The sequence below is a fragment of the Rhyacophila brunnea genome, unplaced genomic scaffold, assembly GCF_057557595.1.
Source record: "Rhyacophila brunnea isolate RB1 unplaced genomic scaffold, BYU_Rbru_1.0 scaffold_5, whole genome shotgun sequence".
Classification (NCBI taxonomy): domain Eukaryota; kingdom Metazoa; phylum Arthropoda; class Insecta; order Trichoptera; family Rhyacophilidae; genus Rhyacophila; species Rhyacophila brunnea.
The window spans coordinates 8,814,394-8,944,401 of record NW_028233170.1 but is presented as its reverse complement, the minus strand read 5'-3'; the positions used below and the strand labels follow the sequence as shown (position 1 = coordinate 8,944,401).

The 130,008-nt window shown below is 35.1% G+C and overlaps 10 protein-coding genes across 17 annotated transcripts in view; 5 read left to right on the top strand and 5 right to left on the bottom strand.

The window, feature by feature from the left end:
• The window catches only part of Su(dx) (WW domain containing E3 ubiquitin protein ligase suppressor of deltex), a 19,118-nt gene extending 17,559 nt beyond the window's left edge, over nucleotides 1–1,559 (bottom strand). For both annotated transcript variants that reach the window (XR_015071666.1, XM_085956168.1), the window contains exon 1: nucleotides 1,359–1,559. The gene's annotated coding sequence lies outside the window, so the exon portion shown is untranslated. The remainder of the gene's footprint in view (nucleotides 1–1,358) is intronic.
• Nucleotides 1,560–2,014: 455 nt separating this feature from the next.
• On the top strand, nucleotides 2,015–4,084 carry LOC147066002 (bublin coiled-coil protein). Its single transcript, XM_085955232.1, has 2 exons — nucleotides 2,015–2,170; nucleotides 2,260–4,084. Exons 1-2 carry the CDS (start codon nucleotides 2,068–2,070, stop codon nucleotides 2,445–2,447), a joined length of 291 nt encoding a protein of 96 aa, XP_085811358.1. The 5' UTR covers nucleotides 2,015–2,067; the 3' UTR covers nucleotides 2,448–4,084.
• A 6,182-nt stretch (nucleotides 4,085–10,266) lies between these two features.
• Nucleotides 10,267–14,997, top strand: LOC147066001 (RNA-binding protein NOB1). 3 transcript variants are annotated; one of them, XM_085956165.1, is made up of 4 exons: nucleotides 10,267–10,432; nucleotides 10,515–11,016; nucleotides 12,222–12,734; nucleotides 14,747–14,997. In XM_085956165.1, the coding sequence occupies exons 1-4, from the start codon at nucleotides 10,367–10,369 to the stop codon at nucleotides 14,869–14,871; spliced, it is 1,206 nt and encodes a 401-aa protein (XP_085812291.1). In that variant the 5' UTR covers nucleotides 10,267–10,366; the 3' UTR covers nucleotides 14,872–14,997. The 3 variants fall into 3 exon arrangements, with proteins under 3 accessions (XP_085812291.1, XP_085812290.1, XP_085812289.1); XM_085956164.1 differs by having other exon boundaries at nucleotides 10,515–11,037; nucleotides 12,225–12,734; XM_085956163.1 differs by having other exon boundaries at nucleotides 10,515–11,037.
• On the bottom strand, nucleotides 14,927–32,496 carry LOC147066000 (ribonuclease P protein subunit p40-like). Of its 4 annotated transcripts, XM_085956161.1 has the most exons (5): nucleotides 32,257–32,496; nucleotides 31,968–32,112; nucleotides 23,272–23,424; nucleotides 17,246–17,681; nucleotides 14,927–15,182 (listed from the first exon to the last, which is right to left on the bottom strand). In XM_085956161.1, exons 1-5 carry the CDS (start codon nucleotides 32,371–32,373, stop codon nucleotides 15,005–15,007), a joined length of 1,029 nt encoding a protein of 342 aa, XP_085812287.1. In that variant the 5' UTR covers nucleotides 32,374–32,496; the 3' UTR covers nucleotides 14,927–15,004. The 4 variants fall into 4 exon arrangements, with proteins under 4 accessions (XP_085812287.1, XP_085812288.1, XP_085812286.1 ...); XM_085956162.1 differs by lacking the exon at nucleotides 23,272–23,424; XM_085956160.1 differs by lacking the exons at nucleotides 14,927–15,182; nucleotides 17,246–17,681; nucleotides 31,968–32,112; nucleotides 32,257–32,496 and adding an exon at nucleotides 18,952–23,194 and having other exon boundaries at nucleotides 23,272–23,412.
• Nucleotides 32,497–32,799: 303 nt separating this feature from the next.
• Nucleotides 32,800–41,334, top strand: Ptpa (Phosphotyrosyl phosphatase activator). Its single transcript, XM_085956157.1, has 7 exons — nucleotides 32,800–32,947; nucleotides 33,374–33,462; nucleotides 34,930–35,133; nucleotides 35,340–35,557; nucleotides 35,846–35,970; nucleotides 36,814–37,022; nucleotides 41,118–41,334. The coding sequence occupies exons 1-7, from the start codon at nucleotides 32,917–32,919 to the stop codon at nucleotides 41,193–41,195; spliced, it is 954 nt and encodes a 317-aa protein (XP_085812283.1). The 5' UTR covers nucleotides 32,800–32,916; the 3' UTR covers nucleotides 41,196–41,334.
• Elp5 (Elongator complex protein 5) lies at nucleotides 41,252–45,284 on the bottom strand. Its single transcript, XM_085956158.1, has 2 exons — nucleotides 43,239–45,284; nucleotides 41,252–42,996 (listed from the first exon to the last, which is right to left on the bottom strand). The coding sequence occupies exon 1, from the start codon at nucleotides 45,149–45,151 to the stop codon at nucleotides 44,363–44,365; it is 789 nt and encodes a 262-aa protein (XP_085812284.1). The 5' UTR covers nucleotides 45,152–45,284; the 3' UTR covers nucleotides 41,252–42,996; nucleotides 43,239–44,362.
• A 5,541-nt stretch (nucleotides 45,285–50,825) lies between these two features.
• On the bottom strand, nucleotides 50,826–71,078 carry LOC147065997 (protein Loquacious-like). The gene is made up of 4 exons (XM_085955547.1): nucleotides 70,591–71,078; nucleotides 60,335–60,565; nucleotides 56,204–56,333; nucleotides 50,826–53,455 (listed from the first exon to the last, which is right to left on the bottom strand). The coding sequence occupies exons 1-4, from the start codon at nucleotides 70,900–70,902 to the stop codon at nucleotides 53,187–53,189; spliced, it is 942 nt and encodes a 313-aa protein (XP_085811673.1). The 5' UTR covers nucleotides 70,903–71,078; the 3' UTR covers nucleotides 50,826–53,186.
• Nucleotides 71,079–73,299: 2,221 nt separating this feature from the next.
• Nucleotides 73,300–81,704, bottom strand: LOC147065996 (uncharacterized). Of its 2 annotated transcripts, none has more exons than XM_085955253.1 (2): nucleotides 81,573–81,704; nucleotides 73,300–76,871 (listed from the first exon to the last, which is right to left on the bottom strand). In XM_085955253.1, the coding sequence occupies exon 2, from the start codon at nucleotides 76,813–76,815 to the stop codon at nucleotides 74,575–74,577; it is 2,241 nt and encodes a 746-aa protein (XP_085811379.1). In that variant the 5' UTR covers nucleotides 76,816–76,871; nucleotides 81,573–81,704; the 3' UTR covers nucleotides 73,300–74,574. The 2 variants fall into 2 exon arrangements, with proteins under 2 accessions (XP_085811379.1, XP_085811380.1); XM_085955254.1 differs by having other exon boundaries at nucleotides 81,648–81,704.
• Nucleotides 81,705–89,911: 8,207 nt separating this feature from the next.
• phr6-4 ((6-4)-photolyase) lies at nucleotides 89,912–92,749 on the top strand. The gene is made up of 2 exons (XM_085955901.1): nucleotides 89,912–90,149; nucleotides 90,590–92,749. The coding sequence occupies exons 1-2, from the start codon at nucleotides 90,060–90,062 to the stop codon at nucleotides 92,066–92,068; spliced, it is 1,569 nt and encodes a 522-aa protein (XP_085812027.1). The 5' UTR covers nucleotides 89,912–90,059; the 3' UTR covers nucleotides 92,069–92,749.
• A 6,766-nt stretch (nucleotides 92,750–99,515) lies between these two features.
• Nucleotides 99,516–118,410, top strand: LOC147065994 (uncharacterized). Its single transcript, XM_085955902.1, has 3 exons — nucleotides 99,516–106,185; nucleotides 108,185–112,635; nucleotides 112,718–118,410. Exon 1 carries the CDS (start codon nucleotides 100,853–100,855, stop codon nucleotides 101,723–101,725), a length of 873 nt encoding a protein of 290 aa, XP_085812028.1. The 5' UTR covers nucleotides 99,516–100,852; the 3' UTR covers nucleotides 101,726–106,185; nucleotides 108,185–112,635; nucleotides 112,718–118,410.
• The last annotated feature ends 11,598 nt before the right edge of the window (nucleotides 118,411–130,008 follow it).

The following is a 130,008-nucleotide window of genomic DNA, read 5'->3' as shown; positions in this document are numbered from 1 at the left end:
TTTTATCAATAATGGTTTGATTTAGGCAGCGCTTAGTGAATTTAATAAAATGGACGCTAAAGACGCGCATAACAATTAGGTGGCCATTCGATATAATTAGCATGCTATTTAAATGTGGTAATTAAAAAGTAATTCTCTAGTCAGCAGCAATGTGTTAAAAAACTATCCAACACCATCTGTAATATGTATTCTTAATTCAACGAAAACAAATAAGTAAAAAAAAAAGTGAAAAGGTGTGTACTCTTTTTGTCGGATCGTCCATAACTATTATGGTTAGGCAGGGTTTAATTGAAATTTAAAAACTAACCAGCACCATCTGCAAATTATATTATAAGTTTAATGAAAACACAGGTGTGCACAATTTATCTTGAATCCAACCTACCTCCACCCTTCACCTGTAGTGTACACATACCCCACCCCCACCGAAAGTACAACCAATACGAATGGGTATGCATTGTCACATCATGTTTTTAGGTATTTATTAGACATTTGAATACCAGTCGAATAGAAAACGATGCGGTCATTTTATAGTACTCCATATTATTGTTTTAGTGATCGAGGTCTTTTGACACCAAAAACCAAACCAAAACCGAACACAACCTACTGTAACCCAAAAGTAAGTAGGTTGTATTAGGTTTTGGGTTGTTTTTCAGTAGGTTGTTAGGCTTTGGTTTGGTTTTTTGTCTCTAAATACCTTAACCGCAATGACATTTTTATTTTATTTTTTTCCGACCATGTCCGATCCTGATAGGATCATATGGGCCTCCACAGATTATCTGAATTTAATGTTATCCGGACTACCTTCATCCCAATTAGTCAGGATAATCAGTATCATACTGTACCTTCAAAAAGCATAAAATGTATATTTAAGTACCTACCAACACATATTTTTAAATAATTCCAACATTCAAGAACTGCGTATGGTAAATATAAAACGAATACACAATTATTTTGAGAATATCAGATGGTTTTGGTATTTTATTATAGAAAATTATTATCGATAATCTTTTAATCCAAATTGTTAACAATGTTTCTTATCTGTAATTATGAGAAATGACTTTTGAAGCGCGTACGGAACAATGAAAAGAATTTTAAAAGCAAAGCAATTATCAGTGTAATGAAATTGTTATAAATAGTAACAATATTTTGACTGCAAAACGAAAAAAGACAACACAGATGACCATAATGACGACACTGTCACTTGGGCAACAAAGAACCCTTCATGCGCAACGAATGTACAAACCCCAATGTTTTTGGCACTAGAAATGATTAAACTATAAAATATTTCACAATCATTCAAAATAACAATACTGATCCTGCACTCATCACTTCGTGATCAATAGATACCACTGACTTACATGACCAGGAAATTCCAACACTTCAGTATAATTACATCAGTTTTCCTTAATTTTCCGCCAAGTGGAGACACTAAATATCGGCATGCGTTTCATTTTACGCCACTTGAAGAAGAAAATTCACGAAATAGGAAAATATGTCGAATTTATCGCAAACGAAACAATCTCCGCTGTCAATTAATATTTGTCATATTTTTGGCTGTCCTTTATCAGCTTGAAATGTTGTGCTCAATAGAAATTCTGATGGATTTTTTAAATACAATTTTTTTGTTGTACCATGGAGGTTTCTTTTAAAATATTAAAATATTTTTTTCTTAAATTGACTTAGGTAGATAATCGTTAATTTATTAATTTTTACAATTATAATTATTAAAAGTTTGTTCTTATAATATATATGACGTAATAATTAAATCACGGCTTATGAAATGAATGTCGATTTCTTCATATTATGGCATGTCTTATGTTTTTATTAACAATAGGTAGTTTAATAAATGTATAACTATAAAATGATAAACGTTAATACCCATATTATTTATTAACGTTTATCTATAATATTATTATCTTGTTGAGTTTCCAATAAATAAAAAATAATAGAGAACGGACCATAGACTGGTATACTTTTAATTCACAACTAGCAACATTCCATAAATATAAACAGTAGTCTATGATAAACAGAATCAGCTGACAGGAAGTATCACGTCTGGCAAAATAAATGTCTACCAGCGATATCGATATGGGAGAAGAGGCTATTCATCCAAATAGTGAGGAATCTGTTGACAATGAAGATAGCACGGAAGAGGAAATTAATCCAGAAGGTTAAAATCTATTTTATACATTTGTTATGAAGTGCTAACATCTTTCGCAACCTACATTATGTCTTTACAAAAACTGTCATCTTTTACAGAATATAATATGCTGGATGCTAAACTGGATGATTTAAATGTTGCTCTGGATTTAATGGAGCAAAAAAATGACCACATACGCGAAGAATTCCTTAAACTGCTACATTCCAACAAGCAAATACGAGAAGAGTTGAAACAAGAAAATCCAAAGGCGACAGAACCTGCTGAAAATACTGAAGGGAAATCATAATTTTGAATATATATTTTATATTAGCCATATTAAGTATTATAAATTTAGTCTCATTTGTAGGTGGTGTGGGCAATAATGTTGGCATTTGTGTTTAAAGACAAGCATATAGAAAAAGATTAGCTTTTTGGTATAGCAACATCTTCCTGATAAAGTACATCGTAGCCATGTAATAATATATAGTTACTATAACCCATGCAGCTTGCCACCACATGTATTATATATCACGAAATACACTGGGAAGATTTTCAAAAGATATATTTTCTAAAGGCAGGTGAAAGGAATATTAAATCTGCATAATACATATTATAGTGTTGTCCCTGTTGTCAAAATTAAATTGGTTTATTTACATCCTTTATAAATATAAATTTAGTCAACCAAATTCAATTGATATTTACTTACAAAGGTTTGAAGTTTATGTTCTCTGCGCTATGGAGTTGCCCATATGGGTAAAAATCATACAAAGCTGCATCCATGCAAACATCTCCGACACCTCATTGGCTGCACACCGCCTAATACCAAATTACTGACCAACGGTTTCGATTACCTTGTCAAAACCATGTACGTATCAAACCAATGTCATCTATAAACAGGCAGCGGAACAGAATTGTGAATTTCGATGATAGTACATACTCATTATTGCCTAATGAAGTAAATGAAGATTTTCGATTGCATATTTTGTTCAAATTAATATCATTTTTGTCAATATTCAACAATCATCCATTTTCTACAAACAATTAAGCATATTGCATTCAAAATATAAGCAATAACTAGTGCGCTACTAGTTTCGACTGTTGGCGACAAACCTATGTGAATTTAACTAATGGCCTATCCTATATCGTCGCCGTAGTGTCAAGGGAGCCAGTCCACAAAATCATAAAGCTGAGAAATCGGCGCTCAAGGATTTTGTTTGATAAAAAAAGATAACATTTTTGTATTTAAAGTTAAAATAGTGAAACTTTGAACATATAATATACTTTGTGATGTTATCTTTTTATTATTTTAAGTGAATAACTAAAAAAAAAATATTTTTGAAGTTATATGTGTTATATATTATATCTCTCGACCACTGAATATTGAAATGGACAGTTTGCACACTTGTGTCATAGTCAAAAGAGTTTTGTGGCTCAAATCCATTGACCACGGCATATCTGATGGTTTTAAAATACTGTTGTGTACTAACTCATTTTCGCCAAATTTGTGGCTTAACTCCCTTAACATCTACGGCGACGATATGATAAATCAATGATTAAATTCCATTTTAATTAATTATATTTAGGTCAGTGGTTTTCAAACTTATTGGCTTTTTTCACGGCACTAAATAAATTCAAATAGGATAGGTGAACCTACTATCTACCATACAGTCTCTCAAATCTTAGTATCATACTTGACCTGGCTACCCACATTTCCTGTTCTACATAGTGTTATGAGCACTATTTCATTTTTATTATAGCAACCATTCAAAATCCACCTTAACAAACTTTATTTTTAATGTACCATCTCAAGACAACTCAATTACTCTCTCGTCCTCTGCTGGCATAGTGTTAATAGAGACGGGTCTGAAATCCATGTGAACTTCTCCATATAATCTTATTAAAACTAGATGAAGCTAAGTGCTTTCCAAAATTAATTTTTAAATCAAGAAAAAAAACGACTCCATTAAAGGTTACAAATTCAATAGTTTTATTTAAATCCAGCAACGGCCATATTTTTAATAAAGCTTGCCATTTTCACTGCATATAGCAGGAATACATTTTTTATGGAATGGAGGTCTTTGATACTCACAAGTGCTCTCCTGTAAATTGTATAATATTATGGCACACACTTTGAAAACCTCTGACTTAATTAATAATTGAAGTAAACGATCATGTTAAACTCTCCAGTATTACAAATACCCATTCCTCCCCACTACAGCTAAAGATCTAGTTCATGTTGGCAACCCTGATTTAATTGTATGTTTAATTTATTCCCAATGAAAATCATTTCTAAGTTTTCTTTTATCAGCTGTGCTGGTAGTTGGTCATCTATAATAATGTTTTAGGTGGTTATTAATATTAATTATTGGTTTCACAAAGATTTTTGTTTTAGATAAATTACACAGTAGGAGTTATTTATAATAGCTATTTGTTATATGCATGATTACTTACATTGCCTTGTATTATTATAATCAATAATTTATAGATAATTTATATAAATATATCACTGTTACCTACTGTCATAATATTTCTATATCAAATATAGTAAAATTATTTAAATTAAATGTGTTTCAGTATTATTATTTTAAAAAGATTCCCACTGACATATCCCTGTTACAGGCGGGCTTATCCCAGTGTGAAATAATCATTTAGTAATCATAAGCCGAAACATAACCCTGACCTCTAGAAACAGCTTAATAAAACACCTAATCTGATTCCTTGCTCAACTGCTTAATGTTTTATTCTTAGGTAAAGTCCTTCGTCCGGTATGTGAAAGTAAATGCTAGGCGAAGATGAACAATAAAACGCCTAAAGGTAATAATAAAGTATGAAAGACGATGTATGTAATAGACGATAGTCTAAGAAGATCACAAATTTGTTTTATATAAAATAGGTATTAGTGCAATAAATAAAATGTTTAGGTATACGTTTTAATAAAGAAATTAATTATAAACATGTATCTAATAAAATATGTAAGAGATGAACAGATCGTGTTGCGTAATAGAGATGTATGTAGAAAAGAAATTATCGAAGGTATACTGACAGAAAGCATTAACTCATTAAAACAAGTTCTGAGATAATCGCAAAAAGGACATTAATTTTTTTTTTAAAGCGTTCTCCCACGTAGATTTTTTTATGATTTAAAAACATTTTTTCTAAAAAGACTAAGCTTTATGGCAAACACAATATACGACATGTTACAAGTCCTGTATTTTGTATACGCAGAACGCATTAGGTCATTATCATGCTTTCTATCAGAATAAAAAATAATATGATTTAATAATGTTTCTATTTTCTCACCATTATAATCCTATGCCTTTGTGCCTTTTACCAGGCATAGAGCGTAAAATTGTATACATTTTGGCATTTAATACAGAAAAACAGCAAAAACTGAAATAATGCGTTCTGTCAGTAAACCCTCGTTATTATTAATAGTGTATAATTGTGAATTCATATATTATAATTCGGCCGCGCATTGCGCAGTGTTGAACTCGTCGCGGGCCGGCGCTGAAGTCTACCTCGTGATTCGCCAAATCAAAAGATCATCCGATCGGATTTGGCCAATCACGGGAGTTCTTTCATGAGTCAGTGTGGGTTCGAGAGAATTTTGAAAAGGAACCCCCGGTAGCGAGGCAGTTAGCGTGGAGCTTGATAACTTATAGGTTCTGAGCGACTCACTTAAAAAATTTAATTACGAAAGAATACCTAAAACGATTGTAACTTTGGAAAAAAAACTATAAACGCAAATAAACCTCAAAAATATAACACAAAGGGATATCATTTACAGTACTCCTTATCCCGAGAAGACTAACAATTTTAACACCATTCCGGACGCACATAACTGAGCTAGCCGAAGAAGACAAGGTTTGCCAGCCGAGAAAAGCTACGAACCCGTCCTCGTGCTTCGGAGGTGTTACCAATCAAGGCCTGAACAAAAATGAACCTATTGTATATCAATGTCATCATTCATCACATCCATTTCAAGATCCGTATTTATTTTATCGAGTTGTTCCAAAGGTATAGACCTTCCAACCAACGCTCCGCAACGAGTGAGAAAGCATTTGGCACGCTTATATCCTGGTAATATGGATTAGAGTAAAATAGAATTTTTACGGCTGAATTAAATATTTTTTGTAAACGTCGCCGGTAAATATTGATTTGAATGACCAAATTCATTTAAAAACTGCGAGGATAATGTGCAGAAATTTATTGTTTTTGTGTTAAATATAAAATTAGTGGTAACTATTTTTAGTTAATTTAGTAGAATATATGGTTAACTATGTTGTGTTTAAATTTGGTAGCTGTACTGAGAAGCAACATGATGGTACAGTCGAACTTGGTTATTACGAGGAAGATGGGACCGACTGAATTTGCTCGTTATAAGCATTACTCGTTATATAACATTTTTCGTGCCATATTCTATTTAAGCATAGAACATAAAACATCGTAAAAATCCCCGAAACAAGCACGGCATTCGTAAAGTACAAAAGAAGTTGTTTATTGTAATGAAGTGCTGAGCCGCCGGCTCTGGTAGGTACCTCCTGACTTCAAAAAGCTTGGATTTTCACATGCAATTTCAACCAAACGCGTAGATACTTTTTCAATGTTGTCGGCGAAAACACCAATTAGGTACTCAGACACTTAAGTAATGTCATAAACGTAATCCGATCCCGGCGGCATCGGTCTAGTTAACTGCTCGGTCGGATTTTACTGTTTTTAAATGATCGACACATTCTCGATGCTCGGTATACCCGAGAAGTAGCTTGTTATAAAAGTGAATAAATGCATGGAGAAAATCATAAACTAAAATGTCAACGAATGTTTCCTTATTACATCCGAGATCTCGCTATTTCTGTGATCGTAATAACCAAGTTCGACTGTGTAACGTTTCATAGAAGCTAATATAATACAATTGAGTTTCTACTGTGCGTTATATGCAAGAAACACGGCTTCATTTTGCCGAAAAATAGCCACTCTCTTTATATTATTACTCTGAGTACCCACTGCATTTTCTACAGAAAAGAGATACATCAAAAACCGATACTAAATTGTGGTTTTAACCAGAGTTCAAAATTAGGTTGACTTATTGGTATTGGGACTATTGGTTGACTGTTCCTATAATGACTTCTCGAAAGCGTTCGATAGAGTCGACCATGATATCCTGATGGGAAAACTCCAACTAATCGTGTTGTCGGATCGATTTCTCGAATTGTTCGGTAGTTATTTTAGGAATCGTCAGCAATACGTATCGTATGGCCTTTATCAGTCAAAGACCTATTACACATTTTCTGGTTTCCTTCAGGGCTCAAACTTAGGGCCGTTGCTGTTAACGATTTTTATAAATGACATAGCATTGGTAATAAAAAATGCTATGTTTTTGTTGTTTGCTGATTACTTGAAAATCTTCATGGAAGTTGTCACCTTGGACGATTGTCGTCAACTCCAATTTGATATGGATAATATATTAGATTGGGGCAGGCGTAACAAACTGGACTTCAATATTGATAAATGCAATGTTTTATCGTTTACTAAAGCCTCACGAGAATTGTTTTTCCAGTATTCGATGCATGGCAGAGTTCTCTCGCGAATATCATCTGTAAGGGATCTTGGAATTATGTTTGACAGTAAACTGACATTTGTGGTCATATAGATACCATTTGTAAAAAGGCGCTAAAAATGTTGGGCGTTGTCTTGCGTACTTCCCGGGTCTTTTCGGATGTTACGGTACTAAAAATTCTCTATAACTCCTTAGTTAGAAGCAGACTTGAGAGTGGGTCTATTGTTTGAGCCCCGCATCAGTTGAAGTACGGCCTTATGGTGGAGAGAGTCCAAAAGAAATTTTTGAGACTCCTTTACTTTCGGCTGTATGGATATTATCCGTGGCTCTATCCGACTGACTTTTTCTTAGGTATGCTTACATACTGAGATATCCAGGGTTCCAGTGGCTAGCTCAGGTGTTGATTGGACCCCGGATTCACAAAAAAAAATTTTAACGTAAGAAATTAAATAAAACAAGGACTTTCTTATTCGTAACGTGGTCTTATATTTTTAATCTTTAGTTTTACAAGTTTATTTTCTGGTTTTTACAGTTACAGTCATCAGGTCCGTATACTTTGAACAAAGAACGCTCACTAACTTTCTTCTCGGGGTTCCCTTTTTTGAAATACCTCCGAACCCACGCTGACTCACCAAAGACCTCTCATGATCTCTGACTTTGACGCCGGCGCGCGAAGATTTTAGCGTTGCGTAATATGCGGCAAAATTATAATATTTAAATTCTTACTTATATATTTTATTTAGTCTTAAAATTATCTATCTCATCCATCACCATTTATCTTAATTACACCTCCGCCCAGTAAGTGATTTTCACGCACCGGACGAAGACCTTTACCTATAAATAAAATATTTACGTAGTCGAGCAAGGAATTCGATTAGATGTTTTATGAAGCCGTTTCTAGAGGTCAAGGTTACGTTTCGGTTTATAACTACTAAATGATTATTTTACACCGGGAGAAGCCCACCTGTAACAGGGCTATATCAATACTGTAGCTTAAAATTCAGAAGGGATCTTTATTTAGCTACACATTTTTTCAGACTTATACGCGGCATAAATGTGAACTCTGCCATTCTTGGTGGTGTTGGCTTGTGTGTCTCTAATAATTACCTTAGGAATCGAGGGCACCCGTTGTTTGTTCTCCCAAGGTGCAGAACTAGCCTGCCAGTAGTGATGCTAATTGGGAAGGCAACAATGTTTAATGAAATCGCTTCGGATATCGATATATTCCACTTACGTGAGGTGAATTTAGGTGGACGTTGTTTTATAAGTCTTTAAGATAGGGTCTATCGATAGTTCACCCTGTGTGCTTCCATCTATTTTTATTTTTGTTGCTTTATTTTTTTTTTCTTATTTTGTTTCTTATTTTATTACTTATTGTATTATTAAGTCACATCTCTCTGTATTTTTATTTCAAAAATTGTTAACACTTATTTTATGTCATGTCGTGAACGCTTTGAATTTTTAATTTATTATGTTCATTTTATGTAAAATAAATGAATTTGATTTGATTTGATTTGAATATCTTCAGAAAATTGTCAAGCGCTCCGGTTCGGAAACTTTTCTATTTTTGGAGGGTGTGTGTCATTGTCACAGCCAAGTTTCATGTTGTTAGCAGTATAATTAAGTACCTAGTAGCGAAGGGTGGAGGTAGACTGGAAATCGAACATAAAAAATGCACACTAAACTTAATCATTCATACTTATTTATTTTCATTGAACTAAGAATACAAAAATAATTCTCGTAAAAAACAAAATCTGTTAATACAAACCTCTTCTCTGTGGAGGCCCATATGATCCTATTAGGATCGGACATGGTCGGAAAAAAAAGAATACAAATTGCAGATGGTATCAGTTACTTTTTTCTATTTTACTTACCTTCATACATTATTATCTTCTGTCTTCCCCCTAGGGGTATTCCAGTGGTTTTTATTACCTATGTATTTTTAAAAAGTTTTATTTAGACATAATTTAATAATTTCAATACCTCACTTTGAATGGTTTCCGATAAAACAGCTCACGGTGAACTATGATACGACTAACTGCATACGTACAATTTTCCGGATACGCTTGTTATGTTCAATTATTAGCCGCCAAATTTAAAAATGAAATTCATAGAGATCAGTGTTGGCACAAAAAATTCAAATCTTGCACCAATACCTAAGCTAGTTATTCAATCTAATTGGGTTTATTCTATATACATGGCGGCTAACAGCAGTTATCGAGGGTGGTTTATCATATTTTTGATGTATTGGGGGTATCATAATTTTATTGTTACAATAAGTTAGCCGTCTAAACTGTCTATCTCGCTCTAAAAGTTAACACACCCAAGAGAGGGGCTGTTATAACAGCACGTTTAGACGGTTAAATTTTTGTAACAATTAACTTCAATTCATAAATATGATAAACTACCGTCGATAGCCGCCTTGTATGGAATAAACCCATATATACTCAGAGTTTTACTAAACACAATATACATATATATATTTTTACACATGGTATTGCTTGCAAAACACAAATAAAATCCATAGACAATATTTAAATAGCAGGTAACATCAACATCTGAAATCTGCCATTTTGAAGCCATGTGCTTATTATTGAGCTGTCACTTCTTCGTCTCTATATAATATTAACATTATATTTGTATAAAATAATTTTCTCCCTGTTGCTATCATGCAGAAACGAGTAGAACACCTAATAGTTGATACCAACGCCTTCATAAATAATGCAGCGATTAACGTGAGACCTCTTGCGTTATTATTCTTTGAGTTATTAAAATTTCATTATCACTTTAATTATCATTGTTTTTCTTTATATCTAGGATGTCGGTGCCAACGTGTACACTATCCAAGAAGTGATTGACGAAGTCACTTCCAGACGCCAACTGAGACATCTTTCAGTGCTTTCTTACGATCTCATCATCAAAGATGTTTTCACCGAGAACATCAAGTTTGTTACTGAATTTTCAAAGAAAACTGGTGACTATTTGAGTCTTTCCGCAACTGATATTAAAGTTATAGCCCTGGCGTATCAATTGGAGAAGGAGAAAATAGGAACATCACATCTCAACGAAGCTCCCACTGTATACAAAAGTGTGTCTTCCGGTCGTCCTAATATCGAAACTCCTAAAAATTCAGCCGGTTTCTTCAATCCTGTTGATTCTCCCAATGAAAATGTCGAAACGGAATCTGGCGTCGATGCCGAGGATTCGCCCAACGAAGAAGATCTGCATTTACAACTGGAAGCACTCAAAATGAACAGTGATTGTGACGAAATTCTGGTGCCCGTAGACTCAGCTATGGATGGAAATGATTGCAATTCAGGCGATGAGGGTGAATCAGAAGGTTTGACTATTTTACTCTATATTTAGGCTTCCACATTAGGTTCGATAAAAATCTCGTTTCAAGTAGAATATTTTGCTCTAGTTCATTCTCGACAACTCGGGCATTCTCCCATCTGCGCATTTTTTTTTCTATTTTCAAATTTTCGGTAAATGTACCGCAGATGCCGTCATGAGATTTTACAACTTTCTTTTTATACCAAACCTAACCTCATATCTTGGTTTGTGATAATGGTGCATCAAAATCTATGAAAATTTCAAATTTTCAATCAACAATTATTGGATCGACAAGCCGATGCGCCGACAGAAAAAGGTATTTTTAACATTTGAAGATGTTTTGTTTTTATAAAAATTTATGTAGGAAAATTTATGACATGTGAGAAAAAATACTAGTTTACATTTTACAACAATTTTAGTTGGGCAACTGACCCAAAGATTTTTGTAGGAATAATTTTTAAAATTCTATAAATTAATTGTCATCTATATAAAGCTCAAATTACATTGGCAGATTGCGTCTGGCCCAATCGTCTGCCACGACTGTCAAACTCTATTCTCTATGGTTTTCAAGAATAGTGAACGATCGGGACAAAAGTGGAAAATTTTCTATTCCGTTGTGCAATCTATTTATTAGCAAGCGAAGATTGCCGAAAGCTTACGAAAATAGCCCCATATGCACCCACTCGCGAGCCATTCACGGTCCACGTCGAATTAATACACGCCAGTTGAAATATAGCCATACTCGCTACAATTAGTCTTAATTGATTGGCTTGGAAATTCAAGCCCACCCAGTTATTCATGATGTAAATTAACAATAAGTATACAAAACTTTCTATAAATATCAAACGGCCACGCAAATTTCAACAGATGCTAGGTTTGACAGCTCAGTTTTTTTGACGTAAAAATGTTCAGTGTAGCCACCAATCTAAGAAATATCTAGTTTTCGGTCAACCTATATCTTTAATAATAGCAACAGTATGTTTATTTTAAACCAATCAAAAGCAAGGACCAGCGCGATTGAATCTTTGTGTAATTGCAAATAGTGTTGAAACGTTGGCCACAACGGTTGTTGGATCGGGTTGGGTCTGCGCGTCTGCCAATGTAATTAAGCCTTAACACAAAAAGTTACACTTCTGTTGCATGTACCTACCGACCACACAATTTTTTTTATAATTTATTATTTCTTTTCAGAAGAAAGTGAGGACGATGATGATTCTGGTTGGATAACAATATCAAATATATCAAAAGTAAAAAAAGATATAAACTCTGAATTGCTGGATGAGACTCCTCTGACGGTGGCCTGCATCACTGCCGACTTCGCCATGCAGAATGTTCTGAAGCAGATTGGCCTAAAAGTGGCCACCTACGACGGCAGGCTGATTCGACAAGTTAGGACCTTCATATTACGCTGCACAACGTGTTTTAAAACAACCAGTGTTATGAGCAAACGTTTCTGCCCCAACTGTGGGCACACTTCTCTCAAGAAAGTGGCTGTCACCCTGGATGAGAATGGGAAGCAGCAGATCTATATAAACACTCGGCGGCCTTTGACTTCCCGCGGCAAACGCTTCAGCCTTCCCGCCCCCCGCGGTGGTCAGCATGCACAGAATCCCGTCCTCACGGAAGACCAGCCCCGGCAGTTCAGCCGCCCAACACGATTGGCTCGTACTAAAAACAATCCATTGAACGATGCTTACATAGCCGGTATGATTAATCAAAATAATTTTCATAAAATGAAAAATAGGGTAATTTTTGATTCTTTTATTAGAGCTCACTGTGTTGCGGAAGTTAGACCACTTGCATCATAATCGGTTGGTTGCAGATTTGAACACTGTTTCTTTTCAATCAACTTTGGTAACTCGATGGGTAAAACCAGGGAACTCAGTAATAATTGGAACTGAAATACATAACGGGTAAGGTGATAGCAGGTAACCGACTCGAGTAACGAAGAATTTGGATTAAACTTACACACGCGGCAAGAATACGTTTTACGTCGAATACTCAAAACTGCTCTCGGTTTATGCATTTACGCTCATTTAATGTTGGTGTATTACACACTATTGCACGTGCATAATGCGTGCTTCATAGGACACTAACACATTCAAAACCATGCTTCAAGATACGGCATATTGAATATAGCCTATCGGTATTCTATTTATTATCTGGTCTGTGGGTAAAACCTTGTAAAATACTTACACACAGGAAATCCATATCTACATGCAAGAATCATGATTTTTCCCATCCGTTATTTAAGAATTCCGAGAGGAAATAAAGCAATTTTTCAGTCTAGGCAAAAAACTAAATTCTCTTGTGGTTTTTGTTCACCATGACATGATCCACATAAAATCAAATTTAGAATCAGTTTACCTCGAGTCCAACTTTAAAATCTAACAATAAATTATTATAATTAGGTAGTAGTTATAAATGTTTTTTTTAAGATTCTTAAAACATTAATTTGCTGTGTTCATTTGTGTTTTTGGCGCTAACCTGTTTCACATACTTACGATTTTAGAGGGCATGTCAAACTTCAAATTGCAATTACTCCATAACATGATTTCGAGACTTACCAGGTTTCGGCAATAACCCCACGATGTAATATTATGTACCGCCTCTTGTTTTTTCTTAAATTTATTCCGCAATGATGGTAAAGTTCCATTATATTAGAAAAACATATAATATTAATACAATATGTGTTGTAGTGTATGTACTGTAGTGAAGGCTGTCCTCTACAGAAAAAAAATCGTTGTGTGTACTTATGTACGCACGTTAGAATTTATACTTCTTTGGCGTAACAAAACAAAAACAAAACTTGTGATAAACTAGATTCTTTGATTAGCTCTTAATTATCTTGTTAAATTACACACTCAAGAAAAAGGACCGCTTATTGAAACGCCGTTGGTTTACTTCTATACACTTTAACCGTTGAATAGTTTGTTTACTGCTTATTGCAAATGGCCGACAATAATAAATTCGCTGCCTAGACAACAGAATAATTTTAAACTATAATATTATACTGTATAATCGTCACGGTTGCAGTATCATACTGTGGCGTAAAGGTAGTGTGTTCGGCTGATAACCAAACAATCAGTGGTTCAAATCCAATCGAGTGCTTTTTTTTTGTGTGAAAAAATAAATTATGTGTTATGTGTCACACGCCAAAAGTACACTCTGATGTGATTTCCCAAACACGCCAAAAGAAGTATAACTTCTGTAAAATCTGTAATCCATGGTGTGTCAATGGTGTCCTCCAATGATATTCTAACGAATTACATGTTCTTGTGGTTGTTTTCGTGCTAGGACAATTATTGATCGTAATGCTTTCTTTTTCGAGTGCAAACATAATTTTACTATTATTTTCGATTAGATGACTGAAAATTGTTATACAAATCTAGCAACCACAGGATCCTGTGCTGTGTACTGGGTGCTGTGAAATCTGGCAAAAAATAATCTTATAAAAATATATATGTATAGTGTATTATTCTTTTTAACACTGTTCACGTGGCCCATTGACAGTAGTGTAATGTAGTAGTAAAAGTGAGTTACTCACATAAACACGTAGGCTTTGAGAAAATCACAAATGTATTATAACGTCATCGAGAATTGAACCCGGGAGCCACTGCCTTACACACTAGACTACGAGGGCCGTCATATATCTCTTTTTCCATGTGTTACCATATCAATCTTCAGTAATTCATTGTGATTTTTTTTATTTTCAGGATACTCTCCTTTCGTGATGCGTGATGTCAATTCAAAGTCGGCCGTCCTCGGTATAAGAAGCGGCAGTGAAATAAAAAATTGGATGAGAAAGAATCCAAATGAGGCACGAAGAAAACGGAAATGACGGAAGTAATCACATTTTATGAGTCTGGTTTTTAGTTGTCTAAGAAAAACAATAATTTGTTTCAAATCTTATTTCTTTTAAGGAAGAGTTTTACAAAAATACAAATAAAGGTTTTATTTATAAAAATTGTTGTTTAATTTAATTTGAAACTCTCGTAAAACATCTCATTGGTGTCGTCAATTGTCACGGTGAGTAAAAGATCACTGGGAATATAGTTCTTTGTCTCTCTAAGTTCTTTGCTGCTGGGAGTATTTGAGAAACATTGCGCTGTCACTGCGACCCACCTTGACACCTTCTTGTCAATTACATCCCTAGAAAAAAAACAATATTAGTGCATTTACACCACATAATTAATATTATAATCAAACAATTTGAACTATAAATAGAAGGAAACTTATACTGTTATAACATTTGAAATTATTTTGTAAGCACATAAAGTATTGTTAAGTTGGTAAACTCCACAAAGATCACTCAGTTGCCATACAAATTTGCTTACTCAAGCAATGGCAGTCAATTTTTATGTTCACTGTGATTATATACTTACTCGAGTACAGTTATATACGGTTTTACATAAATTTTACAGGATTTTTCAACTAAATAATAATGCTGAAGTGTAGTATATTATTGACTGCTTATCTACTCAGCGTGACGTGATGGATTGCTTTTTTATACAAACTGCAGATTGACAAATAAATGTCATCGCAGTAGTGTGAACCTGCAATGCGAAGTCACATGTAGCTAACTTAAGGGGGACATGCTCAGCGTACTCAGCCTTATTCTCAGGTCAATGATTATTATAAAGCAAACATTATTCGTAGAATGTTTACATTTGAATGGTCAAAGACATAGCTTATAATCAGTATCTTTAAATGTGTAAATCTTGCCCATTTTTTGAATAATAAAATGCCTAATTCTTGTCAAATTTGGGATCACGGAGATATAATTTTTTATTGTTAATATTCCACTATAATAATGTCGACATAAATTTTACTAATGGTTTTATAAATGCTTTTAAAAATTAATAAATATAAAAAATCTTAACACCACTGCACATTTATGTACTGAAATATGACTATATTCTAAAACATTAGAGCGAGAGGTTTAAAAGAATACTATTTTATGTAATAAAAATACTTTATGCAGTCATCAAATGTTTAAAATAAATATAAAGGATAATAAGGCTTCAAAATTATGTAAATAGATCATATACAACGTTTAAGGAATGTCCAGGATCATGCTTTGAAAATAGCATAAAAGCTCCATTTTGACGTACGCTGTTAATCAGTGGACTTTTTTACACAAAATATTTATTACTACGGGTGTCATACCGAAAGAAGGTATCTGTATCGCAAGGCATTATTGATATCAAATGATGAATTGACATTCCTAATTATTGCGAATTAACTCAACTCTCAGATTTTATGATATAGGGTTGCCTACACCCGCCCTATGCCCCGCAGATTGATTATAAAAAAGTTCACCAATATTAATGTAATCTAAAGGTCGGTACTGACTCAAATTCGCTCATGTCAGGTCAAGGTCAAATTTACGTGCACAAACATCTGTGGCTTGTCAGTTTTTACGATTTCATAAAAGAACTTGTGTGTTCAGTCTGGACGTGTTCACTCCTGCATATGGCTGTGCGCGAACAACTGAAACAACCGGATCGGGATTTTACGCATACGAACAAGAAAGTTATGTGCACAAAAATTTTAATATGCACTAACGTTCATACGCGTAAACGCCGTAAACCATTTGTGCACGTAAATTTGCTCAAGTAAGTATGTACCGAACTTTTGATAATACCTCAAACACAGATTTGCTAGAAAACTTCAGCATTATTAGTTTTACGGTTACTTAAATGGTAAAGCATATTGAGTGCGATGGGTAAATTATGTATGTTCAATAATAAATGTTACATTCTTAAATCTTGTGTATTATTTCAGTACTGTGATGGCAGCCGGTTATAACTGCGGTTTTTTCACTTTTTAAATTGTTTTCCTTAATATGTCCCAAAATGTACATTCTTTGATGTGGCAAAATGAATTGGTGACAAAGTGATGTAAACAGATATCTTCATTTGACCAAATGTGAAAAAAAGTTGATATGGCAAAAATATATATCTGCTAAAAATGCAAGATAACAATAAAACTTTAATCTTTTTAAAAGAAATGGTTAAAGGTTTGTGTTGGAATGCTATTTCCGCTTATTTTGATATAGTAACTTTGTTTTTACTGTCCTGTAAAATTGTGTCAACACCAATTTATAATCGTTTGCCATCACAGTACAGATTTATTGAATAAAAAATGATTTATCTATTTCATTTAATTATTACTACTGTAAAAAATAAAAATCAAATATAACGCATGCCTACCTTAAAACCTGCCGTAACTGCAAAAGAAGATGAGATGTAAACAATCCTGATATGTTGAATGCAGTGATGTGCCCAGCAGTAAAAGACTGATCACTTTCACAGGAATATGTGCTAATATAATCGTCTTCTGGATTTAAGTCCCCTCCGATGGCTATCATGCCCATCCATTCAATCAGGTCATTGATGTTGCCAGTATTCGGAGACGGAATTGAAGGGATATACTGTCGCATAATCCTTAGCTTAGGTGTGCACACTTCAATCTGTAATCCTTTCTCTGCAAAGTACTTGGCTATTGATGACGGACAAATTCTTTCATCGTCGGGTTCCCACCGTAAGATTAATGTAAACTTTTTAAAACTTTGTAATCTTTCTTGAACACGATTATAAAGTTTATTTCCGGGTTTAAAATTTTCAGCTGTGACATTAACTTCGATGTCTGAAATTTTTTAAGTTATCATCTCACTTAAAAATTAGTTTTCAAAGAAAATAAACAGTTACGTTTTATACTATTTTGCGTGGCAAAATTATAAGTTAGGTGTATATTTTGTTCAACTTATCATTATAAATTATAATTAAAATGACAGCAATAAATACATTGTCAGCTTGTTGAAATGTCGCCAACTCCAAATATCAAACAAGAAATTATTGCATTTAAAATTTTGGTTAAACTAAGTGTTGTTTCTTATATGTACCTATTTGTATAGACAATTGATTCTCGATATATTAGGGCAGATAGAACTATTTTATTCCCCGACTAATCCAAAACAGTGAAAATATTCTTTCCCAATCTCACTGTATGTGTTCAACATTATTAGTCATCCATAAAAGTATTATATTAATGGTGGATCACTTGGCATTTCTCGATAGGGCTACTTACTACAAACACAAAATGTAATGTTTACGTTGTGTGAAAGTAATGGTTATGGAAAAAAAACTATCTTTCATGTTTTTTAAGCTGGCACGCCTGATTAATGCGACCCCTGTATATCGAGTATCAACTGAATATTTTTTACATTAAAATACTAAATACGCCGATTCTATTATCCATGTATTGCCACTAAGATAACATAAATATTTATAAAATAATAAATTTTCCAACTAAAGGTCATATGCATAGTCATACTATGCATATAATAAGTGGAGTTATACGTTACGTAATATTTGGAATATGTATCTAAGTAACATTCTATAATAATTTCCATCGCATGTAATCGATAAATTTCTTTATTTCTTTCGATCATGTCCGATCCTGACAGAATCATAGGGTCTACGCAGAGTGGAGGTTTATATTAACAGATTTTGTTCTTACGAGAAATGGATGTTAGCCACTTGCTCAACATATTAGGTCGATGCTCTGACTGCAAACACAGATTGAAAAACAATATGTGCATTTGCCAGACCCAGGATTTGAACCTGGGACCCATGACATTATAATCCGACGCATAAGCGCTCAGCCATCGTGGGGCCGTCAATGGATAAATAAGTCCATGTAATTACTTAAGTATGAATATAAATATGGCTCCAAGTGATGATTTCTATAAGAACGCCTGTTCAAAAACAGTGATATTTTTTAAATAATTAATTTACCAATTCTACAAGATTGGTGACTTCACACCAAGCCAACTACATAATATGATATTATAACTAGCAAATTTAGGATGACATAGGGAGCTTATTATGTTCTATTTTTAAAATTTTTTGGTTTATTCATATATGAATTAAATTACTCCGTAGAAGTCAGATAGAAACGGATATGCTTAGTAGAGAAAAATTACCACCGTAATCATAGGTGCTTCTAAAGGTTCAAATAGATTAAGATGCATGTCGCATATTGTCACATGGTTTCACGGCGTCAAATTTTGTCTATGGTTCGTCATTCCGCAGAATATTTTGAACGATCACTATCCCTATAAATTCAATGATGGAGAGTGCCAACTCTAATGTAGTAGTATTTTGAATTATAATTCATTATTCATACTAATTTCAATTAATTTTTTAACAGTTTCTACGTGTGTGTACGTTAAAATAACTTGCGATATTGCATCCATAGATAATATTTTGAACGGAACCCAACCTGCTGACCATAGATAATACACAACATTCTTATACAAAATACATAGTGACATCCACTTAAAACAAAAAACACGCGATTTTAACATGAGTCAAAAATATGTTGGCATATAGAAAAATATAATAAATGTTCATTGAGTCGCGGAACGCGTGAGGTGACATTGTTCTGGTGATTTCGTCAGATTTTGCTAACTGACAATGTTTGTTTAAAGGTTCAAAATGTGCTACGGGATGAGAGCATCAGTCTGATAACATTTTAAATATCAATAAAAACGACATAACACACTTTTTTCCCGTAGCGGCAGCTTACTGTGACAGCTTATAACGTGATCATAATAATATATTTGAACCTTAATTGTTTTAAAATTTTATATAAAAATAATCTCATCCGTCATAGAGAGGTAAGAAAAAATAATGTTTTATGCACCCTGCATAAAATGTTGAAGAAGGTTTTATAATAACATTAGATTTTTGAAGATCAGACAATTTAAACCGATTTAGGTTTCATTCTACTTATTGATTCTTCAATGTCGTACATAGCACTTTATTAACCCAATGCTTACGGGCCGCACAAAATTGTGTTTTTGCTAATTGCTTTTCAAATGCAAATTAACACGTTAATTAAAATAGTATTTACTTAGTTAAGTTCTAGTTTACAATAGTATAACAGTTATTTCAGTTGTCCATTACCCAAACTTCTTTGCATTGAAATATTTTGTAAAATATGACACAATATTATAACAAAATAGTGTGACATACTTAGGCAAAGTGTCACACTTGCAAAAACTCAGAATGAAAAATTGTGCATAGATTCATTCATTACCTAGTACATTATATTATTTCTTTATCACTTAAATGGAAAGAAAAACTTTACAATTCTGATATACATGTTAGGGGCTATGGCTCTATTGTAAATCCGCCCTTGTGAACCGTTCATATAAGGCTTTGAAAAATGCAGATGACCCTTCATCTCCGTCACTAGACAGAATAGTAATATTTTGAGATAGTACAAGATAACCAACTGAAGTAAAGTAACACGAGAATTAGCTAATTCAATCGAGTTATATTATTTATGCACTGTATTAGGTTCATAATTGAATTTCAAATTTAACAATGTCTAATTCAACGTTACAATGGGGTAACAAAGTGTATGATTATTGAAAAAATTTAAGATTGTATAAAATACAAGTCAAAATAATTATGCAAAAACAATCAAAATCCATTTTATTTTTATTAAATTCAAATTTATTACATCGCCATTAGGGATCAAAATTATTAAGTATATTATGATTCTTATCTATTAACTGCATAAAAAATATGTAAAATAAATGCAACTGCATAATAATATATTACAACTCATGGCATTTATCAATAAATTTTATTAGCAGTCATAAATGATTAGTTTGCAGCTTCCTAAACAAAGCAGTAAGCAGGACAGTTGACAATGACAAGCAAATGAAGATAATATTTGATTGAATAATTATGGTAGTACACTATGGACGGACAATTAGATCAATATACATAATTCCAACATTAATTTATTGTAGTTTAAATGAAACATGAAAAATAGCAATGAAACGAAAGTTATTTTACAACAATAGTTAAAAAGAACTATCAATATCTTTTGTTAATCTCGCACTTGTTGCACTGCTAAAAGTAACAAAATCTAATCTAAAAATCCAAAGTTGTAAATGTTTATTTTTATTATTACATATAGGGCCAGATGCTGAGTCACACTCAACCGCCACTTAACGTTGTGTGGACAAAATCAGCCATATAGTGAGTGAAGGAATTGATACAACGCAAGGGACAACTATTAGAATAGTCAGGTGTATCATGCAAGTAATTCGGGCAAGTATAGTTCTGTATTTCATTCGATATTCAGGTTCAGTTCATCTCACTAAATAATTTTATGTGTGAAATGCTTGATTGTTTTAATAGATGCCACTATTTGGTGGCACCACCACTGATGTTAATTATTAACAGCCACATCTCTGCATCTGATCCTAACTTAATTGATCTTTTCAAATTTTAGTGTATGTAATATGGATTGGATAATTATTGTGAAAAAAATTTCATTGTAATGTTCATATTCGAATCAGTTCTAAACATACAGTAGATATGTAGTTTATTTGTGATGTTTTTTCATAATATGCAGACATGTTTACTATTATTAACCAGATTGCATAAAATTCATATATTATGTAATTGAGTGTTGTATGTTAAAATTCGCAAAATGTTAATCAATACATTTCAAATGTTGAAAAACAAACGACAAGATCGAATACAGTTTTTTTATTACTTCACACTTCATAACTATGTTTGGTAGAGATATCCAAATCAAGATTATTTATTTTAATATAATTACGTATGTATTCCATGTCATTTTCCGAGAGTCCTTTCCAACATTCGAGTTCTGTAAGAACACGCAATTGCCCGCAGCCACTTAAAAGTCGGCTCACTGTTAACATTGTCAATTCCTCAGAGCGTATTATGCGCAGGTCTTCCAAGAAAAGTAAAGGATTTTTGTCTAAAACTCTATCGAATAATCTATCAGTCGGCCGACACGCTGTCCCCATGTGAATGAATCGAATATTGACACAGCTACCGAGTAAAAATTCCAACTGCTCGTCCGTGCCCTCACACACACACATCAGTCGTTCTAAGCTATGAAAGGGAGACCAATCAACCCGACGCGTATAAAGTGATGTATGTTGAACAAGAACACAATTGTAAAGGGTGAGAGTTTTGAGACATCGACAAAACTGACTGATGTACATCAGAGCGTTCAAATCCAACTGGTCTACGTGCTCCAAGTGAAGATTTACTATATTGCAACCCTTCAACTCTAAGACTTGCTTTACCTGATCAGCAAAGAAATCACAGGACAATAGCTTAAGTTCTGATAACTCGGACAGACCTATTAAAATTGTCAAATCGCTGAGCATTGAATTGTGAAAAAGTGAAATTGAATATACCATTGGGCACAGGTTTACTAACAGTTGCAAATGAGTTGACGTCGCGTATCTGCTGACATATTTACGTAATGCAAATGGCCCGGCCATTGAATTTGTCATATCTATATACTCTAATACGCGTCCCAGTTCATCGCAACGGCCTAAATCTTCCATTTTACGACAATTTAACAGCAATTTGGTAAAACCTTCCAGAGTCACGCCTGTCCTATACAATTGAACAGTCCGTAGCTCCAAACACCTAGTTAAATAAGCGACGCTTTGGTTTGTTATGTTTTTTGAACTGGTAACATCGAGGGATTGTAACTTAGGACAGCTATCACAGATGGCTTCTAAAATATTATCAGTACAATCGTAATTAATGGTGAGGTGTTTCAATTTACTAAGATTTTTCAATCCTGATATTATGGTAGGTTCCATATCGGTTGTTTTCCACCCCCCCGAAAGAGATCCGAGATTCAATAACACCAATCCCTTCAGATAAGAGAATTTTACATAAAAAACATGTCGCATCATCTTCGGGACCTCATCTAAATTTAGTTTTGTCAAATTTTTTGTAAGTAAAACTTCTGAAAGACTGACGGCGACGTTCATCTTGCTGATAAACCTAGCCATGGATCCACGAAACCCCATAGATTGCTTGGTCCTCTCCAGGAGATCCGAAACCGATCGAAACACTTCAACAGCGAGCGGATCATAGAGCATCCACGGGATGTTAAACTCTAGGATATCCTTTAGACATGCCACGCTTGATGCCAGCAGGGTAGACGCTCGCGCCGAGTCTTCGCGGGAGATATTGTTTATGGAGGGCATTAAGTCTTCTCCCACTTTGGCCACCCACACGCCCACTCCGGCCAGTGCCAAGTCTTCCAATCTGCGCGGTTGCTTGATATTAGGCATTCTGCTGAAAATCACATTTTATTGCGGCAAAAAAAAAACATTTCGTAAACAATATTAAAACGCAGATGTAAACACACTCACGGAAAGCCGGCTCTCTGTCTCCTTTGGATATTTTTTTGCCTTCAATCCCCAATTCTTGATAGTATTGACTATTTAAAACAATAGACAAAAGACCTTTCGGGGTTATTGATGCTACGCAGGATTCAGTTCCGATACTCAAACATGATAATTGACCTGAAATTGATAACATCTGAGCATTAAATATAATTAATAATGGCATGACAGGCGGCTCTCGTGGTGCAGTGCGTAAGGCGCTGGCCATCCATCCGGGACACAATATATTTATGTGATTTTGTGATTGTTTAAGATTACTAACAACCACCTTAAAAATGAAAAATCGCAAGAGATTTGGATTGCAATTTATGAAACATACAAATTCCTAAATAATTTAACTGCATCATGCATTAACAACTCAAAGGACATATTATTCAAAAAAATAACTATCCCATGAGAGGCATTGTAATAAAATTAAGAAACTCCAAAGTTTATAATAAATAAACTATCCAAAAATAAAACCATCATTATTGAGAATCAAAGAATACACCTATATTAAATATAACTTAAAATTCACTATAATTATTATTATAATAAATAATATCAACGGGGGTATAGCTTCATAATCTGATTATACCTACTGTAGTACCTACTAATAACAAAAATTACTGAGGCCATGGAAACCCTTGAATTCAGAAAAATAATAATATAAACCTATTTAAAGTTAGTTACGTTAACAGACTTCCGAAAATAATAGTATCGGGTTTGAAATGACCTCTTTTTATGTAATATATTATAATATACACAGACAAACTGTATATTCATATTATAGTCTTAATAATGGTATCCCAAAATAACTAAGGACAAAATAAAACTAAATATCGTCGGTGTTGTGTAAAAAGGGCGAATAAACCATTTTGGTGAAATTGAGATTTTAATGAAAAAACAATATGTACCTCACTGACTTTGTTATATAAAAATGGCGAATTTTTATCTCCACAGGAAAGTACTTAAAAACGATAATCGTAAGGGCGAATTTCCACTTAGTGTTATGGATAAAAAGCGAATATGACATATCGTCGCTCATTTTCTACAAACACGTATCTCGATTTTTGTCAGTTTTTCAGAATTCAAATACGCACATATTCCACTAACACGTATCTCAAAATATACCTTATAACATAATAGATCTAAGCAATGACAAAAAAATCGTATCTCAATAAAAGACTTTTATAAATATTATAAACTCGTATCTTGAGTTACGTGTTTGTAAGTACACAGATTACTGATGATTATACTGAAGTTCTTTCTCGTAAGTATAGACACATTTTTACTGCAGTAATATTAGGAATGATTCACAGTAAAGTTGCAACACATTCTCGTATCTTCGACAATATGACTGATCTGTCGAAAATGTAGTGTGATAGATTGAAGAAACATAATTTTTTTTCATGAAAATATGTGTAACTATACTAAATGGATATTTCATACAAGGAAATTTATTTCTGAATTAAAAACTGAGAGAATAAAGTTGTTATTTGCCTCTCCTGAAAAGTTGTGTTTTTTGAGATACATGCTGGTAGAAAATAAACGACAATATTAGGCATATTAAAATATATTATAAAGACAGTATTCTTTCTAAACTCTATTATAAACTTGTTAGACATTTATAATCATCCGCAGGTAAATAATAAATAAATGTCAAAAGTTAAAAATCCTCCTCCTGTAAAATAGCATTTTGGTTAATTCGCCCTTTTTGCAAAACATCGAAAATATATGGAAACTAATATTATTAATAATAATATGATGGTAGGTTCTGCAACACTGTTCAATTAAAATTTTATAAATATAATTGATATGGAAATTTAATTATGTGAATCATCTAAAATATTTTGGGAACAAAGAGTTTCTTTCCATATCTCAAAATGCTTCACAACAACTGGATAAGCATTATATTATTTCAGTGGAATACTTCAATAATATTATTGTGTTAATACGATTAATACAGTACACAAATATTCGTAATAATTACTTTTACTAAATAAAGTATAATAAGAGGATTAAAACAAACGCAATAAGAGTGAATCGAAAATAAAATGGAAATATGACTGCCTGTCTCGATCAAATAAAAAACGAGATGCATCTCACGTAGAAGATAGATACATTAAAAAAAATTGGCACACACTCCTGACAAAAAAACAAATATTACAATAATTCTAAATGCAAAAATATACCTAAGATATGTGGCATTTATAGCTGCAAATAGACTGGAGAAAACATTGTGGGCGTCTTAATCGCAAACAAAAATACGACAAACTAAACTCTTCGCCAGAGAAAAATGTAAACAAACCGGCTCAAGCATTAGTGTGGATGCACGACATAATATTATAAATTTAGGGACACTCCCTTCATTTTATCTGCTTCAAGTATTTCATTATTGGGCTGTTAAAACTTCCCATGTGACATTTTTGAAATTTTACATGAGGTGCATAAAAATGAGGATATCCTGGGAATTGTTTCATATCTACTACTACACTACACTACACTACCGTTATTGCGGCTCATGGATTGTTGTAGTATTAAAAAGAATATTATATTTTTATATATTTTGTTTTAAGGTAATGGCCCAGAACAAAGGGTTCCTCTCACGCTTGGTAAAGGAAGTCATTGAAATGGGCCAGATCAATATGGCGCATGTTTCAAATGACTAGACGACTTGTGGATCTATCAGCAGAATCTAATATCTGGTCTAGTAAAACCGGTCTAAATGTACACATCTACAAGCATATTTTTTTACTCTGAGCAACATTCGCAATTATACACCAAACATTACACTTTGCCACATTTAATCTTATGGATGATCATCAAGGAAAGAAGGAGAAGATAGAACACATAGTGCCCAACACATATATTTGAATCTCACACTTGATAATATTTTTTATGTAACCGAAACACATATCATGTAAATTAACACAAATATGCTATCACTTATTTATTCCAGAGAGGTTGAATCCCACAGCCAAATCATGTTCAGATGCTGTTTTTTCGATCAATGTGTATTTCGTGCATTTGGCCAGATGGTGAACAAACAATAATTTAAAAAAAATATCTGTTGAGTTATACTGTGTAGAGATATCGTCACCGTTCAGGCAAAAGTCACCAACCCTGAAAATGACAGTTTTGAGTTGAGTATGTCACCCGAAGCGTAAAATTATGTTCTTTAAGATGCAAAACTCACCACGGTACATTAGTTAGTAAAATTTTGCTTGAATCCGAATTATTTGTTTTTCACTAAATGATTTTCGATAAAATCTTAACAAGCAAAAGTCATTATAGGTGAATAGACATTATTGACTATATAAAAAAAAAAAATCCTTCGTTATAAATATACAAGCAAAAGTCACTATACTATGGATGGTGAGTTTTACTGATCCTTCTTTTGGCTAATATTGTTCAGATTATTAACAAGCAAAAGTCACCAAACCATAATCGAGCCACCTTGCCTCCTTCAAAACCTTCCAGATGTTTTAATTAGCATCAAAAAGTAAAATTACCTTAAAGAAATTATTAAGAAGACATGAGAAAATAATTTAATGTAGATATAACCTTAAAAACATTAAAATCTGATTTTTCCTGCATTTTCAAACTTTCAAATTGCGATAAACAGTGTTTCAAAAACTATGTTTTTAGGGTTGGTGACTTTTGCCTGAACGGTGACGCTAACTCTAGCTGACTCTAACACGCAGTGGAAATAATGGATTACATTTTTTTTTTTTTAAATAGAGTGATAAAATATTATAAACTGATCATGAATTTACCACCAAGTGAAAGCCGAATCCATTGAAAAGAAGTTAGAATAAATTAAAGAGAAAACACTCAAAGATCGGTACTACTGTCCTGACTAGGCCAACTCAAACGCAATACTGATTTGGAGTTTGAACAACACGCAGGTTGCAGTGGCCAGCCACCCACCTCGATATGACAGTAGAGTCATAGTATTTATTATACACATAGTATTTGTTAATAAAATATTACCGGTCCTTGCCCGGGAAAACTTACATACTTTTGTGCAAATTTTTAATTAATAAAATGAGAAAAACAACTCTGTAAATCTTTTTAATTTATTTGTTTTACTCTTGATCCCACAGTGGTGTAGTTAAATGTAAATTGTATACCTACTATACCAGGGTGGGGCAAACTTTTTGGATGGAGGGCCAAATTCAAGAATTCAAAATGAGCGGCGGGCCGCAAGTAAAATACCATTTTTAGATATACACTATTTATTATCACAAAAAATAAACATTACAACAAAATGAATGAGAAGAATGAAACTGTTGTACATTTTTTAACATTTTTTTTAAAATTCAGGTGTTAATTTTGTAGTTGATATTTTCAAAACTGCTTGTAAATGGGCGTCGGAGATATTTGATCGTAAAGAATTTTTATTGAGGTTCATGATCGAAAATTTTTGTTCAAATATATAGGTTGATCCAAAAATATCGAACATTTTTCTTGCATAATCTTTAAGTTGGTCGAATTTGTCTGAATTAAGAGCATTGTAAAATTTGGAGATTTCTTCACGACGATGCAATTCTCTTAAATCAGTGTCACACTGCAGATCAATTATCTCAAGTTGTAGCTCTGTCGGTACACTATTAATTAATATCTATTGAAAATGGATCGCGTGCTATTGCTAAACTTGTCTCAATTTTTCGGAAGTCACCAAATCTTTGTGAAAAAACGCCATTCAGAGCTTTAATAATAATTTTACCATATTCTTCAAATTTATATTCTGGTATATTCAGCAACTTCAAAGTTGGAAAGTGGTCCACGTTGTTATTCGATATTTGTCGAAGAAACAACTTGAGTTTTAATTGAAATCCATTCAAACTTTTTACCATATCATGGGCATATATTTTTTTCCTTGCAACGCGGAGCTAAAAGTATTTAAATGTGTCACGATGTTCAACGTAGAAAATAGTGGTTACATAGTGTGAGACGAGACGCAAAAAAGACCTACTGAGATAATACATTTACGAAACAACTAATTCTTCAAATTTTAATCTATTGTCAATATTTTTTAAAAATATATAAAAAAGTTATTCGTAATCAGGAGTAAGTACAATTAATGATGGCGGGCCGCAAAAAAATACCCGGTGGGCCACATGCGGCCCGCGGGCCGCAGTTTGCCCCCCCTGTACTATACGGTCTCCAATTTTATTAGATTCAATATGAACATTAATACAACTTTCATGGCGGATTTTGGCAAAATTCATGAATTCAAGAATGAAAACCACTAGCCTAACCTAACAAATAATCCAGTATATCGGCTATTTTCAAAATTTGTTTGCTGCTGGCTTCCTATAAAATGTAAACCGATAAGAACCGTGTTTTATTTAGACATGAATTTTATGTCAGTACTATACGACCTAAAGAGGTTGGACGGTCTTTAATATACGGCCATATATTTCCGATACAACAGTTCACGGTGAAGTGTGATACGGCAAACCGCATACGCATACGTACGTTTACGGACACGCAGTGGTATAAGAGTGTCTGTCTCTAAAGCCTGGGTGGGGATTCGAATTCTGCAACTGGCTAGAATCACATATTGTTTTTTACCATGTGTGACTGAACTAGAAAAACCGAATGACTAACAACCATTCAAAATACAAAATCTGTTGATATGTCCACTCTCTGGAGGGTTATCTGCTTCACTAACTATGGTAATTTACTATAAAGAATACAATGAATAGACAATAATTTAATACGGGCACGCTATAACTACTGGTACTAGTTTCGACTATAACGGGGAACAGCCTAAAGAACTCTTGGTACAACAGTGCATAATGGCAATTCTGGATCGTTTTAGGGTGGTCGAAGCAATCATAAAAAAATGATTTATTAGATCACACCTCATAAATACAACTAAAAATTAACATTGGTAAATTTAGTACTTAATCCTTTAACTTTTTGGCTGCTGTAAAAAAATGCCATGGCAGTACCCAACAGGCCAAATATAATTTGCGAAAAAAAAATCAAAAAACTATGACATCTCTAAAATCTCGTTGTAACACTTGATAAAATTCAAGGTACTTAAATCAATGGTAAAATCATTAACTAATATGGTAAAATGTTTTAGGAACATTCCGATAGATGTCAGTATGAGTCCTATTTTGAAATTATTTGTTTTGACCGAATTATTAGTACTACCGAGATATCTCGTACCTGGCGTAGCGAACTTGGACCATTTTACGAGATATCTCGTATCTGGCAGTAATTGGGTATTGGGTAAATATCGCACTTTACAATTATTTTACAAGGTATATTGATACACAGGCATACAGCGTATTGATTTTCAGAAGGCAAATATAATGTAATATTCTAATGTTTTATGAGTAATTTTAAGCTGTTCGCTGCGTCGAAAAAACCATGCATATCAGTGGCGAAGGGTGGGGGTAGGCTGTTAAGATCCATCATAAATAGTGCACATTAAACTTTTTCAGACATACGTATTTGTTTTCATTGAAATAACACTACAATTTACAGGTGGTGTTGGTGAGTTTTTTAAATTCCATTAAACCCTGAGAAAACCAAGCCATAATAGTTAATAGTCAAAAAATACGAGTCTATCTATAAAACATCTAAAATTATGCAATTAAATCATACATAATTTTGAATATTTTATAGATAGAATAATGCTTTTTATTTATTATAGTTTGGTTTAGGCAGGGCTTAAGGCTATTATACCTCAGCTGAGGCATGGTCTAAAAAGATCGTAACTATGCGATGCGCGGATTGAGCTAATGATGCGTGCCGCACGGAACATAATTTGTCATAAAAATTCAACATGCGTCCATTTAGAGTTATGTTTATTGTTATATTAGTAATAATAATAGTATATTCATGGACATATTTTCTTTTTCGAGTACAGGCATAACGTTTTTAGTCATCTTTACACGATATAAGAATAATATATCCTTACAACGCCATCACAAAAAAATCGACATACTGCCACCTCGAATACCGCTCGGTGATTGGCGACGAATGCGAAATTTCATCCCACCTATTGTTGAAAATACTCACCCGCGCGCGGATTGTAATATTTTGATGTAACCAATCTTATTCCAAAAAAATAATTAGCTCATGGACTTCTATATGATATAAGGAAATAGTAGGAATAAAAAATATATGATTACCGTTTTCATATCTTTACAAGAGGCTTTAAAATATGCCGTTTGTTATTATCTTCGTTTGGTGCATGTATATTTGTGATATAAATTGCGATTATTTGCTGTTTCACTTATGTATGCTCTTAATGAATTAAAAAAATGAACGAACAATATGTGGTAATATGTATTTTTAATCTAATGAAAACAAATAAATAAGAATGAAAAAGTGTGCACAATTTTGTCATATCGGCCAAATTAGACCAAAACTATTGTGCTATCGGTGGTTATCTACAATAATTGGTGAATTCATAATAATTTAGGTTGGTAGACATGTCGGTCAAACTGAACGCCTTCTTCCTTTCGCACACAGAATTAAGCTCAAAGATATTTTTGTTAACAACTTTATGCTGTATAAGACAACACAAACATAAACCCTCCAAACCAACTCACCCCGCAACACACTCAGTTTTAATCAAGTGTATCATGAGGCCCTATGTTTGGCTGTGAAGCATCAGAAGTTTTTTTACACCCGGGAATGTCTCAGGAACAGATACCTGAGGTCGCCACCCTTAATTTATTGTGTTTTGAATGAGTTTACCGAGAAGAGAATAAAAATGCCCATGGAATGCCATGTAATTATTAGTATGTGATTGAATTTCATGGATATTAAACACGATTCGACAAGTCAACGATAGAATCAAATGTAGCAATGGCGGATAGCAGTAGGTGAATTTTAGTTGATACCATATTTTTTTGTGTAAATGGTCTTTTGAGACCAAAACAAACCAAAACCTAGCACAAACTTATTGTAATCCAGAATTATGTAAGTAGGTTGTGATAGATGTTAGTTTAATTTTGCATTTGTTTCTGTCATTGATACGTCAAATCGCGTCTGTAATGAAATACAATTTTGCATGACCATTTATCATTTTTTTTTTTGGTGGAAACAGCTTATTCCATGTAGACAATTATATTAAATACCTTTTTCTGTCGGGGGATGATGCTTTTCGGTGCAATACTTAATTGTTAATTTAAAGTTTGATATTTCGATACATAATGGTGTATCGAAATGATAATGATCACACACTAAGTTTAGATTAGGTTAGGTTAGGTTGGGTTCGGTCTAAAAAGAAAGTTAACTGTCTGATATACGTACATTCATTTTGATTTACGTATACATTTAAAGATATGAACTTCATGTCGTTTTACCAAGTTTTTTTACGATATAAGTACAGGATACTTTAAATAGTTTTGATTTCTATATCAATTTACAGTAAAGATACAGTACTCCATATCGTTTTTGTGACCGAGGTCTTCTGAGACCAAAAACCAAACCAAAACCTACACAAACTACTGTGGCCCAATAATAAGTATGTTGTATTAGGTTTTGTTTTTGGTCCCAAAACACTTGAACCACTAAAACGATAAGGAGCAATACTGTATGTTTACCCAATTTACATCACACTCAGTACTAACATTGATTTTAAGAACAATAATAATTAGTAGGTACCTACCTATCTAGTCAAAAAAAATTAAAGAAGTTTTTCTCACCTTTCTTCAGAAATCCATCAATAACATCTTGCTTTACTACATCTGTCAAGCAGCAATTTTGTATCTTATAATATGATGAATCCTCAAACACTTTTTCTAATTCCACAGGGATATCCTGATGAGTGTCGGCACATAGTACAAAAATCTAAAAATAAAAATAAATTTACTCGATACTCGTTTGCAATGAAAGCCATTGCTGCAAAAACACGATTATTCGACGTAGCACTATTATCTTCTCCTACAGACTCAACGAATATAATAATTACTGTTCAAATTGTTAGTTACTAACATTGTGGAAAAAACTATTGGCTGATAATTCTCCGACAATACTTTTCTCAGGTAAATTGCTGCGGACGCGAAATCCCGATTTAGGCGGTGGGAATCGCCATACTTCTGGGCTCAGCATCGTTTATATATTGCGTAACAGGAGTTTTTGTAAACAACTCTCCACACCAACACTTCTGGGGCAGTCGATCTATTCATAAACATCCAAAATTAACCAAGTCGTTAGCTGTCACCGTTCAAACGCGCGTTGTAATGACATTTCTGCAGCTGCACAAACATGAAAATATTAATATACTTGCCGGTCTTTTATAGCCTTTATCTAACGAACTATTAAATCTACCAATCAATTCCCGCATACTCGTACAAAATAACTTGAATTATTAGATAATAAAGAAGGTCAATATCTATCTATGAAATTTTATTAAAATTTTGAATAGGTATTCTTTTTCATTTAAAAATTTTGTTTCAGCATCGACAACTTCAACTTCAAGAGTTAAGTTAAATATTGTTATGTTTTCTACCTGTCAAATGTCAAATCTAGCATATCAGTCTATGGTCAAATCTGTCATCTCTGTCATGTTGAATGAACAAATAATACAAAATACATACATAGATTAATCTCTTACATTATTATTATACACTCTTATTTATTTCACCGTTCGCCATGGGCGATTCCAAAGGAATTTTCCAAACACGTAAGATATTTCGAGTCTATTTTTTTCCATAAAATTTAAACTAAATCAGTCAATAGCATTTCAATTTTATTATATCATACATATCTTGGAAAAGCTTCAAAAGTATATCTCTAGTCGAATGGGATTCGAACACACATCTGTCGTTTGCAGGTCGAGTGCTCCAATCATTAAGTTGTCGACCCAAGAGCCCTTGATAAAACTGACATCTAAATATGAATGTTCAACGACTCCTTCAGTGATTGTTTCAATATAACCACTTCCCTCCTAATGTACCTTTCAGTCCAGGGTGGATTGAGGCCACCTTCAATCTTAACCATTCTGCTAGACCCACTTCACTTCTTTTCTGGTGAAGATTTGCAGTCAATTGCATAATTTTTTAAGCACTTAGTATTAGCCATAAAAATAATATAAATTTTTTCTTTCCAGTTCCTGACAATCATGTGTTTGTAACCCCAGAAAGGGGTGTAAAATTAATGACTGACCTGGCTAAATGGGAAAAATCCGAGGCATATATGGTAACAACACTTTATTTTATGTACATTTTTATCTGCAAGTCAAATGTTTATGTAATATGTATCATTGGTGATGTTTTTTCAGTCTCTTTTAATCTCACATTGTGAATATTTAAGTATTGTAAAAATCACAAACTTTAATTGGATGAATTCTTATGAAATACATACCAAAGGCTTGTTCCTTGATGTAAAAAGGTATTTCTCATAATACTTGAGTAGAGACAAAATGTTGTCATAATGATAAATGTATATTTATGATGTACACCCATACAACAATTTTACCAAAATATTTTATGGTCTACCTAATCTAGTCACCCAAGCAGATTCACAGCAATTGTTGGACCAATAATAAGTCAACTTAAATAGCAATGCAATTGTCTCGACACTTGTGATTCTTACTTCTGTTGTGTAGCTAGTGTTAAAAATTATGAGTATAGTAACCCCCGTTAATTCAAAATCGACAGAACAGAAAACTGAAAAAAATTGAATTACGAAATATAAAATGTATGGAAAAAAATCAGTAAAACTTAAAAAAAAGTTTTTTTTTGTTACAATTTTGTAATATTCGAAATTGCTATATGTAGTGTCATTTCCCTCAATTTTCGAAAGTGAAAACACGCTATCACTTTGTTTCTTTGTATGGATTCAGGACTTGGAGGTGGACAAATAACACACCGGAATTGTGGTGGAAACGGCAAGGTTTATTTGGCTTAATATATACTAATGGTTACATTTTTTCACAGTTACAATTTCTTTTATATGAAGCGCGAGTTAACGATGTTTACTGTTTGGCTGTCTGGCGCGTATTACCCGCCATCTTGTGTTTCGCTTTCAGCCGGAATTTACAGCATTGCCGGCTTTATTATTATTTATTTTCGTAATCAACCTTTACTATTTGTCAATTTGGTACCGATTAGGGCCTCTCCAGATTCACAGAGACATCTCCAAATGGGGGCCATTTGGGAATGTAACAGTAGGTACTTTAATAGTTTTTATGAATTTTCGCGAAAAATTCGATTTACGGCGAATTTTGAATCATGCGTGTTTATATTAACGGGGTTTACTGTGAACGTAAACCATAAAATATATTTTCGTCAAGCTTGATGATTACACTAAACAATCTTCCTTCATATTTTCATACTCCAAATGTCATAGATTGTATTTGTGCAAGTAACATGTTGCTGATTGTATTTACTAGCATATTATTGTCTGTTAAAATAATGAATATAATCCGGTGACTATTATTATAAAGTCAATTGTCAACATGACAGCATTGACAGAGCGAGTGGCTGAAGCCGGAATCTCTCACTCGAAACGTTGCTATAATAGAAATGTTTCTATTTTGCTCACAACTCGAAGAAAAGGTTCAAAGTGCCATTGGTCAATCGGGACAGAGGAGTGTAATTTTGGGTATGACTAGTATTGTATAATTTATTATGTTATTTTAAACATTAAAATTAATTATTTCAGTTATTGACGGGATTTATTTTAAATATGAATGAATCAGTCAAAGGAAAATCCCTATCCGCAAAGTGTCACACTTCAGAAATTGTCAAAAATGTAGTGTCACTTATGAACAAGTTGGATCAAATTATCGACACCAATCCTCCAATTGATCAGCCTCAAAGATTTGGAAACTCGGCGTTTAGAAATTGGTTTGCACAAGTAAAATCTGTAAGTTTTTTTTTTTTTTTTTTTTTTTTTTTTTAAGTATTATTTAGTACTAAGTATATTTATTATTGAAATGAGAAAAACAAGCGATGTGTTTATTATTATTGTTCGTATTTGAATGTCTTAGTTAAGGCAAACTTAAAGTCATCTCTGCATTTGGCCCATGGATCTTTAAATAATTAAATAAAGTATATAAAATATTCTTTTAGAAAACATTGGAATTACTTCAAGAGGCCCTTCCGGAACATTTTCACCGAGCGATACCAGAGATTAAAGTTTATTTGGAAGAGAGTTTTGGCAATTCGACACGCATTGACTATGGTACTGGACATGAGTCATCATTCATCATGTTCTTGTGTTGTCTTTATAAAATTGGAGCTTTGACCGATGAAGATAAAGTTGCAACAATATGTTTAATTTTTAATAGGTGAGTAAAAGTTAATCTATTAAAAGCCCTACTATCTCACCAAACTAAAATCACATTTTACAAGACACGTCTATGCTCACCTACGCCTCGGAAATCTAGACATCAACTCTGCAAAATGAACTATGACTTAACATTTTTGGAATGTTTGTCGTGCTTCAGAAACATATGTTTGAAACTCAATGTATGTCCATAGCTGCAAACATTGCTATTAAATTAAATATAACACAAAAGCTCATATGATTACTAGCTCTTTGCGGAGATAAATGAATGGTTGTATTGTCACTTTAGGTACATGCAGCTTGTTCGTCGCCTACAGCAAACCTATCGGATGGAACCCGCCGGAAGCCATGGAGTTTGGAGCTTAGATGATTTTCAGTTCGCTCCTTTTATCTGGGGGAGTTCTCAACTAATAGGTAATTACTTATTATGTAGACATTAAATCTATTACTTAGTTCTTTATGGTGACGTCCCGTGGGGGTAGGCAGGTCATGCGTTCCATAGGGGTGGCGAATAAAAGAACGAATACAAATATTATAACTTTTGAGAGCAGTGACGTTTTTCAATGAAGCAGACAATGTTGCAGCATTAGAAAGTATCGACATATCAGTTTAGAAAATAATCGAAGCATAAAAACTCCTGTCAATTCCTATTGTATTGTTATACCCACTGTAATATATATTTTAATGTTACAGTCAAAATTAATATTTAGGACGCCAGAATCGAGTTTGTAGCATGCGGCCGATGCAGGTCCGTCTTATCTGACAATTCTTTTAGGGCATTCACAACCAAAAATCAACACAACGAAAACCAATGTTATTTGCAATGGCAACATTGACAATTGTCCCAAGCCAGAATACCCTCAAATCAGTGATCAACAGAACATCGAGAATGTCTCATTATACCCTAATATACAATTAAATCAGGTTCACAGAAAATTCACCATAGCAGACAGATAAATAACTAACTTATATTTATAAACTGTTTCCTTGCTGTTGCTGCATTTATTATTCAGGAATGTATAAAAAGAACAAAAACGGCCCCCTCAGATTATTGCGCCTCGCGCCCGCCTCCTTTAGATGATGTGAAAAGTGTCACTCAAATCTGTGCTATCAAACATTATTATTTGTGGTGAAACAAAATGGTCATTAGACAGCTGCTATTATTTTCATGTCATAGTTATTATAATCCCTCTTCAATATCACATCCATCCACACGTGTAATTGTGATTTAACAATATGTTACTATTACTTCAACAGCTCATCCCATCATCGAGCCCCAAAAGTTTCTGGATGACGATATTTTGAATAAATTTTCAAAGGACTTCATGTTTCTGGCGTGTATCGTGTACATAAAGGAAGTTAAAACTGGCCTGTTTGCTGAGCACTCCAACCAACTCTGGGGAATCAGTGCTGTGTCCAGTTGGACTAAAATCAATCAGGGATTGATCAAAATGTACAAAAAAGAGGTAAACCTTTTTTAATTAGCTTACAGATGAATTCAGTTCATGTAGCAATGAAGACTTTTTAAAATCTTATAATTATTTTTAAATTGAAATATAAGAGATGTCTATTTTCAAATACCATTATAATTATAAATAACTTTTGTGTTTCAAACATCAGTTTTCTTTACCATCTTATTGTATTTTCAAAATAGAAAAAAATGCCTATATTTATTAGCCAATCACCAGTGAATTGGAATAAAATTGGACATATCGGCATTTATTCTACTTGAAAGTCATTGAATTTGTAAACATACTTTTTGAAGTTCATATAAAATATTATATACACAGTGAAACTATGATTTTACATTTTCGAAAGACTACAAAATATATAATTTGGTACGCAGCATTTTATATCCATGTGTTCTTTTCGAGAATGTTCCTTTTCTCTTGAACTGTCAATGTTTTTCTTTGATGATGATTGATTTGAATGGATGCAAACAAAAAACGTATACAAACACATTGTGCGGTCATGGGAAGTGCAAACATGTCTATAAATAGAAATGCACACACAATGCATCTGGAATTCATATCAATGATGGTATGATGCACTGGATTGAATATATTCAAATAAATTGAATTTGGCAATTTTCAAAACAAACCATTTTTCAAATGGTACACAATTAAACCAGTAAAATGTAAATGTTTTCTATTTGTATTGCCTTACAATGTATATTGACATACCAAGATTATGATCCTCAGATGCTGGGATATCGATAATCTATAGTTATTTTAAGATTACCGCTATAAAATCCAAGATGACCACCGAATAAAGTGGTTCCTCTCAAACATTGAATTCAAACAATTGTCCAGTGTGTCCACATTTTCTTGCTAAGCTGCCTGACAATTTCCACTATAGTAAGGCCGTGACACGAACGTCGATGATGGTGCTAGTGATTACTTATCTTCTTCTTCTTTTGCCTTATCCGCCCCTTAACTGGAGCATATGGACACCACGCGGCGCCTCCAAGAATCCCTGTCGCTCGCCAGTCTTCTTGCTTCGTTCCAGGTCAAACCAGCATCGCGTAGCTCCGCTGTATACACTCTGTAGATTGTATTTAGCGGCCTTCCAGGACGCCGGAATCCGGTCGGCTTGAAGAACAGGCAAGCCAGGTTGAAGTTCTCTTCTGGCATCCGCAGCACGTGGCCGAGCCAGGTCCAACGTCACCTCTTCACTTTCAGCATGATGAGAGGCTGCTTGGTGCGTTCTCTTATCTCCTCGTTGCTCCTAAAGTCATACCACTGCACACCCAGTATTCGTCGCAAACATCTGTTTTCGAAGCTCAGTATATGGTTGCTCTGAGCCTTCGTAAGGTGCCATGATTCGCTACCGTAAAGCAGCACCGTCAGAATGCAAGCGTCGAATAGGCGGCATTTGGTTTTGACCGAGTACAATCGTGAGTCCCAGACATTCCGCATCGAGTTGAATGTTGCTCCAGCCATTCCCATTCGGATAGCGAGCTCTTTCTGCAAAATGCCATCTCCCGTGATGTGTACCCCCAGGTACTTGAAGCTGTCGACGCTCTCGATGTTTTGTCCGTCGCTAATCAGAGGGAAATCTGGATCAGGACAGGTGCTATTACACAAGACATTGGTTTTCTTCGCGTTGATTTTCAAACCAACGCGAGAGGAGTTGTTATGCAACCTGTCGATTGTCTCTTGAATGCCCTCGATTGAGTTGTCGAATAGGACAGCGTCATCGGCGTATTCTAGGTCGCATAGCTTCACCGTGGGGGTAACAGGTATGCCTCGGTCGGGTGGTATTGACTTCCGTAGTATGAAGTCAAAGAGAATGATGAAGAGAAACGGTGCAAGGACACAACCCTGTCTGACTCCGGTCGTGACCCCGAACCATTCCGTGACAGTGTCTCCAATTCTGACACAGCATTCGCTATTCTCGTGCAGGCTTTTGATTATGGCAATGATCTTGGGAGGGATCCCGTATGCTCCCAGTATCGTCCAGAGGGAGGGGCGGTGCGGACTGTCGAAAGCCTTCCCATAATCCACAAAGCAGCAGGCCATCGGACTATTCAGCTCATGGCTCTGCTGGAGAAGACATCGAAGGTTGTGGATTTGGTCTGCACACGCTCGACCAGGTAGAAACCCGGCTTGGTTTTTCCTGAGGACGTGCATTATTGGGTCCCTTATTCTCATCAAGAGGATGTTTGCCAAAATCTTTCCCGGAACACTGAGTAGCGTAATGCCTCGGTAATTGTCGCAGCTTAGAGGGTCACCTTTTTGTGAAGTGTGATGATTTCACCGTTCACCCAGTCCCTTGGACAGCGCTCTTCTTCCCACACCTTTACACTTATACTTAGATGAAATATGGTTAACCGTGTAGAAAATGATGATTGTTGCATATCGAAATAAATGGTAATAATTGGAACGAAATATGCAAATAAAAATTTTCATTTACTGCGAACAGATTACTGCATCGCGTTCGAAGATAATCAATAACTAGTTACCAGCCACAGCCTGAATAAAGTCGGCCTTGGCTGCCTGACTACAGTTACTTCTCGACATACATTAGGGTTCCGTACCGGAACTACGGATGTAAATCAAATTTTATATGAAAAATATCATTATAACAGTCAAAATTGCATTGTACCTTATAAAAATTATCATTGTATGAGTCAATATTTTCAAATCTTTCAATTGCCTCATTAATTTGGATAAAAAATGTAGCCATTTCTCTCAGGACAATTTTTTGGGTGGTTCTTCATGTTCATGTTTTAGCTCCACAATATTTTTTTCCGCAGCTCATTCCTCAATCTGAAATCAAGAGTCCACTCCACTTCACATCATTTTCCAAAAGTTGATTTACATCTTCATTGTCAACTTTCAAATTGAGTTGCCACCTCTTCTCTATTACTTATTGTTATTAAACCTTTTAAGAGTTTTTTCTGTATGCTGTTATGCTGTTCATATATTTTGTCGATACCTTGGACTATCCTTCAGAGATATTCTTTATTGCATGAAAAATGTTATAATTTTTCCAAAATTCCGATCTTTCTTTGTTACCGCAATTGCTTGGGCATAAGTTTTCTTAAATTTGACATTTTGAAGTTAACAATATCTCCCTGATCCATCGACTGTAGTATACTTGTGGTATTAGGAAGTAAATAAACCACTTTTATGTTTGTATGGGATTCTCATATGCGTGGAAGGTGGCCTGGCCTGATTTTTTTTCGTCGCAAGTGCGAACGGTCTTATGTCGAGAAGTTACTGTATATGTAAAATGTTTGTAAATATGAGAACTTACATTATCATTGTAATATTGCATTTTTCGATCATGAATGCCGCAAATGCTTCATTCAAAGGTTCTTGGCTTGACCCATTGCAGACAGATTTAATTTTTCAGGATCACTTAAAAAGGCACACTGATTACTAAAATTGATATAACTCATGTATTATTCATTCAATTCAAATAAATCTTTTAAATATTTATATGTTTTGAATTTTTCTATTAAGTATTTACATTTGAAGTAAACTTTGTGTATAAGTGGAATGAAAAAAACATCTCAAATATAGTCTTTTGGGTTTTTTTAGCCTTTTGTAATACAAAATGACATGATAAAAAGTCCATGATGGAAGTAAATAATAAAAGGAAGATATACTAAAACTGGAGCTAAATATAATACTCTTCAAGATATTTAGAAGATGGAGGGCCATTTTATGTTTATTACTGTCTCAAACATCTCATACCTAGCGAATCGATCATTATTTTGACAAATTTAAATAAAAATAGATTTTATAAATCAAATATTTCTTAAAAAATATATTAGACTGTATATATAACTAACATCATAAATTGATAGCTACATATATTATTAAGTAATTTCAAAATATGATTAAAATTTTTTGATTTTCATCATGTCATGCATCCTGTAACACCGGCGCCGACATGGCGCGATGGGTTAATTAAGATGCATATTATGAAATCCTCTCTCATTAAACATAGATTAGATTATTACTTAAAAAATCATAGAATTAGTCTAGAGTCTTGACAGTAAATTAAATGTGGACGAATTTAATTTAATATGATCCTGCTCTCATTTTCAGGTTTTGGGAAAATTTCCTGTTGTACAACACATGCTTTTTGGATCTCTTTTACCATTTCGCCCGGTGATCACACATTAAATAATAAATGTTGATGGATTATTGGGTAATTCTTGAAATAAATTATAATACATGTTGGAAAAACTTGTGAAAATAATTTTTTATTGCAAGGTAAATATTGTAACAATGCAGTTATAAATAAACTTACTTTATATAACAAGTGTACATTTCTCATTTCATTCAACCTATAAAAATTAATTGTTTTAGGAGACTCACATATTATTGTCAAATTTTTATATGTCACTTGCTGAAATGAATGTTTTATCTCTAAAATACTGTATGTGTTTTCAAATAAAGTATCCATAACGTATCCATATGTTATGTCGAACAATCCATGGAGGGATACGACAATAATATTCGTGATCGCCAAGTGACAAGCTATATGGTGGCCACTATACTAATTTACGACAACGCTGAGGCTAAGGCCACATAGGCAGGTGCCTTGCTTGGTGGCTACGTGCTAGGTGACATATCCTAGCGAACGGACGCACACTATACTATCGCAATGGCCACACTACACGCTTCGTGCCTCGCTACGTGATTATTAGTCACCTAGTGAGTCTCCCGGCGAACAAACGTATTGGTTATTTTTTGTGTCACCTAATGATTTTGCAAGATGGCGGATGTTTCTTCAGTATGTATAATGTCAAACACCGTATATTTTGAGGTTATGAATTGACATTATGCACCCAACAAGTTCGAATTTGAGACTTTCGAAATTTTAAACTTAAATTCTGTGAGAAAAATTTCTGGTTAGTTTTGCGAGTGACATAATCGTTGTTGACTTGAGAGCTCCCAAATGTCAATTGAATTTGTACCTAAGCACGTAGCGTGCAACGTGGCAATAGTGTTTTTAGTAGACAGGCATAGCACCTAGCTCAGCACTAGCGAAGCACCTACCTATGTGGCCTAAGCCATAAAGAATTATTTATCACAAGGTATGCAATTTGAATGGAACACCACATGCTGTATCAAATATTTTTTGTATGTGATATATCCTACAAAGTGAGATATTTTTAACCACAATAATTAATAGACTACATAAATGTAATAAAACAGTATGATAGGTAAATCCACTTAAACTCTGCATAATCTTTATTGAATAGAATACCTACTATAATTTATTAATGTTCAACACAACTTACAGATGTGTTGGATAAAAAAAGTCTATTAATAAAAATAAAGCAACGTACATTACAATCTTCTTCTTCTTGTGCCATTTTCTATTAGAGGTTCGCTACCTATATTTAAAGGGCTATATAGGGACGAAGAGAGTTACTATCCCATCATGCAATCTTACTCTACCAATTACATTTTCACTGATCACGGGTCAAAGAAACGTATCTCATTTTTCTTTACTTTACAGAAGACCCCAAAAGGATATTTACATTCCACTGACATTAACAAGAAATGTGTTTTCGGTTGAAAAGTCACTTTGATAAGTCTATGTTGTTATTGGCTCGTATTCTTGTGTGTCCGGTGGTTGTTTGTCCAGTACAAATCTTGCAATCGATTTTTAACTAACTTCCCGACTAGCTAGACATTTGAAACTTTTAGAATATATCAGAACACGATGCCAATGCATTCTTTTAATACTATTAGCCATCTTTAAGCAGAATTGAATTCATTTTCAGTTAATTCTGTTTTGTATGGAAAGTTATTTCAGAAAAATCCGTAAAAAGTAAAAGACTATTATTGGTTGCTAAGCGGGTGGTCTTAGCAACTAAATTATTAATATATACGTGCGTTACTATGGAAATCAAAATGACATTTCAGTATTCTATATTTGTTTGTTTGTTTTTTATTTACTTCATATGTGTCGCTGAGTTTCAAAACCCGCTATAACACTTTTTCATTATGTTGAGAAAATCAACAAAAACTTTTTGAAGTAAAAAGGTTTTTGAATGTTTTAGTAGTGTTATAGCGGGATTTGATAGACACGTTGATTTTGTGATAAAATTTTCATGTAGAGATTTTAATAACGAATCCAACGATATATATATCTTAATTTTTTCAAAAAAGTGTTATAGCGGGTTTTGAAACTCAGCGACACATATCAAGTACAGGATTGAGCATAATAATTCAACAGAAAATTTAAAAACGTATATAAAAAGTTCCTTTTATCTTGTAATTATTTTTATTATATCATATTTTCTCCTACATTAGTTTCAGTTAAATGCATAATGATACCTAACCGTTTCGCTGCGGAGCATTTAATTACTATTTAATTAGCACATTTAAATAACATGGTTATTATATCTAATGGCCCCCTAATGAGGACACAACAGCTGTGCCGTCAGCGGTGAATGAGTTTAAACAAAACCAAGTATGCAGTAATAATGGGGAGGCCGTAGACTCGCCAGCAGTATAGTGTAGGTAAAGATGCTCATCAGAGGTGGGCTGGATGGAGGAGGTGACAATTCAATCACAGAAAGAGATTTAATAACATCAACAGGATTATCTGATGATTTGCAGTTTACTGGTAGGTATATGATATTTAAATAATAAATAAACTTCAGATTATATTAAAAAAAAAACTTTTTTGATTTTGGATTTGTAATTAGAGCACTAAAGAGTGTGTGAATGATTATTGGTCGGGATAACCTTCTATCAGCAACAAGTATACTCCAAAACTTAGAAACAGTGAATGAGTTCGTATATCTGGGATCGACAATTAGTGGAAAAGGCGGAGATCACAGATTGCGAAAAATGTGATGACACGTCGTACGACTATATTGAGGAATTTCAATTGCCACGAAAATGATGCTTATGCAAACATAGTGTTTTCCATATTTTTGTACGGTGTTCAGTCATGGACCCTGATGGCTAAGGAGCGGAAGGAAATCGATGCCTTCGACATGTGGTGTTGGCGTCGTACTTTTTCTTCGTACAGGACAAACCAGTCAATGATCCAGAAAATACGGATAAAGGAACGGCTCTTAACAATATGTTTGAGATGCATTCTACAGTTTTTTGGACATTTGTTCAGGAAGATGAAGCAGAGGAAGAGCGTCAGCGCGCTGGAGCGACCAAGTAAAAAACCCCGCTCGGTAGCACAAAAGATGACAGAATTTTAAAGTGGTCACCCTCTTCTCAGCCATGAGGGAACGACCCAAGAAGAAAGAACATGTCAATATAGTTTGTAAAAATATCTTCAAATCCGGCTTAACTAGTCGTATTCAGGTTCTTCAAATATCCAAATCGTCATCAGGATCTTCATCGTCCCAATCGTCAGTCGCGTCGTACTCGTAGAGAACATTCCCTCCGCTGTTCAGATTAGTGTATGGCAGGACCAATTCGTCTTTAATAACTTTAGCAGAGTTTTCGACGGCGATCTTAAATGAAGATATATTATGTGGCGTGACCGGCTTATCAAGAGTCCTCTGTATGCTACCTGCTTGAACTTTTTCACTTTTCCATCGTCCTCCTTGTATGTCGACTGAAAATATTTCTTTTGACTCTTCTACTTTCCCTTTAGGCAACACAGTTTTAACATTGATTAAATATTGTCCGGGGGCCACTTTTGTTTCCATGGTGATGTATGTTTGTGAAATGTGTTTCATTTGTTTCACCATTTTTACACCATACAGTAAACAATCATTGTGAATTACTACTAATATACACTTCACGTTGGCGTGCTTTAATAAATCGTCTATGAACCGAATAGTTAAAGGCCAACTCCATAATGCCGAAAGTTGATTAATTGAATCGATTACAACAGTCGATTTCGGTTCCAAGTTCCCCGTAACACTTTTAAAGACTTGACAAGGATGCTGTGAATACGCAGAAGAATGGTGACACATTCTATTTTGATTCAAAAATGTTTTCCATTTATCTGGAGAGTTTTCTGAACTTATTATTTCCACGGAATCTTCGCTACTATTTAAGAGATATCTCAAAACATTCTTTCCGTCACAATGCAATGAATCCTCGATAGTTACTATTCCAGAACTATATTTAGTCAAGAGTGAAGACATCGTAATTTGCTTTATTACAATAGTCTCGTAAATATTAGAAACATTAATCACAGTATGATATTATATTCGTTCTTTGTAGTATAACATTATAAATTTAGTACAAAGAGGTTATGTTCAATATTTTTATGTCAAAGGTGAAATTACGTATCTATGGTGAAACTGAATCATAGACAATATACGGATTCGAATCATAGAAACTGATTATCAGTATTGCCATCTTTTTGTCATTGAACTATAGTTCGGTATATATCGGCAAAAATTATAGTACAGACCTACAAACTTATTTTTAAACGAAAACTACCTAGGTACCCAATTAGACTCGCAACTGGACAGAATGACATTCGAATTACGTTTTCAAAATCGCGTCCATACGGTAGTTCGATTTTTGACGTTCTTTAGTAAGTTTGTAGGACTACAACATTTTTACACGCTACCTATCCCACAAAAAAACAGATTTTTTGAGAAATTCAGATTTAAAACTTTATTTAAGTAGGTAAGTACTGTTGCGACCAATAATGCTTGGCGCCGAATTAATAACCGGCGAATTTAAGATATTCTATTTTAAATCAAAGTCGAGGGCTTTTTTTAGTTTTTTACCTCTTTGGAGCAACTTTTTTCTTTGCTCGCGAAATTTTCTTCTGCATAGGTATTTCGAAATTATTTTACTTTGTACCAATGTATAGCAAGGAAATATCAAAATTTAATACTTTTGACGTATTACTTATTGTCGAAATTAAATCTTTAAGATATACATTTTTTCCAATTTTCAAAATTATATATTTTGGACAAGGTACCATACTCTTGTTTAATATCGTAGATAGTTTGCGAACCAAAGTTATAATACTTACAATTGAGGAGTAAACATTCAAAAAGTGATTTGTCACACAGATGTTGAGCTGAGATAATCACGAAAAACATATTGTTTAATAACCTAGCCTATGTACCTACCCAAAATGGTTTTTTTTATTATAAAACTGTTTAAGGAAAGAATTTTAATCCTGGTATTCTGTATAATCTAAAACTCAAGTGGTTCATTTTTTGACTTGAAATTTGGACAAAACACAATTTGCATGAAACTTGTGGACAAAACACTATTTGAATGTTTTCTTACAAGGACAAAACATCATTTGAATGAAAATCAAGGCATTTCATTTATATCATAATATATTATTTTAATAAAATGTATTAGGGTGCATATTGTATATTATGTACAGATTGTTAAATAGTAAAAGGTTCTGGCTCCACACAGTCACATATGACCTCCTGCTCTTCTGTATTGGCCGATGGTTCATCAAAAAGTATTTTTTTGTACCATTCTAGTCCTCCATCTCCAAGATTCTTCCAGTCGCCAAACATTACTTTTAGCAATTTATTGACATCATTTTTCTTCTCTTGGGATATGAAATGTGATAAGGGCAACGTGTCTGGTTCACTCGTTGCAAATGTGAATAAGATATGCCTTTCTTCACCAAGTAACTGTATTCTTCCGGGCTATCACTAATATAATGAAAATTTGTATTTCCTTTGACCAGTACACGTTTTTCTTTTTTCTTCGTCTCTTTATAGGCACTGTTTGTATCAATGATGCAATAATAGCATCCTGTCTTAGTTTTATAGGTTGGGAATACTTATAATTTTTCTCTTATTCTCTTCGCATCTCTCGGTGTAATAATTTGACAGGACAATTTATTTGTAGGATGTTCGCAAGGTAAAAAAAACGTTGCATCCACTGGATAATTATAGAATATTTTTTTTTTTTTGCTTCAGATCGTTTCCCACCTGTAGAATTCCTTTTTCTAGAGCCAATATTGGCTTGGCAGACTTCGATATGGTCCTCATTATCTTCTTGCATCGTCACTGAAGTGACAGCTCACAGCTTCGGTGCAAAATGTGATTAGTCACATATACAATATGGCGGCTCCTACGCTGTGATTGGTTAATAGGACAAATCGAGTGCTGGAGAAATCATGGTTTGCTTGAATGTGTCATTTTTAGGATTATTTTTTTATAGGGTAAAACGTTCTTTGAACACTGATTCTGGTTTCCTTTCATAGATTTCAATATGGACTATCAGAATTGACAATAAACGGCATTTTTCAAAATGTGTGACATCACTTTTTGAATGTTTGCTCCTCAATTACTATAATTATATTTTATAAAGTCTGTCATATTTTATTGTAACATGTTAAGTATCAAATTTATAGGATGTTGAAAATAATGTTCATTTATTATGTAAAGGGTATTCTTTCATATTTGTCTACACTTTTTAAAGTAAGTTGCGTATCCTTGACCATAGTTAGTGACTTCTACATTTAGGAGAATTAAATATCATCCAAATGAGTCCGGGCTCGGGCAGCCCCTGGCTCAGAAATGCTCTAGTGTAGCATAAATACACGGACTACACACCCATCCATGCTAACCAAGACGTGATGTAGATATATATTTATGTATACATATATGTATAAATATTTCAATTACAAAAAAATTACATACATATATACATACAAATTACATACTGTACATGGGTACTTATTTATATTTACAACAAATATTTAAAAAAAAGTATAAATGTTTCAGTGGTTTGATTGATAAACTACTTAGGTACTGGGTGCCGGACGAAATCCCGAAGGCCGAAATCCCGAATGCTGAAATCCCGAATGGCCAAAATCCCGAATAGCTAAAATCCCGAAAGCCTAAATCCCGAAAACCGAAATCCCGTCGATAAAACGCTGAAATATAATGTTATTTTCATTCTAACATCTAACATTATTTTTAATTTTTGTTGTAAATATAAATAAGTACCCATGTATAGACAATAAATTAATTGATTATGCACATCTTTAAGTTTTAGCGAGGGAAGAATTATTTTCTTTTAATAAACATCATAAGGCATAATAATTATTCTCAATCTATATTAAAAATGTGTCAAGCGCGAAATGTATAAGGTACAACTACTGAGAAGATAGAAGCATATTAACCTTTCCCTTACCATGGTAAAAAAATTACGCCCGTTCCCATGCCGTCCACTCAGTGTCCCGCTAGAAATTTGGCATTTTAAGGCATTTTAAAAGCTAATTGATTGCTTCAAAAGGTAAAGTATGTTTTTAAATACTATTTAGTCATCGTTTAACATGTTATTCTGTGTATATCACATGCAATTATCTTATAATCGTGTATAATAATCGGACATCGATAAATGTACGTCATAACCAAACCACGGTGTGTCTCGATCTGTTTTAAATGGAACAACGAACACACGCTGTCATTTCACGGAGAGTGGGGATGGCTAATTCATCCGAAGCGGACGGGGGGGTGTAAGGTAGAATAACACGTGTGCAGGCGTTCGTTATTACGTTCGCCACATAAAATAATAGATACCTAGCATATTATGAAATAATATTGGCTTCGATATATTTTAATGAACACATTAAGTTTTATTGCTTACATTTTGTCCAATATATAGTGGACAAAAACATATATCTAAATATATATCAAACTCAAAATTTTATGAAAACCTTTTTAGGGCTTCTGAAACTAGGCGCTTCACTTGAAGAGTTAAAAAATACCAACAACATGACGTGTAATAATAATATGTACTTTATATTTAACGAAAAGAGAAGTATGAATGAAAAAGTGTGCACAAAATTGTAGGATTGCCCAAAGCGTACCGAAACTATTATGGTTTTATTTCGGCCTGGGTTTATCTGATTTTTAAAAACTATATAACACCATATTATGTAAATTATTGTAGTATTAGTTCAATAAAAACAAATAGGTACGTATGACTCACAATGCACTATTTATGTCGGATCTTAACAGTCTACCTCCACACTTCACCACTGAGAAATAATATAATAGTATATTATTATGTATATACCTACATCAGATTGAGTATGATAATATTTATTTATATAATAATATTATTTGGTAAGTACTTATGAAATTAGAATGATTCAGTAATCTTAATATGAATTTCTTGTACCTACATACAATCCACCGATATTATGGACATATTATTATATATAGTTAATAATAATATATAATATTATAACACAATATCATGTAAACACAACAGGTTCACTATGATTATTTATTTACATATTAGGTATGTAAGTAGGTACCTACTTTATAATTTTATTATTGGTACTTGTAAAATTAAAAAATAAAAATGCTGCAAACACTATAAAATATTTTTTGCAACTGTGTGTCTACTTCATAAACAAAAGAAACTCCACGTGTACTACCTAGTTGCACTTAAATTGCATTTGCTGACTCATTATTATTTTCGGATGAAAGCTATTATTAGTGATTTACGACGACAATACAATTTATTACGGTTCAACCATGGACCAACAAAATAATGTCTCATTTATAATCTTTTATAATTAAAAAAAACTAATATAGGTATGTATTAGTAATATCGTCAAAAAAAGGATATTTTAGAATATCGTATTAACCGCACCGCACCGCAATTTACAAAGCTACAGTTAACTATAGATACAAATATATTATTATTGATGCTAGTCATTAGAACATACCTACATTTTCTGTAGCTGTCTGATTTCAATGCAGGGTATTTATTTAAACGGGTTTAATATTTGGGTTTGAATACAACATTTGAATGGGTAGGTACATCAATATTATGAAATTTATCGCATTGTATTATTTTTCTAAAATTCTAAAACAGAATGAAATAATATTACCCTTGCCAATATTTAACATATTGCATTGCCTAATAATGTGATAATAGTATAAACATGTAGAACATGTGAATACGCCACGCCACATGCTGTGCTGTTTTTATTTAGCCCGCTCGAGAATTTTTTTCAATTGCCTATGTCCCACAAACTGATGTAATCTTTACAAACCTTGTAGCAAGGGTCTGTATTCTAAATCCGGGAAAAAAGGTTTTATGACTTGACTAGACAATGGTCAATAGCATTGGATCCTTTTCGTTAATTGTTTATGAATAAACGCCACATGTAGCGAAGTTAACACGGTAAAATGAACACTAATAACATTGCGTTAAGGGTTGCTTTGGCGTTTATCGTCAGATGTATTTGAACAATGTATACTTCAAGGTTCGATATATTATGGGAGGCTATAACTGATTGCATTATTCACAGAATTATGTTGAACAAAGACATACATTTCTATCTCTGACTAACAAATGACATTTTAAAATAGTGTCTCATGTTTACATTACTATTATGCGCGTTTCTCTAACGTATATCTTTCTAGATAGCCCTATCACTGTCTTATCAAAATATTGATTAGACTTTCGAAAAATGATTAATTTTACATATAAAACATTCAATTCAACCACCTATATATTTTTCTTTTTATGCCTAAATATTTTATCTACAAATAGCTAAAAGTAGACGTTTATATACATAATAATAAGTGGGGTATCTATGATTTAAGGTCATTTCTAAACTGCGAGACCATCGTGGCAACGGGAGTGTTAAACTGACTTGCTTATTTACTCCAACAAATCGTTACGTACGTCTATTCCTTTGCGCATTTAATTCAACTGTGAGGCGTCCAATCCTCCCGGAGGCCAATTGGGTCGGCGTCGAATTGGGTCGGCGTCCAATTGGGCCGGCGTCCGATTGTACCGGCGGCCAATTACCGGAGGCCAATCGCCGGAGGCCAGTTCGCGGTGCCAAATCGTCCTAGACCCCATTTCCCGAACTTATGGAACTCCCCTCGTAATTACAAAAATTTATAGATAATAATATTAAGTGACAAGCAAAATAGGCATTAGTGACAATTTGCAAGGCTAAAGGAGAGTAATTTGAAAAAAATATTTTATCGGTTTCGTCTTGTATAATATTTACTTACACGCTACCTTGCCAAACGATAGTTGTAGTTTAGTCACAACCTTTTGCCGATGCACTTTTGTCACACTGAAAATTACATTCACGCATGGACGAAATAAATTGAGAGTATTCCCCACTTGAAACATTTATATTAATTGTAAAGATCAAGCAATACGATAAACACAAAATCTGTTTTGGATTAATCCAAAGTAGGCTTTCGATTCCGAAAAAGTTACCATTTGGATCTAGATCAGTGTCTGCCAAAACCTGACTGCACACCGGGGGAGGGGAATTTTTTTCATGGCACATCAAATAAAAATCCCCCAAAATTTTTAATATTCAGTCGAATTCGGTTATTACGATCCCGGACATAGCGAGATCTCAGATGTAATTGGGAAAGATTCGTTGACATTTTGGTTTATGATTTTCTCCATACATTTATTCACTGTTTTAACGTGCAACTTATCGGATACACCGAGCTAAAATAGTGTTAATGTGTCGATCGTTCAAAAACATTTCGACCCTAAGCAATAAAATCCGATAGGACAGGATGCCACCAGGGTCGGATTACGTTTATGACACTAGTTAAATGTCTAAGTACCTACCTAATTGGTGTTTCGCCGACAATAATAAAATAGTATCCACGCATTAGTTTATGAATGCCATGCTTATTTCGGCGATTTTTACGATGGTTTTCAGATTTTTTATTTTTGACTTTTTGTGTAATGTGACCGCTCATTTAAAAATACCTATTCTCTGATATACGAGTAACACTTACAACGAGCAAATTCAGTCGGTCCCATCTTCCTCGTAATTGTATCATAATACAAATTTAAAAAAATCATGGGATCGGCAACAAAATATTATTTTATTAACATTAAACAATATACATAGGTAGGTATTATACCTAGTTCAAGGGTGGCAAACCTATGGCACGTGTGCCACCAGTGGCACGCGAGATGATTTTGCATGGCATGCGTTTGAATAATTAATAAATGACAGATCGCATTGTATGCTGGCAAATACTCTTCAAGAATAAGCATTACGTTTAATGTAAATATATAATTGCATAGGTCGGTCTTACGACTATATGAGTCATATATAATATTATCACACTAACCTCATCAGGCGGAGGAGGATGCCGCGCCGCGAATCTCTAATTTTGATCGATTTACGATGCTTGAGACCACTGTAGCGAGAGAATGCCTCATCTGATCGGAGCAATTCTCGTGTCGATTTGTGCGATAAGAACCAAACTAATTAATACATTAACAGTTTCAATTCTACCCACAAAAAAATGACTGCACCAAATAAGAAACAAAAACTTGGTTCAGCTTGTAGTAGTAATTCTGGCAGACAGTTTCAAAATTGGTGGACCGAAATGTATGGCGTGATTGAAAAAAGTGATAAAGCTAGACGTGTGATATGTTCTCCTAATAACTCCTAACTAACGTAACTCCTCATCTACAATCTGTAATCGTTCTCGTTTTTTAATTTTATTTCTATGATCGCTAAAAAACCTAATTCTCAAAGATACGACAATTCAAATGGTAACAGAGATTTAATAGATGTAGCAGGTAATTGAACATCCTCAAAATTCCTTGGACTTACCGGGTGACAAATGTTGAAGTTCTCGATCAAATGGTAAAGGACCGAGAAGTTCTGTGTAGTATCAAAACCAGGAAACTACAGTACCTCAGCCACGTTATAAGAGGACAAAAGTACAGCATTCCCTAACTTGTGATTCAAGGAAAGATTAATGGTAAGCGTAGCAGAGGACGACGCTGCATTTCGTGGCTTAAGAACCTCCGTGATTGATACGAGTGCAGCTCCACTGAACTGTTGCGGGTAGTACATAGTACATCTGCTACCCATGTCATCACAAAGCTAAGATCGCCTTGATGGTGACCGACCTCCGCTAGGGGAAAATAGATAGATAAGAAGAAGGTAATTGAAGATATTGACACCAAACCAAAGACCAAAATGATGATTCCAGTTCCAACAAGATCGTTTTTCAAGTATATTAAATTTTCTTCGATTGTTAATTTCAGGTATGTGCCGTCATATCATGCAAAAGGGTTGATGACCGACTCGTACATTTGACAATCAAGTGATGGAAAATATTTAGACTCGGTATGCTACGCGGCACACTTAGAATCTCTCGCGGCACACAATTTGGCAGACACTGAATTACTGATCTAGATGGTAACTTATCAATAGCTAAAACTGAGTTTTATGTAGTCGAGGGCTTCATTGGCAGTTTTCAATTTCCCCGTTAGCGGGTCATCGCATGGAACCGTGATGAATATTGGAGGATCAACGTGGGGTACTTTAAGCAGGGCATAATGAGAATATGGGCCCTGTATCAAGTTCCATTCAAATTCAAGTTGTAAAACGTTTAAAACATCTTCGAGGCGTTTCACAGGGTTCAATTGTACCGGAGAGTTCAATATATTCGTAGCTTTCTCAAGCAACTCCTTTTCTGGAAAGCAAACAAGACACAAATGAAAAACTGTAAAAAGATATGTTTTCACATACAGCGTTGGCTCTGGACATTTTGGCAACTCCCGCGCCCCTACTTCCGTCTCGCATGAGGTATTATTGTATACACCATGTCTATAATGGGGGGTTTAGGGCGGTTCCAAAATTTGGTGCAATATTTCTCACCAGTACTGATCACATATAATCGTATAAATGAATAAGAGAGGATTTAATAATTCTATATTTCTGCAATTTTGATTTACGGATATTACCAAATATAAAATTTGCTCATTCTGTCACAATAAGAGCCTTTAAGATAGTGGAAATACAGTACTCTCTCAGTAATCCGCCACCCCAAAAACCAGACAAGTGTCCAATTAGTGAAAGCGGCGGATTATAGTGTATACATTAGAGGTGGGAAAACTGGTCGAGTTTTAAGACTAAGTATACTGACTACCAGTATAAAAAAATACTTAGTATCAAAACTTGTTCCAAAATACTTACTAGTATTTGGAATACTATATAGAGCGGTTGGTGTGCGTATGCGACATAAGTCTCATACTAAACTGGAACTAAAACTTAACTCCATATTAGTATTTGAAATATCGGCTTCAATAGAATCGCTAAAAATACACTGAGCTGGGCTTTTCGAAATGTCCCATTTATTATAAAATTTTAAACACATTTTAAATTTATGAGTTGTTTTTATGTTACGTTATAATATCCTTGTTAACATAAAATGAATAACAATGATTTTTTTACTGTAAACTGCGTCACCTCAGTCACCTCACCACATTTCCGAGGGAATAATATGCTGCTACAAAAAATTAATGACCTATTTGTTCATACATAAGATGATGTCATTCGAATGCATAGACTAATAAATTAAAATATAATTGTATTCAAGTGCTACCTCGCTCGCGCGCATTTAATGTCAATAGTATTGAAAGTCTACCAACTAGCCAGCGACTCGCGATGATATCATCACAAGTTTTTTGGAACAAGTTTATTGGGCCACACGTACTGAGTATGGGTAGTTTCATCCGATACTTGAGTACACAGACTGGTGACAGTATTTCCAACTCACCTCTAGTATACATACAAAATCTGGTGAAAATTAAAACAGGTATTTCGTAAAAATAGTTTTTTTGAGAAATTTGTACTAGCAAATTACGGTTTTATTTATAATCAAAATCAAGTTTTCACTAAATAATACATATTTATAAATGAAGTTTATTAACTAAATATTAAACAGTAAATCACTTGACACAACCACTTGTTCAGGTGAATTATAGAGCTATTTTGTACTTTCAACTAGTAAAAATAACAGCGGATAGTTGTCGGATAATCGAGCGGCGGATTACTGAGAGTTTACTGTATTTATGTACCATGATAACTCTACTAAAATTATAGATTATCGTTTTAAGTGTCGGGAGGTATTAGCATGGAGGTACCCAGTGGACCGCGAATTAAACCCTATAAACAGAATATCTTTTGTTTGAAATATATTAAATTATTTAAAACAATCGACCGGGGCTAGTATGAGTGTAAAGAACAGCGTATATACACGCTCATTTTCTATGGCCGGCGTTGTGAATTATATGAGAACGCGTATGTGCTTGTGGCATACATCCGATTCACTCTACTACAATTAATATCATTATAAAGCAGTGGCGAAGGGTGACCTTTGGAAAGAGGTAGGCTGTGATAGGTAGATCTGAGAAAAAGAGCACACTTGACAGGTATACTTACGGGAAAGATGAAGATAATACGATATTACTACTAATGATATAATTACAACGACACACTAATTCGATGAAATTTCAAAAGCTCACTGACAACATAAAATTGAGCGATGAGTTTAAATTATTTGTTTTCCTAAAAATTTATACACATCAAAGATCATAAGATATAATTTTTATTTTTAAAAACAATCTACATTATTTATTTATATATTATTGTGATTAAATGCCATAGAAACTTTTTTTAAATTATCTAATAATTAATTATTTTGGATAAAGCTGCAGTCATAGACAATAATATTATGCGCAAAGGCTTTTAAGCTTGGCAATCGGAGGTTATCATATTGCATACAATGCGATAGACAGACTGGAGTCACTTTACTAAAAGTTCATACAAAAAATATCAGCATTCCTCGAATAGTCCGATAAATATGTTATATGGTCGCACGTGGCATATTATTTTATACCTTTGACAGATTGTTCTGCAATCTGTATATTTATAATACACGCCTACATATACGACAGATGTCGTTGACAAATTAAATTATTTTTATAGAATATAAAATAATCAAGTGATTATAATTATAAATATGTCAATATGCAATTAAAAATTACTTTTCTCAAGAAGGCAAGCTTTAAACAATCGCCTAGTATGGAGTCTTCGCCACTGTTATAAAGCAACCCAGCCTAAATGAAATGTACGTAGTGAAGTCTAGAAATGATGACACTCGGGCAAACCCCTCAGAAAGATACAAAATAAACAGATCTGAGAAATTGAGAATGTCATCAGATAAGGGGAAAAAACAATGAAAATTATGTAATGCACATGTGAGACTGAGACGATGGGCAAAATTAAAATCACACACATCATGTTGCACAGAAAACCCACTGGCTGTTGCCCTCTCGGCAGACCCCCAATAGATAGAAAAGCTAAGACTCAAATTCGAATAAAACAAACTTAATGGTCTACAATTCATATAAGAAGATAAAAAATATAATGGTATTACCGATTGATTGTGCAAATCCCAAATGATAGTCACAAACTCTTTGACCAATATTTGGCTTCCAAAGAACTTCGGTTTTCTCGTAGTATTTGGCCACTGCGTCTTCATTCGATTTACGAAGAAACTGCGCATTCTAAAGCAAAAATAAATTAACATTATGAGATTACACATCGACATGTACATTTCCGTGTGCCAAAAGAAAAGGGAGATAAGTTTTAAAAAATTTTATTGTGTCATGCCAAATTATCACAAATGCAAATATGCATAAATGACAAGGACGAGTCAAATGAACGACTCTAAATTAGTAAATTTCACACAGAAATATTGAAGTTGATATACTAATTGGTCCGGAACTCAATATTTTCTTGGCTCTCCTGCAGCTCTATTCCAACATAACACAAAATCAATATATACAGTGATAACAATGCTATGACTGATTCCAAGAGTTGACTACCTCATGGTAAGAACTGTCAAATGTAACTTTTATTAACGGAACCCCTAGCAGCCGCGGTAACTAGGTACAGCAAGATAGAGTATAGCAATTATATCTCGGGTTGTGGTGGTTAGGAAAATTAATACTCACATCGTTACACTAGCGATACCGTGTTGCGTGTCAATTTATAATTCTCATATTATTATTAATATTAGCCTACAAGCTGTCAAACAGCATACAAAATGTACCTCGTACATTTTTTTTACCATATTCAATCCCAAGCGTGTGGAGGTTGTATTTACAGATTTTTGATTTTACGAGAAATGGATGTAAGCCATTAGATCCATACTCTGGGTCCAAATATATATTTAAAAACAACATGACACTGTAAGCTGACGCGGTAACCGCTCGGCCATCGTAAATATGGATAGTATCATTTCCCTCCATTTTGGTAAGAGAATTTCAACTGTCACTTTGTGTTTTGTTATGGATTTTTCGTCTGGATTCGGGATGGAAGGTGGATAATTAAGACACCGGAATTGTGAATAGAAGCGGCGAGTTTATTTACGTTAATATTATAATCGTTACATTTTTATAATTTAATTTTTCGGAGGACGAAATCGGCGTGTTCGCGATTTAGCTGCTTGCAGCGTTCTGAGCGCCATCTTCCGTTTTTTTCAAACGAATGCCGTCGTCGAAAAAAAAGCGACATTGCAAATCTTCAACGGTTATATTACAATCTACTCTACGGCATTGCCGGCTTGGCTCTGTTATTATTATTTCGCAATCAGCCATTATTATCTGTTGGCTTCGATTCCGATTCGGGCCTCTCAAGATACACAAAGACATCCCCAAATGGGGACCATACGGGGGTGTCACAATAGCCATATTTATGGGAATTAAATTTGAATTTTGTTTCATCTTCAGTATTTGACTGTTACAATTTTCTGAACATAAAATAATATTATTACTGATTTATAAAAAAATTTTTTAATAATAAATAATAAATAAAAGATTTATAAAAAAAAAAAAAAAATACGACTGCTAGATGCACATTCTGTCCGCTAAGCTGGTCAGAGCTTGCCTTTTTTTTTTTTTTTTACAAAAAACAATATTAAGACTTCTGTATACCAGAGGTAAACTACGGTAAATCCAAAATGACAACTTCACAGGAGAGACGAATTTATGATTTTTGGAACATTCAACTTGTGGCATTCGTGAATGGAAAAAGATAAAATTTATCTATTTATCAAAACGTTTTTGTTTCTTTACTGCTGTACTTCGATTTTTTCATCAAAAGAATTGTATGTTTTCTTACTGATTTTTACCTCTAATAGTTATGGAGTTACAATGACATTTTTAACTTTTATAATAAGAGTAATGAGTTACAGCTGTTTACCACGTATGCAGGATAATTGATGAAGTAACAATATAACAATAACTCCATTTCACGATTTTTGGAGTTACAATAGTTTACCTCTGGTATAGATTTATTATACGAGGGTGGGTCAATAATTCCTTAGAAAAAAGCATTAAAACAGTTTTTATTTTTGTATTTTTTTTTTATTTCTCAACATAATCTCCTTGGAGCTCAATACACTTGGTTAGACGTTTCTCAATTTTTTTTAAACCGTCAGAAAAATAAGTTTTCGGAAGGTCCTCAAAATAAGCATTTGTCCGATCGATGACTTCTTCATTTGCAAAAAAACCTTGTCCACTTAGCCATTTTTTTAAGTTTGGGAAAAGGAAAAAGTCACTGGGGGCTAAATCTGGCGAATACGGTGGGTGGTCGACCAATTCGAACTTCAATTCTTCAATTTTAGCCATTGATCGTAAACATGTGTGAACACGGGCATTGTTCTGATGAAAGAGGATTTTTTTCCTGTTTAAATGAGGCCATTTTTCTTCAATTTCGTTTTTTAGCTGGTCCAATAAAGATGCATAATAATCCCCTGTTATTGTTTTTCCTTTTTCCAAATAGTCAACGAAAATAATTTTACGTGCATCCCAAAATACAGTAGCCATAACCTTACCAGCTGATTTTACGGTTTTCGCCTTCTTTGGACATGGTTTGTCTTCGCAATCCACTGCTTTGACTGTTCTTTCGTCTCGGGAGTATAGTGGTGTATCCATGTTTCATCTACAGTCACAAAGCGACGAAAAAATTTATCCGGATTGCGTTGCATGAGCGACAACAGGGCTTTAGAGGCCACCACCCTATTGCGTTTATTGTCGACTGTGAGCAAACGCGGCACCCATCTTGCAGAAATATTTTTCATGCCCAATTTGTCATGTAAAATAGAAATGACGCTACCTTTTGAGATCCCTGTAACCTCAATTATCTCACTCAACTTTAATCTTCGGTCACTTAACACCATATCGTGGATTTTATTGATCATTTCTGGTGTAGTCACCTCTACAGGACGTCCTGAGCGTGGTTCATCCTTTGTTGATGTACGACCACGTTTAAATTCATTTAACCAGTTATAAATAGTTGCAAGTGAAGGAGCAGATATGCCGTGAACTAAATCCAACTCATTTTTTATTTCCTTTGCTGTTAACCCTTTTATATTAAAATGTTTAATAACAGCTCTAAACTCAATTTTCTCCATTTTCCATTTTTCCATTTTCCACAAGCAAATTTTTTTTTTAAATGTACGAAAAACACACAACAACCCGACCAATCTGATTGAAACTTCGCAGCATACTGAATCGGTAGTGCCGCTGCATGAAAACAAACCGCTTACAGTACTAGTCGCGCCACTTGTCGGCTTTTCTAAGGACTTATTGACCCACCCTCGTATCTATAGACGTATAATATGTAAATCCTATTAGACGGATGAACGGATACTTGGAAAATAAATAGATGGCTGCTTAGTAAATAAATACATCTATGTTCAGGTTTGGTATTTTATAACCTATGAAATGTCTTTAGGTTATTTATTATCTTAGTCTTCACCACTGCTGAATAGGACTTGAACCCACACTCATTGCAATCTAGGCAGTGAGCTTTACTTATGTAATGATATTAAATTGCTAATCATGTAGAAATTTCTTATGAACTATAAATGAAACCATAAATGAAACAATACTTCAAATGCATAGTTAGAAAAATTGCATGTGATTAGCAATTAATTGGGAGCTTAATCAGTTAAGCCCACTGCCTCAATTGCGATGTATATGGATTCAAGCTACATATTTTGGTACAATCCTTTATCTAGAATTTTTTTAGTAGACATTATGTTTCTGAGGTTGTTCTACACAATGTACCTACAATAAAAGATGCTACTACAGATAATACTATGCTAATATTGTGTATTATTTATTCATTGAATAAAAATGTGTTATTTCAATATTTAATATACAGTAGGCGCTCGGTAATCCAGCGTTCACCAATCCGGCACGTCCAATAGTCCGGCAACTCAGCTCTCCTGCTGTATAATCTGACAGGTTTCACATTAAACTTCCGGATTACAGAGCGGAGTCGCTCAGCAGTTCGGTGGCCGACCTTGACAATCCTAAAAATCCTATAGAAATCCAATAATCCGACATTTACGACAATCCGGCATAAGTGAAAAAATATGGGTGCCGGATAACCGAGCACCTACTGCAGATTGATAGTTTTAATCTCAATATTAAACAGATTGGGAAGATTGTAATAAGGCATATTAGTAAAATCCAGTTTGACCAAATAAACTTACGAAATTCTCTTGCTCGGCTGCTTCAGATATTCTTTTGTGCATGTTTTCATTCAAATACATAAATATCTTCTCGGCGGCTAGTTGTTTAGCCTGCTTTTTTGACGCTGCTGTGGCAGTACGCTCCAAAGACGCCGTCGAACATTTTATCGTAAATTGCTTGCAGTGCGCCAATCCAGTTTCGCCAAGGCATTCATATTCAGGATTAGGCATGTGCAGCTCACAACACAGATCCTACAATCAATTAATAACAATATTTAAATTCATTCTTTTTTTAATAGAAAACACATACATAATTACCTTGGTTACTTTATAAAAGAAATAACGCCAATATTACATGCATACATTTGCTGTTGATGTACGACTCCTCTCTAAATCAACAAAATTATTAACAAGGCTCTCAATTCACACAGCGACTGCTTGTAACAGTCCCATGGTATCGCCATTTTTGACGACAGTGCTCTCACTCAGCTGGAGTCAACATCTAATATGCAATGATGTCAAATGTGGTGTTTCCATTTTTTCAACAATCGTAATTGAGCCGATCAAGCTTATATGGATTTGAGACAATTTATGCATCGGACTCAGACTTTTTTTCATAAATTTTATAGGTACAACCACTTGGTGTTCACGATATACAAAAATTATTTTTACTCACATAGTAAACTGTATCAAGTATGAATAACAAAATTTGTGTTTGAGTTTATATAAAATATTATAATTGAGCAAAATTGCGGATTGAAAGACACAAATGCAAGTTGAATAAAAACAACTTCAAAGTGAAAATTGTGCATAACAGCCTTCAACATTCTGTAAATTAGGTTTTGTTCTCAAATAGTTCATCACTACTATACTAAAAAAAACATTGATACGTTTTTAGTCTTATTAGAGTTTGTAAGGTTAAGATAATTAATTTTATATAGATGCACGTCAAAAATTAAACGCGTAATATCTTTAACCATATTTATTCCATATACCTACCACACAATTATAAATTCATATCATAATATTCATAGGCAAGTACTCTGCAAATATAAGTTTTTCAGTATGTACTACACATACACATCATAGTGTACATCTGGTATTGAGAAAGTCTTGTATGTATGAAATTAAAAAATGTTTAAATCAACAATCATACATTGCGTAAAAACGTTAAAATAAGAGAAAATAACTGATAGTGATGTAATTAATAATATTTACACCAGGGGTTCAGACTTTTTCATCAAAGGGACAACTTTGAAATCAAAAGTATTTGGCGTGCCGGGCCGCCCTTTCTTCTGCAAATATTTTCCGTTTCTGTCACATGTATTGTGTAAATATATATTCCATATTAAATATATATTTCATTGTGTAAACTTATATTTTTAACTAAATATACATTATTATTACTCTTATTAATATACTAAAAATGCAATGTGATTTATGTTTGTTTGAAACTAAATCCTGCAATCTAGGCTCAAATTTTGTGGTGTGAATACGCAAAACAGATGCGATATGATGGTCTGTTAATTTTGATCTTAAGTTTGGTTTATTAATGCTCATTGTAGAAAATGTATTTTCACAAATATAGGTACTTCCAAATAAAGAAGCCATTATTGATGAACATGTTTAACTATATTTGGATATACCTCAAGTGAAAGTCCTTTGTAGAATACAATTAAATTCTTACCACGATAAGATGCTTTTGCTTCTACGTTCTCTTGAAAATTTATTAATTCAAACTGCATATTTATGGGAACAGCGTCTGGGTTACATGAAAAGGGATCTTGAAAAATATTAATTCTTAGAATCCAAGAAGCGCTCAAAAAATTCATCTAACACATTGGATGACCCTGGAGTATTTTTCTGATTGCATAATACTGGAAGCCTCAGTAGATTAATTCAAAAGAGACATGCTTCCAAATGACAAAAATTTCCAACATTGAATTGTTGTTGAATAAGTTGAATCTTTCGCCCTGAAGCCTTCACATAATTAAAGAGATCAGAAATAAACACATAATTTCATTGGAGTTTTATATTTAACTCATTGAGAATTCCAGTAATGTCAACCAAGAATGCCAGGTCACACTTTGTGAACCCCTGATTTAGACTGTCATGACTTTTTGTATTTGTTTTTACGGATTTATTGTATTAGATTCAACACATAGTATCTAAAATTATGCCGTTAAACCATACATAATTTTAGTTAGGTACTGTTCGGTTAAAGCGGATACAGCGGAAAACCCATTTTGAAAATAGCTGATAAACTGGATTATTTGTTAGGTTAACCTAACCAAACCTAACCCAACCTAACCTAACCTAAACTAACCCAAACTAACAAATAATCTAGTTTATCGGCTATTTTCAAAATGCGTTTTCCGCTGTATCCACTTTAACCGAACAGTACCTTTAGTTATTTTATAGATAGAAGAATAATCTTTATGGATTATGGTTTGGGTAGGCAGGGCTGAATTTTAAAAATCTAACACCATATTATTATGTATTCTTAATTCAATGAAAACAAATAAGTATGTCTGACAAAGTTCAGTGTGCACTATTTATGTCGAATCTCAACAGCCTACCTCCACCCCTCGCCACTGGCAGAATTACACAAAAATAACAGGAAAATGTGAAAGTGGAAAGTTCAATAAAAAATGCGATATGCTTAAATCCTATGATTTATTCATTGCATAAAAAAAGTTTAAAACAGACAAAAAACATTAATCTAAATTTGATCAGTTAAGCATATACTTTAGCAGTTCGAAAAAACAATTGTGAGTCTCATGCATTCTATGGACATTCCTGAAACAGCTGGCCCCAAATGTCACATACAGGTACAACTCGCTACATAGTATGTAATAGGAAAATGAGTTTAAAATAATGAGTTTCTCCTCACTCACTCCTCACCCCCATACGAAATTGAATCAGGGACCCGAAATTATATGGTTTTTTATAAAATAAAACATAATTATAGAAAATATACTTAAGGGCGGACGTGCTCAGCGTGGGTCAAAATGGAGCTTTTTTTCTATTTTCAAAGTATGATCCTGGACATACCTTAAACGTTGTAGATAATCTATTTATATAATTTTGAAGCCTTATTATCCTTATATAATATATTTTAAACATTTGATGACTGCATAAAGTATTTTTATTACATAAAATAGTATTCTTTTAAACCTCTCGCTCTAATGTTTTAGAATATAGTCATATTTCAGTACATAAATTTTACGATAAAAAATTATATTGATAATCTCTGTCATCCCAATTTTGACAAGAATTAGGCATTTTATTATTCAAAAAATGGGCAAGATTAATACATTTGAAGATAACTCTAAAGATACTAATTATAAGCTATGTCTTTGACCATACAAGTGTGATAAACATCCTACGAATAATGATTGCTTTATAATAATTATTGACCTAAGAATAAGGTAGTGTTTTTTTAAAATACGCCATTTCTTTTGGCATTCCCCAGTGGTTAAGCTACAACATACGGCCGTAGCCATAAATTGACAAACTATAATTGAAGTAGGGAGTAAAATGATGTTAACGCGCGTGTTTAAAAATCCTAACACCACTGCACATTTATGTACTAATATATGACTATATTCTAAAACATTAGAGCGAGAGGTTTAAAAGAATACTATTTTATGTAATAAAAATACTTTATACAGTCATCAAATGTTTAAAATAAATATAAAGGATAATAAGGCTTCAAAATTACATAAATAGATTATCTACAATGTTTAAGGTATGTCCAGGATCATGCTTTGAAAATAGAACAAAAGCTCCATTTTGACCTACGCTGAGCATGTCCCCCCTTAAATCTATTATCATGTAATAATTTATAATTCCTCAACTTTTTCAATCTCCGGTTCATTTTGTTCCTCAGCAATCATATCAGATATGAGAAGCCGCACTTTATCTTGGAATTGTGTTTGCCTCTTCGGACTGAGGCGTGTCCTCATAAGCATGCCAACACAATCGAAGAAGATTTGTTGATCATCAGTTTTTTTCTCTATGATTTCGATTGCTTTCTTCAATAGATCTTCAGTTTCATAGTCGCTTTTTTCAAGTTTTCTCCTTTTCTTCTGCGATGAAAAGGGTGTACTAGTAGTCAATGATATCGAGGAATCCACACTGTCTTCATTGGAAACAGTTCTCGACGACTGTGAATAAAAAAAAAGTACATTTCTATCTGACTTCCTGATTATAATATGTAGGCACCAACATAATAGGTCTTCATTGGCTGTATTTGTGGATGTGGATTTTGGTCGCCACGAGGTTTTTTAACAGTATTTTTTTATGAGAAATGGATGTTAGCCACTCGGTCAACCCTTCAGGTCCATACTCTGGGTCCAAACACACATGGAAAAACAACATGTGAATTAGCCAACCCAGAATTTGAACCTGAGACCCATTACTTCATAAGTGGACACATTATAGCTGGTCCGTCATAATAGATCCACATTTATCAAAATTGATTCCCACATCATGACAGTTCTAAGGTCAGATTGCTAGTTATTTACCGATAATTTCATTGACTCCACCCTATACGAGCATTCCTTCATTCAATATTTTGTTTTTCAACTTGAAAGAACGTTGTATTTAAGGGGTACTATGTAACAATATCTGGTTAATCTATGCACAAGGTACAACGGAAAGATTCCATTCCGCCACTTTTTTATAATTTCCAAATCATGCAACCCCATTGCATGGACATTTAATTCAATATTCCAACATGCAAATACTTTATAATAGAATTTGAATCATCATGTATTAAAGAATAGGTAACTTGTTGTTTTACAATATATTGTTCCGTTTTGACGTTGGCAGGCACTCCCATTGCACATTTATATTACTGAACATGTCTTATTGGGAGAGAGCCTTAGATGCACATTATAAAGCTTGTATCATGATCAAACAGAAACTATTTTCAGCAATTATTGTTTTTAAGATACCCCACAATATCTTCAAAACAAAGATATCAATATGATCAGCCGAATAATCAATTTCGAATCACATTCTTCAACACTGACCCAGATGTTTATTTTCACTTCGGGCACTGCTTAAAATTGACAGATTGTTTCAATTTAATTAAGATATGCATTAAATCCCTGCTAGTTTGTCATGAATTTTCTAAGAACAGTGAACAATATTATGAATCCATCCATTTCCTATCATGCTGGTTTGCAATGTCGACATTGGAATAATTACTATTTAATAAAGCTTTCATGTACTTATTGCTTCTTTTCTCAATTCTATTCAAGTTTGTTTTGATGTCACTACTGGCCGTGATTTCAATTTGATTACTCCCACGACGAGACACTTGACTAAGCATCTTACAAATTCTACGACCATTTAGTGAACACAGCACTTTAAGCAAACTGATCAATTAGTAGTGAATTCAGCGCAGTTTCCAGAAATACAATGCTTGAGAACCTTTTAAATCTGTGAAAGAATACATTCAAGTTGAACAATAATTATAATATCAGCCATGGCACCGTATCCACACATACATGTAACTCTTGTCGGCTGACTTCAAGCGATTCGTTGATTCACATGAATATTAGACAATATTTAATGCGGTTCGTATTAATTCAGAGAAAAACCATGACCGCACTTGTGTGTTTTTCATGTGAGATGTATGTGCAAAGGCTTGTCTCAAATTAGTTGTAAATCACCACTAGCGCAGGTAGGTACGTGCTTCCACCAGCAGTGGATATCTGTTCAACATTCGTGCAACATTTTCAACAACTTCGGTTGGTTTTTTTTTCGATCCTCCCCGTTCCACCATTTCCATAAGTATGCAGAAACTGTTGTAAATATGTGTAAAATTCTTAACAATAGTGTTAATTAATTCCCGAATTATCCCAAAATTCCACATTCCTTAGATCTTAAAATGTTAAATCTTTTATATAAATCGATTGCCGGTATTTTTCGGATCTTTTCCTCATTTTTTTCAGCACTAAAATTACACCAGTTTACCTGCTATGTTTCGCACTATCAGTTATATTCATTGCAACTAGACGTCTACACTGGTAACAAATTGAAAACCGTCCGACGCATTTAATCTAAGGCATGGGTGGCCAAACCGCGGGCCCCATGCGGCCCACTGGGTGTCAACTTGTGGCCCGTGGAGCAGTGAGAAATTAAAAATAATATCAAATGCTGCCGCTAGATATGCTAATTTCGCAAATTGAGATTCGATATTAGCTCAAGATTTTGAAAAGCACCATGTGCTTTTTGTTGCATTTGCAACGCCATTCTCCGTAGATGTGAATGTATTACCGGGAAATTTACAAATGGAACATTGTGGAATATGTTGCGATGAACAGTTAAAGGAGAAATTCCATCGGGTTGGTTTGGAAGAATTTAACAAAACATTTATTTGGATAAGGAGAAATTTCCTACATTTTACAAACATGTTCTAATGATGACTTCGCTATTTGGAAACACTTACACGTGTGAATAGCTTTTTAGTCAGATGAAACATATCAAATCCCGAGTGAGAACATGAATCACTGATGTGCATTTGGAAAACTGTTTGCGTGTAGGAACAACCTCACTCAATATCGATATTGATGCACTTAGTCTGCCACACAAAATCAAACTTCTTACTAAAATTTATTATTATTATATTATTTTGTTTATTTTTGATTATTTAATGTCTAATCTAATAAATATGTTTGATTCTCATTTTTGTTTTATTTTATTAATATATATATATATATATTTTTTTGTTTTGTAAAATAAATCGGTTAATAATAATAATAATAATAAAAAAATCGGTTGTTGTAGGAAATCTCATTTTTAGAATCTGGCCCGGCTGGTGAAAAGGTTGGTCACCCATGATCTAAGGTATGCATTAAACTACTCAGTGTTGAAAGTAGAACTGAAAGTTGAAACCGAAGTTGAAGTTGAAAGTGCATATGTGGGGATCTATAAAGATTCATTAATCTTTACACTGCGTATGGCATGTAAACATGCCGTAGACTTTATCTCGTATTTTCGACCAAACTAGAAAGTGACACTTGTGGATAATATGCTTTAAAAATTAGTTCAAACCTTTAGGTAGACATATCACGCAACAGATTATAAAAATGTCAAGTAAAACACAAGGAAATATATTTTTGAAAAGAACACTCGTTATTCAGTCATTTGAATCGCACGCCATTGCGAAGACGGGTGTACTCGATGCGTCACCAGGGTAGGGTTATCAAAACAAAACCTTGGTCATGCATCGATATTATTTTTATTTACCTTTTAATTAATTATTACGATTACGTTAGTGTTATATATTTTTTCTTAGTGATTTGTGATCTCAATAGAAACATTTTGACGATTTGTTTTTAGTGTTTTTTGATTTGTTTCAAATATATGTGAAATAATTATTTCACCCGCCAAAATTGCACTACCACATAATATTATCGAAGAAATCATGCTGGAAAATATTTTATCGACGCACAGCTCTCCAGTAAATTTGTATGGCTTTGTTCATTGTTCCATATTCAATATTTACATTATTATAATGGGTAATAATTTTTATTTTTTATGTGCCACGAAACTGTGTTAGCTCTGTTTACATGGTCGTATTTTCCCTGGCGATCTTTCGACAGGCCCTTTTTACAATGAAAAAGCCGACGGCGCCTCATAAATTATAGTATAATAGTATTTTAGCAGTGGGTAATTATTTTTACTGTTTTATTCTCCAAAACATCCTAATGAGTAAGTGTCACGATGACGAACATTATTTTATGGCGACGAAAATAAATATAGGTTCATGATTTGAAGCGGTAATAAAATTTGAGTTTAGACTGTAACCAACTCTGGCAGCATGTACTCAGCCCTGTGTATTACAAATACAAACGCGGCGGATTGCTCGCTAGTATGCGTTAAAATTGTCAACAGTAGACTAGAAACTCACAGAAGAGTGTCAGTATCAATGATAGTACCATTGCACATGGATTTGGCCAACGCATTCAGATATCAACCTATTCACGGTTAGCCATGAACTTATTCACGGTGACTTCCAACCCTTCTACCATTGACACAACGATAACTGCACCGCCTTCATGCATGATTGTTAATTTGATTGCTTTCAATGGACTACGCCCACCGAAGACCTTAGAGACATGAGCAGTAAATCAAAGATATATGCTGCCTCAAACACCCGCTAACTGTTGATGCGTAATACAATATTATTGTGTACCTGCCAGTTGTAAAGGTTCTGAAAAAAACGATTTATCTGAATCCACAAAACTAAGTGTTTTGTATAGCCAGATGTTCAACGCACTGCGGATGCAAGGATCATTCTAGCCAGCCTATACGTCAATGCGTGTCACCGTCACGTTTAGTGCCCTGCCCGTCTCGGGTTTGTCGCACGTGTGACATGGCTCTAATATGTTCAATTATTGTGTATGTGCCTGTCAAACAGTAGAAGTTGGGTTTTCTGGAACTGGATTGATGAAATTCTAAATCCTTTTAAATTTACATATTTAACAGAGACTTTATTATATTATTATCATATCACCATTCACTCGCTAAAGTAATATTGTTATTTGTCAGTAGCGAACTACTGAGTGAATATTTTTAGGGCTGAAGTAGTGTATTAACATAAACTGAAAATCTTACATTGCCCACCTTCAAATTGGGCAAACGTAATCATAAGCTCATTGGCTGAAAATCACTCCATACTAATCAGTTGATACCTCATTGTCTGCATACCATATAATATCAATACACAGACCAGTGAATGCTTTCCGAACTGTCTGAAATTGTGTACGCATCTAATCTATAGGAATTAGCTAAAGGCCTATCCTATAGGCATGGTAAAGGTGCTTTAAAACCATCAGTTTTACGAGCTGTCAGTTAAACTGACGTGCAATGCAAAACTGAAGCGGGTGACTGAATCCGAAACTGAGACGACACAGGATGGTTTGTACGTCAGTTATCATATCAATTTTTAATGTTTTGATACACCCCTGTTACAGGCGGGCTTCTCCCGGTGTAAAATAATCATTTAGTAGCTATCAAGTCGAAACGTAACCCTGACCTCTAGAAACGGCTTCGTAAAACATCTAATCTGATTCCTTGCTCAACCACGTAAGTATTTTTTTATTCATAAGTATAGGCCTTCGTCCGGTGTGTGAAAATCATATACTGGGCGGAGGTGTAATTAAGATAAATTTAATTTGATTTAAAAAGTATAAATGATGATGGATGAAAGAGATAATTTTAAGACTAAATATAAGTATTCAAATATAATAAATTTTGCCGCGCATTGTGCGTGAAATCCTCGCGCGCCGGCGCCAGAGTCAGGCTCGTGATTCGCCGAATCAAAGATCATGCGATCAGATTTGGCCAATCACTAGTCCCTTTTACTAGTTGGCGTGGGTCTGAGGAATTTAAAAAGAGAAAAAAAGGAGTAAGCGTCTCTTTTCCAATAGGATTATAATCGTAAAAACCCAGATATAAATTTGTGAAACTAAAAATCATAAGAAAATATAAGACCACGTCACGAACACGAAAGACCGAGTTTTATTTACACTCCAACCGTTTATATCTTTTTTTTTGTGAATCCGGGGTTCGATGGACACCTGAGCTAGCCGCTGGAACCCCGGGTATCTCAGTTTCCAGTTAAATTGATGGTAATTGTGCCGCAGATGCCGTCATGAGCTCTAATAATTTTTTTTTTTTATGAAAACAGTTTATTCAACGTAGACAATTATAATAAATACCTTTTTCTGTGGCGCATAGACTTTTCGATCCAATAATTGTTAATTTAAAATTTGATATTTTCATACATTTTGATGCATCATTATCACAAACTAAGATTATATTAGGTAATGAGATTTATATTAGGTAATATTAGGTTGGGGTAGGTTAGGTTTGGTTTGGTCTAAAAAGAAAGTTATTAAGTCTCATGACGGCATCTGCAAATTACTATGTTGCCGTTGTTTTCATACTACTTTTCTAATTTCGATTGAATCATTATTAGTTCTTCAAATATAGGTCGGTACATCCTGCATTAAATGAACTAATATGTTTAGAAAGTTATCATAAAAATAATATTCATTTTTAGTGGATAAAAAATACGTAAATATAAATCGCTGTTTCCCAACTGAATTGTCGACGGAACTGACGTCTAAAAGGACCTTAAATTAATGATGAAAGGGTATTAATTATTATAGAAGCCGGATCAAATGATTGCGCAATAATTAAGAAAATTACAATACAACAATAGTACCATAGATAAGATACTTAATAGTGCCTACCTTTAACGTCCCGACGTGATTAATTAGCATGTCAGCGCCATCGGACGACTTCAATGACGAAGGCGTCAGATCGTGGTAGTCATTGGGGAAGTATTTCCCAATTTCGGCCAATTTCTCCAGCGCTATTCTCGCGGCTTCGTGCTTCGCATCCTTTTTATTGCGCGCTTTCCCAACAGCCGTAATATTAAGGGCTTTCACACGACATTGAAAAACTCCAGCGGTGTCTGAATCCAAGAATTCAAATGTAGGTATCGTTCCATGCTTCACCATTAATTCTTGGAGAACAGTCGCAGGAGTTTTCTTAGTAGTCATCTTGAGAATAGCGTCAACCAATATACGTGGACTACAAATGGTCTATGCCCTTTAAAATTGAATCTAAAGTATCAATAAGTCAACAAAAGTACAATAAAATTGTCAGTTTGGCCTTCCGACTTCCCCGCAATTCAAATTTAAACTTACTTACGTTCGTGTCAAAACAAAACACTTGTGAAAACAATAAGTGTTGCTAGTTAATTTTTAATTAATCCAATACCAGTGTTACCATATCTTTATCAAGAAAATAGTAAGTTGGAGAAAAATAGGTAGGTAGTAAATTTACACGTTGTTTTCGATCGTTTTGTTTCTAACAAAATAAATTAAAAATATAACCGGTAATTTGAGAAATTGAGAGGGATTCTCTATATAGGTACCTAGGCGAACTTGAGAAATTAACATTTTGTTCTCTGCTCATTTTCCTCTATCACTGAATAATTATTATTATAGGTAGTAGTAGGTACTAAAATAATAATATCGAAATTTTAGCTAGTACTTTTGAATATAAAAATGAAATTTGTAAGCAAAAAAATATCTTTGTTCTGATAGGTATTCAAAATTACCTACTTATAGTATTTTGGTCATAAAAACTATTATTTATAGCTAGGTACCTTTTTAATATCGTACGCGGGACAAAATTATATACTCACCAGTATCCACAATATGAACTTACGCAGTTGTACCATATACAGACACTACATATCTCCATCAGAAATCTCTCAGGATCCGAATCAATATTTCCAAAAATCTATAAAAATAGACTATTTAGAACAGTCTTCCAAAGATCAATACTCTAGCTAGGTCGGTGCTTACTTTTTCCAAATGTCGTGGTTCATCACAATAATGTTTATTGCAGTGTAATAGACTTAATCTGCACACTAATTTTGAATGTGATTTTACCTATGCGATCATTACAATCGAATAGAATGTAGGTATATTATAATTAACAGTGACGTCCCTAGATAAAATGCCGCCCCTAGGCAGCACCAAAAAGCTGCCTCATTTTTATACTTACAGTATTTTTATCATCCTTTCATGAGTCCAATATCTAAGAAATGTGTTGTATGGATACATTACTAATAAAATATCAGACTAATTATTCGAAAATCTGCACGTGTCGTTTTTGGTCACCAAGTACGTCGAAGGGCAACGGAAGTAAACTAGATATCGCGAACCCGATAAAACCAGTGAGCTGATTTTTTTAATGGAAAGATATTTTCGTTATTACTAAGTTTATGTAGCTATTTCTATAATATATTCCAAATAATTCTCCTCGATTTGCCGCCCTTCGAGTAACTGCCGCCCCCAAGCGACTCTCAATCTGCTACCCCCACGGGACGTCACTGATAATTAATAATGGAGACAATTTTCAGATCAGACCAAACGTCTTGATCAAATGCATATTGTACATATTTGCTATGCGATCATCACGCAAACGATAACACCACTTTTTCGTGTCTTTCATTGTTGAGGATCATGACTCCTTTCAAACATCTTGGTTAGGCATGTCTCGATCTGTGCAATCCAGCATCTGCATAACTAAAAGTATTAAGAGACTCATAACATCCTTCACTTGATCAGACCATCGTGTGGGTGTGGTTCCTCTTCCGTACTGACCCTCAATGTTTCTGGCAATGATGAGCTTTTTCAAATTATCATTTTCCCTCTTGGCTATCACATCACAATATCTCAAAAGCATTATCACACCTCTTTTTTCCTAATTCTTCTTTACCATATCCGCCCCTTAGTTGGAGCATATGGACACCACACGGCGCCTCCAAGAATCCCTATCCCTCACTAGTATTCTTCCATCATTCAAAGTCATGCCAGCATCTCGTAACTTCGCCGTATACACTCCGTAGAATGTATTATAAAGTACTTAAGTAATATGTGAGTCGTATAGTATCAAAAGTAGATCTGTGCGTTATTCATAATTTCGAGAAAATGACAAAGAACGTTTTGTTGGGTTTTTTAGTGTTATAATAGCATGAAATGTTTCTACATTTAGAAATTCAATTCAAATTCAACAGTTCTACTTTTGTTTCCAAAGTATTGAACAGTTCTAATTCTGATACCAAGCCCTATTTTCCATCACAATTTTATACCACACAGATATGATTTTGATTCGATTATTATATTGCTAGTCGTAGATTATGGTCAGAAGAAGAATTTGGCATACTTAGTTAAATTTCGATATATTTGTGACAGTTCTACTATTAATACTATACGACTCATGTATATAAATATTTAAGCTCAAAAAGAGTTGATCAATATCAAATCAGATACTTCAACTTATATTAGTTTGTATAAAATATGTAAAAATATGCAACCACATACATGTCATTAAATTGTTTTTGTAGGTCTTGTAATTAAATTTTTCTTCGTTTTGTTCGTGACAAATATAATTATTATGTATAGTAATAATTAATGCCAAATAAAGTTTCAAATAATGGATAACCTCAAGTGGGACGCAGAGAGGCTGAGTGTGACCGACTAGAGATGCCTGTAGGACGGTTGTGCAGTCAGCCATGAACCTGAATGGTCTGTAGCGCCAGTAAATAAAGTTTTGATAGGTAACTAAAATATTTTTTTTTTCAGAGTCAATGAAAATAAATGTTTACAAATACTTAATAGATTTTGTAAAATTAAATAAATAAAACAATATTGTCATTTATCCCCTTTTTTATTTTTATTATTTGTCCCCATTTAATTTTTTAAACAAATTAACTGCAGTTTCATCGGTTACAACATTTCCAACCAATAGCATACATTTTAATGAATATTGACGAAACACACACTATAAATATACTTAATAGTATTGGAATATTTAAACTGTAAAGCAGTCATGGACAACTCTTTTTAATCCATAGGACAGAATTAATAACACAAAATTGTAGCAGGACACAAAAATAGCCCATGGCAAGGGCAATAATAAAGATAATCATTTTTAAATATATTTCAATTAAAAATTAATACAATCGACAGAGTTTGAATTGGACATAGTTATGCAGAAAGTAGCCAGTACACAAAAAATAAAAAAATGAGATATGATATAGATCAGATGCGAGAAGTTTTCTCTACATTCTGCTGAAAATAGCCAAGCCGCAAAAAAAATATTCTTGAAATAAAATACTATTTACAATTTGACAGTTTACATACATTTTTAATAATCATGTTGTTACTAAAGTACCATTATCTCAGCTCGAAATTATTGTGGACTGGCTACAATCTGCATAACTACGTTCAATTTAAATTCTAATTGATTAAGTTGAAGATGTGCTGTTGGTGAATGTGCCTGAAGAGGCCAAAAGGGGTTGTAAAAAATGATTCAATTGGGAATGTACAAAACATAAGTTATTTAAAATATTCCCATTGTTTAATAATAGTAGTTTTATAATTAATTACAAAGTTTTTTTTTTACCATTAACGATCCTAAGATCATAATATGAACCTCCATAGAGTGGAGGTTGTATCAACAGATTTTTGTCATTACAAGAAACGGATGTTAGCCCATATTAGGCCCTATTAGGTCCAAACACACATCAGAAAACAATATGTGAATTTACCAGACGTAGGATTCGAACCCGCGAACCATGACATTATAAGCCAACGCGTAACTGCTCAGCCATCGTGGGCGTGGTAAACATACATTGAGCTAAGAAAAAAAATCCTTTACTGAACTTTATTTCTGCGACGCCTCACCGGTTTATCGAGGGGATTATTGTGGCATAACATATGGATTTTCAAAAACTTTGTAGATTTATAAACAACCTTGCAGACATCGCACGTGAACACTGTCTTGTCGTGATGAGTGGCCATGTGTTCGTTCAACTGGCTCCGGCGCTTACATTTAAAGTCACATATTTTACAGCAAAACCGCATAATATCATTGTGAATGTTGCTGTGATACTTCAAATACTGCTTCGTTTTGAAGGGAACATTGCAAACTTCACAAACGAAAGGCTGCTCCTTTTCGTGAGTGAGCAAATGTTTATTAAGGTATCGCATCGACTTAAATTTGGCACCGCATACTTTGCAGAAGATGGCGTTTCTGTGACTCATTTTATGCTTGCTTAAAAGATAAGTGCTGCTACATCTGTAAGAGCACTTGTCGCAGCAAAACGGTAAGATTCCCTTGTGTTGCATCTTATGGTAGACCATCGAGACTTCGCGCAAACATTTAAACTTGCAAATATCGCAAGTGAGACATTTCCTTCCCCTGTGCCACCCCATATGAAATTCCATACTTCGTTTGGATATGGATTTAAAATCACACAAGGTGCATTCTAACAAAGGCTTGGGTTTAACACAAAATTCTTTATGCTGCGTCAGGTTTTCCATATATACAAACTTTTGAGAGCAAATATCGCACGAAAATTTTTCAGGATGCACCCTCCTGTGGCGAATGAATTTATGGTAGGAAACAAATTCTAACGGGCAAAAGTGGCATTGGTACAGCTTCTGAGGAAGCATTTCCAAGTCGATCAACCTGTCAAGGTCATTGGGGACGTCTTCGTGGCGACACATTTTAATGTGTTCATCATAGGCCGTCGAGCATGTGAATATGCACATACAAATTGTACAACGATTGTATTTGATGGTATTGCCATTTATATTTTTGCACATAGTAATTGATTTCGTGTCATCATTTGCTTCACCGCTGCATGTGCAGTGATCAACAATTTCTTCGCTTGCATGGTCACCAACGACTGCGTTGTCATCGATTCCAACTTTAACATCCACGTCAGCAAATTCGTTACCATCGATATCGTCAATCCCTAAATCGGGCTCCACTTCGATTTCTAATTTTATATTTGAAATATCAATATTTCGTTCTTTTTCAATGGATATCTCCACAACATTTTGTTGCACTTCGTGATCTTCAACCTCCATTTTCACATTCATCTCGCTTATTACTGTATCATCATGACAATCTGACTTCTTCAATACCCTTCCACTGCCTTGTGCATTACACGATACTAATTGTGTTGTATATTTAGGTGTTTTTCTATGGTTTTCATATTTTTTATTACCATAGCTTCTGAGTACTCTAGTGTTTTTGTCACCATCACGTTTAACAAGTAAACTTTCAGTGTTTTCAATAACCTCCTCAAAATCAGTTCTACATTCCAATTTTACACCTGTGATTTGAGAGTCAAGAGCCGATCTTTTGTTTTTATTTATTTTTTTATGATATCCCTTGCGTGAGGTGTTGCTTTTGTTGTAACCATTATCAAATAAACATTCAGCCTTTTTCTTTACTTCCACAAAACCGTCGATTGCTTTATTTAATTTCGAAATTTCAATGTCCACTTCACCATCAACATCAGCCTCCAAAAAAATTTGCAGCGGTGTATATTCCTCGGCCTCGGTTTTAATGTTCATTACATTGACCAACATATCATCATAATCCAGTTGTTTTGCCTCTTTTTCTATACCTTGTACAGCTGAAGATATGTTTGTTCCACGTTGAGATGTTGCGCCATTCGTTGGATTTCTAAACGGTTGACTTTCATTATCAGTATCACGTTTACCGAATAAATTTTCAATGTCTTTCATTACTTCATCAAAAACATTTCTCTGTTGTATTCCGTTATTGTTAATATGTGCATATCCTGAGGTGCTACAAGTATTCCTTTGAACAGATGACGTGACCGGTTGAATGTTTTTAGCAGTAACAGTGTGCTGACGTATCGGGGGACGATATGATGTTTGTGTTTGCCGCTTTTGAACAGAATGATAAGTGGATATGTGGCTATCTAAATATGTTGACCACGGAGATGTGTAATTGCATGCATTACATGAGAATAACTTCTGCGTAGGATGTTCTAACTTATGTTTGATTAAATCACTTTGCTGTTTGCACTTGTAATAGCACTGTTTGCAAGAAAACCACTTTGTTCCAGACTCCATAATGTTCCAATTCAAGATACTTCTCAATTTTGGTGGGTGCCCATTCAAACGACTGCCTGCAAAAAAAAAAAAAATTCTTCATAGATATGATTGAAAGCCATTAGAGCAGAACGGGTGCATTTGAGATTTAGGATAATAGTAACAGGCGAACGCCGGATTTCTAAAAAAAGAGATTTATATGTTATATAATTTTAAGTTATATTATTTGAACCAATGACTTTTTTCATCCTTGGAAAATATACAAGAGAATTTATCGCCAAATTATTTGTTCAAAACTGTATTTAATGCCCCGTTTACACGTGCATGAATTTACTGTTGACAGTAAGTATTATCGCAGGCATAACAAGCAAATGTATGGGTAAACATGTATTATCCTGCAGTTGCAAGCTTGCATGCATGAATCAGAAAAGTTTGGAAGCTTCTGAATTTTTTTTTTTCGATCTGCGCCTGATTAATGCGCAATTAACTACAAATGAATTTTCAGGTTGACCGATTTTCACTACGATTAAATAGCATGAAATGGTACCATAAACTGACAACATCGGGTCTCGCTCACTTTTAAAGAATGAGATTGGAGAGACAGTCAGCACTTTCACACGTTTACGCAACAGTTATTATCACGACAGTTTAAAATACTCACTATTGCTGCCAGTAAATCCATGCATGTATACAGGCACTATTAGCTTTGAAAGGCTTTATAGAGATAATCATTTCTGCTATATATGTTTATTTTTCCCCGAGAAGTTATGAAGGTAATCTAACTATTGTTTGAATGAACCTTTTGAAATGAGAAAATTTTTCACTTCCAAAAGATTAAAAATTCGGCTAAAATCTTTGCCCTTACTAAACCATCTTCTATCAGTATGTAAAATAAGGTTAGCTTGTGAGGAATTGCCCTTTTCTACAAGGGCTTTAAAATTCTGTGTGATAAAGGGTTTGTTCGAATATTGTTGATTATTTTCAGAACGACATTTATGATGCCATGTTCAATGGATGATATTTTGGCACATAATGCTTCTTGCTGATTAATACAATGATAATACATAAAAGTACGCGAAGGATTCATCTCTCTTGCAATGGGAAATGAATCCATTCTTGCAGCCCATCATTGCTGGAGCACCATCAGTAATTATTGCTGATACCTTGGGCGCATGAAAATACCAGTGGAGATGGAGGTAAGATATTATGTTTCGACATAAATAGTGCACACTAAACTTTGTCGGTTGAATGTATTTGTTTTCATTGAATCAAGTCTACCTATCATGTGTAGATAGTGTTTGTTAGTTTTTAAAATTTCAATAAACCCTGCCTAATCCAAGCCATTGTAGATAATAGTCAAAAAATATCCGTTTATCTATAAAATATTTAAAATTATGCCATCAAACCATACATAATTTTAGATATTTCATTGACAGAATATTTTTTTATCGATTATGGTTTACATGACAGGGCTTAAGGGCCCACATGCCCAACGTAGGTCAAGATGAAGCTTTTTCGGTATTTTCAGAGCATAACCCTGGACATTCCTTCAATGTTGTAGATAATCTATTTATATAAGTTTAAATCCTTTATATGTATTTTAAACATTTGATGACTGCATAAAGTATTTTTTTTACATAAAATAGTATTCTTTTAAGCCTCAAGCTCTAATGTTTCAGAATATAGTCATATTTCGGTACATAACTGTGCAGTGGTGTTAAGATTTTATACATTTATTAATTTTTAAACGCATTTATAAAACCATTAGTATAATTTATTACGAGATAATTTTTGTAAAATATTCACGATAAAAAATTATTTTGATAATCTCTGTGATCCCAAATTTGACAAGAATTAGGCATTTTATTATTCAAAAAATCGGCAAGATTAACACATTTGAAGATGATTCTAAAGATACTTATTATAAGCTATGTCTTTGACCATTCAAGTGTGATAAAAATCTTATGAATAATGATTGTTTTATAATAATTATTGACCTAATAAGGTAATATTTTTTTGAAATACGCCATTTCTATTGGCATTTCCCAGTGGTTAAGCTACAACATAGGGCCGTAGCAATAAATTGACAAACGATTAATGAAGTAGGGAGTAATAACATGATAACGCGCGTGTTTGAACATGTACCTAACTGGAAAAAAAATTGTTTTTTTAAAAATGGTACATGTTCAAACACGTGTGTTAACATGATCTTACTCCCTACATCATTTGTCGTAATATTATGTAAATAATTGTGCTGGATAAATGGAGGGGTAAGTATTGAAAAAATTTAAAAAACCAAATAATTTTTTTATTTACAAATCATACAAATTGGTTTGATGAATGGCGGTGTTTTTTACTTGATTAAATAAAACTCTTTCAATATTATAGATTGATTTGAAGGTTTCGTTTTGTACGTCATCAATGCTAGTAAAATAGTTTTTTAGGCCCTCCATGTAACTAATAGCATCTTCTTTTGATGGAATCGAATTTAAGTCCACCTCTTCTTCACTAAGTTCTGCGTCGGATATGTTTTCTTGGATATGGCTGTCAAATATGTCATCAATTTCCACTATATCCGATGTTATCACGCCGGAGTCAAGGTCCATGTAATCCTGCAAGGGTTCGTCAGAAATTCGTTCCCAGCCATCAATGACATTGTGCTCTGTAGTATCTTCTATTTTGCCTCCTTCCTGTTTCTTGTTGATTCCAGCTTTACGGAAACAATTTTTGATTGTCAATTCTTTTATTTCACCCCATGACTTTACAATGTTATGCATTGCATCTAAAACAGAGACCTTGAAATTTTTGAGATCTTCACCTCGTTCTAATTTAGATAATATCATCTGTACCAGGGTTTTTCGGTAATAATGCTTGAAAGCACGGATTATCCCCAAGTCCAGTGGTTGCAGTTGGTTAGTGGAAGTTAGAGGGAAAAATACTAATTTTATGTTGCTCAGTGTTAAGTTAGTAGGGTGAGCAGGGCATCTATCTAAGAATAACAAAATTTTTCTTTTATTAGCTCCCATCAAACCATCTAAACTATTGAGTTGTCTTTCAAACAACATTGAAGTCATCCACGCTTTTTTATTTGCAGCATATTTTGTCGGTAACGACTTGACATTTTTGAAGCACCTGGGGTTTTGTGATTTCCCAATTATGAACGGGGGCAACTTCTCACTGCCATCTGAATTTGTAATCAAGAGAACAGTGAGTCTGATTTTACTTAATTTTCCTCCACGACAGTCTTCACCTCTGACGTTGAATGTATTCCACGGTAGTACACTGAAGAACAGCCCAGTTTCATCTGCATTAAAAATATCTCTGGGAACATAGTCTGCGATTAAAGTAGAAACATCTGTCTGCTTCCAGCCTTCAGCAATTTCCAAATCAACACTCCGTGATTCACTGCATATCGATCTGTACACCACAGAATGCCTCTTCTTGAAACGATCTATCCAGCCATTTGATGCAGTAAACCCTTCAATATTTAGTCGAGTCGCGATATGCAGGGCCTTTTCTCGAATGATTGGACCACTGACTGGGAGATTGTTGGATCGTGCACTGACAAACCATTCTTTAAGAATCTCCTCCATTTTTTCGTACTTTGAAGTTCTTACGTACATGCGTTTTTCCGCCATGGGACCGCATTGTATTGCACTTTTTATAATCGATTCACGATTTTTAATTATTGAAGCCAAAGTAGTAATTGGTATACCCAAATTACGAGCGAGCGAAACGCGCGAGCCAACATGTTCATTAACCTTTTCGAGAATGTTCCTTTTTTCTTGGATTGACAATGGTTTTTTTTGCCGAGACATTATTTGAAAAAAAAAACGACACAAGACAAACTACAGTGAGTGTTTGTTTCTAAACCATCGGTGCGGGTCAGATCCTGGGTCTATCAAAAATTACATGTTTGTTTGATTGGAATGTTTAAGAACAACTTCTTACAAAAGAGTCTATTAATATAATCCTTAATATAATCCCCCCCCGTCGAAGCCTGCATTTTCCACTTATGAGTAAAAATATTTTTTGCTCATGAAAGGCTTTTGACCTGAAAAAATACACTTTTTATTGGGTATTTAGGAAGTTAGAGGAGAATCTTGCGATATATCTTTGACCTTATGTACAATCTCACATCTGTACCTAGACATTGCTACAATCATGAGCTATATAAGCTCTTTGATAACCCTGATCTCGTCAGATTTTCTTAAGCCCAATCATTGTGATGGGCCGGCTATGAAACATATGGGTGATTAATCACCAACGAATCAACTGACGTTTAGTGGACCATTACGTAAATGGAGTGGGTGAAGATCATCACACCGGAAGCTTGGTATCAAAAGAGAGAAAAAAACTTAAGTACCTAGAATGCATAAGTCTGCTTGAGACGGCCAAGGTCCACCCTAGGCTGTTAGGCCTTAAAATAATTGAGCCTCAGTACCCGATCTGGGCACCTCCTGTATTTATGAGATAATCCGCCACTGATTTCGACAATAGAAGTTTAATTATCGTGCAAACAACAATGGGTTAAAATACATGATCGAGATCTTTTGAGACCAAAACAAAACTAATACAACCTACTGAAGAACAACCCAAAGCAAACAAAAACTACTTATATTTTTGGGTTACGGTAAGTTGTGTTAGGTTTTGGTTTCGTTTTTGGTCTCAAAAGACGTCGGGCCCAAAAACGATATGGAGTACTGTAAAATTACCAAATTGGTGGCTAAAATTTAAAAGAAAATTGTATTATCTAAAATTATAATATAATATATTACCTGCGTTTAAAGTTATAATGAAGCTGACAAGATGATAATAGGTATTATGTAGAAAACTCTGACAATATAAATTACCATTTTAAATAATAATGCATTTGGCAATTGCCAGCGGCGCCAGCGCTGTCAGTAGTCAACTCAGTTGTCGCTTATCTATGGTTAGATAAGAATTATCTATGATAATAATATATTATTATTTCAAGATTCTGAAAAAAAACTTTTTTACATTGACAATTTGAGGTAAAATAGCTTCAAACTATTACTAGGTATTAGGGCATTGTAGAAATAATCTTTCGTACCTACCTACCATATTTTTAGTATGACAAAAATATTAATAAAGTACCAAAATAGTGCGACTAGCAACACTATACTTAATAGTGCTGCCAACTTAAAAAAAAATAATTGGGAAATGAATTCTTCTTCTAATCTTTGCTTTTTTATTGAAATAATGAAAGGAGTTTTACCTACCATTAAAACTCTTATTATTCTTGTTGACTCTGAAGTCCCTTGATATGTTGATCGTATTTTTTGCCTTGTGTTCTTCTGTGCTGGCCTCTTTTTACCCCCTTTTCTACTGGATTATTTATCTCTCTGGTTGCTCATCTTGTTTAACAGGCTGGCAGGACTGACGCTTCTATCGTAGCGTCCTTTGTCTTTGGTTATTCAATTTGATATGTCTCAAGGAAATCAGGTAGGTAGGTGTTCTCTGGACTTCAGAGTCAACAAGAATAATAAGAGTTTAGGTAAAACTCATTTCATTATTTGCTATTGACTCTGAAGTCCCTTGAGATATCTGTTTGTTATCACCTGGTAAAGCAAGATAGATCCTGCAAGATAGGGTGGATGAACCTAACATGAGAATTAGGTATAACATCTTCTTGCTTTTAGGCTCAGTGCACCGGGCTGAACCGAGAGGTCAACATATTTTGTTCCCCCGCTGTAGAAGTTGTGTGTCTATCGGTCTCTGGTAAAATCGTCTCTGTTCTGGCAAAACACACTAACTGGAGAATACTAGTTTTGAGTAATTTGACTTTGAAGTTGTTAAAATGTTTGAAATTGTCCATCATGTGAGTTTATTAAGTAATCCTTAAAATGATGACTTTAAAATAAAGACTGTTTATTTATTAAGGGGGGACATGCTCGTCGAAGGTCAAAATTGAGTTTTTATTGTATATTCAAACCATGATCCTGGACACTCCTTAAACGTTGTAGATGATCTATTTATATTATTTTGAAGCCTTATTATCCTTTATAGTTATTTTAAACATTTGATAACTGCATGAAGTATTTTTGTTACATAAAATAGTATTCTTTTAAACCTCTCGCTCTAATGTTTTAGAATATAGTCATATTTCGGTACATAACTGTGCAGTGGTGTTAAGATTTTTTACATTTATTAATTTTTAAACGCATTTATAAAACCATTAGCATAATTTATTACGAGATAATTTTTGTAAAATATTCACGATAAAAAATTATATTGATAATCTCTGTGATCCCAAATTTGACAAGAATTAGGCATTTTATTATTCAAAAAATCGGCAAGATTAACACATATCAAGATGATTCTAAAGATATTTATTATAAGCTATGTTTTTGACCATTCAAGTGTGATAAACATCTTATGAATAATGATTGCTTTATAATAATTATTGACCTAAGAATAAGGTAGTGTTTTTTTGAAATACGCCATTTCTTTTGTCATTCCCTAGTAGTTAAGCTACAACATACGGCCGTAGCCATAAATTGACAAACTCTAATTAAAGTAGGGAGTAAAATGATATTGACGCGCGTGTTTGAACATGTACCGTTTAAAAAAAAATAAAAAAAAATTCGGTTAGGTACATGTTCAAACACGCGCGTTAACATAATTTTACTCCCTACTTTAATTATAGTTTGTCATTTTATGGCTACGGCCGTATGTTGTAGTTTAACCACTAGGGAATGACAAAAGAAATGGCGTATTTCAAAAAAACACCACCTTCTTCTTAGGTCAATAATTATTATAAAGCAATCATTATTCATAAGATTTTTATCACACTTGAATGGTGAAAGACATAGCTTATAATAAATATCTTTAGAATCATCTTCAAATGTGTTAATCTTGCCAATTTTTTGAATAATAAAATGCCTAATTCTTGTCAAATTTGGGATCACAGAGATTATCAATATATTTTTTTATCGTGAATATTTTACAAAAATTATCTCGTAATAAATTATACTAATGATTTTATAAATGCGTTTAAAAATTAATAAATGTAAAAAATCTTAACACCGCTGCACAGTTCTGTACCGAAATATGACTATATTCTAAAACATTAGAGCGAGAGGTTTAAAAGAATACTATTTTATGTAACAAAAATACTTTATGCAGTCATCAAATGTTTAAAATAACTATAAAGAATAATAAGGCTTCAAAATTATATAAATAGATTATCTACAACGTTTAAGGAGTGTCCAGGATCATGGTTTGAAAATACAATAAAAACTCAATTTTGACCTTCGACGAGCATGTCCCCCCTTAAGCAGGTTTCCAGACGGTAAAGTTTGAAATAAGGAACAATTTGGTATAACTAACTCAATATGTCATTTTTTCGAAATAGTGTCTTCTGTCAGAACAGTGACGAAATGTTTTAAAAGTAGCTTCTTGGCGCCAATTACCTCTCTGCAGGATGTCATCTATGGGGTAATTCTCTAACCAATTTAGAGAGGCGACCGCTGATCGAGTACTGCCAGGTGATTCCTGTACCCCTGCATCAGCGAGTACTGACTTCACCCAATTTCCGATGACTGCTCGAGTCGCAGGTTTTGGGGGGGCTTCTTGACGAGATAAATAATGCCGGAATATTACCACCCTCTTCTCTTCTCTCATTGGAAACGCAGATAAGTTTTCATAGCCAAAATACTGGATCGATATTTTGGCAACTGGAAGCGCTTAATTTCCATCCAGCTTGGCGGTGCCTTGATGTGTCTGTCTTGGAACCAAACACTGGCCATATAATTATATGGTCGCCATTATCGACTAGGCCATTATCCACTACACTGAGTAGGGTAAGGTCATGAACCCGTCGTCCCGATGCGAGTAATAATAATATAGCTGTTCTACGTGAAACTTCATATAGGTTGTATACTAGTGGTGTTGTTTTCTTGAGGTAGTCCACGATTATTCTTGGATCCCAAATCGGTGGTTTTGTAGGTCTAGTCTTGCGGGTGCGCACTACTATGTTACTGCTGATGTCTTTACTGATCATAGGTTTGCAAAAGGTAGCTATGGCTGACTTATGTACAAGAATAGTGTTATATGAAAGACCTTCCTTATTGTATAAGTGACCCAGGTATCTAGCCACTTCAATCGGCTCGGGGGTATTATAGCTTATCGCAGGGGCGGGTAAACTTTTTGGATGGAGGGCCAAATTCAAGAATTCAAAATGAGCGGCGGGCCGCAAGTAAAATACCATTTTTAGATATACACTATTTATTATCACGAAAAATAAACATTACAAAAAAAATATTGAGAAGAATGAAACTGTTGTACATTTTTGAACTTTTTTTTAAATTTAGGTGAGTTTTGTAATTGATATTCTCAAAACTGCTAGTAAACGGGCATCGGAGATATTTGATCGTAAAGAATTTTTATTGAGGTTCATGATCGAAAATGTTTGTTCACATATATAGGTTGATCCAAAAATAACGGACATTTTTCTTGCATACCTACTTTTTAAGTTGGTCGAATTTGTCTGAATTAAGGGCATTGTAAATTGAAATCGATGTTCAACGTAGAAAATCGTGGTTACATAGTGTGAGACGAGACGCAAGGAATACGTACTGAAATAATACATTTACGAAACAACAAATTCTTCAAATTATGATCTATTATCATTTTTTTTTTTAAATTATAAAAAAGTTATTCGTAATCACAAGTACAATTATCGATGGCGGGCCGCGAAAAAATCCGCGGGCCGCAGTTTGCCCTCCCCTGGCTTATCGTGTTGGCCATGCACCATGTCTTCCATTTGTCCCATGCAGGTCTATAACTGCAGCGCTCGAAATGGAAAAGTTTACGAACCGGAGCGCTCGACAAATTTTCTGAAGATATTTACATAGCCATCAAATCGTATGTGTATTTTATAAAAATAAGTGTGTCAGATTTTATATTCTATGGCCTATCTAGCTCAGACGGTCAACATATTTTTCCACGAGACGGAGCGATAATTTTACAAAATTCACGAGCCGGAACGGCGCTCCGGTGCGTTCCGTTCCATTTCGAGCCCTGTCTATAAGTCTTCAAAGTGGATGGTCGCCAGCCGGAAGTGAGAAGTGATCTGTCCTTTACCGACCAGTTAGAAACTAACTCTGCCCACCCTAAATTATCCAAACTGGAGTGATAGGTCCCGGACTTGTGGAGATGGATGGTTTGTCACCGTATCCACTAGAAATGACCCCAAGTGCGGGATTGGGTAGGGGGATTCCAGTGATCTCTGCTGTAGGTCTGCGCTCCAAAAACACTTCTTCCACCATGGGGCCACTAGTAAATATTTTCCTCTTGCCATGTTCAGGTGTGCCAATACTTGTGGAATTAGATTCGGTGGCGGTAATATCCTGGCTAGTTTGAAGTCCCACTGTCGACTGAAGGCATCGTGGAACAGTGCAAGGGCATCGTTCGGATTTCGTGAGACATACGTTGCGACAACATGGGCTGTGTTGGACGCAAACATGTCTACGTCTGGGAGTCCCCATCTTTGAAATAGGGGAGCTGTAGCCACCATAACTAGGTGCCATTCTGGGATAATTTTGCTGCGTGAGAGGTGGTCTGCCACGCAGTTGTATTTTCCTGGAAGGTATTGTGCAGTCAATGATATACTGGCCTGGTTGGCGATTTCCAGGATCTGTCGTCAAAGACTTAGTAGGGTTGCGGACTTTGTGCCCCCTTCGTTGTTGATGTAGGCCACCACTGTTTTGTTATCGGTTTGTAGGAGTAATTCTGATCCCCTGAGCGTTTGCTCCCGGAGTTGTATGGCTGAGAGTACTGCATACAGCTTTTTTCGGTTACAGTGCCACGTGGATTGGCGTTTTGTCCATGTACCTGATAGGTGGTACTCGTCTAACTGCGCTCCCCAGCCTGAATCGGCTGCGTCTGTGGTGAGGAAGTGATTGTAGGTTGCCCTGTGAATCTTTCCTGAGGAGCCCACCACTCGAATCCACCACATGGTGTCCTCTCGAGCTTGTGGTGAAATCGATGTTATTTTGTGAGGGTGGCTCCTTGATAATTGAGCGCTCGTACGTTGTAGACGTCGGCAATGCAACCTCCCCTGTGGAGTGACGAAGGTTGCAAAGTTGAGTCGCCCGAGGAGGCGGTGGGCCTGCCCTGATATTTCCGATTGTCCAGCCTAGTGCCTGCATGAAATCTATCATATAAGTCAGTTGTGACAGAAGAATCTCTCTGGACTGATTTGCCATCAGAAAGTCCTCTAAGTAAGTGACGATTCTCATACCTTTTCCCCGGAGGTGTTCGGCCACCCAGTTTGTTAATGAGGCAAACAGTCTTGATGCTGCCGACAGTCCGAACGGAAGGCACGTGAATTGAAGGAGTTCTCCTTGGTAAACTAGCCGAAGAAATCGGCGATGTTGTATAGCTATAGGTACATGTAAGTACGCTTGGCTTAGGTCTATTTTTACTAACCAGTCTTCCCTTTGCAGGAATGTTGGGAACAGTTTGAACGGCCTTGGTTGTAGGAAACCGTTTAGGCGTTTTAGGTTGAAGACGGGTCGTTGACTGCCGTCTTGCTTCCTTACTAGGAACAGGGTTGAGAGGAAGCTCGGAGATGGTTCTGCTGATTCCAATACTCCCGATTTCTTCAGTTCCGCGATTTGTGAAGTGATCTTCAGCGATTGTCGCGTTTGGAAATCCTTCTGGAATTATACGGAAGGCATTATTAGAGGGGGTTTCTTTATAAACGGAATACGGGTTCCCGTTATTTTTTTAATAATGGTGGTGGTGCACCCTTGGCCTGCCAGATTTCCTGGAAATGCTGGAGGCGTCCCCCTTTGAACATGGTGAGGGAGACCCGGTCACCTGCGTCTAGGGTAAGTGCCCCTCGCACCACCTCGGTTATCTCTGGGAAAACCTCGGTTGGATGGGCGTTGGGCCTCTCGGCAAGCCACCCCTAGCCTGGTCGTCTGGTATCCTCCTCGTGTATCCCTGCCTCCGAAAGGTGTCCTTGTGTCCACCTGACGAAGTGATAGGTTGACTCTCCCTGCCCTGGTCAACCACTTTGATGGTCTGATCGAAGACCTTCTCACGACCCCCACCTCTTTCTAGGAACACCGCCAGTTTATCTTTATTGAAGATATGTTCGGCGCTAGGTGGGATCTTGTTAAGAACCTCTCGCGTGAAGGTGTCTTTTATAACGGAGAGGATTTTCTTTCGCCTCGTCTGAACCAACTCTGCCCGTTTTCCACAAAGGATTCGGGTGACGTCCTCAGACACTTTGTTGAGTGCTGAAGAAGTCCCGAACTCCTTTACGACCGTCTCAAAAAGAGCCGTACCGATGGTGTGGTCACGGACAGAGTCGACCACTCGCTGTAACGCGTCCCGAATACACTCCTTTTGAGCGAGCATCGCATTTTGGAGGCCGGCGATCGTACGCTCCATTAGATGTGTGTCGCTAGATTTCAAAATCAGCCAAGTCCATAATAGATGAATAGGAAAAAAACAGCTTTTTGTTTTCTCAAATACACAGTCACAAGGGTGAAAGTTTATATTATTTCGAGTATAGAATATTTAAAATTAATAAATTCCACATTTTGATAATGCGGAAATGTTAGAAAGCAGTAGTTCTTCATCAATTCACAAAAAAGTAAAAAATACCTAAAGGTGGACTTGGCTGATTTTGAAATGTAGCGACACATGTATCGTTTGCGATGAACGATCGTAGGGGCGTAACTCATCGTTGAGTGCCAACTCAACGAAAGACGGGGCCGCCAAATATTGTTTTTGGGTTTCAGCGTAGCGAACCCCCGCCCAATTATCTGTGTCGAAAAGTTGGAGTCTGGTAAGTTCCGCTACCCGAGTTTTGTCTGGCGTCGGAAAAGCAGGCTCCTGTACCACGACACTAAATACAGGCAACGGAATCCTGTTGGGTTTTTCGCTGTTTCAGGCTTTGCGGGCGGCCGTAAAAAAACTTACCGGAGAGTCGATGCTTACCGTCGGCCTCTGCGGAGTAGGCACCACTGCAGGCAGACCCTGTTGGGTCAATATTGAAAAAATCTGAGATACCTTGTTATCCAGTGACATTACTGATGCCCTCAGTTCACCTACTGGATCGTCCAACAGTAATTCCGACTCATTCGAGTCGGTTTCCATCGCTAGTCCCTCCGCGATGTTGCTGGCTTTATTACGCTCCATGTTAATGCACAAATTTCACAATTTAACTGTACTTTCGTTTGACAAAATTTTTTCGCTTCTGACAAAGGAAAAAAACAATTAACTATGAATAACCAAAGACAAAGGACGCTACGATAGAAGCGTCAGTCCTGCCAGCCTAGTAAAGAAGATGAGCAACCAGAGAGATAAATAATCGAGAAGAAAAGGGGGTAAAAAGGAGCCAGCACAGAAGAACAAAAGGCAAAAAATACGATCAACATCTCAAGGGACTTCAGAGTCAATAGCAAATAATAATATTTTGATAAAATTTCGTGGAATCGGAATTATACATCTAACAATTATTTTAACCAAAGAGGTTAAACATTCGGACATCGGAAAATGTCCAGGGTCAAGGAGTCCAATCTCTTTGGAAGTGACCGAAAGTATATCTATGGTGGCGTATTATCGAAGTGGCAATACAACATGAATACAACCCAGTGTTGCCAACCGTACTATAATTATAGTATTTGTACTATCATTTAGGTCCGCGTACTATCTACGATATAAAGTAGGTATAGTACGCCCAAAATACTATAATTTTGAATATCGTACTATAATTTAATATAAAAGTACTATAATTTCGCATTTGCCATTTCGAAAATTTTTCCTAAAAAAAAACGAGCCGATCATGAAAAATGGGGAACCTGCGGCCCGCGGCAAAATATTTTTCCTAAAAAAAAGAGCCGACTATTGAAAATTGGGATTAAAAACACCAAAGGAAGATCAAAAGTCAAGTCAAGTGAAAATTGGGAACATGCGGCCCGCGGTGAAATATTTACACATTCTACTAAATTCTCCGTTATTTTTTTTCTGAGAAACAAAAAACCTATACATTTTCAACAGATGACAACGCGTACTATATTTTATCCCCAAATACTATAATTTTGGAGGCTCTGTACTATAATTCCACTTTCAAAATATGGCAACACTGATACAACCCCACGTGTGGTCGTGCTGCTGTCAAAATACAGGAAAATAATATCTATATATCTAACCTACTTAAATTAGCAACAAACATCTAATCTAGTATTACTTACATATTTTAATTTTAATATAACTAGTTAGCAATGTGTTCTAAAGAAGTAACTATAATCCATTGGTTTCGAAAAGGATTGAGGCTACATGATAACCCTGCATTGATAGATGCTATCAAAGGGGTGACTATACTTATTATTATTTAGAACTAGACCCACTAAAAACACGTGCATGCTAAAGCAGTTTTGGTAAAGATACAGTACCTGCTTCATGACGTTAAGACAAAAAACAATCCAATACTTTACACAACCTCCATAGTTTTAGGTTAATGTATGTTGTGTTGGGTTTTTGATATTAAAGGACCTCGATCATCAAAACGATATGATATGGAGTACTGTATCTTTACCGCATTTTCCACTAAAGTCAGCTGAAAAATCCTTTTTTATTAGACTTATTCAAAAATGTTGACGAAAAACGTTTGTTTTCAATTAATTGTGTGAATCATAATAATATATTATATACCAAGTTTGAAAATTTTTTCGATTTCCATTTCAATAGTACATCCTCGAACTACCGTCATCAGTAATTAAATAATGTTGAATAAATACTTTCCTTGTTTCAGGTTGAACAACACAAATGCGTTCTGAGACCTATATTTATGCTTGACCCCGATATAGTCAAATGGATGAAAGTTGGCTGCAATCGTTGGAGATTTCTGAAACAATCCCTTGAGCAACTGAACGAGAATTTAATCAAATTGAACTCACGACTTTATGTAGTCAGGGGAAGTCCCGAAAAAACTTTTCCTGAATTATTCCGTAAATGGAATGTTAAAACATTAACATTTGAAGTTGACACAGAGCCATATTCTGTTAAAAGAGACAATATTGTTGAAGAATTGGCAGAAAAGGCCGGCGTAGAAGTGATACAAAGAGTTTCTCATACAATTTACAATGTAAATTCCATAGTGTTGAAAAATGGCGGCGCACCACCTCTCACTTATCAAAAGTTTTTGTCAGTTCTTGACACCCTTCCGCCTATACGCAGTCCTTTTGAGACACCAGGCAGGCTACCCGATTTCTCAAAACCTATTTTTGACAGCGATGAAACCTCCTGTCAGACATGCTATGATTGCCCTACCTATGATGAACTAGGTGTCGATATATCAGATTTAGGGCCTTGCTTATATCCTGGGGGAGAAAGTGAGGCGTTGACTAGATTAGAGTCATTCATGTCTAAAAAAGAATGGATTTGTAATTTTGAAAAACCAAACACTTCACCCAACAGCTTAGAGCCTAGCACAACAGTTCTGAGTCCGTATTTGAAATTTGGATGTTTATCTCCCAGACTTTTTTACAATACAATAAAAAACGTCATCGGCAAAAGTTCTCATACAAAACCACCAGTGTCACTGATTGGGCAGTTAATGTGGCGTGAGTTTTATTATGTCGTCTCAGCGGCCACCGATAATTTTGATAGAATGGCAGGGAATAAAATCTGCTGTCAAATTCCATGGGATGACAATAAAAAATATATCTCTGCGTGGTCTCAAGGCAAAACGGGTTATCCATTCATAGATGCCATCATGCGGCAGCTGAAGCAAGAAGGTTGGATCCATCACCTCGCACGGCATGCTGTCGCTTGTTTCCTCACTCGGGGAGATCTTTGGATCTCGTGGGAACAAGGGCAGCGGGTGTTTGAAGAATATTTGCTCGATGCGGACTGGGCATTGAATGCTGGAAATTGGATGTGGCTATCTGCGTCAGCATTTTTCCATCAATTTTATAGAGTTTATAGTCCTGTAGCATTTGGGAAAAAAACTGATAAAGCCGGACTGTATATCAAAAAATATGTTCCAGAATTGATAAAATTTCCTCAAGAATACATTTATGAACCGTGGAAGGCTCCCTTAACTTTTCAGAAGTCTGTCGGATGTATAATCGGTAAAGATTATCCATTGCGAATAGTTATCCACGAGGAAGTGTATAAAATCAATATTTCCAAAATGTCTCTAGCATATAGAAATAATAAAAGTGATGTTCCTAAATCACAAAAACGACAAAACAATTTACAAAATAAAAATACAAAAATGAAGAAATAATAATTATCAAAACAAAAAATTATTCAACGAAAACGACAAGATTTCAGAAAGTAACATTCTATATAATATTGAACATACATAATTTAAAAACATCTCATGCATCCCTTGAAAAAACCCATTTTAGAAAGAAAATATGACACCCGACAGGACTTGAAAATTAATTAATTGGAAAAGCACACTGGCGCGAATCCAGCAGTCACAGGTCTGGATGTGGCGGACCTCTGAAATACCAGATTAGTGATATTTCGCTGTACCTACCACGAGATATTTTTTAAATTACCTTCATGAATGTATTGCTTGAGAATTCCGCTGCTGTTTTTTTTTGTATTCTTATTTTGTCACCTTGCACTTGCTTCACATTTTGGACAAATTTTACAGGCCATTCTCAAGAGATAATGTCGTAAAGTATTACAGTTAGTTGAATGAATGTGATCACTGTTCAAAGTAATATGTTTAACACGTTGATCGCCATGGGGGTGACCAGCAATGGATTACGTTAAGGGGGCCATGGGGGTCACCGGTGACCGGCAAAGAAGACCTGCCTTAGAGTTGTTCTACAGCGCCGGCGGGCACGCGCGCAGTGCATTTTTCGATACGCGGTGACCGGCATGGCCCTTCTGTATATTACTGCCACTTGGCCTGAAAATATGTCTTCCCAGTCACAAATATAGGCTCACTAATGTAAAGAATGTAAATAATGAAAAAAAAAGTTTTCCTTTTAAATTGTAAATGTGTTTTTATTGATATAAAAATTAAATAGATTATAAAAATGTAAGTTATTTACAAAAATGATTATAAGGTATGTATACGTATATTTCCAGTTTATGTGTATCCAGGTATTATACTACCCAATTTGAAAACTTTTTCCGTATTTGTGCCTTTTCTGTTTATTATACTATCTAAATCTAAATATAATTCGACCGTGAAATGGCACCATGCTCTCGTCAACACATATGGACAGGTGACCGGCGAAATGGCCGGCCCGGCGCAATAGAATAAATTAACTTGTTGGCGCCGCGACGGACACATGTGGCCGGCACATCATAAAAACCAATATTTACGTAAAAAAATCATCAAAATGAAAAAAAACATATTCTTTCATAACCTATCAAATAATACCTTAGAAACAAATAATCATTTTTTAACTATTTTATGTAAAACTAGTTGGCGATCAATGCGTTATAAAGCTGAGAGAAAATGATCAAAGGAATAAGATACTTTTTAATTAACTATTTCTTCTATTCAACGAATAATTCACAAGATTTAAGAATGTACCATTCTAATTATTGAACATACATAATTTTGAGAATCACTTCTGAGAAAATATATTATAACCAATAGAAAAATCTTTTTGAAAAAAGTAATCCACCCGGCTGGAATCGAACCACCATCTCTTGGGTTTACGCCCCGTCCCCGCATTATCCTCTATGTTACGAGGCGACATACTAATTGCGACAAATTTTAACTATTGGCCTTTTTAATACCTACTCATCAGTGCTCTTCTAAATCAAGCTACTTTGGCAATCGGTTTTTCCGTGATGTCGGTTAGTAATTGAAGTAGTAGGTATTTACTTTGATTTAATAAACAAATCATTTCATTGTTAAAATAACAATGCTGCCGAGCTATTCTTCATTATGGAAACTACTACTACTATTTCTCTGTACCCGGTTGCGCTCCAGCATCAGAGCATAGAACAAGCACAAGGTCGCGCCACTTCCCTCAGTCCATCGCCACGTTTTGCGCCTCCTACCATTTGAGACCTGCAGCACTGTAAGGTAAGGAAGAGTCAGCAACGAAATCCTCGTGCTTGTGCCACACGGATACGGAATGTTGGAAATCTCTGGACAGTATCTGGAACACATGTCCAAGCCACGTAAAGCACCTCTTCGTGACTATGCAGTCGTACCAATGTACCCATAAGATTTGACGGAGACATTGATTTTCAAAGCTCAAAAACTGAGACCTTTGAGTCTTGGTAAGTTGCTACATCTCACAGCCATACAGGAGCACACTACTAGCATTTTCGTGTTGAACGAACAAATATTGATCCTCAATAGTTTCTCCACACGGCTTTAAGTTGACTGGATGTAGCCTGTCATGCCCATGCGGATTTTAAGTTCATGGAAAGACTGCCATCGTCAGGAACCGTGACATCCAAGTATTTAACCAGATGTATGCCACAAGCACAATAATTCTGTACGCGCAGGGCCAGCCAAAGAAAATAAGCATGTATACATGCTGTACTTTACACTTATTATACTAGCCCGGGTCGATTGTTTTAAATAATTTAATATATTATACACATACTGCCATCTCTTAGAATCATGATGAAATACTTAACCGAAATATAATTAGTCTTTATGATATACTTTTAACATATTTCCAAAAAAGATATGTTTATAACATTTTATTTTTTCATAGAAATTTGTGGCCCGCCGGGTTCCGCCACGCTAATACCTAGTTCAAAATTTAATATAATTATTAATACTAGACATAATTAATTTCTGGCGTTCATTACCGTGAGAATAAGTTCGCTTTCGGCATTTAACAGATTAAGTCGCTTTGGATCGACATACAGATGTGAACAAGCATTTTCATCCATGAAATTGATTAAAAGCAAAACACGGTCGTGAATAACTGATTCAAATTTGAAGAATTTTCAGTAACAGATTTAACACCAAACATTGAAAGACTATCGAAATCCAAACGTCCATCCTGCTCAGAGCTCTCTCCAACAACTGTGATCCAGAGTTATCTTCACCAAATGAGACTCTCCGGCTGTTGTAACACCATTAGCGGGGTCCACGACAGCGATCACCCTGTCGTCCAAGAGATCATTTCTGACTATTGTAGATTGGTGCTCCATCCAATAAACGTGTGTTTTTTGAACTGGCATAAATTAATTAATTTAATTGCGTGATTGAGTTGTTCCTTTTCCTCCCCTAAGCGAAGCAGATCCTACCCCTATCCCTATTTTCCAACCGCAACCGTAAGAAGGTAGAAAAGGTGCTTGAGTTGTATGGCGCATCTGAACTCGTCTGTGAAAAAAATTGGCGCATGGTATGCAAAAGGTTGGCCACCCCTGCCTTAGGGTATGGAATTAGTCAGAGGAGTTTTAGTGATATCTTCAAGAATACACAAAGTAAAAAGAAAATAATAATATATATAAATAAGAAGACATTTTGTAACAATAACATGGTATTTTATTTATTTGAAGGTGGTCAATTCTTAATTAACTATACATACATAATATTATTTTAAGACAAATGACAATAAATGAATGAATATGGGTTACACAACTGACAAGCTTTTATATAATTGAATCACTTATAATTATTAAAAGAACATAAGATTAATTTTCATTAAGAAATATTTTCAATAAATATCTACCATTCTACATTAAAACAACTTCAGCCAAACATTTATCTTTGGTATAAAACCAAGCCAAAAAAAACTGTTGACTTATAAAACTTAAAAAGACTTTTTTAAAGTCCTGGACTAATATTTGCATAATAATCATTTTATAATGATCACCGATCAAAAGATGAACAAGATTATCATTTTCCCATTAGAGATCACTCATTTCTGGCTTGTCGCAATTTTGATCACAAGAAAGGAAAAAAAAGCTGATCAGTTTATTTGCCAAAAGAATATGTGAAAATCATACAAATTCGAAAATAAAAAAAGTTTCACTGTCAAAATGGTTAAATAAATCTATGACATTTTTGATGTGAATTCATGGTGGCCTGCATATTGTAAAATGAATGGAAGATAAATTTTTAATATCACATTTTACATTGAATTTGAATATATTGGAATGTGATTACTCGACCATTCATTGAAGTCCTGTAGAACATACATTTTGTTTGCGGGACGGCAGAATTTCAGTAACAATGCCTACTTCTTAGGCCTATCCTCAAGGTAATGTACCAATAAACAAGAAAAAAATTAGTGATATAAAAAGCTTGATAAAATATATTGATCCAACAGCACTTGATTTTTACAATGAAATAATCAACTGGATAACGACAGAAAGTGAAAGAACACATGAAATCGAAGTTTTAGATTAAATGTATTAAAAATGATTATAAAAGTAGTTTTTTAAGATATGTAGGTACAATTAATGTTATTATTTTAGTATATTTTATGCTTGATAATTAAAACACCTATGTCCAGTATTTTTAAACAGCTCTCTTTAGTTGATTAAAAAAAAAAAAAAAAGATTTTTTATACAACCTAATGTGTTTCATTTATAGTATTAGCTCACAATTTCGGCGAGTAACACAGTCGAAATTTGTTTGAAAAACTAGCTGGGTTATTCCTTTACTGACATCTGTGATTTTTTTTCAATAAGACTTTAAATAATTCGAAATCAAGCAAAGACACATACCCTGTCGATATTGGAGTAAAACAGATTTCCAATGATTGGTTTCAAAATTTACCGCTAGCTGTTTTGCGCCGGCGCGAATTGATGTTTATTCTGTTATGATGCGCCATTCTGTTATTAATTAATTATGTGCGTTAATTCTTTAAGTGAAAAGTGATTTTATGAATTAAATCAGTGGCTGTGAAGTGAAAACGAAATTATTAACACATAAATAATTTAAAATTCCTATAATAAATCTTTTGTACTGTATGGAAATGCATACGAAAAATTGAGAATAGGTAAATAATAATCAGTAAAATATTTAAATTCAAATTAAAAACTGTAAAATAGATTTTCAAAATTCACGGCCACTCATTTTTATTTCAAGGAAAGTGATGATTAAAATTCTTCTCTTTGCAGTCGAATAAAGAACTAAGATTAAAATTTAATATTATTGTGTAGTGAATTAAAACTTTAAAATTCCTCAAAACTGTGAAGTTAATATAGTATATTTAGTGTTTAAATAAAAATGTCTATCCCTGTGGGTCTATTCTATGCTTATCGACCGCTAAAGTGATAAATATTATCAAACTTAGGGTAGGTTTGTATCAAAATATTAGCACTTATTGTAACAATTACACGAAGCTGGTTTTTATTGTTGCAATAAGTGCGATATTTTAACAGCACCTATCTTGCTGCTGTTAAAATATCGCACTTATTGCAACAATAAAAACCAGCTTCGTGTAATTGTTACAATAAGTGCTAATATTTTGATACAAACCTACCCTAAGTTTGATAATATTTATCACTTTAGCGGTCGATAAGCATAGAATAGACCCACTGATGTTGAATGCTTGGATTCGGACTATGAGATGGAAAGTGATAATGAAGAAGCTGCGCTAGTAGAACATCCCGACGATGTTGACAAGCCTTCCAATATAGCCTCTTGCGTCCAGATATCAACGTACGTGGAGTCACCATAAATAATTTTTACTAGCGATTTTAAGTGATACTTGAACCATATTTCACTTTTGTGGTATAGGTAATACAATTTTTCACCGCTAGGGCAAGACACTAGCCCATTACATTTCAAAATCAAGATTCATTTCAACTTTGAACACTACTGAAAAATGGCCGCTGAACGCGTACCTCTCACTTGTAAGTACCTTTATTTAAATATATAAATACTGTTTTTGCTTTGAATTAATAATTTGTTGAGCTTCACAATGAATTGTAGTTATGTTTTATGTGCTTTCAAACACGTGTCCGTGTTTTTAATACAACATAATCGTAAATTGAAAACGTTATCCACGTGTGTGGCGTTCAGGTCTACAGTGATAAGTTTGACATGAGTATCTGAATGTAATGAGGTTATGTTTTTTTGTTTACATTTAGATAAATCTTTTAATGCTGATAAAGTCGACGAAATATTGGACGACAGACGACTTCGAAGTCGGCGACGGTTACGATTCAGACAACAGCGACGACATATACATTCTTCAGGTGGGAACGGACGACGATGTTCAGCCTGAAGAATCAAACCAAGAAGATGAGGTGTTGGAGCCTGAGGATGAGATTGTTCTACAACCTTCGACATCACAATCCAGGGTTCTTCCCTGGCTCACAAAATGGTAGGTTTACAATTTTCTTAATAATATATTTATTGGTTTCATATACCATCCGGTCGTACACTCATACAATAGATTCTTTTTCATTGCATGCTTTGGCATAAAGACATGAATTCATTACATCTTGTACACATGATGTAGCGATTGTCTAGAATGAGGAGTTGATGGGTTGAATAGTAAACTTCAATCAAAACATATTATTGCCCATCATTATTCGTATTTTTACTGCTAAATACTTGAATTAATGAGGAAATATGGATTATGTAATAATATTTTTTTCCTATTGTTTCAGTATGCCGAATGCTGGTCCGGAATTGGAGGTAGATTTGTTGGCGAGAGGGCATATTGCTGAAAATGTTCTCAGCTCCTTTTTCGAGTACTTCAACCTCGCTCTCTTTGAGAAAATAGCTGAGCAGACAAATTTATATTCACCACAAAAAAGGGACTTGCGGTCGGTGAATACGAATTCGAAAGAATTGATCGTATTCACCGGCATCCAGATTATGATGGGTACATTGAGGTTTCCGAAGACTTGAATGTACTGGTGTTATGATCTAAGCATTCCAATCATTAATCAAGCAATGCCCAGAGACCGGTACTTCGAACTGCGGAATCACTTGCATTTTGCAGATAATACTGCTGACCGCACGGGCTGCACAGACAAACTTTGGAAGATTAGTCCCTTTTTGAGTGAGGTTCTAAAAAAAATGCCATACTTTGCCCAGACCTGCTCATAACTCCATCGACGAGCAAATGATACCATTCACTGGCCGCTGTGAACACAGGCAATTTGTGCCTAACAAGCCAAATCCTGTAGGCCTTAAAAATTTTGTTCTCGCGGCCAGAGATGGATTGGTGTTAGATTTTCACATATATGTAGGGAAGGGAACGGTATCAGATGGAGATATGAAGCAGTTCGGTCTGGGCGCAAGTGTGGTCAAGTTACTCTGCCGGACTCTCCCCAATGACTCCTCCTGCATTGTCTATACTGATCGTTTTTTCACCAGCTTAAAGCTCGCCGATTCGTTACTTCAAGAAAAAATATTCTTAACTGGAACTGTCAGAAGTAATATAATCGGCGATGTGATAAAGAAATTAAAAAACGATAAGGCAATGCAGGGGGGAGATTGGGATGAGAAGGTTCGGCAGGATGACAAAGTCTGTGTAGTCAAATGGAAAGATAATAAATCCGTGTTATTACTTTCCACTGCGGTCGGCAGTACTCCTGTTGGTACCTGCATGCGATGGTCGAAGGAAGTAAAGAGGAAGATCAATGTCACTCAGCCGGCCATTGTAAAGTACTACAATATGTCGATGGGTGGCATTGATCTTTGCGATCGGATGATTGCTTATTACAGGACTGCGATGAAGACATGCCAATGGCCTGTGAGGGTTTTTAACCACTTTGTGGACTTGACGGTGGTAAACTGTTGGCTAATGTATATGCGAAATTGTAAACTAGAAAATGTACCCCGAAAGGACATTATGGGACTGTTGTCGTACCGAATCAGATTAGCAAAAACTATGATTCGGTATGAAGGTCGGGTAACTAACATTTTAACACCGCCAGCACGAGGTCGGTGTTACCACCTGTAGGTAGGCGGGCGTCTACCCATAGTAAATTAATTAGTTATAAGCCGACATATAAACCTGATCTCTAACTATACGGCTTAGTAAAAACGCCTAATCGCCTTCCTTGTATAATCATATGTAAATGTTTGTTTGTTCACAGGTTTAAGTCCTCCGTTCGGTATGTAAACATACTGGACGGAGCACTAATTAATACAAACAAGGTAATGCAGAATGAAAGAAAGAAGTATGATAAATTGCCTTGTTCTGTATAAAACCTGTGATAATATTAAGAATAAAATGTTAGGTATAAGTTTAATTAATATATAAATATGTCTATGTACTGGTATGTAAGGAGAAGAATGATTGATAATATAAAGACGATGAACGCGGTAGCGAGAGATTATTATAAGTTTGTTAAATTGTATATAAATAATCAATATGTCATGTTGAACACACTACTCGAATAATATTAAAATCAGTAAATTCATTAATAGTAAATAATATTCTAACGCCTAAACCAAAGCGGTAATCTGTCACTGCATAGTAACGCCGGCCACAAGCGAACGCGATAGTATGAGTGTACAGCCGATAAACTCGTCTGTGTGTGTGCGGTAAACATGTTAAGCGCCAAAAAGGATTAGGCTCGCAGAAGAAAAAGATAGATAACGTCGTAGAGTCATTAAAACCCAACTTTTCTGAAATATTATTCGATTATTGTGTTCGTAGTAATTTATACCTATCGTCTGTAATATAAATCATAAGGAAATTCGCATGTTTTAGTAAAATCTTGAAAAATCGGCGTGAAGCTCCGCGGATATCTCACCAAATGAATTAAAATCCTGATACTTATATAGCTGCACGGTATAGAAATAGCGGCCAAAATCGGGGCGATGCGGAAACCGCATCGTCGATCGATACAATCCCCGACAGCACCTGCGGTCCTCACTTGCGGTCTGGCACCCGTCGCGAGCAGTCGCCTTTCACTGCGCTCCGATACCAACCCAGATCTACAACCAGCCGAGACCTACCAGCCGAAATCAGCCGACCAAGAAAAATTACCTACTTTCACCGCCGCAAGTGACCAGAGATCTACAAGCAAACCTCACCCGCCGACCAAGCTATTACCTACTTTGCTACCTACAGCGAAGTGACCAGACGACCAAATAAATACCTACTCGCTACCAACAGCAATAGGTACCAGACGACCTACCTTCACTATGGAGAAAATTAACGCAGAAATCAGCCGACTGGCCGCATACAAACCTACTAGACTCCGGGACCTGTTGAAGCTCCACTTCCTGCTCTTGACGGCGTATCAAGACGAGGCCGAGGCAACTACATACACCGATGCACCCGCTCGACCACACTCCTGGAGGTCCAACAACGCCATTATCAAATCTCACACATGGACCCGCAGGAGCCGACAACAACATCATCAGTATAGATCACCATCTCGATACTCCAGAACAACATCACACTCGCCGATCAAGGAAGCCGACCCTGTCACCTACTCAACACAGGAAAGAGACCGGATATCCGTCGTCATCAGGGGCTTCCCGATTGGTGTAAACACTGAGGACATCACCAACGATCTTCTTCGCAGAGGCTTCCCGATAGTCAGCGTCAGGAGGATGACCCGGGGCAGGAGCCAGCATCCGATGCCTCTTGTCCTGGTCAAACTCTTCGACAATGTCAGAGGGAGGCTGATACACACTCTGCAGTACGCTCTACACCGCAGAATCTCAATCGAAACACCGAGGAGGATTAGAGACTCACACCTCAGCCCAATTCGAAACAACAACCACACGATGTCAACAACGCAAACCCAGACCGATCACATCACAGAGGATCCAATACATCACACGGAAACGGACTTCTCCATCTCCTACGCCGCGCTCACGCACACACCGACAAAACCCCTCAGTGCGCTCGAGCCTCAGGTAGTGGACGCAGTCGACATCCCGACATATGAAGAGATACCCGAGACCCCGGAAATCAAAATTGCGATCACCCCGGTAACCGCAACACCAGATACACCGGCAACCAGAGACACCCCGGATATACCGGCCATGGACCTAAATGGACCTTAGCGCCAGTTTAATCATCAATCATAAATAATGCTGTGTCTTTTGACGGCCTGTAATTCGAGGAACAAAATACAAGATCACAGGTTGACAGATATTTTATTACATATTCTCACCTATTTATTCTGATACAATGTCCCGTAACAGATTTCAAATCATTCTTCGCATGCTTCACTTCTGTAACAACACGCAGCAAACATGTGGGAACAAAATGTTCAAAATATGATTCCTTGCTCACATTACAAAAAATTCATTAGACAGAATCCAACAAAAACAATTATATAAATAGCGCAACAGTTGCTCGGTTATAACTGCGGATTGTGGCATTCTTGAATATTAAATATGATGTATTGAGTATTCAATGTAAGAATTGTCATTTTATGATTAATATAATAATACTATAAATTCCTCAATGAAAAATACGCGCACGTGTGATGTTACATGCGAAAATCGCTGTGCGTAGTTCGTGTCAGCAGTGGCGATGCGAATGTTTCGCATTCGTCTCTATGGAATCGTTAAAGTAGTCCCCAAAAGAAACCAAGCCTCAGAGGTGGGCCATACTGTAAATAATTGTTTTATTGCAGGAATGTGTGTGGCTGTCCATAACATTAAATACAGTTGGTGCAGAGGACAAATTCACAAGATGCCTTGTGATGGCTGAATAAAGGTGCTTCTTGTTGACTATGTAGTCATCAGTACGGTTCGGAACATATCAACGCTGTCCACACAGAGATCAGCCGCAAACAAGCAGGTGCGAAGAACAGAATCACCAACGCTCTCCTGTCCTTATGCGAAGGCCCAAGGTCAAAAATAGGCAATTAAGGACCTAAGAAACTCATATCAAAATCGGACGCTACGAAGGAGATTTTAAAAAAGGCATTGGACCCCAGATCCATCAGGGTCCAAATCACTGACATAAGAAACGTAAGGAACAGGGGTATAATTGTCCACCGTCGCTCTGAAGACGAGGCCAAGCGACTTGTAAAGGCCTTGGAGACCTCGGAGGCAGTCCTGCGAGTCGAGCTCGCTGGGAAGAAGCAGCCTCACGTAATAATATTTAACCTTCCGTTACCTTTGATAGAACTCCAACTCCAAGAGGCTATTTCCAACTCTACCAAAGAGCGGACCGGCCTGCCGGAATCGGCATACAAATAAGTCAGGGTCAGCCACAAAGCTGGCCCCAAAACCCGGAAGATGCCACTTCCTCGTTTTTGCTCCTGCAGCAAATACGTGGTTTAGTCTATCAAAACATCCATGTATCCAAGAATTATTTCGTACTTAAACCTGTAATTTATATACCATATTCGATGGATGCATGTGGAGTAGATATTTTCTAAAATAAGGTAGTGATACCACGCAGTCTCACCCACTACAAAATACATACCTCCTCCAAGCCTGAATGCGACCCAACCATCAATCTCAGGCAAAAATATGAACTAGGCATACCCAAATAGCAAATCGAGGCATAAAAACAGTATAACATACAATTGTATACATCGTACATCGCAGCATAAATGCCAAGAGACATCCAATCCATCTACAAAGAAATGCTTACAGGGCGACCGTAGCGCACGAACGATAGCCAAATCGCGTAGACCGCAAACGAGCTTATATTCGTGCTACAGTAAGGTATAAAGGCTCACTCAAAACGTAGAATCAGCATTATTTGCCATTTTTTCATCCAAATTTCATCGAACATTTTATAAAGCAGCCGGCATGTTATATCAGCTGTATACATGGCATGCCAAGATTGGAAATTCTCTATATATATATATAAAAAATGCATTATTTTCAAAATAACGTTTTGTAAAAAAAATGGTATACCTAATAAACAGTTGATGATTCAACTTAAAAATTAAATAATTTTAAAATATTGAATATTTATATATATTTCGATTATAAATTTAAGTTTATTAAGTATTTAATTAATAGATAGATTCCCCAAAAATGAATGTTTTATTTTTCCCCTGGTTGTTCTGTTTTGTCACTGTTCAGTTTTGTCATATTCTGTTTTGTCCAGTTACCATATGACCCATATAATTAATTAAAATTTAATTATGAGTAGAGCAGTGAGAGATGTGCAGAGATTTAGAGTGAGTACAGCATCGGACGAGTTGAATTCTGGAGCTTTATTAAACGACCAAAGAGGGCGGACTCAAAGTGGACAGAATAAACTAGCCGATGATAAGAGACAATCGGTCATAGAATTTATCAAAAAAATACCGGTATAGAAGTCTCATTATTGTGGAGAGAAAACTGATGCAAAGTTCCTGCCACCGGAAATGACTTTTCCAAAATTATTGTCATTGTATACTGAAGGAAAATGAGAGGTATTTAAATATTTTACAATTAATTCAACCTGAGGACAAAGTCAAGGGGGGTGAAGGTTCCATACGACCAAATTTTTCAATCACGTGTTTGGTTGAGACTTCGACAGGTGGCGGTAAGTCGATAATTTTTGGTGATGAACCATGCTCAGCAAATCATCATTCAGTGTGAAGTTATATCCGAAGTAGCAAATTATTTCAAATTATTCACTGACGTTTGACATTTAAAATTATCAACTGCCATTTTGCTTGGATTAGAATGTTATGGATTTTATTATAAATAATATCTTTTATAGTGTTAACTGACAATTCATGATGGAACTGTATTGTATTATTTGATTAATTGATGATGTCCCTTTGAGGAGGACGAAACCGGTCCAAAATTTTATTAATAAAGTGGAATAAGTACTATAAAATTGTGTTTTATTTAATTAAACAGATAATTAGACAAATAATTATAAATAATATTTTATTGTATTATAGTACTTGACTACCAGAATAATATTATAAAATTGGTAATGAATTGTGTATTACATCTGTTAATTTTGTTGTACGTGATAACTGTTAGATATATTAGTGTAATAATTATATACTATCACATGGGAAACATATCTGTTTGGCAATTTGACCTTACTTTGAATACTGATAAATAGTGCTATGCCAGTTAGTTTAATATGAATAAACTATTAGAGCAGTAACACAATGCACATTATTTCATGCAATTGAGGGGTTTTCGTAATCAATGGAATATAAAGTTTCGTACTAAACCAAACATTTTCAAAAAGTTGTCAAAGCAAGTTATAGTAAATTTAATCATTTTAAATTTTCGGTACCTATGTCATACAATAATATTCGTTGAAAGTGATACTTCCAAACAATTATTACCTATATGATAATTTATTGTAATTCCAGAATTTCAAGATGCCTTGTCATTCCTGGGTACTAGATTGCAAAATTAAGGGAGTGATCCATCATTCATTACTAAAGGCAGACTACCAACGACAGCAATGGATCAATTTAATCGCCAATAGTAAAATTAAACTGTTAAAATCACCTACCAACGTGGGAGTCTGCAAAAATCATTTTCTTCCGACAGACTATTGTGGAAGAAAATTAAAAATCGGTGTGTGTCCATCTCAAAACCTGACACCCCATTACAAGATAGTGATCCAGACATAAATCTGGCGGAAGAAAATGATCCTTCCACTCATAGAATGGTATTCAATTTTGAAGCACGCGATATTTCTGATAATTATTGTAGTGTGATTCCCTCTGAATCACCGCCTATTATTGATCTTGTGATCCCTAAGAAAATGATCCTTCCACTCATAGAATGGTATTAAATTTTGAAGCACGCGATATTTCTGACAATTATTGTGGTGTGATTCCCTCTGAATCATCGCTTATTACTGATCTTGCCATTCCCTCTGAAACATGACCTATTATTGATCTTGTGATCCCTTGCAGTCCGTTAGCAATAACTGCTTTTATCAAATGTGAGTGATTTAAACATCGAGATACACATATTTTTATTGAAGTTTAAATTAATCTCATATTTGGAACTCCAATCCACCTTATGCATTTTACATTTACTTATATTATTATAACAATGGTTCTTGTACCTAAATAACACGTTTGGATATCCATACATTATATTATAATCATAGATATAATATCATAGCTAGAATTTACAAAAAACTTTGTGCATTCTCACCTAGTACCTCATACCTATACTATGTAGACATTTTGCTAAATAATATTGTATTAATTTCTATGTTTTTAAAATATTTCAAATGCCATTTAATGTGTCTTTTGCAGATCGTACACCTGAAAATTTTCCTATGAATCTGATGGCCTTGACACCCAAGGATCGAATGTATCGCCGCAAGTTTTTGCATTTGGAAAAATACATCCGACGAAGAAATAAGACGAACTTCAAACATAGTTGCCATATATATTTTTGCAAACATAAAGGGGGCAGAAAAATTTGCAGATTCACTAACCTTCGTTGAAGCCACCAAAGGCCTGTCAAAAATACAGCAAGACTTTTTCAAACTCCAATTAAAATCGTGTAATGTAAAACCTAAAAGAACTTGCTTTACCGAAAATAATAAAGTTTTAGCCCTCACTCTCCTTAAGGCGAATTCTTCACTGAGCCTTTTTTAAAGAGGCACCTAGCGGAAAAATACGAAGCTTGCAATTTGAGACATTTTTTTGATAATTTACAATTTCAACTGTATTAATGAATAAATATGTATCTGAAAACATTAAAAATAAAAATATTTTTTATTTTAAGTCAAAGACAAACTTACAATTGTAAAAAATGTAATAAAATGTGAATTTGTTCTATCGGTCCGCACCCTATTATTGCATATATTTTATGGTCATATTTATTATTAAAATTTAGTTCATTAAGGCGAAGTCTTCACTGAGCCTTTTTTAAAGAGGCACCTAGCGGAAAAATACGAAGCTTGCAATTTGAGACATTTTTTTGATAATTTACAATTTCAACTGTATTAATGAATAAATATGTATCTGAAAACATTAAAAATAAAAATATTTTTTATTTTAAGTCAAAGACAAACTTACAATTGTAAAAAATGTAATAAAATGTGAATTTGTTCTATCGGTCCGCACCCTATTATTGCATATATTTTATGGTCATATTTATTATTAAAATTTAGTTCATTAAGGCGAAGTCTTCACTGAGCCTTTTTTAAAGAGGCACCTAGCGGAAAAATACGAAGCTTGCAATTTGAGACATTTTTTTGATAATTTACAATTTCAACTGTATTAATGAATAAATATGTATCTGAAAACATTAAAAATAAAAATATTTTTTATTTTAAGTCAAAGACAAACTTACAATTGTAAAAAATGTAATAAAATGTGAATTTGTTCTATCGATCCGCACCCTATTATTACATGTATTTCATGGTCATATTTATTATTAAAATTTAGTTTATTAAGTTTTCTAAGCATCACCTAAGCGATTTTTGTCAAATTCATAGTTTTAATATTTTTTATATCTATTTTAAAAAACATCGATTTTTATAAAAAATATAAATGTGTATAACTTGAAATCCTTTTTATTTATATTAATATAAATATTTTATTTATATTTATAAAAATAATTGATTTGATATAAATAAAAAGGATTTCAAGTTATACACATTTATATTTTTTATAAAAATCGATGTTTTTTAAAATAGATATAAAAAATATTAAAACTATGAATTTGTCAAAAATCGCTTAGGTGATGCTTAGAAAATTTAATAAACTAAATATTAATAATAAATATGACCATAAAATATATGTAATAATAGGGTGCGGATCGATAGAACAAATTCACATTTTATTACATTTTTTACAATTGTAAGTTTGTCTTTGACTTAAAATAAAAAATATTTTTATTTTTAATGTTTTCAGATACATATTTATTCATTAATACAGTTGAAATTGTAAATTACCAAAAAAATGTCTCAAATTGCAAGCTTCGTATTTTTCCGCTAGGTGCCTCTTTAAAAAAGGCTCAATGAAGACTTCGCCTTAAGTTTTCTAAGCATCACCTAAGCGATTTTTGACTAATTCATAGTTTTAATATTTTTAATATCTATTTTAAAAAACATCGATTTTTATAAAAAATATAAATGTGTATAACTTGAAATCCTTTTTATTTATATCAAATCAAATATTTTTATAAATATAAATAAAATATTTATATTAATATAAATAAAAAGGATTTCAAGTTATACACATTTATATTTTTTATAAAAATTGATGTTTTTTAAAATAGATATAAAAAATATTAAAACTATGAATTTGTCAAAAATCGCTTAGGTGATGCTTAGAAAACTTAATAAACTAAATTTTAATAATAAATATGACCATAAAATATATGTAATAATAGGGTGCGGACCGATAGAACAAATTCACATTTTATTACATTTTTTACAATTGTAAGTTTGTCTTTGACTTAAAATAAAAAATATTTTTATTTTTAATGTTTTCAGATACATATTTATTCATTAATACAGTTGAAATTGTAAATTATCAAAAAAATGTCTCAAATTGCAAGCTTCGTATTTTTCCGCTAGGTGCCTCTTTAAAAAAGGCTCAGTGAAGAATTCGCCTTAAGCAAAGTGAAAGAGCATATAAATTTCTGTCAAAACTTTTTACGCTACCTTCCATTCGTACTTTGCAAACATTATCATCATCTGTTCCTACCTCAACCGGTATCTCCGGTGTCATTATTTAAACAGACGACAAGAAATATTATACACTCATTTGGGATGAAATGAGTTTAGAAACGCACTTAGATTATAATAAAAAAGTGACCTGATCTAAGGTTTTGAGGACTTTGGGCATCTGCGTTCTAAAAAAATTGCAGATCATGTCCATATAATGTAAAACAACGGAATATGTAACACATCCACATATAGGTATTTCAGGAAGTGTAGTTGTGACACTCATGGAACCATATTTGGATCGGGGACATACGTTGTATGTAGACAATTGGTATACTAGTCCAAGTTTATATAAAAAACTACATGACCGGAAAACAAATGCTTGTGGTTCCGTAAGACGAAACCGAAAAGGAATGCCGAAGCATACCGAAAAATTAAAGAAGAGGGAAAAGCCCATCACACGGACACTATTTCGGCACAAATCTGGAAGGATAAAAGGGAGGTGTCCATGCTGACAACTCTTCATTTTGCTCTACTAGATACTCATGTAGATCATATTAATTCGTTTCATCGAGTTCCTTCGCATTATACGCTGTATATAATGAGACACCCCTGGACGTTGGTACTATATCGGTGTCCATGTTAGAGCATTTTTCATTTTGCTTTGTCTTAGGTGTAATTATTCATATAAAACTGTAATACTTTACCCCAGTAGTATTTTATATTCATATTTTGTACGTAGTATTTAGTTGGTGGTAACCCTCTTCAAAGAACTACTTTACCCCAATTAGGGGGAAAATCAATTGGGATATGATGAAAAAGTTCCCGAAAATGACTCAATTCATCGACGACCAAATACTACTCGTACAAAAAATGATTACGATAATTCGCTGTCATTTAAATTGACTTCAAAAACAATTCAATATGAGCTTGTGGATTGTATGTACGATCTATATAGAGAACTCCTCAATAAGGAGATATCCACTGCGAATTTTGTTTCAATCCATGAGGATGAAACAACTGATGTTTCTTGTAAAGTACAGTTGGTTATAATATTAAGGTATATTACTTAACTTGGGACTGTTACCTAACGATCTGTGCAGTACTCTAAGCTATTGGATAAATCGGACAGTGGTTCAACAGCAGAACTAAAATTAGTACTGAATGAATGTGGAGTCATTCGCGACAAATTGACAGCTCAAACCTATGATGGTGCGGCTGTGATGAAAGGTAAATTAAACAGTGTACAGGCACAGATTACGGTTGATTTCCCATACACATTTCGTGCATTGCTACGCTCATCAATTGAACCTTGTAATGCAGCAACTGTGTTCGTAAACACACAAGGAATTAAAAATATTCTTCGGTAATATTTCTAGGTCCTCATAATTTTTCATCAGTGTCTACGAAACGTACCTGTTTATTAGACAAGGTTGTAAATTAGAGGATGCCAAGACCTAGCACAATAAAGTGGAATTTTTCTGGGCGCATTATTACCACTGTTTATGAAAATTTGAATGAGCTGAGTGTTTCCTGAAATTTCAAAATGATCCAGGGTGGAATGCAGTAACTTCAAGTGAAGCATGTGGACTCTTAAATCTTTTATACGATCGGTTATTCTGCTGTCTTCTTTCATTTTTCGCGCAAGTTATGCCGGAAGTCGATATTTTATTTCAAAAACTTCAAAAGGTTAGCATTGACAATATTTCAGCAAACTTAGCTATAACACAATTTAAAGCAGCCATATTAAAAATAAGAGAGAAAATGGTTGAATTGGGAGACCTTTACGCTGTTTTAGCGTGTAAAAGAAATTTTTCCGATAGCGATTTAAAGCGCGTGACGAAAGAAGCATGCAATGTCATTGTTGTTCATGTGAGATTTTTCAAAAAAATTTCCTGACAAAGACTTTGATGTAACGGTTCAATATTATCCATTTCTTGTTATAAATAAATTAAAAACTGAATTAAAAACCCTGTTTAAAAATTATTATTAAGATCCCAACGACAACTTCACAATCTGAAAGAAGTTTTTAGACGCTGAAACGTATCAAAACATGTTCAAGAAATACAATCGGTGAGGAATGGCTGAATGCCTCCTCAAACTATTTTTAAATAACTGAAAAATTAAGCTAGTCAAAATATGAAAAAATATCTATATAGATACCTACTTACTTTTTGGTATTTGAAATTTCATCTAGATATTATATGCGCTTTCCATGTATATCAATAGAAGACAAATTCATCAAGCCCGTTCCTGATTTCAACAACAAAGTGATTGATCGGTTTGCCAAACTAAAAAAGTAGAATTTAGCTACAATATGGAGAATCAGTTCAGAATCGCACAGGTATGTGTATTTAAGAATGTGGTTATTTTTCAACTAAGTATGTTCATATTTAAACATTAAATCAAACAAAACCAGTTATTTATAATTAATTAATAATATGTTGATAGAATTCTCATGAACTATCGATTAATTTGGATTTGAAGTAACTCAAGCAAGAATCAGCATTACCAGAAAGTAATTTTACTACAGGTCATGAGAGTACTTCAAGAAAAAGATCCCGTAAGATCGAGACTTGGAAATGTCTCTTGGTAGCCAATTGGAAATATGATATTTCCAGTCGAGCTGCAACCGATTTAAATATGCAAGTGGAATAAAATAACACTCGTACCTTTAGTCAGTGATCTTAAATTATTAAAAGAATATTTGAGAAAAAAGGCCAAGGAAGCTGTATCGCAACTTCATATTTCGAATTACAAGAGACTGTATTTTGCCGTGTCCAGGAGAACTGGAAAGATTGCCAATACACATTTATTAATATTCTGAGTTGGATAACCAAACCAACTATGAAGAATTCAGCGATGTTACATCACTTCAAAACGAACTTCAGGCGCTCACCATGATCTCGCCAAAGTTCTTAATCTATGTAAGTACAATACATTGTAGAAAAGTTTATTTAAGTACCATTGCGGTCTGCACATGCTCGAGAATGTTGACCTCTCGGGTAAATGCGGCGACTCGCAAATAACATTGGGAAATCAAGACGGCGAATTTATTAAATATAAAAAAGCACGTTTTGCAATATTTTCGATACTACAAAGTATTAGAAAACACTAGTGTCATCAATGTAAGCGAAATTCTGTCGCATTGCAAATTAATAAATATCGTTTGGCAATACTTGACCTCAGAGAGAGCGTGTATCAAGAACAATCAAAAACGCTTAGCGGGCATTGCTCTGTACCTCGAAAGCGACTCCTGTGTTCCAATACACTATATAAACGTAAGACCAAAAAGCCATGTAACACAGTCGCATCAAATCATTTTATAGTAGTTCAATAGTTCATCATACCATAGAACTACTTCTACTCGCACAAGCCGTTGACGAACGCTGTCACTTGTTTGAAATTTGGTGAATGTTGTGATGCGTCAACGTTTGACAATGATTCACAGGTAACGGAATTATTTGTATATTCTCATTACACTATCATCTTCATGCCTAGTACAGACATAAAGAGCTAGTGAGTCTATTTTAATGGATTGAACTTGTTTTAAAATCACACATGTAATATTACAACGAAAAGTATACTTTCCATAGATTTAGTAAACAATAATCAGGAAACACAAAAATTAATCTCTTTTGTGATAACACTAAAATAGGTACTATTACCAAATCAAAACGTGCGACCCCAGCAGCGATACAGATGTTTACCCCTGCGCCAACATTGTACGGTCATAACGGTTGTTTAGAGATAGCGGCGCAATGGGGGCATTTTAAGGCCGAAGCACAAGAAGTAAAGTTGCCGTAGTTGACGGTACTAAAACCAAACTTCTGTGTGTAATAACAATGTGAACGTCTGTGGGAAGTATAAACAATATCCAAACTTCTGATGAGTTTCATTTGATCGCCCCTTAAAGTAATTTGGAAAGTTCCGACTAAAGAGAAACAGTTATGTAATAACTATCAGGTGTGTGAAACAGTACCATCTGAGCTACCCGACGCCCCTAGATATGCCAGTACCTGCAGAGAGTGTAGAAGCCCAGTCACCAAACCAAACCCAAGTTAAAGAGAATGAGATGCCCATATGCTCTCTTTCCCAAAATTCCTGTGGCGTTAAAAGAAAAAGTAATCCAACGAACTGGGCACAAAATTTCCGGAAATACAAAAAGGAACATGGCGAAGAATATATCGATATTATGAAGAAAATTCATGCAGCAAAAATTGTGAAAAGCAGACGTTTCCCAAAATGTCAATACAAATGAGGAAACGGACAAAGAAACAAGTCGAAAACGTTCATAGTTATTATTTTGAACTGCTTGCTAAAAAAAATTAAGGTGTGTCAAACATTTTTTTGTAATACTTCAGATATTTATGACAGTAGAGTTTATTATTTTCATGAAAAGGTGTAAAATAGTGTTACAAATGTGCCTAGAACCCCGACAAAGGGGACACATGTGAAGAGATGTACAAATACAACTGATTTAGATAATGTCCGGTCTCATATTCAATCGTTTTCGGCGATTGAATCGCACTACTGCCGAAATAGTACAACAATAAAATATCTTGGAGCATCATCGTTGAACGTACAGAAAATGTACGATTTGTATTTTTCGCAAACGAAAACCCAGTAAAAATAAACATTTTAACTATAGGAAAAAAATTATTTGGGCACCGTCAGAATGGCCTACGGTTATGCTTTATGCAGTTTAAGTTGCCAACTGGTTACTCGCGAGTTAAAAGAGTCCTTAGCGAGTGGCTTCCAAAATAGGTATTATAGTATACAACAGGAAACGGGCGATACTAACTTGTCATGTCGCACACACAAGTCAATAGTTACGAAATCGGGCTGTAGGTATATTCCCTTTATCTCGTGAGAGTTATTGAATAACTTCCCGGATATGCGAGAAAAGAGAATTTAGTATATTCACATCGGTCGACCATCTATAAAATATTTAGGTAAAATTCGAATAACTGACCTCTTGAAGATAAAAAATGCAAGAAAGTTCCAGCTACCAGTAATTGCTGGAAAAAGTGTATCAGCGGAGGAGGTTGAGACCCCTTTTAAAGCTAGGGAAGAAGCGGAGATGAATAAAAAAAATACAAATGGCCAGAAACGAAAAGGTCGCCCAGTGGGGTCAAAAAATAAGAAGAAAAAAGCACCTATTCAACTTCCTGTTACTCATAATCTTGATGCAATCGTGAAGTCGAATATCGTTGACTTAGATCTGCCCTCAGGTTCACGTAGGCCAAATTTAAAAAAAAACGTTTCGCCTGACGACTCTTATGACATTCCTGAAGTAGTTCAGGAGTTTACTGTAGCCAGCAATGGAGACCTTATAGAGGAAATACGCCGATCCAATGAGACAAAGTCCATTTATACTGTAGGTCAATTCTGCATAATTAATTATGAAGGTTCACTATTTCCAGGACAGATAATATAAATTAATATGGAGGAGGTCTTCATTAACGTTCTTTAATAATTTAAATAAATTAAAAGAAAGAAAAATTTATGGAACTGGTACTCTTCAAGATAATCGATTTAAATTTACTCAAGATAAATCTATGAAATGGGGTGAATTTGAAGAAATCTGTCGGTCAGATGATAGTGTAGGTCTTGTCAAATGGATGGATACCACGTCTATACTGATGGCTTCCACATTTAGTGGTAGTTCACCAGTATCTATTGTATCTAGGTGGGACAAAAAACTAAAAAGGTACTTGTCCAGCTGTTGTAAAAGTTTACAATGAAAAAATGGGTGGGGTGGTTATTTGTGACCAAAGCATGGAATGCTATCGAACATGGTTTAAAACCAAGAAGCGGACATTAGAACTTGTGCTTCATTTATTTGGCTTGGTAATTGTAAATAGTTAGAATGAATACAAGTCACAGTGCAAATTGAATAAATGAAATAAAACATTTTAGATTTACCCAATTTTAGATTGACAATTATTGGTGATTTAATCTCATTGGAGCACCAACTCATAAAAGATCATTTGCGCAAACAAACATGGAGTAAAGTTTAGATTTGCATCAATCGAAGACATTACGTCAACTTCGTCAATTCCCAACTGTGAATAAGCGGTTTGATGGATACAACCATTGCCCGGCAGTGGATAGATGTTGCAGTGGTTGGCTGTAACTAACTAACTAACTAACTAACTATGTTTAAATACAAATAAAAATGTATGATTATTTATTCATCAAAGAATATAACCTCCCAAAGACTTTTTGTAACATTGTGGATACAAAAAATTATCAGAACTGTCAATGGTTATGCGAACGAGCTAATCTGTCCCCAAAGAATTCATATGTCAACGACATTAACCTTTGTCTTTTGGAAAAGTTACCTGGAGAAGTCACTACATACAAATCAATTGAAGTGGTCAATGCAGTGAAATATCCAACCAAATTTTTAAATTCATTGCATCCGAGTGGATTATCCCTCCACAAACTCAAGTTAAAAGTCGGTGCTATTATCATGCTGATGAGAAATCTAAATGCTCCAAGAATGTGCAATGGAACCAGATTATGGATAAAAAATCTAAGACCCAACACGGTAGAAGCACTAATTTTGACTGGATGTGCTAAAGGAGAGGAAGTTTTCGTTCCACAAATTCCAATGATTCCCACCAATATGCCTATTGAATTCAAACGACTGCAATTTTCCATACAACTTGCATACGCGATGACAATCAATAAAGCTCAGGGACAGTCACTTAAAATTGCAGGAATAGATTTGAGATCGGAATGCTTCACTCAGTAAAAATCTATATATTTTGGCACCAGATGGAAAAGCCACAAATATTGTATATCGAAAAGCCTTGGAATGATGGATTGGATATTTATATTATGGATGGATATTTATATTATATAGAAAAGCCTTAAAATAATAAATTGAATATGTACTACTTTTCAAGATATTTAAATGCAATGTAATACTATATTATGTTAAAAATAAAAATCGCTAAATATATTTTTTACTTTTTTAAATTCAATCCTTTGCACTATACATATTATTAAATTTAGAATTTTTATTTTCAAATATTAAACCATTCTACTCCGGTGCAGCGCCGGATGATACTGCTAGTATATATATATTGATACACCCCTGGACTTTGATCTTATACCCATGTCCACATTTGCCCATTTTAAAAGGCCTAAACATGTCGCCCGGTCTCATAGTCAACAAGAGGAATTGTCGGCTCTGCCCGGGGTATCACCAACATGCCGTTTGCCCTCACCTACCAAAGGATAATTGCCGTGAAGAAGAGGATACCCCACAATGAGGAAGTGAACAAGGACCAGTCGCCAACCCTCCCAAAAGTGGGAAGTATAAAATAATATTTGGAACGTTCTTCTAACGTCCATAAACGACAAAGCGAGTGTAAATAGTATAATAGATAATAAGTGCAAAAATATCCGGACATTCTTCTAATGCCGAATAAAATGTTAATTAAGGATCATCTGACACTACCTATATCCGCTTCAACATCCACTTAAGTGTAGTACCACAGTACTGTAGGAGTGCATTATGAACCTAGTCTATTTAAGTAAAACGTACATTGTAAAACCATGTTTAGTTAAGTACCATTTCAAGTGAATCCATACTTTGTAACCAAATGTAGACCATTGTATTCTGCACGCACCTGAGAGTGTTGACCTCTCGTGCAAAGGCGATGGCTCGCAAATATTATTAAGAATCCCAGACCGCAGATTTATCAAATATTAAAAAGCACATTTCGCAATATATCGACACTACAAAGTGTTAGAAATCAATCGAGTTATACAATGTAAACGAAATTCCATCGAATTGCAAATTAAAAATAGTGTCCGGCAATGTGTGAAGTAAATTTATTCAAGAACAATCAAAATACTGAGCGGTCATTCCTCTGACTATTCAGATATGATTTCTTTGTTCTCAAACCATATATAAAGTCGAGGTACGGCCCACCTCCAACAGACGCAGACTCTGAAGACGGAAGTACCACCTTCTCCCCCATGGACACTTCAGCATCCTCCAGTAGCTCCTCAACGATGTTAGAAGGAATACAAAGACTCCCATTTGACAATCTCACAGATAAGCAGCTAAACACAATCCTAGAAGACGACACCACCCTCCAAAGCACCCTGACAACACCCTCCCCTTCGCACCACTCAACGCCGAAATCGGAACATTTTACTACCGTTTTAAACAAGAAACAAAGGAGGCGAGCACAAAATTTGAGCAGACAAAGCTCAAATTCATCAAACTTTTCCCAAGCGTCTCCACCGCACGTGATCAACCGATCGACGTTCGAATTTCTCGCTTGACAGAATTCACTGCAATAGCGTCACTAAGATAGTGGTACGAAATAATTCGGAATTAATTTCTGTTAATTTATAGTTCGTTTGTGCTGTGACTTTTTCTATTGAAGTTAAGTCATTGTATATTATACATAGTTAATTTCGTTTCAGTCAATAGTTCAGATTCAATTTCTGTTTAAATATAGCTCGTTTTACTACTAGCTAGATGAGAGTTAAATTTTTTACAGCTAAATCTGTGGATTGTTCATCTATCTCGTCCATCTTGTTGTGGTGACCTAGCAAGTATTTAGGCAGTTAAGTTATTATATAGAACTTCGTTTATAAGGCAAATTTGTTCAACTAAAATGGATGAACACTGGTCAAAAATTGTTAACCTTCCAGTTGACATGGTAGATACGTGGCGTGTTACCACGTTGAAACCAGCCCTTGAGGCGCGGGGTATCCGCCCTGATAATAAACTCCCACAAATGCAGGAACAGGCAGCCCTCTGGAATAGAAAACTGCATACGGCACCCTCTAGTGAAGGAGCACGAGTGTTGGACTCGCCTGCCCCAGCCCTGAAAGATGTGGCGATCGTAAAAAAACCAGCTATTGATTATAAGAATGATGTTAAGCTCATTCAATTTAAGATTTTCCGGTAACACGTCTGTTCACAACTTTATCACACGAATTGAGGAGATCATGAAGAATCGGGATCTTCCGTTTTCCACCATGTTAGTTTACTTCTCCGAAATCCTGGAAAGTAGAGCACTCGGGTGGTTTCGTTTTATTAAAAGGGAAGTTAGTACTTGGGCACAATTCAAAGAGGCATTATACGTTCAATTTGAGATGCCAAGTTTAACTGCTTCTCTAGTTGAAGACTTGTTAGTCAGGCGGCAGAAGGAGGGTGAAATGGCATGTAACTTTATCTTAGGCATGAGACTACTAGCAGGGAGGTTGAGACCCGCGTACAGTGAAAGTGATCTCATGGAGATCATTACGTACCGTAAGTTTTAAATCGCTAAACACTGATGTATGATCCAAATGCCTGGAACTGACAGAAAGGATTAAAAATGAACAAGATACCCTAAAAAAAAGATACTTGGAAACCGAAAAAATTGTTCATAAATTACGAGCCACAGCATTTCATAAACATCTCCAAGAAGAGAGACCGTGTCTTTTAATTATATCATTTGATTGACAGAAGAACTTAGTTCTTCCTAAATTATCTAATCAGATAGTCTATTATAGTAGGCAGTTTTACTGCAATAATTTTACTATTGTCAAAGGATCATCAAAATCGAAAATGACACCAGAAAATGTCTCAATTTACACATGGTGTGAAAATGAAAGGCAAAATCATCAAATTAAATGGTTTCTGCTGTCCACAATGAACTAAGCTCCATAAATTATGACAGAATTGTTACTGATGGGTCAGATTCGAAATATTCTGACATTCTGAAATGTATATCAATATCCTGTCATCATATTTCTCTTTAGTAAGGATGTGCAGCGTCTTCAGTTTCTTTTTCTGTTGCATTAACAATTTTTGCATGTTTTCTTGGGTGATATTTTTTACACACAATTGTAAATGCTCGAGCTTATGACACGCGAGAAGTCCTTCAAAATGTCCCATCACTCAGGACGTCATATGCTGTCATCTTTAATATCTTCAACAGAGGATGACAGCGGAAATCTATATCACAATTTGAATAAGGGTGTGAACCGCGTATTATTAATTCTTCTAAAGCAGTAACACGGTTAATGTATTTAATCGTTTTTAAATTTAAGTCACAAAACTCAAAGCTTATTTTCTTTATATTAGGGCATTTGTCCAAGATGTATCCCATTCATTCAGCTTCTGTTAAAAATTCGAATTCAATAAATCTTACACAGAAAAATATTTCTTCAAACTTCCTAACAGAAGATGAGAACGACTTATCATCATTACATTCCACAATTATACGTATCCGGTTCCATATTCGACTACCAGCAGACCTCTTTCCAGGCTTTACATACCTTCCGTATGATCATAATATCGCCAAACGGTAGGTAGGTGAATATTTCAGTCAACACCTCCGCTGGTAAATCGCCAATATACATCGTTTGTCCTGATGGCAACACTGTTATGTGCCATTCAAATTCTGTAACTGTTAGTGAGTCAGCCAGTCGAATTCGACCGGCTGAAATGAGTTCATTGTTTCTTTTACATGTTAAATCTTGTTCATTTCTTAAGTTCGTTGCATCATCTTTATTGTTCCTTTCCTAGTAGTATTCCAATATATAAAACACTCTTCAGTCGGACTTCTCACAAGAAACACATATTGTACCTAGTAATATTCAACCTTATATTAGTATACCAGTAATAATATGTTATGTGATTTTGTGTTATTAACCGGAAATAAAAGGATTACATTAAATACAATAATAATATCTTTTAATAATTCCAACCCATAACAACACAACTAATTATTTTATTATTATTATTGTCATTCGATTTTAAGTGCTGCACCTCATTTCATTTCTTCTTTCAGATAAAAGAGTATTTGGTAGAATTGAGAAGCAACTAAAGAAGATGGGAACCCTGATGAAGAATATCATAAAATCTAAGAGCATGTTTTTCATGTGAACTTCGTGCTCAAAAACATACCAAATCTGGGCAGGCAGCCTCAAAAAGAAGAAAGTACATGTATTTCCACAGACTTACTAAATCGTTAGTAATATTGTTGAAATTGAAAATTTTAAATTATTATTGTTTACAGGTATGGCAAGACACGAGGCGTAACACGCGGGCCAAAATGGCCAAAATCCTGATCTCCCAGAGGACAGGAGGCGGCCCGCCCTCTAGAATCCGGCTGTCTGCTCTCCAGGAGCGAATTATGGCTCTAATCCAGCCGTTTACAGTTACTGGGGAGCAAGGTAGACAGGGCAGTTACCCTGGGGCAGACCAATCATCTCTTTTCAGCGACCGCAATCGGGACCCATTGCGTCACACAGAGATCGAACTTCCCTCGAGTATAATATAAACAACAAAAGATGGTGATCAGTATGTCACTTGACCTAAGTACAAGTCTCAGAACCTACCCACCCTAGGTATTAAAAAATAATAAATACCAAATCACAAAAACCCAAGGGCAAAGCAAAAAAATAAAAATTGCTACTCGAGGGAACTGCATCAATCATCCAAGCACCGAGATCCTGAACACGTGCTCAGTACGTAAATCAGGCGCTCAGACAACATGCATATGATATACATACCCATATATCTGTCCTAATATTATAGAATCACTATCATTGACCTAAAATAATATTGTATAAACTCAACAATACCAAAGACCCACTCACCTACAAAGGCTTCAACACGGGCTAAACTACTAAAAAACAATCGATAATGCTGAGAGCTGACTGGAAACAAGAATCGGACGCGAACCTCCTAACGTATATGCGTGAAGAAAACTTTAAAAATTTACCACGAGACAATTTCACCCAGACCACCAATTGGGTCTCGGGCTGGTCGCGAAGCCACCGATGCCTAACTTCAAGAAAGGAATAAAAATCACCTAAAAGCACACGCAGATAGAGTTGGGTTTCAGGAATTCTCGAGAAATTTTCGAGATTTCCCATCCCGAATCTCGGGAAACCCCGGATCTAGAGAATCTTTTCTCGGGATTTCTTTATTATCAAATATTAATTAAAAAAACAATTTTCTATGTGAAAAAAGTGGACAGAAAACACAAAACCTTCAAAGACTGATCGGGGCATTCAACACAATTAAGCCAACGTCGACTCAAAATGAGCGCAATTTTTGCAACATATGGGAATTTTGTGTCTCAAAAGCGTACGCGATTGTCAGACGCAGCGATTGACAGTCTGTGTGTTTTAATAAGTAATGTTTTGATTTATTTTTGTTTTCCTACTTTTATTTTGTTTGTCATCTTGGTTCATGGCTAGTTTTTGCAAATTTTTTTTTCAATATCACCATCGCCATTTGGTGAGGGTCAAGCTTTCTTCCATTTCCAAAAGTTTACGTTTCCAGTGGGTGGTTTAATACATTTTCGTGTTAGATAGTTTTCAAATTTAATTTCACATAAATAATATTTTTGGTCTATGGCGCTGAGCTCTAGTTTTTTCGCTCAAAGTACGTGATCAACCGATCGACGTTAGAATTTCTCGCTTGACAGAATTCACTGCAGTAGCGTCACTAAGGGGTCTAGGACGATTTGGCCCCGGACAACTGGACGCCACGGAATTAGAAAATAAATAGACGTTAAGTACTTATAGGTACTTTAAAAAAAATATTCAATATTATTATTTATATTATGATTTAATAGTTGGTGAGAATGTAAATATTCAGACGTAAACAATGATTTAATCGTGCATGTTTAAGTTCCAACGAAAAAGAGTTTTTTATTTTATATAAAGCCTTAGGCATGGTAATTCTCAATCTGCGATAAAGAATACATTATGTTAAGAGTAAAATGAATTCAAACTACTAAGTAGTAGATAGAAACTGATTAAAATACCTCGTCTACACGTGTCTACGACAGTGCGGCGTCCAAATGTCCGGAGGCCAGTCGTCCCATTCCCTCACTAAGATAGTGGTATGAAATATTTCGGAATTAATTTCTGTTAATTTATAGTTCGTTTGTGCCGTGACTTTTTCTATTGAAGTTAAGTCATAGTATATTATACATAGTTAATTTCGTATCTGTCAATAGTTCAGATTCAATTTTTGTTTAAATATAGCTCGTTTTACTACTAGCTAGATGAGAGTTAAATTTTTTACAGCTAAATCTGTGGATTGTTCATCTATCTCGTCCATCTTGTTGTGGTGACCTAGCAAGTATTTAGGCAGTTAAGTTATTATATAGAACTTCGTTTATAAGGCAAATTTGTTCAACTAAAGTGGATGAACACCGGTCAAAAATTGTTAACCTTCCAGTTGACATGGTAGATACGTGGCATGTTACCACGTTGAAACCAGCCCTTGAGGCGCGGGGTATCTGCCCTGATAATAAACTCCCACAAATGCAGGAACAGGCAGCCCTCTGGAATAGAAAACTGCATACGGCACCCTCTAGTGAAGGAGCACGAGTGTTGGACTCGCCTGCCCCAGCCCTGAAAGATGTGGCGATTGTAAAAAAACCAGCTATTGATTATAAGATGTTAAGCTCATTCAATTTAAGATTTTCCGGTAACACGTCTGTTCACAACTTTATCAGAAGAATTGAGGAGATCATGAAGAATCGGGATCTTCCGTTTTCCACCATGTTAGTTTACTTCTCTGAAATCCTGGAAGGTAGAGCACTCGGGTGGTTTCGTTTTATTAAAAGGGAAGTTAGTACTTGGGCACAATTCAAAGAGGCATTATACGTTCAATTTGAGATGCCAAGTTTAACTGCTTCTCTAGTTGAAGACTTGTTAGTCAGGCGGCAGAAGGAGGGTGAAATGGCATGTAACTTTATCTTAGCCTGCACGCACACAGCAAAGCGACTGCGCGCAGACGGCAAAGCGAAGTTTCGGATTCATCCGCCAAACATCGTTTGCGGGTCAAATGCGTTTTGTTTGCGTTTCGTTTACGGCGATATATCGACGATGCTGTCCAAACATCTGGACAGAGAAAACACAGTTGATGATACATAATAGGCACAATAATAGGTAATTTTCAAAACGCTTTCGATATAAAACAGTCCAGCTCCAAAAGAAGCAATAGTGGGAAAATAAATGTAGGTATAATGCAATATTATGTACTGATTTTATATTGATTTATTTACCCTTGTACACCACTGTAATGAGAGATAAATACTCTCGCAGCAGGGTTCAGTTTCAAAAAAAGGCGTTTATGAATCTCCTTGAAAACTGTGTTTTCTCTGTCCAGATGTTTGGACAGCATCGTCGATATATCGCCGTAAACGAAACGCAAACAAAACGCATTCGACCCGCAAACGACGTTTGGCGGATGAATCCGAAACTTCGCTTTGCCGTGTGCGCGCAGCCTTAGACATGAGACTACTAGCAGGGAGGTTGAGACCCGCGTACAGTGAAAGTGATCTCATGGAGATCATTACGTACCGACTGTTGCAACTCATCCGTCAAGCAGTCGGCATACAAAAACCGAAAACTTTCAGCCAGCTAGTCGTGGTCTGCAATTTAAGTTATTCTGGAACCTATGTTTAACATTTTGCCAGAGGTGTTACTTTTTACCAAGTAACAACTATTTTGTTTAATTTTTCAGTAGATTGTTCGAAACCGCTGGGCGAATATTCGGACAACTTTCGCCGCAAACTTGAGGAAGGTGAAGGCCTCTCAAAGGAGCGGAACTTGCCCCGACGAAATATGTGAAATATGACGACCTACGTGGCACTCATGGGATGAGTGCCAGTTTTTAATATCGACATGCACAGTAAGGGCAAGCCAGGATCGGACATGGTCGGAACAATTAAGAATTACGTAATTCTTAAACACTTTATGTACATATACATACACATAATATTTCTCATTGGTTTGGTGACTCACAGGCATACAATTTATCAGTGGATGAAAAACTTACGTTAAAGAATCGTTCTTTCGGAATATATTCCGTTACGATTATAATAAGTTTTAAATCGCCAAACACTGATGTATGATCCAAATGCCTGGAACTGACAGAAAGGATTAAAAATGAGCAAGATACCCTAAAAAATAGAAACTTTGAAACCGAAAAAATGGTTCATAAATTACGAGCCAAAGCATTTCATAAACATCTCCAAGAAGAGAGACCGTGTCTTTTAATTATATCATTTGATTGTCAGAAGAATTTAGTTCTTCCTAAATTATCTGATCAGATAGTCTATTATAGTAGGCAGTTTTACTGCAATAATTTTACTATTGTCAAAGGATCATCAAAATCGAAAATGACACCAAAAAATGTCTCAATTTATACATGGTGTGAAAATGAAAGGCCAAAATCATCAAATTAAATGGTTTCTGCTGTCCACAATGAACTAAGCTCCATAAATTATGACAGAATTATTACTGATGGGTCAGATTCGAAATATTCTGACATTCTGAAATGTATATCAATATCCTGTCATCATATTTCTCTTTAGTAAGGATGTGCAGCGTCTTCAGTTTCTCTTTTTGTTGCATTAACCATTTTTGCATGTTTTCTTGGGTGATATTTTTTACGCACAATTGTAAATGCTCGAGCTTATGACACGCGAGAAGTCCCTCAAAATGTCCATCACTCAGGACGTCATATGCTGTCATCTTTAATATCTTCAACAGAGGATGACATAACTTGAATAAGGGTGTGAACCGCGTATTATTAATTCTTCTAAAGCAGTAACACGGTTAATGTATTTAATCGTTTTTAAATTTAAGTCACAAAACTCAAAGCTTATTTTCTTTATATTGGGGCATTTGTCCAAGATGTATATCATTCGTTCAGGTTCTGTTAAAAATTCGAATTCAATAAATCTTACACAGAAAAATATTTCTTCAAACTTCCTAACAGAAGATGAGAACGACTTATCATCATTACATTCCACAATTATACGTATCCGGTTCCATATTCGACTACCAGCAGAGACCTCTTTCCAGGCTTTACATACCTTCCGTATGGTCATAATATCGCCAAGCGGTAGGTAGGTGAATATTTCAGTCAACACCTCCGCTGGTAAATCGCCAATATACATCGTTTGTCCTGATGGCAACACAACTAATTATTTTATTATTATTATTGTCATTGGATTTTAAGTGCTGCACCTCTTTTCATTTCTTCCTTCAGATAAAAGAGTATTTGGTAGAATTGAGAAGCAACTAAAGAAGATGGGAACCCTGATGAAAAATATCATAAAATCTAAGAGCATGTTTTTCATGAGAACTTCGTGCTCAAAAACATACCAAATCTGGGCAGGCAGCCTCAAAAAGAAGAAAGTACATGTATTTCCACAGACTTCTGTTTTTGTTGCCAGCCATGGAGCAATGTCCAACAAGTGTTACTAATGCTACTGCAGTTAATGCATGGGATGAAGATCAATTGGGATATGACAGTGACGAAACTGTCACCATGACAAAAGTCACCCGTACACGCCTGGAGGCCAATCCCCGAATAAAGCACTACCGAAGTATGGTCGAAGTGAGTAGCAAACCTGCTTCCAGCATGCTTCATAATGCGATAGTGTGTTCTCTGACACTTCGCCCTGTGTCCAATAATGCAACTAAATTATCTGTACAACATTGCCAAAAATTGGGTGTACATTTATGATCGCCTAAGAGTTTGCATTATATTTTTGTCTATGCCCTCCCCTCATCTGACGGCTATTTCGCGCGCGCAAAAACTTTTACAAGGACAGATACGTCGGTAAGTCAGATTTTATTTCAGATATCGTCGTGGTAAATGCAATAGGTCGTATGTGAAAAAAATCTCAATTTTGTTTTATTGCACCATAGTGACCAGCTCAGTCATCTACACTACCTCCAATAGGTCTTATGTCGTTAGACCAATAAGAAGTCGACTATCCCAACTCTTGCAAAAAGACGAACCAACACGTCATTGATATTGGTCACGCCAAACAGTCGTATGTCAGAGCTCATCATAATGATGGTAATGTTTTTATTTGTTTTTATTCCTTGTTCTTGACTTTATACTAAAGAATTCGTCAAATAATACGATGAAAGTAATCTACCAATCACTGTTTTTTTAAAATCTACTTTTTAATTACATTATTGCTATTAGTTTTAGTAAAATTTTCAAGATAATTTCTACAGATAATCTAACATTACTTTTTGTCTCATTTATTTATTGCCAAAGTAATTATTTTTTACCAATCACGATTGACAGTTTTAATAAGACACTGTTTATTTAGTTAAAAATTATTTAGTGAAATGCTATCAAAATGATTAATGGAAGTCGTGGGCGGTACTTGGTATCTTTAGCAGTCAGCAACATTACTTCACCGGATAATAATGGTAAGAATAAATAAGACTATGTCGCCACAAACAATAAGATGTGGAGTGGAGATGATATTTTGCTGAGATGCATTAACGATTATGAAATTTAAAAATCATTATTGTCTTCAGGACCTCAAATAACCTATGGAGTAGTAGGAACCCCTGATGATATGGCGTTACAAGTTGAACCTGGTAATGCAGTGAAACTTGAACTCTTGGTCTTAGAGCATCCATTAGAAGTCACATTTCAAAATATTGGTTCAGAAAGAGAACTCGATTTCGCTGAGGTTAATAATACTTTGACTGTCGAAACTCCAATTTTAGAACAAGCAGAATCACGGTGTTTCATTTGATTTAATTGCTCCCTTTATTATGTTCTTTTACATTCTTTCTCAATCGAAATTGGTTCATCACCTACTCGCAATTAACCACTGCAACGGTGGCAAATGTATCTGTCGGATAAAAAATGGCTCCGACGGTCCTTTCCGTAATGGATTGGAATTCACCAGAGATAGAGCGACAACCCAATACCCTGACCTAGTTGGTGCCTGTTATCCATGTAAGTTGGGATAGCAATGTTAAAGGTAAGGTGTACAATGAGATTTCGTTTAACATTGACACCTTCAACCTCTCTGGTGAAGATTTATCTTAGATTTTGTCACATTGTTGCGGTTACTTTCACTTTTGTATCCACATGTGAAACACTCGTTTCTAGTTTTATTTTAGTTATATTGTAATATCTTAACCTCAGTGTAAAATAATGTTTTGTGTCGCCTATTTTAAATGCAGCCCAAATTTAGTTCTTGTGACAATTCGCGTGAGCGTCGATCACGGCGCGGAACCATCACTTCCTTCTGTGCCTTCAAGCAATGCGGATGCATTTTTTTGTGCTCTGTCTTCACTAATAATCTTTTATAACACCACAATTATTTTGAATATTTCAATTCTCCAGTTTTCATTTCAATTATTTGATACAAACGGTGTTAATCATTGCTCAGTTTTTTATTAATTGTGGCATTTATTCAAAAAAAAAAAAAAAATGCGTGGTTTACATATTGCCCGCGTGCAGTTGAAAAGTGTGTGATGTATTCAGTTGGTTGATCTTCTCTTTCACCCTGTCACGTCCCAACATTGGGGCATAGGGCAAGCACAAGTTGGCGCCACTTCCCTCGGTCCATCGCCAACTCCTGTGCCTCCCGCCATGTCAGACCTGCAGCACGTAGGTCGCTTTTGTAGCATCGCTGCAGGGTGAGGGAGGGCCGGCCACGGCGACGGAACCCTTGAGGCTGTGCCACAAGGGTACGAAGTGCCGCACTCTTTGGCGGCATCCGGAATACATGTCCCAGCCACGTGAATCGTCTCTTCGTGATAACTTCAATCACCGAAGGCTGTTGTGTCTGCTCACGAACTCGGATATTTGTAACGCGGTCGTACCAATGTACCCCTAAGATTCTGCGGAGACATCGATTCTCAAAGCTCAAAAGCCGTGACTCTTGAAGCTTAGTAAGATGCCATGTCTCACAGCCATACAGGAGCACAGGTAGCACGCACGCGTTAAACAAACGACATTTGGTCCTCACAGAATACAGCCTTGACCTCCATGCGACTCCAAGTTGGTTGAACGCAGAGCCCGCCACACCCATGCGGATTCCAAGCTCACTAGAAATACCACCATCATCGGCAACCGTGGCACCCAAGTACTTGAATCTGGACACCAGCTCGACGGGCAGACCAGAAACCCGCAGAGGAGTGTCGGCGTCGATGCAAGCAGCACTGCACATGGATTTGGTCTTAGCGGCATTCAGATGAAGACCCACACGCATCGAGTTCGCGGCTAGCCTGTTCACGGTCACCTCCAACCTCTCGATCGTCGAGTCAAACACGACTGCGTCGTCTGCATACTCCAAGTCGCACAGTCTTTCTTCGCATAGATCGCTTGTGTCATCATGATGTAGGCGTATCCCACTGTCGGGGCAAACCGTCTTACGCATTATGAAATCCATCATGATGATAAAAAGAAAGGGCGCAAGTACACATCCTTGACCCTGACGTGATTTCAAAGAGGTCAGAGGATGTTCCGGCTGCTCTCACGCGACACTCTGTATTGGTGTAGAGAGCACTTATCACGGCGACCAGTTTCCGTGGGACACCATATCCTAGCAGAATTTGCCACAGAGATTCACGATGAGGACTGTCAAATGCCTTTTCATAGTCCACGAAGCAGCAGGCGACAGGTGTATTCATCTCTTGGTACTGTTGCAGAAGGCTTCGGAGAGTTGAAATATGCTCTGAGCAGGACTTCCCCGGGACAAATCCACTCTGCTGCGCACGCAAAACGTCCAGCATGGGACTTCTAATCCTGTACAGGAGAATCTGCGCCAACACCTTCCCGGGAACGCTAAGGAGAGTGATTCCTCTGTAATTATTAGTCTTGTGGGTTACCCTTTTTGTGCAGAGTAACAACGGTACCATCCCTCCAGGCTTTGGGGCACTGCTCCCTTTCCCACACCTCGTGCAGAAGGTCACACAAGGACGGCAATACAGCGCTCAGTCCGCAGAGCAGAAATTCTGCATGGATGCCATCATCTCCAGGAGCTTTCCTGCGCTTCAGTCTTTTGACAGCCTCTTTAACTTCAGCAGTTGTCGGAGGATCTTCGCAGAATCCCGATGCAATAGTGATTCCAAGGGCGGTGATCTCCGACGGAATATCGAAGGGATGCAATGGAGGTGGGCGATTCAGGACATCACTGAAATGTTGGCGCCATAGCTCCTGGACCTTTGCAGGTTCGGTGACTGTCACTCCGTCAGAGTTGCGTAATGCAGTGACCACTGGACGTTTCTTACCGCAAATTGCTCTGGTGATGCGGAAGAGAGCACTTGGATTATTCTTGCAGGCAGCAGATTCCGCATCCCGAATGAGGTCATCCAGGCGTCGGCGCTTATCGCGGGTGCTGTGGGATGATCACCTGCACACCCTAAAACAACAGATTAATCCAAGCACAGGGAAGCCTCGGACCCCCGTTTCCATCTTGACGACCTCGCCTGAATTCGGTAAACGATTTTGTTTTGGAACCTACAATATCCGTACTCTAAATGTCCCTGGAAAGGCCGAGCATCTAACAGAAATACTTTCTCAGTTGGTTGATACACGGCGATAATTCATTCGGTTCAGATCCGAAAACATCTAATCCAACTTTATCAAATACATCCTCCACATCTTTTCAAATTTGTTGAATTGTGTAATGCTTTGTTGTTTTCAATCAAATGTGCTAGGTTTGATTGAAAACGGGCGTTGACAAAATTTCGAGGCGGCAAATGCGGGTTCCAGCTTGAAGAGGGTCTTTAGATATTGACACGTGGCAGTGACATTCCGAGAATTGGAGCAAATTGCTGTGATCTTCCTCGTGGATATGGGAGATTCGTAGAAATCATCCCCACGAAGCTGATGGCAGATGTTGAACGTGTCCTATAGAACTCCGTCCAGAGAAACGAAACCGTGCTCGCAAATCAAAGATAAGTAATTCGGTGACAATTTGTGCTGTTTTCAGATATTTTAAGTTCATGGCTAGTTTTTGCAAATTTTTTTTTCAATATCACCATTGCCATTTGGTGAGGGTCAAGCTTTCTTCCATTTCCAAAAGTTTACGTTTCCAGTGGGTGGTTTAATACATTTTCGTTGTTAGATAGTTTTCAAATTTAATTAAACAAAACAATTTAAGAAAAATTAACAAAACCAAGAAACGTTTTTACCAAATGACGGTGACTTTCATTTGTTCAGCAATGTAAGAAAAACAATCTTTTCAGACGTGCCAGAGGATTGAATAGGGTGGTATTGGATGTAATAAGGAAAATTCTGGGCATTTCATACTAAAATCTAAAGAGCCGGAGAAAAAGATTTTTTTAATATCAAATATCGGTTAAAACCTTGGCATTTTTTGTTAAAAATTTGCAACGTAGGCAAGTTATAACGTACAAAATAGACCAGGCTAGCCAGCTAAGGGGGAAGTGCTTTGCAAACATTTCAGTTTCTCTGGGCTGTGGGATAGATTCAATGTAGTGAAGAAAAATCAAATGCCAGTCGTGATTGCACTTAAAAAAACATTTATGATGGATTAATCCCATTGAAAGGAGCTAAGAAAAAAGATATTTTAAAATTAGCTAAATATTTACAAAACCCAATAAATGCATCGTTTTATTTGTCAGACGAAGCTAATCGGTTTTTTTTTTTCGTGTTAACTATCAATTCATGATGGAAATTCATTGTATAAATGATTTAATTTAATAAAACATTACATTAACAAAGTACATATTCCACTTTTAATAAATAAATCTGGACAGATTTCGAGGGACATTTTCACTGTTGAAAACAGTTGGCAGAAAAACAGAGGCGGACGAAACTAGTACAGATTTATTTATTAAAAGTGGAATAAGTAGATACTAAAGTGTTTTATTAAATTAAATCAATAATAATATGAAGCTATCAGTATTAACCCGCACATGATTGAAAACATTTTTTTTAATATTTAATTCTTGATTTTTTAAAAACATTGAAGTTGTT

Excerpts from the sequence above, each read along its gene's own strand:
- LOC147065994 (XM_085955902.1), top strand. The coding sequence starts at position 100,853 with ATGGAGAAAATTAACGCAGAAATCAGCCGACTGGCCGCATACAAACCT.
- LOC147066002 (XM_085955232.1), top strand. The coding sequence starts at position 2,068 with ATGTCTACCAGCGATATCGATATGGGAGAAGAGGCTATTCATCCAAAT. Across the intron at positions 2,171-2,259 it reads AGAGGAAATTAATCCAGAAG|AATATAATATGCTGGATGCT; the intron begins GTTAAAATCTAT and ends CATCTTTTACAG.
- LOC147066001 (XM_085956163.1), top strand. The coding sequence starts at position 10,367 with ATGCAGAAACGAGTAGAACACCTAATAGTTGATACCAACGCCTTCATA. Across the intron at positions 10,433-10,514 it reads TAAATAATGCAGCGATTAAC|GATGTCGGTGCCAACGTGTA; the intron begins GTGAGACCTCTT and ends CTTTATATCTAG. Across the intron at positions 11,038-12,221 it reads CGATGAGGGTGAATCAGAAG|AAGAAAGTGAGGACGATGAT; the intron begins GTTTGACTATTT and ends ATTTCTTTTCAG.
- phr6-4 (XM_085955901.1), top strand. The coding sequence starts at position 90,060 with ATGTGTTCTAAAGAAGTAACTATAATCCATTGGTTTCGAAAAGGATTG. Across the intron at positions 90,150-90,589 it reads TGATAGATGCTATCAAAGGG|GTTGAACAACACAAATGCGT; the intron begins GTGACTATACTT and ends TCCTTGTTTCAG.
- LOC147065996 (XM_085955253.1), bottom strand. The coding sequence starts at position 76,815 with ATGGAGTCTGGAACAAAGTGGTTTTCTTGCAAACAGTGCTATTACAAG.
- Ptpa (XM_085956157.1), top strand. The coding sequence starts at position 32,917 with ATGGGCGATTCCAAAGGAATTTTCCAAACAC. Across the intron at positions 33,463-34,929 it reads AAAAATCCGAGGCATATATG|TTATTGACGGGATTTATTTT; the intron begins GTAACAACACTT and ends TAATTATTTCAG. Across the intron at positions 35,971-36,813 it reads GGGGAGTTCTCAACTAATAG|CTCATCCCATCATCGAGCCC; the intron begins GTAATTACTTAT and ends TTACTTCAACAG.
- LOC147066000 (XM_085956160.1), bottom strand. The coding sequence starts at position 23,190 with ATGCCTAATATCAAGCAACCGCGCAGATTGGAAGACTTGGCACTGGCC.
- Elp5 (XM_085956158.1), bottom strand. The coding sequence starts at position 45,151 with ATGTCTTCACTCTTGACTAAATATAGTTCTGGAATAGTAACTATCGAG.
- LOC147065997 (XM_085955547.1), bottom strand. The coding sequence starts at position 70,902 with ATGACTACTAAGAAAACTCCTGCGACTGTTCTCCAAGAATTAATGGTG. Across the intron at positions 56,334-60,334 it reads CAGCCGAGCAAGAGAATTTC|AATGCGCAGTTTCTTCGTAA; the intron begins GTAAGTTTATTT and ends TTTTTGCTTTAG. Across the intron at positions 53,456-56,203 it reads GGGATTTGCACAATCAATCG|AAAAGGAGTTGCTTGAGAAA; the intron begins GTAATACCATTA and ends TTTGCTTTCCAG.